At 36.0% G+C, this 141,029-nt stretch overlaps 10 protein-coding genes across 15 annotated transcripts in view; 1 reads left to right on the top strand and 9 right to left on the bottom strand.

The window, feature by feature from the left end:
- The window catches only part of LOC132294690 (uncharacterized), a 7,953-nt gene extending 1,240 nt beyond the window's left edge, over window positions 1-6,713 (bottom strand). Inside the window, exons 1-5 of the mRNA XM_059792634.1 lie at window positions 6,509-6,713; window positions 3,844-3,906; window positions 3,647-3,726; window positions 822-930; window positions 145-304 (exon numbers count right to left, since the gene is read on the bottom strand). Coding sequence (XP_059648617.1) covers window positions 145-304; window positions 822-930; window positions 3,647-3,726; window positions 3,844-3,906; window positions 6,509-6,511 — 415 coding nt within the window. The 5' untranslated portion in view covers window positions 6,512-6,713. The remainder of the gene's footprint in view (window positions 1-144; window positions 305-821; window positions 931-3,646; window positions 3,727-3,843; window positions 3,907-6,508) is intronic.
- A 3,251-nt stretch (window positions 6,714-9,964) lies between these two features.
- Window positions 9,965-22,589, bottom strand: LOC132294692 (uncharacterized). The gene is made up of 11 exons (XM_059792642.1): window positions 22,195-22,589; window positions 22,020-22,106; window positions 21,712-21,891; window positions 18,751-18,857; window positions 13,890-13,978; window positions 13,692-13,795; window positions 13,496-13,601; window positions 13,320-13,395; window positions 13,068-13,182; window positions 11,819-12,350; window positions 9,965-10,481 (listed from the first exon to the last, which is right to left on the bottom strand). The coding sequence occupies exons 1-11, from the start codon at window positions 22,457-22,459 to the stop codon at window positions 10,388-10,390; spliced, it is 1,755 nt and encodes a 584-aa protein (XP_059648625.1). The 5' UTR covers window positions 22,460-22,589; the 3' UTR covers window positions 9,965-10,387.
- Window positions 22,590-23,656: 1,067 nt separating this feature from the next.
- On the bottom strand, window positions 23,657-33,540 carry LOC132294691 (protein decapping 5-like). Of its 5 annotated transcripts, none has more exons than XM_059792635.1 (8): window positions 33,211-33,539; window positions 31,486-31,586; window positions 28,456-28,527; window positions 27,413-28,369; window positions 26,615-26,680; window positions 25,061-25,261; window positions 24,845-24,955; window positions 23,657-24,323 (listed from the first exon to the last, which is right to left on the bottom strand). In XM_059792635.1, the coding sequence occupies exons 1-8, from the start codon at window positions 33,353-33,355 to the stop codon at window positions 24,174-24,176; spliced, it is 1,803 nt and encodes a 600-aa protein (XP_059648618.1). In that variant the 5' UTR covers window positions 33,356-33,539; the 3' UTR covers window positions 23,657-24,173. The 5 variants fall into 5 exon arrangements, with proteins under 5 accessions (XP_059648618.1, XP_059648622.1, XP_059648623.1 ...); XM_059792638.1 differs by lacking the exon at window positions 23,657-24,323 and adding an exon at window positions 24,471-24,761; XM_059792639.1 differs by lacking the exon at window positions 26,615-26,680 and having other exon boundaries at window positions 33,211-33,540.
- Window positions 33,541-56,509: 22,969 nt separating this feature from the next.
- Window positions 56,510-70,702, top strand: LOC132294693 (nuclear matrix constituent protein 1). Of its 2 annotated transcripts, none has more exons than XM_059792643.1 (8): window positions 56,510-57,063; window positions 60,145-60,354; window positions 61,916-62,169; window positions 62,290-62,560; window positions 62,648-62,731; window positions 65,711-67,839; window positions 69,913-70,147; window positions 70,230-70,702. In XM_059792643.1, the coding sequence occupies exons 1-8, from the start codon at window positions 56,752-56,754 to the stop codon at window positions 70,461-70,463; spliced, it is 3,729 nt and encodes a 1,242-aa protein (XP_059648626.1). In that variant the 5' UTR covers window positions 56,510-56,751; the 3' UTR covers window positions 70,464-70,702. The 2 variants fall into 2 exon arrangements, with proteins under 2 accessions (XP_059648626.1, XP_059648627.1); XM_059792644.1 differs by having other exon boundaries at window positions 60,160-60,354.
- A 16,566-nt stretch (window positions 70,703-87,268) lies between these two features.
- Window positions 87,269-88,854, bottom strand: LOC132286510 (protein MIZU-KUSSEI 1). Its single transcript, XM_059788863.1, has one exon. It carries the CDS (start codon window positions 88,571-88,573, stop codon window positions 87,785-87,787), a length of 789 nt encoding a protein of 262 aa, XP_059644846.1. The 5' UTR covers window positions 88,574-88,854; the 3' UTR covers window positions 87,269-87,784.
- Window positions 88,855-93,451: 4,597 nt separating this feature from the next.
- On the bottom strand, window positions 93,452-96,954 carry LOC132294694 (nudix hydrolase 1-like). The gene is made up of 2 exons (XM_059792645.1): window positions 95,851-96,954; window positions 93,452-93,964 (listed from the first exon to the last, which is right to left on the bottom strand). The coding sequence occupies exons 1-2, from the start codon at window positions 96,200-96,202 to the stop codon at window positions 93,666-93,668; spliced, it is 651 nt and encodes a 216-aa protein (XP_059648628.1). The 5' UTR covers window positions 96,203-96,954; the 3' UTR covers window positions 93,452-93,665.
- A 3,456-nt stretch (window positions 96,955-100,410) lies between these two features.
- On the bottom strand, window positions 100,411-102,724 carry LOC132294696 (nudix hydrolase 1-like). Its single transcript, XM_059792646.1, has 2 exons — window positions 102,288-102,724; window positions 100,411-100,890 (listed from the first exon to the last, which is right to left on the bottom strand). Exons 1-2 carry the CDS (start codon window positions 102,433-102,435, stop codon window positions 100,586-100,588), a joined length of 453 nt encoding a protein of 150 aa, XP_059648629.1. The 5' UTR covers window positions 102,436-102,724; the 3' UTR covers window positions 100,411-100,585.
- A 701-nt stretch (window positions 102,725-103,425) lies between these two features.
- LOC132294697 (nudix hydrolase 1-like) lies at window positions 103,426-106,720 on the bottom strand. Its single transcript, XM_059792647.1, has 2 exons — window positions 106,481-106,720; window positions 103,426-103,935 (listed from the first exon to the last, which is right to left on the bottom strand). Exons 1-2 carry the CDS (start codon window positions 106,620-106,622, stop codon window positions 103,631-103,633), a joined length of 447 nt encoding a protein of 148 aa, XP_059648630.1. The 5' UTR covers window positions 106,623-106,720; the 3' UTR covers window positions 103,426-103,630.
- A 1,960-nt stretch (window positions 106,721-108,680) lies between these two features.
- On the bottom strand, window positions 108,681-112,010 carry LOC132294698 (nudix hydrolase 1-like). The gene is made up of 2 exons (XM_059792648.1): window positions 111,771-112,010; window positions 108,681-109,175 (listed from the first exon to the last, which is right to left on the bottom strand). The coding sequence occupies exons 1-2, from the start codon at window positions 111,910-111,912 to the stop codon at window positions 108,871-108,873; spliced, it is 447 nt and encodes a 148-aa protein (XP_059648631.1). The 5' UTR covers window positions 111,913-112,010; the 3' UTR covers window positions 108,681-108,870.
- Window positions 112,011-112,914: 904 nt separating this feature from the next.
- On the bottom strand, window positions 112,915-127,316 carry LOC132286519 (nudix hydrolase 1-like). The gene is made up of 2 exons (XM_059788875.1): window positions 127,095-127,316; window positions 112,915-113,321 (listed from the first exon to the last, which is right to left on the bottom strand). The coding sequence occupies exons 1-2, from the start codon at window positions 127,234-127,236 to the stop codon at window positions 113,017-113,019; spliced, it is 447 nt and encodes a 148-aa protein (XP_059644858.1). The 5' UTR covers window positions 127,237-127,316; the 3' UTR covers window positions 112,915-113,016.
- Window positions 127,317-141,029: the final 13,713 nt, after the last annotated feature.

Consider the following 141,029-nt stretch of genomic DNA (forward strand, 5'->3'; position numbering starts at 1 on the left):
ATATATCCATGTAAATTTCATATCTCATCTGAAAATACTAGCAAAAGCATGATGAACTATTTTGAAAAGCTAGAGTAACATAATGGACGCTCTATTTAGAAAGGACATCCAAATGCCTGTGAATTTTTCTATATTGATAACCACCTTCATCAGCAGGAAGTTCGAAGGTTTCTGCATCCTCAATGTCATACTCCTCAGTCTTTTTCTGGGCCCCACTGATAATTACATACTCACAATTTTTGGGGTCGGTCTGAATAACTATCTCATGCTTGCAGCAGGCAGACTTCATGGTAAAGCTCCATATCTGGATGAAGGAAATAGACATTCACTATTATCTGATTAGGAAAATAACTTTACCAAAAGCAGATGTGATTTGAACTTGCTGTCCTTTCCAATATGATAAAATTGAGATGTGATCCAAGGAACAGAATAGGTATGTGCCTACTAACTCAGGAACCACATGTAAACAGAAAAAGAATGAATATTTAACCATAAGCTAACATAAACAGTTGCTCTGAACTATGCAAGTCACTTCTTAATATAGTACACGCCTGCGTGCGCGTTCGCGTGTGCGCGCGCACAGGCAAATTCTTTGATGTTCAATGCCAAGTTCTATCAAGCTGATAAGTTACTTCCCAAGCCTTTGCTACATTTTTTGTTATCCTCCCCTCTCCCGCCCTCGCAATATGTGTGTCCCTATAGACATGCATGTTTGTTTTCCATAATAATACATGTAAAAAAATACAGCTCTTCAGATACTTGTGCTCCCACGGTGCCAAATACAGTGGTAAGAAGATCATCAATCATTGAGTATAGCTTACCTTTGTGGAATAATAATTCCCCACTTGCTTTTTCTCTGCATTGAACCTCACACCCTTCGCAATCATAGAATTGCATCCACCACACCAAATATTGTAAGGCATTTCGAACCTGAAAAAGCAAATGACATCAATTAGAATTACCAACTAAGCATTTTCAAAGAAGATTGAAAATGGCACTTTCCCATAGGCTTCCATGAATAAGTGGACATTTTTTTTTTTAGACAAGTAAACAAATTAATTGCATCAAAAGTGAATGAGTAAAGCCAAAAGCCGATGCTTTCCTTATGTGGAATCTCAGTGCATCCTCCTAAAATAACAAGATTTGTTTTTTCTTCCTTTTTATAAGGATTCTAAAATAACATGAAACCTATAAAATTGTTGAAGATCAAAAGACAAAAAAAAAAAAAAGCAAAGAACCTTGGACCAGCTCATGGTTATTAATAGCAGACACAGACTGCGATTATGGTTGGATCAATTGAAATGAGGACTCAAGATCGATTCCTATCCAGAAAATAGGCGAATACACTTCTTGATTTACAACTCCTTGTTCCACATAAATATTCCTCAATCCAAGAAATGTGAACTAAATCTCATCAAGAACAATTTTTCCAGCCTCAAGTAGATTTAGATTTAAAATGATGAATCCAATCCCAAGTAAGCAAATCATGCTTTAAAAAAAATGACTAAAAAGTCCCCTATCTTGAATCTACTTGGGTCTTCGTGCTTCATAAACTTTGGTTCAAGATTAGCCGGGTGGTTTTGTAATTATTTTTCTTGGGAGAATGGGATTCAATGCAATTTAAAATATATTATAGATTAATTAAAAAATAATAATATAAAATTTTAGAAAAGAGAAACAACAAACATCTAGCTCTAAGCTCTAAATTAGTGATTTCATTCATGATTCTAGGGATAAATGAACCAAAAAAAAAATCATTTTTTTTTTTATATAGTATTATTTTTTCACATATCCCTATCATATTTGTGTCCTATTTTTTCTAAGATTTTGTCATATCACTGTGTCTGTATTCTATTGTACCCGAGTCTGTATCCGCACTTCCTAGCTCCCAACATTGATTGTGCCCCACACCCCCACAAAAAAAAAATAAATAAATAAAATTAAAAAATCACTTCTATTAGTCTCATTGGGCCTTTAGTTAGTTTAAACCCAATACCATTAATAGTTTAGTTTCTTAATCCCAATAGTAATATATATCATGTATATAGTAATATAATATTGTATATATTATATAATATAATTTGATACTACTATATTACTTTTCTTTGCTTTCGAAACCAAAGCTACTGGAAGTCTCAAACGTCAAACCTGGAAAGAACATAACAAGGGAAAGCTTCATGCCCTATTCCTCCTCCTCCTATATAATAGGATTGTATAGATTCTATCATTCTGGCAACTTGGGAGTTAGAAGATAGAGAGATTAAAATATGCAAGTTTCATTTTCTAAGTCACATAGAGCGGGAGCAGGAGTGTGAGTGCCAAGTCTAAAATATTTGAAAGCAGGAGCGACTTGAGAGCATCTGCACATACAAAAACCTTCGATACCTCAACAATGAATGGAACTCGAGTTGCTCCTGCCACTATCCCCTATGTTTGACTGAGCTCTATTTCAACTACTAATGCATAAACCCCTTGGTTCTGATTCTATGCAATTTGAGCTTGACATACCCATGTACCTAGGGTGCTTGAAAAGAAATAGGTTATTATTATTATTATTATTATTATATTATGTATGTATGCTTATCTCATTATATCAATTTATTAAAAATTATTTTCTCTGCATTTTTATAATTAATAGAAATTGCCATTTGATAATCTATTTAGAATTATTATAATGTAGTGAACTTTTATACTTGAAACAAAAAGTTGCCAAATGATTAGATGCACCAGTTTACCCTGTATAGAATGTATTTTTTAATTCATTTACTTATAACCAAATGTAGGGAATATCTCTAGCCAGGGAAGAAGGATGCACAGACACGTCACAGCCATTGGATGGACAACCGAGGGAAGGGAAGTGGAATGCATGCCCACACGTTACAATCATTGAATGGATAACTGAGGGAATCCCATGACAGATGGCGGCTATTGAAGGGATTCGTTTAAATCCGCGTTCTCAAAACTTGAATTCGTGAATTCAGAAAATTGAATTCACAAATTTTCGTTGAATCCGCTCTCGATTCGCAAATTCGCACACGGAGTGCAAAACAGTCCCCCTCCACAAATTATGTGACTTGATTCATTCTCACTCCTATCACTCTTTTTTCAATTTTAAAAAAATCACAAATTCTAGTTTTTCATTATTCAAAGCCCTAATATAATACAATAACTCAATACTTATGGGATATGAAATCAATGCATAACAGCTGCATTTGCCAACAGAGATTTAGAAAATGTCATCACTAACGCTATGCTTCTCTAGAATACTAAGACATTCTAAGGATTGTACTAGTGAAAAGCTAATAGCAATTTATTATAACAATACTCATCAGCTACTCAGCTGCGTGTGCAAAACCTAATTTCTTTCTTGAAATTGAACAAAATCCTAATTTATTTTAGAAAAAACTAACATTAAGTATAGTATTTTCAGAATGTGGAAGATCAAGGCATTATTGGTGTCCACCCACAAGTTCGAATATGGCATGCTGAGGCTTTCAGCCCTTCAGCTATTGGCATATTGCCAATATCACATAGATACTTCTAAAAAAGTTAAATATATAGATATCCTTCACACATATCAAAGCAAGCTTCTTGAGATACAATCAAATAATTGCATATGCTTCATAAAATGTGTGTGGTTCAGTACCTTATAATCAAAATTCCCTGGTCTAATTTTCTTGCTCTCTCTCTCAAAGCATGTTGACCATGAAACTTGTTCAAAGAACCCTGAAAAATAAAAAGCAATGATGTAAGTATCCAGAATACTGATGTGTAATTATATATATATATAAATATAGAGGGAGAGACAGAGAGAAAGGGACCAAATGCTGTGAAAGCATATACCTGTTTTGGCGTCCATTCTGGGGGGTAGTAAAAGTTGTCTGCTCTGGCAGCCGCAAGTGAAGACTGCAGAAAATCAAACAAAAAAGTTTAATAACTCAAAGATATTATATATATATATATATATGAGGTTAAGAAAATAATTAAAAAACAATAATTAAAAAATAAAAAACACTCAGGACAAAAGTAGATGATGGGAACACTAGAGCATCACGAGCAACCTAGAAACTCAATTGTTCAAACCATATTTCCTTATCCAATGTAACCCTCTACTGAAACAAATATAGCAATCCTATGAAATCAGATGTCCAGGCATGTCTCACAAGACAAAAAATTAGTATGTAGAAAGGCACTGTAACCACAACTGAGTTGTCTTGGGGGAGAGAAGAAGTTGAGGAAAGGAGGTTTAAAGGGGCATACCATAATGTAAACCCATGACAGAAGTTCCCATAAAAAAGAAATGAGTGAATGAAATTAAAAATGACAACCTGATTCCTTCTCAAGATTCACAGGATATCTTATATCAAGAAGAATATTAAACTAAAACGGTTCCAATTGGTGCCACTATTTGTGTCATGGGCTTTAAAAGCTAAAATATAGTACTTTAAATTCAAATACGAAAAGATAAGTTAAGTTTGGATACAGATATATATAATAACTTAACATATTCAAATGATGTATTCTATGTGTTGTAGATACCGACTCACTTCTTGCCATGGAAACAGGGCAGCAAAAATAGTTTTAAATTTATATACGGATATATATAGTAAATATATTTGAATGAGAAGTCTATATGATGTAAAAACTGAATCACTTGTTGCTATAGAAACAGGGCAGGTAACAGTAAAGGAGAGGTAGTAGCAAATCTTTTGGGGAACTCATTTGTAGAACTCGCTAATGAAAAGGGTTTCTTGAAATGAGAAAGAGCAGGGATTTGAAGACTTGAACCTATCGCCTCTTTCTAAAAAGATGTCAAACCAAGTGAGCTTCTTGTTCCAGATAGTGAACTTGGTTTCTATACTAAAAAAAAAAAAAAAAGTTTATCTCTATACAAAATTAGGTATAATGCAACAATCAATGGAGAGAATGTAGGTCACACGAGCTGGATAGGCAGCCAAAAAATGGTTTTTCTCAATATGACGGCAAAGTTCCTTTAGGACAGGCCATTCAGGACGTTTGTACTTTAAAAAGGTATATTAAGATGAACCCGGATTAAAGAGAAGTACATAATCAATTTGCAAGAAAACTTTAACACCTTTCACCAACATGTCATCTAAAATTGTTATGAGTTAACACTAAACTGATTCACCAAAGCACTATGCACCTGATTCGAAAATTGCAAACAAACTAGTCAACTAGATTATTCTCATAGCTCCAAGAAACTTCAAAAATGTCAAAATTCCAATCTTTTAAAAAGATGTGATTCAATAATCCTAATATGGTGGCAGAAGGGGAAGAAATGAATCGATATAATTGTGATAGTATGTAAAACAGAACATTGCATGATTCGACTTTGAAAAATTATTTCAGAAAGTTCAAAAACAAGATTCATATAACCGACTACAAACAGTTGGGGTGCGACTTCATTTTTTTTTCCTGGTATGACTTCATTGACTTGAGCTGTATTTGAGTAAAAAAAAAGAAAGGAACAAAAACGAAAAACGTATAGGATGAGGGACAGAAGTCCTTCAAAAGAAGCAATAAGGAAGAAAAACACCAAAAATAAATGAAGTAAGAAGTAGGAGGAAAATATGCAAAGATTGCAAAACAAAGAGAAATCTCAATGAGTGCAGAAACGGGCAATAAAAACCTCTTAAAGTATTAGACAGAAAAAATTGAACAGCTTCATAAGTTCATAATGAAAGTTCATCTCTGCTCTTTTATCGCATTATTAAATCAAGCAGGTTTCTAACTGGTTCGATCTGAATATCAAATTGAGTAGGTTGGCATTTTGGGACATTTTGTGTAGCCCTAGAGTGCTGTGTAGTCGAGTCCAAGCTAAGTTCAAATATGATTAAACTCAGCTTGTTATCATATCAGCCAATCTCGACCAAGAGTTCAACCGATCCAAAAATTAGTCATACTCTCATGTAGCTTAATCTGTCTTACTACTCTAATTAGTGGCACAAACTTATCAATCATCCTCCTTATCGGCTGAGGTACATATCCAAGTATTTTTTATACACAGCCAATAAATCACATATACTATTTTCAATCAATGCTAAAAATCTCATTAATTTGATGCCACTAGTTTCACAGCCAAAAATCAGTCAAACAAAGACTTGTGCTGATACAACCTAAAGGAAAAGGGAGCATTTGCATAAAGTGGTTGAAAATTTTGGAAAATCAAAAGATGAAGCAATAAACATTTAACTTCATAATATAGAATACATACACGGAGAAAATATACAAAAACCTTTTTTTTTTTTTTTTGATAAGTAAAAAATATACAAAAACCTATTTGATTAAAAAAAAACAAAGCAAGCGCAAAGAAGTGAAATCCATACGGAAGATCACACGAAATCGATCCAATTTCTCAAAATCGACATAGATACACACAGATATATACATATATAAATATAAAGATATATTATGCCCTTGATCAAATCATTGAAACCCTAACAATAGTTTGTGATCTTTAAAAGATAAGATAGATTAATTTGCGTACCATATCAGCCTTTTTCGATCGATTCGAGTTCTAAAGGAAGGGCCAAGAAACGCTCCTCCAGATCAGACGGAGACGGGGCGGAGAGGCAATGGAAGCAGATTTGACGGGGGTCGGAGAAAAAGTTCAATTTGATGATCAGTTGAAAATACGCGGTGTTTTTAGAATTTATTGGTTTTTTTTTTTAATTTTTATTTACCGACTTAGATAAATATATTTAGGTATAATCTATACGACCGCCTCTATGCAGCGACTGTCTTTGCCGAGCCTGAGTCACACTCCTAATATCAGGATTTTTAAAATCAACAATGCTTGCATCAGGTTACATAAATAGGAATGTCATTCTTCTGATGTTGAATGGATGAATAAAAATATGACAAGTGTCAACAAAATTTTAAAATAATTAATAAAAATTGTTTAGATTTTTTTTGCGAATCACCTAAAATGAAAGATTTTTTTTTCCCTTATGTGTTTGAGATTTTCTACTCCAAACCTTTCCTACTGCAATTCGTAAAAAACTTCAATTATCAATAAAGTTTAAGGAAATCAATTTGACCTCAGATTGCAACAGGTAGTAATAAATATCAAAATTGTGGATGTTACTAGAATTATGCATATTTATTAATTGGTGGCTTGAATCATCTCTAAAAATTAGATGTAAAAGATTATGGTTTGAGAATGGAGGATGTGGCACTTGTGGAGACCGAAAATCAGTGGTGGAAGTCAATTGGTGGAAGAGATGATTAATATTAGGGTTTCAAAATTTGGGAGATGGTGGGCATCAATGGAGAGGATTTGGTGGGAAGAGAGAAAGAATTGTGAGTTGAGGGTCACGCGTGAGAGAAAATTCTCTTTCTTTTTGGATGACACATGAAAAGATCTAAATGATTTAGGTTTAATTTTTATTTTATTTTTTATTTTTTATTTTTATTTTTCTTTTTCCTTTCAAAATTACACTCTAATTTTAAATGTCTCCTATCATTATGGGACATTTAAAATTAAATTTATAAGACAAAAATATTCTTTTAATTATTTATTCTCTCTCCTCACTTGGATAGCCTGTGCATATATATAAACAACACCTAAATTCTTTTATTTCCTTTTTATTTTTTTATCCCCGTCATACTCAGGGTAAAAAAATTTGTCAATTACATAATTTATATCAATTTGGCTCACCTCACACTCTCCATAAATGTAACCACAGGTGATGGCCTCGTTTTTTACATCATGGAATGGCAATTAAGGGCAAATATGGTTTCAAAGTTTTATAGGAACTCAAAATTTCAAAATCAAACTTCCTGATTGCACAACTTGATTTTGGGCAACTATTTTTACTTTGGATAGAAAAATATTAACCTAAATTTAATTAGGACTGAGGTGCCACTAACTTGATCACAACTTGAAATTGAAATCTAATTTAATTTCTTATGTATTTTTAAAATTTTAAAGGTATTATAAATATTTCAAACTATGATAACCCTTTTTCTTTTCAAACTTCTTTTATTTAAATTTGGATTTATTGTACAGTAACCTAATAATTATTTTGTAATTTTTTAGAAATTTATATAAGTTTTTAGAATTTTTTATGCTCGGGAGTTTCTAATTAGAAACAAACCCAATATCAACTAAAATTTTAGCATGAATCCTCTAACCTGAACTTCACCCGCAAAAAAATTCACACATGAAATTTAGTCCATTGTTCCATTAACCTAAATTCAGTAGCTACTTGATAAACATTCGTGCAGTCCATGACTTTTGGTGGCAGGAGTTTTCATTTGCATATTTATGTAGTTTGATATTCGTTTTTCGAATGTTTTATTTCCGCTTTTAAATATCCACTTTTGTGCGCTAAGCTTTCATATTTTTAGATAAATGGAACCTACAAAAAGTGAAGTGTTTTTTTAAAAAGAACGTTTGTTTTCCTAGAAAAATAAAAAATAGATAATTGTTTAAAATAAAAATATATATTATTTATATTTAAAACTATAATGATGATGTCAAAAATTAATTTTCTCACCATTTCATTTTCAAAATATAAATTTCTACATTTTTATTAATGAAATTCACGGTAGTTTTTCAATGACAAAAAGGATGACCTAATCAGTCAAATATGATTTTGGACAACAAATTTCACTTTATTATTATTATTATGATCTTAGAAAGTAACAGTGTCCTATCTTCATTACTCCAATAGAATCTTAGTTAATCCCTGACAATTTATTTTTATAAAAATATTTTCAAATTTATTCAAATACAAAATAGCACTAGTTAATCAACCATTCCCTTTCCAAACCGTAAGCTCCATCACTCCTAACACGGTTGTCACTTAATATTATAAATGAAACTTTCCCTCTTTACATACGCATCATTTTCTCTAATGAACAGATATAATGTATTTTAGTCATCAACTAAAATTCACTCTTTAGAACTTTTCATTTAACTATTTATTAATTTACCACCGCTACAAAATTCTCAACGCTTCTAGAATATCTTTTAAATAGAATATCTTTTAAATTACAAATTCTTACAGACTCCCAATATTTTAGAATCCTCCCGTGGCTCTCTTTTCTTCAAAATAACAAATAATAATTTTTAAAAATAAATACTAATAAAAATTCATGTGGCACGCATGTTTTGTAATACTTCGAGAGACTTATAGATTATTAAATGTATTTTTAGGTCTTACAAATATGCAAAAACATATATCTAAAAAAAATTGTTAATATAAAATTTTGATTCTACTTTGTGCAGGACTGAGTTTGCCAAAAATATATCCATACTATCAACTGCCAGTAGCCTAGCGGTATCTTCCTCTCACTTTCTAAAGGGAGGTCAGGGGTTCAAGTCTTAAAAGAGACATGTGTGCGTGGGTACCAATTAAAAGATATATATATATATATAGATATATATATATCATACTAAAAATTAAGAAATAGAAAAGGATTTCATTTATTTCATTTTTCAAATATATAAAATAAAAGAAGTCAATAGATCCAAACATAAACAACTGGAGCAATTTTAATAAATTTTCGAGGTCAATCATACATAAATACTAATTAATAATATTTTATATTCATTTAAGTTCCAATAAAATTAATAAACAAAATCAATTCTGTCAACGTAGAGGAATGGCCCACCTTGTTAAAGACTTGTGAAGTTGTGATTATCTTATGTATTCTATTCTCAAGAGTCGAGAGAGAGAGAGATGAAAAATGGTCAATTCTATGACCATTTATATCATACTAAAGAAATATAAACTCAAAAATTTAAAAGCTGAATGCATAACTGAATCCCTAAAAATCAAACAAATTTTACCATTAATCACAATATTCTACAGAGATGCACAGAAGCCACACACTTTGTTAAACCACTCAACAACATCCCCACCAAAGTTGTAGGGTTGTAGTGGTATTCCTCCTATTTCATTGTTGTTTATTGCATGATTTCATTACTCAAATATTATTCGAACAAAAAATTTATTAAAATGTATATAAAAACCAAAATTCTACATGCTTCTAATAGTGGTACAGATGAGTACTAATCGTTACCAACAATATATATGATAACAATACAGAAATACTCTTTCTGTCATGCCTCGTCTCACTTTGGCAGGCAACTCCTGGATAGACTGGAGAACAAAACTGCTTCTCAGAATATCAAAAAAAAGCCTCACTTTGGTTGATCAATAAATTATTTTCTCATGTGACAAGATACATATATGTTTGGCTGGATATGCTGCCCTATTAAGATGAGGATGCCCGAAAACAATCTAAAAGTATCATGGCGCATGAGGATCGTCGTATGTTATGTGTGTCGTAGCCCTCAAGCAAGAATTTCTTCAAGCAATTTATCCACCAATCTCTACTTTAAGGCACCAAGAAACTAAGCTTGATCATCCCATTTCCACCTTCGTCCCACCTCCTCGAGAACCTTGGCACGGGCTTGGCTTTTCCTGGCTTCGTCCTCAATCCAAGATCTGCATCCACAGCTTCCATTAGTGACAAGTATCCATAATGGCCATGATAATCTAAAATATAGTATATCTTCACACTGCCCTACCATACAACAATCCCTGGTGGTAAAATCGTAGCATATATTCACAATGTTTAGTCAGAGATTAAACTGATGTCCATCTCTGAACAGCAAAACTGATTCATATTGGAAGCGTAGAAGCGAAAATTCACACCAAGTACATAACATCATACAAAGGACAAATCTATTATACTTGGGCAAGCCATCAGAGGAGAATTGACATTTTAGAAACATACTTCTTTATTGTACAATTCAGAGCATGGTAATTCTTTCTAAAAAGCACAAAACTAGAAGATGTGGATACTCAAATTACATAGTATCCAAATCTGAAACTTGAATCTTCATAATTTAGATCCTTGGGATCAAGTTGAATTTGTTTCGTTGAATTTTTTATGTCACAAAATCCATTCAAAAAATTGGGTGCCAGCACTGAAGCAGGTAAGAGTTCAGTTTTTTAATTTGAGACTAATAGACTCAGCTTGGAAGCTTAACACCATCACATACCATGTTATGGCAGAAGAACATCAAGAGAACAGGTATGTCAAGTCGCAATGCTATAATGCTCTCAAAAGAACACCAAAGTAACTGACAGTTGTAATGCTTTTTGATGACGTACAGAAAACTAGAGTGTTGGACACATATTACCTTGTAACATTAAATATTGGTATGATCAATGGCTAAATACTACAATTGTATAAAAAGCCATGATATCTGCCACATTTGCTGCAAAACATGGCATTCAAAGTAAAACATTACCTATCTAATAAACATTTTCAAATATTTTCACAACCTAAATCAGTTCCAACCACAAACAAATGATTATCAATATCTAAAACCAATTTTGCTGAGTATACTTCAAGCCACATCTAAAACCAATTTTGCTGAGTGTTTCACTTAAGCAGCAAGCATTAGGAACCTTCATTAAACACTTGACATATTCAAATTCAAAACCAAAGCACCCCCATATTAACAATTACCAATACAAGTGATTGATTCTAGAAACACCATTAGAAGTTTACAATATCAACAACAATTATAATACGATAATAATGGTGATGATAAAGTTTATTATGCAAGTTATAGATTCTTTCTTTCTTTTTTTTTTTCTTTTTTTGTTTCCCTTTTTTTTTTTTGTTTTTATGCCAGATCTCCCCTAGAACACAATAATTAATTAATCTTAATTTTATGGAACGCATGAGAAATTATGAGAATGATTTCCAAAATAAGAAAAGAATGATATAGAAATTTTAAAAAAAATTAACCAGAGAGATGAAATCTTACTTAAGTATCCGAAGAGCTTCTATCTCAGCTTCCAATATTGATTTTGCATCAAGCAGCGCTTCCTGCTTCATCTGTAAATCACTAAGCATATCCTGCAAATTGTGCCGCTCATCCATGTATTTAGCCCTCTCACATTCAAGCCTCTCTGACATCTCGTTAACTTCTTCCTTGAGACTAAAAAGCAGATGCTTCTGACAGTCCAAAGCTGCCTTTTCCTTCAAATACTCAGCTAGAGTGTTCTCTTGAACAATCTTCTCCTGTTCAAACTCATGAACTGCTGCAAGATGAGCCCTCTCCACCTCGCAACCACGAGTTCTCTCATCTTCTAGCTTCCCGTTCCAATACCTCGGTATGTCTCCTCTATCTAGAAGCTCAGATCTAATTTCATCCATAGCATTTTTCTTCAAAAAATTTTCAGCTTCCAGTCTCAGTAATTCACTGTGAATTAATGCTGTCATCCTCCCACTCATCAGTGCGACAGCTGCTTGTGCCTTTGTTGAAGGTTTATTTGGTTGAAACCGCCTTCCCTGCCCTGTAAAATGAAATGCAGCACTAAGTATCTTTTTAATGAAATAAAATCAAAAGCACAAACTATATTTGTGCACACATTGATGAGCTAATCTCCCTACCGAGAGCAAAGGCTAGCAGCATCCCCAGTTTAATTGACCAAGCAGACCACAATATTTTGCACTTAAATGAGCATTTTAAATCTCCCTTAAATCCCATTGAATCTCCCCTTGGGAAATTTTAAATCTCCCTTAAATCTCATTGCAACTCCTCTTGGGAAATTTTAAATCTCCCTTAAATCTCATTGCATCTCCTCTTGGGAAATTTTAATTCTCCATAGCTGCCTTCTTTCCCACCCAATACATCCCATGTCAATAATCTTCACCATATCAAAACCATCATTGAAGATGCAACTCTTAGAGAACCATATGAATAGACCAATATTAATCTAAATAATGATGCAGATTAAGAAAGCAAGGGAAGCCACCTGGGTCCAATAAGGTTAATAAATATATGCAGCAAAAACAATTTGTTTTACTGACTCTTATAACGAGTGACCTGTTTTTGGGACCAACTTAAAACTAAGTCAACTTAAAAATAGATACAAAGCCAAACAATCAATTCTTGATCAAAATGCCAAACTAGAAACCAGTAATGCAGATAGGGAGTGTTTACATGTGTAAATGCATGCTCAAGTCTGTGTGTGTTATAGAGAGAGAGAGAGAGAGAGAGAGAGAGAGACCAAAGACTTTTCTGAGAATGCTCTTGTCACCAGCCAGTATATCCATGAAAAGCTCAGGTGAAGCGTCTGAACTGATCTTCCTCGTGTCTATAAAACCCATGTTGATCCTTGATATCTGGACTGTAAATAAGTCAGATTTTATAAAGCTTTAAGAATTGTAAAGTGTCATATATGATTTATTTTTTTCTAAAAAAGTTCAACTTCAAGAAAAAGGAAAAACTCGATAGGAATCGTGTTTCAATTTTTTCATACCTTTTCAATTATTCCCGGCACAGCTTCATATTCTACCTGGGCTTTCCAACTTATAAGATCCTGACGAGATATAAACCTATGGCACCATTTATATTTGTTGAGTAAAACGAAAAATATATATAAACATGGCAAAAGAATAAAATATCATTAAAAAAAATGCAGCAAATTTTGAGTACCTCTCGGGGAAAAAATTGACACCTTCTTGGCCTTCTATATCATCCAGATGAGAACTTAAGTTCTTACCCGATAGATTACTGAGAATGATGCCAGCCTCAGCCAGGGCTAAATTACAAAGAGGAGAAAACTGAGGCACTTGTTCCTTTGCTAGACACAACTTTACTATATTAAGTGAACATCAAGATCAAAACTTACATTGAATCGAACGAAAATCAGGATCTTCAACATTCACATCATCAAAAGCAGCACTTGTAGACCCACAAAGCGATACGGCTGGGACAAGCCGATGCTTTGGATTCCTAGAAACCAGATGAGAAATTACGCAAAATTAGCCAATACAAAATTTAATTACACACTAAAACTTCCAAATCACATGCATCAATCAAATACTACCTTTCCAGTAGCGAATACGCTCGAACTAACCATCTAGCATATTCCCTCCTCGTGCACAATTCATCTGCCTTGACATCATCTTCAATGATCTGTGCACCTTAAGCACAATTGTGAAACCATGCTCAGAACTGAACCTAAAGCTTCAATCAGAATAGCATACAAATCCATTGCCAAGCTACATAAATTTATATTAATCAATGAGTAGATATTGGTAAATTTATTTTAAACAATGAGAATGTTAGAATTTTATGGGTTTTTATTTTTTTATTTATTTTATTTTTTTGGAGTTTATAATAACTTTATTTAAGTTCAAACATTGCTGATCAAACCACAATGATGTCAAGTAAGTTAAATTTATATAAGCTAATAATATGTCTTCCCCAAAGCAAGTTCGCCACCAACTGTTGAGGCACAATTAAAATTTGCCCCTTCTTAATGCCTATACCCCATTGAGCACCGTAGTTGCTCTCTACACATGCTCTCTTTCTCTTAAGGAAGATTTCGTAATGCATTATACAGCCATCATTAGTTGGCGATATGTCAACAACCATGAATCACATTCTTAACACCTTAAGAAAAATAATATACCAAATGGAATGCAATAGTTCATTCCACGGGGAGATTTGAGAAATCACTGAACGCATCCTTTATTGCCCTTATTCCTAAGAAGGGTGGTGCTTCTAATGTCAAGGACTTTAGACCAATTAGTCTGATTGGGTGTATCTATAAGATCATTGCGAAAGTCCTTGCGCTTAGGCTGAGGGAGGTGCTTGATGGAGTTGTTTCCGAGTCTCAAAATGCCTTTATTGGGGGTAGACAGATTCTGGACTCGGCTCTCATTGCCAGTGAATGCGTGGATTCTAGACTTAGTAGTGGTGTTCCTGGTGTTCTTTGTAAGCTGGATATCGAAAAAGCCTACGATCATGTCAGTTGGAATTTCCTGTTGTGTCTGTTGGAGAGGATGGGCTTTGGTGCGAAATGGAGGAAATGGATTACTACATGTATTTCCACTGTCAGATTTTAGATTCTGGTTAACGGGTCTCCTACGGGATTCTTTGGTAGTTCTCGAGGTCTGAGGCAGGGGGACCCTCTTTCCCCATTTTTGTTTATTATTGTTATGGAGGCCCTTAGTAGGCTGATGAGAAGGGCTGTGGATTTCGGGTTTATTAGGGGTTTCAAGCTCGACCCTGAATCGGTTCAGCAGATGGAGATTTCTCACCTTCTTTTTGCGGATGATACTATTGTTTTCTGTGAGGCTGAGGTGTCCCAGTTGCAGTATTTGAGATGTGTTTTGGTTTGTTTTCAGGCTGTCTCTGGTCTGAAAGTCAATGTGGGTAAAAGTGTGCTTGTCCCTGTGGGGGAGGTGCAGGATGTGGATTCTCTGGCTGCTGCTTTAGGCTGTGGGACGCAACGCTTCCCTATTTCTTATTTGGGTCTACCGCTGGGGGACTCGGCAAGGAGGGTGGGAAGTTGGGACCCGGTGATTGAGCGGGTCGAGAGAAGATTGGCTGGTTGGAAAAAGCAATATCTCTCTAAGGGTGGAAAAGTCACGTTAGTGAAGAGTGTTTTGTCAAGCCTTCCAACATACTTTCTCTCGCTTTTTAGGATTCCAGCCTCTATTGTGGGAAGACTGGAGATGCTCCAACGGAATTTCCTTTGGGGGGGTCGTGGGGAGGAGTTTAAATATCATCTTGTCAAATGGGATCAGGTTTGCAAGCCTCTTCAGCTTGGTGGTCTCGGAATTAGAAGACTGGCCCCTTTTAATAATGCTCTTCTAGGCAAGTGGCTTTGGAGGTTCGGCAGTGAAAGACTAGATTATGGAGAAAGGTCATTTCTTGTCGTTTTGGGGAAGAGAGAGGGGGGTGGTCAGCTAGGCCTGTTAGGGCTACTTATGGTGTGGGGGTGTGGAGGTCCATTGGGAAGGGGTGGGATGAATTCTCCAAACACATTAGATTCAGAGTTCGGGATGGAAGATTTGTCGGGTTTTGGGAGGATTCCTGGTGCGAAGATAGGCCTTTGGCTCTGTTGTTTCCAAGATTGTTTAGGATTGCTGTTGACAAACATGCTATGGTTGCTGACTGCTATCGTCTTGATAGCGGGACATTGTCTTGGGATGTGCGATTCAGGCTACCTTTTCAGGATTGGGAGTTGGATGATGTCACTGGCTTGTTGGCCCTTTTGTATAGACAGGAACTGGATGGCACTGGTGTGGATTCCTTGTTTTGGGTGCCTTCTTCTAATGGGATGTTCCAGGTCCGGTCATTCTTTGGGCGCCTCTCTGGGTTTCATGGGTTGCCCTTCCCGTGGAAGACGGTGTGGCTCTCTAAGGCGCCCCTTAGAGTGGCCTTTTTGTGTGGACTGCAGTTTGGAGTAATATTCTGACTTTGGACAATTTACGGAAGAGAAGACATATCATTGTTAACCGGTGTTGTCTTTGCAAGTGTGTTGGGAAGTCCGTGGATCACCTTCTGCTGCATTGTCCTGTTGCTTATGAATGTTGGAGTCTTTTGCTTGGTTTGTTTGGCATCCATTGGGTCATGCCTCAGACTTCTCGAGGATTGCTAGATATCTGGAGGGGCCAATGGGTGGGAGCTCAGGCTAGAGACTTCTGGAGAGTGACCCCTCTTTGCGTTTGGTGGAGTCTTTGGAAAGAGCGGAACAGAAGATCTTTTGATGGGAAGGAGTCCTCTATTGGAGAGCTGAAATTTTCTATTATTTGTACCCTTTTTTGTTGGGGTTGGGGGAGGGATTATTCTTCTTTAGAGGACATTGTGGACTTTTTGGGTTCTTTGAGTTCATAGATTCTTTTTGTGTATATCTCGGGACGCGTTCCCCTTTTGAACGCTTTCTAATACATTTTACTTACCAAAAAAAAAAATTGCAGACATCCAAAGTCAGTACTTAATAAGATTGTTATTAATCAAGAATGCAAATTTGCCTTGAGACAAAGTCAATACTTAATAAGATGGTCATAAATCAAGAAATACAAATTTGAAATAGGCAAAAAAAGAGATGCAAATTTGCCTTGAGACTAAAGCTGGCTAACCATTTAGATTAGTTTTCCATTTGTAGACTTCATTTTATTCATGGAAACAACCAAAAGAAGAAGAAGAAGAAGAAGAAGAATGCTGAAAAGTCATCGTTAGACTTCAATCAGACACACTGAAAAGTCATAGTTAGACTTCAATCAATCAGACACATTAAAATCGGTCTGGCACTTGGAACAAAAGGGAAAAGAAAAATCAAATAGGAAAATTAAAGGCTTTCCTGATCTGGTTACAATGCGAAAAATGAGAACAAAAGGATGACCAAGAAGTTGGGTTTGAAAAACGCAAAATAGAGTGCTGAAGGATATATATCTTTAAGTTACACCCTTTGTAACAGCTTAAGCTTTTAGAGTAGATGGTACTTAACATGGTATTAGAGCAAGCAAGTTCCTGTGTTCAAACCTCTCCGTCACCCTAATAATAGAAATTGAAACACGTGTTGAAGGATTTATGTAGTTAAGTTATACCCTCTCTAACAGCTTAAGCTTTTAGAGTAGATGGTAGTTAACAAAGAGAAATTGAGAGAATTCGAAAGAGAACTAGCATCTGCTGGACAAGTTTGATTGGTGTCAGAGGTAGTTAATTAAATCTCAAATATCAGAGTTTGGAAGTCAAAATTAGCACTGTTAGAAGGTTTAAATATTAAAATTACACCTTCTCTAAAAAGCTTAAGCTTTTAGAGTAGATACTTGTTAACAAGGTATCAAAGCAGGCCAATTCCTGAGTTCAAAACTCACACTCAACCTAATAATTAAAATTGAAACATGTGTTGGACCAAAAAAGACCACGCGTGAGGGGGCGTGTTAAAGGATTCATATATTAAAGTTGCACCTTCTCTAATCGATGGTGGTTAACAAGCATCAACTGAAGAAAGCAAGAGGGACCGATGTTAGAGGGAACCTCACAAATTTCCGTCAGTAAAATTCTCTCTTCACTCACCTTTCTAACAGAAAAAGACTTCTCAAATGCATCTACTTTCTCCTTCCAGCTTTCCACTATATTTCTTTGCTCCTGTTTTCCCCCATGACCAAACAAGACAATAATTTCTCTGCTCACTTATTTCCCTGTCCCTCCTAAAATTGAAGAACCAAACAGTGTCAAGAGCCATATGCAGTTCATACTGACCATTTAGAAGTTCACCGCCTCCCTCTCTACACCCCTTCAATAGCTTCTAAATTCCAAAAAATTATATATGTCACTTAAGACGAGAAAATGGTTTCCCCGCTCAATTATTTCTTTGCTCTTGTTTTCCCACATAACCAAACAAGTGAAAATAATTTCACTCCTCAGTTATTTTCCCATAGGTGAGAAAATTAGAGAGTAGACTTGCATTGTTTGGACACATACATTGGAGATAAAGTGATGCCCCAATCAAACAAGGAAGACTAGTTGTCGTAAAAGGTAAGAGGCGGAGAGGGTGACCAAAAATAACATGGGATGAGATTATTAAAAATGACTTCAAAAAGTTAAATATAGTAGGCCATATGGCATTTCATAGAAAAGAGCGGAGACAAAGAGTTCATGAGGCCCACCCATTAATATGGGATCAAGACAATGACGATGATGATGAGTTACTTCCACGCCCCTCCTAATCTTGAAGAACCGAACAATGTCAAAAAACGATATGCAGTTCTAAATTCAAAAGAAATCTAAAAATAACATATCCCTCTTAAAACTCATGTGGGATTTACAAAATACAAGCAATGTAAGCATAGAATCAAATCACAGCCATAATACAGTTCTACAGAGAATGGACCCACTGTCAGTAAGAACAGCTTATATCCTTTGCACAAAATATGCTTCTAGAAACATACCTTCAGTTTCTTCAACATCAATAGAGCTTCCTGTTGAGTAGAATCTGGAGCAACTGGAATTAAAATATGTCTGAGCTTTCCTTCTTGCATCTTAATATGATTTGTTTCTGATCACAGGGAAAAAAGTTTTTTTTAAAAAAAAAAAGCAAAAAAAAAGGAATAAATTACAAAAAGAAAGAAAGAGAAGTAATAGGCCAATCTAGTTCCAGATTCTGCTAGTATAACAAAATTGCATCATAAAATAAAAACTTTTCACAAATGAGAAATACCAACAACTTAGCTGACAAATAATGAGCAACGAGCTGAAATGATGCAGAAAATAGAGTAATTCATTTATGACAATGACATTATTTGTTATTACTGAATATCAAAACAAGAAAAGTTCAGCTCAAAAGCTAAAGGAAGGTCAAAGTAGATCGCATAATTGAAATGACATGGGGTAGTTTTAAATGTGAGAGGATGTTCTTCACTACTACAAGATTAACGTAGAGATTCTAAAATTAAACCTCCAAAGTCATTCCACTACTTTGGAATATGAAGGAATTATATAAAAGCATAGATGTGGTTGTAAGCAATATGCATTGAGCTCTTAGGACTCTAAACATTTTCCAGGAGCTAAATTTTTATTCTTTGTGAGACAAAATCACCCACTTTTTCCCTGTTAGGACTCTAAACCCCGACCTCCTCTTTATGATGTGGATGAAATTCCACCTACGCCAACATTTGTGGTTTTTCAAAAGCTGAAACTCTTAGCAGGTACTACAGAACATATATACTTATTTTTTGGGGTGGTTTGAGGACAGATTAAAATTACATGCCATCTGCACAACCCACCCACGTATATGGTTTTGGAAAACAACTTAAGTTCAAAGAATAAAAATATTGAATTTTATAATCCTATGGGATGGTCGTGGTCCCCTTATTATGTTTGTAGGCCCACCGCTAGTTATGGCTCTGTCCCATTATTCACCTAATTCTAAAATCCTCCATTACTTAATTTTTTAGCCGTTAAGTTTCAGGGTCCATGATTGCCTTCCAAGATCACAATTCAAATAATAAATAAAAATATATAAATTCACTTAAGTGTCTAATGTCTTGGAACATTCATTTCGAATTTGAAATTTCTAGGGTGTGAACAATTTTAGTAAATCTGCTACACTTAAAATAAATTTGAACTTATTAATAGGGGTGCAACTTAGTTGGGCGGGGCAAATTGAGGGGTTAGCCTAAGCCCAACCCAAGATATGGAACGTTCAACCCAAGAAATCCAATCCTATCTCAATGGCACTCAAAACTGAACTTGGATTGATTCCAGATTGAAAAAAACAGGTTTCCAGGGCTGAGTTCAAATTAATCTCCAGTTAAAGTCAGATTTGGTTTAGGTAAATTGTCCAAACTCCAAAAAAGTTTTTTTTAAAAAGAAAATCTTCATCATGAAAAAATATTATAATAATAATAATAATAATAGAATTTAAAACAAATAAAAACAAAAACAAAAAATTTATTTCAACATTTTATTTGATTGAAAAAATTGAAGTAGTTTTACTTTGCAGTATTCTATATATATTTATATATTTAAAGACGGGTTCAAATCTGGTTTAGCTCTGGTTGTCCCATTCAGGATGTACACATTACCAGATAACACAACGCAAATCACATTCTGCATTAGGATTTTTCATCCCAAACCCAATACAAAAGTAAAATTGCTACCTAAACCAGTGAAAATAAGAGTTGGCCCACCAAGTTGCACCCTTAACTAAACAAGTCAAATATAGCTTAAAAAATGCATGTAAGGAATCCTGAGAGAGTTTCCAATTCTACCAAATAATTAATTTTTGTCAATCATGCAACGAGAACTTATAGATGCATCAATAAGAAGAGGTAGATTAGTTTAAAAAATTACAAAAAATATAAGAACGGAGAGGGTGACCAAAATTATCGTGGAATGAAGTTATTAGAAATGATTTTAAGATTTTAAATTTTAAAGGTGAGATTACTTGTAACAGAAAGGAATAGAGAAAGAGAATTCAAGTGGCCAACCCCGTTTATATGGACTTGAGGCAAGGATGATGATGATGAATTAATTTTTCTAAATAGTCATTCCTACGAAAATGAGAAATTTCAGCAGCACAGTTCCTACCCAAAGAGTCTAACCGACCACATATTAAGATAGCATTCAAGGAAATCCAATACCATGGTATGTATCAACACCGTAAAGTTTTCCACTGAGATGTCACTGTGTGGCTGCAGAAATTAGTCCACCCTTCCAAAACCTGGGTCAGACCGGTCCTTGAATAGACTAAAGAATGAGTCAAGACTGACAAGGTTGAGCAGTGACTCCAAGATTCGGCCTGGAAGGTAAAACACTGGCCAAACCTACCCTCCGACAAATAAAGGAATGAGTTTAGACCACCTTTCATGTGCCCCAAAGTTAGATGCGTGCATGCCAGCAGGAGTGAACAGAAATAGAAAAAGGTCAGGCAATATCAGAACCACGACAGGCTCATGGGTTTGGCTCAAGAGATTCCGAAGGTGCTGGACTTGGACCAGTGACTCGGGCTCATTGTGGAGGTCCACCGTGGGAGTGCCGGATTTCAGGATTCATCTCAAGATTCTCAACTAACAGAGTCATGTAGGAAATAGTTCAAGTCACACAGAACCAACATAATCCCGGTTCGCATGAGACTCCCCTGACAGTCACTGTGAGGGATTTTAAACGACAAAATCCACCAGCATTAGTGGACCAACAGAACCCTTAGTAGCAGAGGATTGGCTCAAACAAATAGAGAAGATTTAGATTTTTACATATTGAAGAAGATTTGAAATAAAGTAAAATTCACCACATACCAGTTCTAGACACTCACTTTGCCGTATAAAATTATGAATTCCAGGAAAAAGGAAATTGAAGCAAACAAAATTGAAATGATAGTACATTCAAGAGTCTGTTCAAATTGAAGGTACCTGATGCCACAGTTTCATCAACTAGATCCATCACACTTTCCAGGCTTGCATCAGAGACCATTGTGTTCCTATTCGAGGCATCAGAATCTGTATATTTACTTTCAACGGCTTCATTAGCTCCAGATGGCATCAACATCCCGTGCAAAGAGTGGAACGGATTGGTAATTTGGAACCTAAAACCTACAACCACCAACGCACTGTGATTAAATCCCAATGCTGTACATTACAAATCAATTTCTCGAGTACCCAATTAAGGCCAAACTGCTTATACCCAAATACAGAAAAGGGTAAATAACGAAGTTACCAACCTCTTCTTGATAGTGAGAAATGAGCAATGGTAGCGAGTAAAACAGCAATTGAAGTCCCAATACCTACCAAAAGAAATAGAGGCAAACCTGCACAAGGAGAACTCGTTATCATCCATTATTTTCAAAGAGAATTCGTAGAAAATTATATGTGTGTGTGTGTGTATAAAAGTAGAACCTTTCTTCTTCTTATTCTGAATAGGAGCTTCAACAATTGCCCAACCACCGTAGTCATCAACTGTACTTCGCTCCGTAGAGAACCAGGAGACCTCGAGGTTCTTCTCGGCGACTGAAGCAGAGAGAGATGATTTAGGGTTCCTGGATCTAACACTGATCAGAATTGAGTGCGAAGAATTGGGGACAGAGACATTACCACGATGATATAGAAAGTGAGTGTTGTTGGGAAGGAAGAGAGAAGAGGGTGGTGATACAGAAGAGCACATTTCAGTGTCTGAGTAAGCAAAAACTAGGGTTAGGGTTTGGAATTGTAGAGCGTGATGAGTTCGGACATGGGTCGCTTTTGGAAGGTTTGGTGGTGTTCTTGCAGAGAAGTTAGTTTTGGGGTTTTGCTTCAATTTGAACGAGTGTTATTCACAGTAAACCTCTGACAATTACAGTCGTTTGGATAAGCAGAGTAGAAGCGAGAAGTGAAAATAAATGAAAGTAAAATTGGAAATGAGTTGGAGAAATAAAAAAAATTAATGAAAGAAAATATTTGGAGAAAAAACAAAACAAAAATAGAAATATATATATAATATTTTAATAGGTGGCTGACAAAATAAATAAATAAAACTTTTTATTACCCCTAATTATTAATTTTCTATGCATTTCCACCATGCATAGAGGGGTTGGTAGGTAACCAAAACAACCATTAAAAAAATTAGGATTTGTTTGGCAACTATTTTTGTTTTGTATTTTTATTGACATGAAATAGAAGCAACAGTTTTGGAGCGTGTATAATAGTAGTCGGAATCCTTTTTGGTAACGCAAAATTTGTTGCAAGAATTTTAAAAACAAAAGCATGAAACACATGTTTGGTAAAAAAATATTACAAATTTGAAAAATAAATTGACTAGTTAAAAGGTCATTTAAATTTTATTTTTTTTTTTTTTTGCAGAAGCAACCGGAGATACCAACCAATTTGGTACTTTTAATTTTGGCCTCTTTTTCGAAAATATTTTGGTACTATTCAATCGCAACAAATGTAAATAAACACGCTTCCGTATGATGCTTTGCTACAATACACTGAAGCAGAAACACAAAAAGCAAAAAAATTGTCAAATCAAACCTTAGCAACTCAGATCATATATGAAATAAGTTTTTTTACCCTTTAATTCTTCTTCTGTATATTCCTTGGATGGAATGATAGGGTGCAAGAAGAAAATACAATATTGCATGGATATTTTTTGTTTTTCCGAAAATTATATTGCATGGATAGTTCCTTGAGGGCAAGTAGTTGGATATCAATCTCGCACTACTCTTAAAGAGTAGATAATCGTCTACAACACCACTAAAAAACATGCTCCACTATAACACTAAAAAAAAATTACCACTAATTTTGATTAAACTGAACCAACAAATGACAATGATCCAGATATATCTAATAATTTATCCTTACGGTTGTAAACCAAAAGGCAGAGTAAAAAAAAATTGTACCATATTATACATCTAATATAAGATGGTTGATGGCAGAAAAGGTAGAGAAGGGTGTGCTCTTGATTTTAAGACAACTCCAATTTTTGTATCCACACCATAAAGAGTTTTAGAGTCAAGAATAAAATAGTTCCAAAACATCAACGGACATGATTAGAGGCCGAGACCCTTGGTCTTGAGTGAAACATTCAGTTTGTTCTAGAGCTGTGGTTCCAAAAAAAATTCCCTTTACTCTAGTAGCATCTAAGGGAATGACAAACAAAAAAGATAAGCTTCAGGTTGCAGGTTGCCTTGTCGCTTCGAAAGGACCCGACTTGCTCCCGTCCTATGTTCCTGCATCTTCCTCTCCAGAATTGACCATTGCAGTACCGCGCCACGACAACATTTTTCTAGCCCAAGACCAGAATCCAAGTGCAAGTTCACATACTAAGCAATTGGAATCCCCAATGAGTGTATTCAAGTTGAAAAAGTAGAGCAATTGTTCGGTTTCTGCAAACACAGCAATCAGACGTAAAAGTGGTACAAGCAGACTTTAGGCAGCAATCGAACAATAACCACGAGGCTATTCAGGGTGCCCACACAGATGCCACCAGCCAACCAGCAGCAATAACGAACATCAATTTTCAAGTTCTCCATCCCGGGATATTCAGCTACCTATCCGAATTCAAATATTATACTGTTAGAAACAGTATGATTTGATGTCACACATCCAATCACACAACCTTGTTCCTATAGCAGGGATCGAAACCAATTGCTTATTGACAAGTTACTTAACAAAATTACCGATAAAGGGGAAAGGGATTGAAACAAGACCATCACAAAGTTCATCCTAATTTTATTTCTCAACAAGAGAGAGAAGGCATAGACATCCAATTACAAGCATAGTCAGACCGTCCCCGTGGACAATTGGGTTTTAGTTTCTGCCCCCAACATTTGCAAATTACCACACAACATCTACGAAGCATGACTTGACACCCCTCGACCACGGCCCCTCCCAACATAACCATATCCCCTTCCATAGTAAGGGCCTCGAAAACGACCACCACGACCAGGCCCACGACCCCCTCGATACCTAGGGAAGTCTCCAAAGGTCTGCATTCATAAAGCAGGTAAACCATGTAAAGAGGGAAAAGGGGGCTGACTACCAAGAGGTTAGAGAACAGAATGATACATACCTCTGTGTCGATCTTCATTTGCTCAGAAAACCTAGTTCTACCATTATTAGATTCATGATCAAGTGCATTGCAAGAAAGGGAATCAAAAAAATCGTCCTTATTGTAAACAGGCTGTAGAACACAAAAGCAGAATTAAATACGTAGTTAAGACGCAACAAATACACAAGAATTCAGGTTACATGGAACTTCACATGAAAAATGAGATGGTAATCTCACCTTCATCTCAACCTTTGATGATTCAGCATCCTCTTCATCTTGAGAATCATCTACGTCACTTCCTTTTCCATCCCCTTCTTTGTCCTTTGAATGAGATCTGTTACTTTTGCCAAGATGACCCCATACTTCATCCTTCTTGAATTTTTCATTCATTGCGATAAAATCAAAATCTTCTGTAAATTTTGTCACTGGACGTGAACTCTGCAAGCCAAATGTTCAATATTTCATAAAGAATCCATTCTGTGAAATGTCCCCATTTAAAAACTAAATATAATTGCACAGACCAAAACATAATTCTTCACCCGGACAACATTTCACATCAGGAAGAATTTCAAACTACAATTCAGAACTCTCAAATGGCCCTCAAATTTAATAGAAACATAGAGCAGACACAAATTAGATGCGCTAACTAAAAATTAACACCTACCCGAACAAGTTCTAAAGGCATCAATTAAACTTAACCATCTCAGCATAGCAAAAGCTAGCAAATATGAGGAAAGTTACAAAAAATGAAACATACATATGCACCCGTGATCATATCCAGAGAAAGCGGAAAGCATTCCACAAATATGTTCTAGTACCGCAGCTCACAATAAAAAACTATGAAACAGTCTTGAGACAACTCATGGTAATGAAACAGTGAAGCAAGACTGAACAACCATGGTCTACCAGTATGATCTACACTTCATCACAATCCATTTATCACAATAAAATACTACCTATAATTAACATAGCAATAACAGTAATCATAAACTTGCACAAACTACATCTCTACGATTGTTTCTCTATCCCATCATGAAAGAGATTAAGCAGATTGCAGAAGCACAGGAAGACCAAGATCAGATTGTTACTAAATTTGATTAACACTTGAAGTACTGCCTAAACCTGATAAACAGATATGGAAATTTAACAGCTTGGCCCCATCGATGCATATAAGAAACAGTAAAAAGTCAGAATTATTGAATTCCATGGATTCCTAAATCACCTCCGGAAGGAATATAATGAACCCAGCCAAGACTGGGTATTTCCATCCAGGTTTTAACATATCCTAGATAAACATGGTCATTCCACAATTTAATTGTGATGGTTTGTTTATCAAAACTATTTAATGAACGATATCAACCAGAGAATTAATAATTTAAAATCCTTAAAGGTGTAATGTTGAGCATGCATGCCAACGAGGCAACAATACTTGTAGAGATAGAGGATACAATACATAATGCACAAAATGATCTGGCATGAAGGCTGAAACTCTTTGACAAGCAAAAATAATAGCTAGTCAAAAACAATATATTCTGATAGATTATGTGCATCCAACAAGAAAACATATCACAAAAAGGTCATATAATGATAAAAGTTAGTGAGTAAGGGTAACAATAACCTTGCGCGATTGGATTTCATTAAATAGGTCTATTTCAAAATGGCATTTACTCTAAAATTTGTTACGGGGGGAAAAAATTGAAGGCAAGTGAGTAAACGTTTCAAGTAGTCAACTTGGTTACAAGCCAGAACTCATTATCAATTTTATAACATATAAATTTAAGGATACATTACCCAGGTTCCTCTTCCCCTTTCACGCCCCCTGTAGCTGTGGCGAGTTTGAAAAGGAGGTCCATTCGGCTAAAGGGAAAAAATAAATAAAAGGAAAAAGAACAAGATTTGTGTTAGAATCATGATAAAAATCAATTTATCAGGATGTTAGTCAACTCCAAAGGAGAAAATGAAAAGTGATTATGCAGTAGAGTAAGTTGAGTCATAAAGTTGTTACCAAAGCCTGAAATTAGTGTAATGCGAGGAAAACTTAGAAAAGAAAGAAAATGAAAGGACTCAATAAAAAAGAAAATACCACATACAAAATCAAATAAACTTCAACAAAGCATCTTTCAAATTATTAAGGGATAGTTTTATGTTTTTTGGTAAGTATTAGAGGATGGTTTTATGAATAATGTTTCATTATTCTACCTAGCTAAGGCCATAATACTCTGACAAACCACATGCTCCACCATATCAGTTTCGATCTTCGCCTTGACCTAACACTATCCTCAACGTGGACCACATCACTCTACCTCACTAGTGCAGAGCTTAGCGTTAGTTGCACAAGACCAACCCCTCTGCATTGATTTTCTCTCAAGAGCCACAGCCCAAAAAGCTCCCACAATGTATAAAAAGCTAGAAACACTGCTCAAGAAGACAGGAAGGGGGAGAGAAAACAATGATAAGCACACAAGGAAACCATAATAAAAGACGAAAAACTTATAGAACATGATGGAACATTCTTCAGCCAGAAAAGAAGAACTCTACAACACAGAACAACAATAACAACAAATAATATAAGATATAAGATGGGAACACCTTTTGACTGGCACGTGAAGGTTGTGGTAATGGCAATATCGGTGGCTGAGCTTCTGTTCTAACCGGTGCTGATGGTTCTGATGATGATGATGACACTTGAACCACCTCCACATCTTTATGAGCCATTTGTGAAGCCTGAGAGGGAGAAATTGCAGCTGGTCCAGACTGCAACAACTGACCGGGGGTTATAAGTGAAGGTGTCGGTGATTCTGTGTGACTTGAACTGGATGTCCCAACAACAGAGGACATTGGTTGAGGCATAGTTTGAAACAGCAAGGATGGATTAGAAATTGCATTGGACTTGTTAGAGATTGGTGGAACAATAGCACTTATACCTGGACTTGAAGTGGTCAAATGAGACAATGATGGCAAGCTAGCACTTGGTGTTACTGTAGGAAGAGCAGAAATAGGAGTCTCGTTTGGCATAACATTCGGTAATGTCTCAAGAGCTAGCTTAACAGATGAGGCAGGAGGAAGAGTTGATGGTAAGGTTAAAGGTGGTAAAGAAGTAGATACAAAGTTAATAGAACTGGTAGAGGCAGGATTTAAAGGAGAAGGATATTCTGGCAAGTTTGAACCTGGCAACATTGAGGTTCCAGTTGGCAAAGATGCGTTAAATCCAGGATACTGCATTGGTTGCTGCATGGGAGGAGGGATTGACAGCCCAGGTGGTGGCCGAAGCAGAGGCTGCTGGTGCAAGTGAGGAAGACCATTTGGAGGGCCATAGTATCCTTGCCAATACATTGGCATAGCAAGACCACTACCATTTGCACTTGGAGGAGGAGGAGAAGGTCCCCATGAACCCAGGTTCCCTCCAGGTTGATATAAAGGCAGACCACCTTGGAAAGTTGAAACTGGGTGTCCTAACTGTGAAGTCTGGGAATTAAGATCTGTCAGAGACCCACTAACTGCATAAGGCAAGCTTGAGGATGTGGAAGCTGGATGAGGATAGTGAGACTGCATAAACAATTGGAAATAATTCAGAATCAGTTTTACTATATTTGATGCATCACACAAATATGAAGAGTCTTCCTTCCAATCACCTGAATAATAGCTGGGTCACTGTTTATCGCTGATGTAGTCTGAACAGGTGGAGAAGATTTAACCTGTAAATCCTGAAAAAAGAATCACAAAAAAATGTTTCCCGGTTTAGCTAATGTAACTGATATAACTAAAATAAATAGAAGTTCTTATCAAACACCAAGTTTGCAAGATCTATAAGCCATCATTTTCATGCAACCAGCAGTTGATATATAGATGTGTTAAAATTACAAAATGGCAATCAACTATGACGCTTTTTTCCTTTCTCGATTATTGCAATCCTGTATATAACTAGCTCACCGCTTCACCTCCAACTAAATAATACTTGACAACAACTCATCCATATACGACTTCGAATTCTAAAAAAGACAACAAGGCTAGGTCTTAGTACAAAAGGCACTACAGTTTTAGATGTTATATTAGATGACAAAATTTGATTTTGTAATGGTTCAAATGCTAATTGATGAGTTTGGTGGTTCTTTTAATGTTTAATGTTGTTTGCTTAAACCAAATGTATGATCATATCATTTTGAAAATCAATTTGATATTGTCATGTACTAATACAAACAACCTGTAGATGCCTGGAATCAAACAATAATAAATAAATAAAAAGCTAGGGGTGCACAAGAACTATTCGGTTTGGTTCAGTTCATATGTCAAACGCCAAAATAACCGGTTCGAACCATAATGAAACATTATTGTTATATACATGTACCTTTGTTTTATTTGATTGGTAGCTAACTTTTGTTACCATGTACTGTGAAACATTGGATAAATCATATTTACTCTAGACCTAGCTCTCCCTCTCTCATTCTGCTTTCACACCCTCAGCCAACACAAGCCTCTATCCTCCATCTCCATCTCTCTGGCATGACATGACACTGTCATCTCTTTTCTCCATCACCGACGATTAACTCTGGCAAACTCCTCACAACCTTCACCGCCTTTGCCCTTCATCACATCGGAGAGATGTACAAGTCTGTTTTTCGTCCATGATGACTACCTCTAGCTTGCACAAGTCTGCAATAATATTGAACATAATTTGTAGCATTGTGAGCAATTGATTCAATCCTAACAAAAGCTACTCTCTTCAGATATGGCATCTGATAGCCCCAACATTGTTCAGACAATCGAAGAATGTAGTGTCGTCGATCTCAAGGCTTCGCTAGAGGAACTAGGGGTTCTCAAGGGCTATAAGTTGCTATCAAGTCATTATGACTCAAAAGAGCCTCTTTCTGGTTGTGATTTACTTGGTTATTGTTGCCTTCAGATCTGGAACTTCATCAAACACACCGCTTGTTGTGCATATAATTTTCTTTTTACACGATCCTTCTTTTCTTATGAAGCTTGAATTCTCTACTAATTACATTATATTCTTCTATCACCTTTTTTTCCTTAAGTAGTTAATTGTATTGTTCTATCAGTAAATTATTAAATTTTGCACGAAACTTAATGCTATGTTTGGTTGGAGGGAAGGATTGATGAGACGAAGGGAAGGATTGATGAGACGAAGGGATGGATGAAGCTTTTCGTGTTGGTTGGAGGGAAGGGAAGAGAGGGAGGAAGCAAGGAGGGATGAAGCATCCCTCCTTTCTACTTGTTTTTCAATCTGCCCAATTTTGGGGGAAGGTAGGAGAGAGAAAGCGAGTAACTGCCTACAAATACACAATTTCCAATTTTAACCTTTTTAAAAAAAATCAAATGAATATCTAACTTTTATTATTTTATACAATGAGGGTATGTTGGTAAAAATATATAAAAACTCTTTTTCCATTCCTTCCAACCAAACAAAAAAGTATCACCACATCCATCCTTTCTACTATCCATTCCATTCAACCAAATAAAAAATGAGGGAGACACCTTCCTTCCCTTAAGATTGAGGATCCATCCCTCCCCCTATCTCTTCCATTCATTTTTCCATCCCTCCAACCAAAAGGAGTATAAGAGATTTAATAATTAATACTTCCTATGTTCTTGAGCTAATATTGTTGGATTATGTATATCTTTTCTCTTGGTTTGGGTTGGGCTTAGTCATTGGGCCTTTTCCCAAAGAGTAGAACCAATCCAAGCCAGTCTTTTACGGTTGGGATAGTTTGGATCCAATTGTCTAACAATTCAGTATGGTTCCAATTTGCATGGAACTGGTTTGGTTCTAGTTTAGCCTCTAAATGAACCATGTGCACCCCTAAAAGAACTCTCACCAGATGAGGAGCTTTTGCTTGAAACAGATGCATGGGATCAGCATTGACCTCTCTCCAAATTTTAATCATGGAAACAAACTGTATTCAACTGACTGAACTGAAATCCTTTGCTTATGACTGAAAATAGATGAGAAACTATGTTAAGTATATATTTGCTTAGACAAAAATTCCCTTGTTCAGATGCAACATACAATCAATAAGGGTCAAAAAGGGATTAGCTATTCGTTATAAAGTATGCAGACCCCTATAATGATAAAAAATAAAAATAAAAAAAAAAAAAAAATTAAAAATTAAAAATAATAAAATGAAAAGAAAAGAAAAAAATCAATTTTGAAGAATTAACCAAAATCCATTCAAATAGATGCATACTGATTTAATGATTAGAATATCCAAGGAAAACATCTAATTAAAGCAGTAAAGAAACTTGGGCAAATATCACTTATGGTAACAGAATGTATTGCCATAAGAAATGGACTCTAGAATATGGGGGGGAAGAGCAAAAGAATAGTATAAGATCATTAATGATCCTTATGATAGATGGACAAGTAAAGCAACCTTCTGTAGTCTATTTGGACTGTTAGTAACATCAAGAAAAAAGCCAGAAAGTGCCACTTTATCAGCTAACTTGGGTTTCATTTGATTTTCCAGTGACATGAGCAGTTTTAAGAATTAGTAAAAAGTGATATAATTTTATGCCAAATATAATATGGGAAGCTAACGAAAACCAATGTACAACAAGGAGAAGATTTTCTCACTTCAGTGAAGGGAAATAGATTGACGAAAATCAACTACAATACAAACTAATGAGAAACAAAGTTCTAAATAAATTACCTTGATGTCACTTCCACGGAACAGTATGTATTCAAAAACCTTGTCACTAGGAGGAACTTGTGGACCATCTTTCTTACGACCTTCTGTCCCGAATGATCTTACTGCCAGGGGATAGATCAGCACCAAGAATTAATACCGCATCTACAGCTTTATAACAGAACTTGAATGTAACTTGTATAACAAGGGAATAGTATAAGAGACTTAAGTAATTTATAAGGGGAATCACTTAATCATTACACAAACTAAGCTAAATTCATTTAACTGATTATAATATGCATCATTTTCTCCAGATTACCAATTAAGTTAAATACACCGAATTAGTTTAGCCACAATTCTATAATCTGTTGCACCATAACGAGCAAAAAAAGGGCCATTGCTTGGTTCAGTGGTAAATGCTTGGGCTGACAAGTATGAGAACAGATCGCATCTGAGAGCAGTCACTTTGTGCAAAACAATACTAACATTAGATGTGTCTCCTGTATACCCTACCAAACACCTTACATAGTCAAACCAGCTCATTTTTACAGCCTTTTATTATGAAATAGCGAAATTTGGTTCTCTTGATCTGGATTTTAATAATCCACCGTTGATTCCAATTGTCTGGGATATCTATAACTCCTGAAATTTGTAAACAAATAAACCCACACTTCAGATTGTGATAATATGGTTATCTAACCTTTCAAGCATGAGTTGAATACATTTCTAAGGCCAGCAACAAACAGCAGAAAACAGGCATGGCAAGACCAAAACACAGTACATGTTTCAATCTACACCAACTCTAATTAGATAATCATCTGGATGCAATGTAACTACCAAATAGTCAAAACAGTACACAAACATTCTATCATGTGCAATCAAGTTCTTATCCAATTCAAGCATAGGCCCAGCATCAAGTCACAAGGACATCCAAACAGTCAAAATCACACGCACAAAGACAGATAAATATATATACACAAAGGCACGTGCAGATTAAGCAATTCTGAGGTATAAACAAACCCCTAAAAAAAATATCACAACCTAATATAATTCCACAAAGGTGACCAGATAATCCACTATAATTTTTGCTTAAATTTGCAAAGGTGGGTAATTCCCACTAGTATGCCCACTCAGCATGTCATGCATCCAAACCTAACCCTATCTCAGTTTCCTAGTCCACAAGCCACTCAAGCATCTGCTACCTCATCACGTGGGTGTTCTTCAAACTCTACCAACCATCTCCTCATCTCTCCGCAATATATGAGGAGAAGACCAGGAAGCCCTCACAGATACTACATCCTGACACGAAGCTCCTTGTTGGACAAAGATACCATCTCTTAGAGCCCAGGTACATCAACAAGAACTTTAACAATAAATATGACTAAAACAAGAAACCCTAATTTGAGACATAATTCCACAACAATATCAAGACTACACAGTGGCTTAATGCCACCCTGTGCTACAAGCCTACAATACAAAACAAATTCCAAACAGCAACAAACAAACAATCAAATTTTCTAAAACTCTTTAATATCCAAGGAAGCCTCAAAGTTCATGGCAACAATAACGTTGAAAATTTCACTCTTTCAATGTAAAGCACTAAAAATCTAATCAAATATACCAAATTAATCACAAAAAAAAAAAATGTCATTGACAAAATTATATATATATATATATATATATATATATATATATATATGTCGGACATGTACATTAAAACTTCGCACAAAACAACAACAAATTAATTACCATCTCGCAATCCGATACTGGACTCTTCAGTGTTGATGCTGTACAAGACGCCCTCGTATCTGATTTCACTCTTCGATGTCAAGCTAATCAAGCTTCCGATGTACGAATCGGCCGATGAACTAGATCTAGAACTCTCTGCCGCCATGGTCGAAACAGTAGCGAATGTAGAGTGAGAACTGAACCCTACTCCTTCCTATTTCTAGAGAGTGAAAATCAGAGATAGAGAGAGGAATGACTTAACAGACACTTTCTTGTAGAGAGAGAAATGGGGGGAGAGGGGAATAGGAATGTTGCTTTGAAGTTGTGAAATGTCGTAGGGTTTCTGTTTCGGGTTTGTTACGTAGTACTTCGTTAGTGATCGAGTCCTGTTTGCGGGGGAGCAACGTGGGAGGGCCAATCCGACCCAAACCCGATTTTAACTGGTTTGGGTAATAAGTTGGATTTGGATCAAAACAATCTCAATCCGAATTTGATTAAGATTGAGGTGTTTCAAGTTCGGAATTGTGGTGTAATGAATTCGTGTTAATGGCAAAATACCATGTTCCATTTATAACAGTTGTGGGGGTGGTAAAATAGTTATGGAGCGGAGATGGAGAAAGATCACCCCACCTATTCAAAGTGATAAATTATAATTTTATTTTGATACTTTATTTTATATTCAATAATATTAGGTAGATATTAAGCCAATCATAATTTATTATACTTCAATCATTAAATATTCTTTTGTATTTTCTTATTTGATAACTTTTATGTATTAATTTAATTTTCCTACAATAACATTAAGTCTCTAATTTTAATTGAGAAGTTGAATCAATGAATCTTGTTTTATTTGCAAAAGAGAAAAGTAATTATTACCGTAGTTAAAATTTTATTTCATTGTTTACTTTCTAAATTCGGAATACAATTATGGAAGTACTCTGCAAAACCAGTCTCCTCCTTATTCCGCAATAATCAATTTTGAACAAGGATAGAGGTAGTTATGCTATACAAAAATGGGAATGGGAATAGTATTTCCTCTCCCGTTGTCATCTCTATGAATTAGACATGTATCGACCCTGCATAACATAATCGATTATCATGGTTGTAAATTTTTTTCGATTCCTTTATCTACAAAAATTGAACTCTTATGATAAGTCGATCCAACTTGATGGGATTAGATTACATATATCAACCATGCCAAACCAATCACAAGGTTTCTTTCATATTCCATGCTACCATGGATGGAATGTATCACATGATCTTGTTTATGATACTGGTTGTTTTATGTTTATCTTGACAAATATGTGTATATGAATTTATATTTTTGAAAGATTATAGTTTTATGTGTAATGTGAAAATTTCCTTTATACTATCAGGTTAATTTTTAAATTTACCAAAATTACCATTTTAAAAAATAAAAATAAAAATCATGGGGCTACTTGGAATGTAGTTACAAAAAACAGTTCTTCAATTTTTTAGTCTACTTGGCACCTGTTTTATGAAAACTGTTTTCATAAAATTGAGTTCAATGAGTATCAGTTTCATGAAAACTGTTTTGGGAGTTTCCAAAACAAAGTGAAAACACGGAGAAGCAATGCGGAGAACATTGTGCACTTAAAAAAAAAACGGAAGCCGCCTATCTCGGACATAACACACCTTTTACGCCTCTTCCAAAATGGGCTCTGCAACACCTCTCTCCTCTCTACGGCTTCTCGGCTTCTCTCTCCTCTCTACCGCTTCTCTCTACAAGATCACTGCACTTCTCTCCTCTAGATCCAACTCTTGCTCAGATTTTGTTGAGGTAAACACAAATCACGCTCTTTTTTCTGTAGCAAGTTTTTGTGGTTATGGATTTTGTTTTCTTTATGAATTTGGTTATAGATTTGGTTGGTTGGATAAGTTTTGTTGCAGATTTGATTATGTATTTTGTTGGTTGTGTGAGTTTTGTTGTGGATTTGATTTTCAGTTTAGGGATTTGGTTTTTGGTTTAGGGATTTGGGCTTTTCAGTTTAAAGATTTGGTTTTCAATTTAGGAATTTCAAGTGAATAGGGTTTCATAATGCCTTGGGATATGTTGGCTGATGTATGAATTATTTATGCTCTTTGTTATCCTGTTATGTTTTCTACTGGCTTTTTACTTTGCAATTACTATTTTCAATTTGTTGTTTTGTTACTTTAGTTCACTCATGCTTTATGTTTGTTTCTACTATTGCTCTTGTTAGCCTTTTGTTTGGTTTGTTTTCTGTATGGCTGGCTCGTCCCTATTCTTGTAATTTTCTCATTTTAATAGAGCTTATTTACCACAAAAAATATTTCTAAATTTAATAATTACCTTGTGCATTCCTCTAACATCATTTGGTATAATTACCTTGTGCATTCCTCAAACATATTTCTAAACTCATGTTTTGGATGGACCCATATTTATATATATATAGTTCTCTTCCATTATGTAGTGGCCAAAACTCTAAAATATTCTCCTGACAGATTAAAGGTGACCTTATTGCCAGAATATTCAAGGGCCAAAAACTATGAAAATATTTTCCTGACAGATTTCTAGTTGCTACAAAAATAATGGTTGTCCCAAGATGCAAGTACTATCATATTTGTTTCCTAAAAAAATAATGGTTGTCTCAGGACTTGATAAAATGGAAGAAAATTGTGTCTCTCACGTTCTCTCTCTGTCTGATAGTCTCTGTAGTGTGTATTATCTTACTATTTTTTTTTCTTAGTTATGTATTAGTTTCTTTCTATGAATCTGCTAAAACGATTGAAATATATGATAATCAGGATTAGGGAAACAGAGAGAGCATTAGGTTATTGATTAAATTTAAAAACTATATATAAACCTCATAGTATCTTAAAACTTTAATAGCTACTTATCATTATAAAGAAAACAGAATTAGATTATAGAATACTTCAAAAGAATTCACAGTACCAAACACACATCTCATCACCAGTTTGTTTACCCTCTTCTTTATACTATACCCTTTTTTTTTTTTTGTTTTGCTCAGAGACAAGGAGAAAAAACAGATTTGTATAAATTCTGCATCCCTGTCTACAATTTAAAACTTGTGGAAGGTACCATATTAGAAATCAATTATTTCCAATAATGCGTTGTATGCTAGTTAAAATCCATATGCTATACTAAGTACTGGTGTTTAAATTACACAAGGAAACAGACCAAAAAATAAATTAGTGACAAAGCCTTCTTCTATAAAGCTTGAAAATAAAGAGACCACATTGTTGCCTTTGCTCGAAGAATTTCTTAAGACTTGGAAGATCAAGCCCACTCTCTTAAACCCGAAGCTTTAATAGAGAGCTAGTTGGTGCTCCATCTGTGAAGATCAAAGGCAACACTGATATACATTCAAATCATGATTGAGAGACTAGATGATATCATAAGTTGTTTAGAAATTCTTCAGTTTCAGCAAAAGATCTAAAAGAAGGAACACCATACACCATCAAGAGAATAACTTTTAGGCCAAAAGCCTTCTGCAATTGTCTCATTCTCAAATACTGAAGCAGGATCTCATTTCAACATTCTTCAACTTCACAATTTCCTCACAAGCATCAGGCACTTGATTTCAAAAGCATGTACAATAATCAAAGCTCTATTCATTATGTATGCATGTAAGCTAAATTATTGTCCTCTTAAACATTTTATGTTGTTAGTTTGGGTGATTGTGGTGTGAGAAAGATATTATAAACAGGGGGTTGTTCTTGGTGATTTATTGCAAACAAGGGAAGTGATTAGTAAAGAGTGTGTGTCCAAGCTTCTTTGCCGTTTTGAGTGGTCTATCGGGTAGTCCATGTTGATTTTTCATAGAGGGTATGCCCTTTTTAAGTATGTACTAAATACTTGATCTTTTGGTTCAATATAACATCTCCATTAATGAAAAAAAAAAATTTGTATTTGAATATCAGGATATTGGATTCAATTTCTTTTATAGAATATTTTTTATTTATTTATTTATTTTAATGGATGTAATTTACGAAAGAATGGGTCATTTGATACACATATCTTATTAAATGTCTCTATCCCCCAATACATGTATGATGCACACGTCTTAATACTAAATATTGGTATATTGAATGCACTAGATTTATCTGATGATGGTGCAGCACAAATGGGAGCCCTTAAAACTCATGTGAAGAATCAAATGTGGGCATCATTAAGAGGCAATGCTAGATGAAGTTACTTTTTTTAAGTTAAGAATACCAATTAAAATGAATTTACCACCAACAATTTTATATATATATATATATACACACATTAATTGTTAATATCATAAATTAAATAATTAAAAGAGTGTAAAATAATATTTTTATTTATTTTCTTAGTTCAAAAAACTATTTTCAAAAATTCATACAACCAAGTAGTTTTATGAGTTTTTGTTTTTCGGAAACTATTTTGTAAATTCTATTAACCAAGCAGGTTTGAAATCTGAAAAAAACTAAAAACTGTTATTGAGAACTGTTATCTGAAATGCAATCCAAGCAAGACCGATGTCTCTCATCCTAAAAATTCCTTCATGCTACTAGGTTAATTTATTTTATTAAATAAATAAATAAATAATTCAGACACTCATTTAGTTTCCCTTGCATCCATTTTTTAACATGGAAGGTTAGGTTGAGGGAGAGATGGGTGTTAATGGTTTAGAAAAAATAATCCATTTGATAGATTAAATACAAAAGAATGTGAGAGAAATTTGATTGTTATCATTTTCTTTATTTTATCTTTTATTTATCCAAATAGGAATATATGATACGTTTGGTGAATAGAATGCAGGTGGAAAAGAAATGAGAATGTGAACGGAATGGAATGGAATGATCATTATCATTCTATTATTTGGTTACAAATATATATTTTTTATAAATGAAATAGTAATAATTATTATTCTAGTGTTTGGTTGGACCAATTTAAAAATTATAAATTAATGATTTTCAAATTGAATTCACTAATATACCCTTAATGACAAATAAATTAAATTAACAAAATAATATTATTTCATAATTTTTTAAAAGAAATGGCGGCTGCGGTGGATGGCGGCGACGATAATGGTGGAGGTGGAAAGTAGTAGTAGTGTAGATGGTGGTGTTGGAGGACGGCGGTGGTGAAAGGCAGCAGTGGTGTTAGTAAAAGGTGGTAATAGTGGGAGTGGTGGAAGCAGTAGTGGTAGTTGTGGAAAGTGTCAGTGGTTTAGGTCATGATGGTTAAAGGTAATGGCAATGGTGGTGACAATGGTGTGGTGGCAGTGGAAAATGACAGTGGTGTAAGTAATAGTAGTGGAAGGTGGCGGTATATAATGTTCCTGATTTTTGTCATTTTCCATTTTCTGGAATTTTATTTTTTCGAGGGTATTTTCGTCTTTTTTTTATTTGCTAACCGGACACTGTGAGGTGTGTCAGATGTGTCAGGGAGTTGTTTGGAACATTTCATTGAGTTCAAGACTCTCGGAAATGTATTGGTGACCACTTCAACATTTTTCTATTTTTAGGGTCGGGAGGTTCTAGGCCGGACCCGCTACCAGAATTGTTGTGCACGAGGGTTATGTCACGGGTCCATTGCATTTCACGCATCATTATTTTGTGTATAATTATTTGATTGTGTGTTAGATTGTGTGGTTGTGGTTATATATATATATATTAATTAATGTTTAAAAAGTGTGATATTTTTTAATGGTGGGACCCGCCACCAATTTACCATTTTAATGGCCATAAGGCCATTTGGTTGACTTCATTTTCTCATTCCCTCACTCCCTCACGCTGCTCTCTCTCCTTTTTTTCTTTTTCTTTTTCTTTTTTTTTTTCATTTTTCATTTTTCTTTTCTACAAACTTCAAGGCTTGATCCTTCATTTGTCTTTGAGAATTGGGTTTAACCATTTAAGATAAAGTTGATGAGCGCGTCGAGGCCGTCGTTTTGATCGGAGCCAATCTCCGTTTGGCCACACTTGGGATTTCAAAATTTTGGGGTATTTTAGGGTTTTTTCTCCATTTGAAGGTAGGGGTGTTCTAGTTTACATCTTCTTTGATTGCTTGTGAATTTCCCCTTTCAATTTGGTCCCAAGCATGTTTAATTTTGGTATCTTGTCTAGGGTTATTGAGATTATATGTATTCATGATAACGAATGTGCCTAATTTGTTAATTAAACCCACGTTTATGTTTAATTCCATTATGGTAAAGAAACATGCTTAGTACCGACATGTTATATGCTTTATGACTTCCAATTGACATGAAATTCAAATGATTAAATTGTGAACATGAAGGTTTAGAAGTTCCTCTCAAAATGTGATTATGATGTAGATGGAATGTGTGGAATATTATTGCGGTGTAACACTTGGAAGCATTAATCCGCACTTCCACTCATAGGAAAAAAGGGGGAAAATGTTTTTAAAAACAAATGAGATTGTTTTTAGAAAAAGCTTTCTAAAAATATTTGCGAAAATCGGACGTCTAGAAGTTGTCTAGTGGTCCGTGGTATTAGTGTAGTCTAGAGGGGACTAGGGAGAGACCTTAGTGTGGTTGAGCTAACTAGGCCGAATATGACGCGTGGTTGTGGATGGTTAGCCAATCTTCCTTTCGTGACGCCTTGGAGTCTCCTTGGGTCCAATTGCACAACGATTAGAAAGTGAAACGGTATTGTTTCGGAAATGGGGAGTGACATTGCATGGCATGGCACATCATTGGCATACATTGCGTACTTGGTAGTTGGGTGACATATCTATGTACTTGTTGATGTATTATGGCTTTAATTGCTCTCCCGAGGCATAACCCCACACTCTTTCAGTCTATTCTTTATGTGGATTCACGGGATCGTAAGAGGTGTGTCTTAGACACTTCCTACTAAACGGTTGACTCACCCCATTTTATTATTAATATTTTCAGGGCATAGAAAAGAAGTGGCGGAAGAATATCCTCCACGGGCTTGAAAGGGACTAGGAGTTCATTTTTGCTATCTTTTGTATTTTGATCCCATTCTTTTATAAAGTGATACATTGGAAATGTATTTGTTTTGTGTAAAGCATAGCCATGTTTTGTAACTATAATTCCGATAGTGTTTTGATGTAATTCATGACTACGTAGGTGACATGTATAGAATGGGATAATGTTGGGTTGTCCTTGTGAATTATTGAAAGTCTTTCGACTGTGGTATTTTATGTGTATTGTTGCCGTGAATTCGGGAATGATTGTTTATCAGGTTTTACTCACAACGAGCCCGGTTCTCCTTGGGTTTTAGCTGCAGATAACAGCATTTCTGGCCTATCGGCTGGCTAACAAGGAGCATCAGCCGACAAACAGTGCATTTTGAGTATTCTAGAGAGCTGGATCTTTGGAAGTGGCGTTTCGGTCGGCCGACGAGCCCTATCAGCCGACCGAACCTCCACTTCCAGTCGGTCGAGAGGCCATTTATGGAAAGTCCCGAGAGTATGCACATTTGTGCATCGTTTCGGCCGGCCGACCATTTAAGTCAGCCGATTCTCTTCGTCTACTCTGTCTTGAGTTCCTTCTGATATGTTTGTGGTTTGGGAAAGTTGCAGACTTATGGATGAGGTGCATGTCTCGTGTTAACATGGGAAATGACGGCTGTACCCTTAGTTGACCTCGCGTTTGGGTAAGGACCCGGCTAACGGTTTGGACCCACGGGTTTGGGTTGTTACACGGTCAGAGATAGAGCGAGTGTGTGCCCCCTGGCTTGGCCTTGCGCTAGTATAAACTATAGTAATTTTTTAATTTATTTTTATATTTATAAGGAAATTTCTATATAATGCCTCCCTAAAATTTTTAATTTATAAAATTATCTTCTAAATTTTTCTCTTAATATTCTTTTTATTTTCTTATAAAAAAAAGGTTAATTTTTCCTTCTTTACTCAAACTCTATATGTATATTTTTTCCTTTCAATGTACTCATTTTTCTTCCCTTTTTCTTTGTTTTTATTTTTCCCTACTTCTTAAGATTCTTGTTTTTTCACTTAAAAATGATGTATATAATATGTGTTTTTTTTTTTTTTTGTATTTAAATTATGAATTTTTTTTTTTTACACTGCGCCCCCTTGAATTAAAATCCTTGCTTTCTCCCCTAGCAGCAGTGGTGTTAGTAATGGTGATGGTGATGGTGATAGAAGGTAATAAGATGGCACTGGTGGTGGTGGTAGAAGACAGTGACGGTGGTAGTGGTGGCGGTAATGGTGATAGTGTTTGAAGGCAACGGGATGACGGTGGTAGTGATGGAAGGCGGTGGCAGTGGTGAAAGTCAATAGTGGTGACAATGGAGGTGGCAGTGGTGAAAATTAATGGCGGTGACAATGGAGGTGGCGGTGATAGAAGGTAGTAGAGACGGCAGCGGTGTGGTGGTTAAAGACGGCGACAATGGTGGCGGTAAAAGTGACGGTGGTGGAAGGCAATGGTAGTGGTGAAAGGTAATGGTGGTGGTGGTTTTTGAACTTTAAACAGGAGGGTTTAAATTTTTATAAAATTTTTTCTTGGGAATGGAATTACAATTTTAGTTGTGGAATAGATTTTCATTCCAATTGAATGACCATTCCCCCTTTAAATTGCATACCAAACAAAATAATAGATAGATTACTACTATCATTTATTTTATTTAGTAACTAATGTATTATTTCATTTATTTTCTCTTTTGCGTATCCTAACAAAGCCCAAGGGTCACAGTAACCATGAGACAATGAAGAGTGTGAGTTTTTTTTTTTGTTCTTCTGACGTTGGTTTAATTTTTTATGAGGGTGGGCAGCAGATGGTGGAACACGATCGTACCTTTGGGCTTGGTTGTGATACCCCCAATTTTCGAACGCGGGTTGATCAAATTCTTGCCTAAAAATCAAGGGATATCAAACAATTAATATTTTAAAACAAATACATAATACAAAATGAAATTAACAGAAATAAATATACCCTGAAAGGAAAATTAAATAATAAATAATTAAACTCCTCTAATAATAATCTCCAAAAAATAATCCCCTTATAATAAATCTCAATAAATAACCATAAATAAAAATCCTCCAATGTACAACTCAGAAATTCATAAATACAGGATCCCTAAATAAATCTCAAAACTGAAATACTAATAAAGTCTAAATAATAAATAAAATCTAAGGTAACGTCCTACATCAACAATCTGGAAGAGTGAATGTGAATGCTCTCTGATTAATACGAACGAACTCTGAGTCTGGAACTGACGTGGACCTAAAAATAAATAGTGGGTTAGACCCACAAACAATTTGTTTATACCACAACCGAACCAGAGAACCGATAAATGATACATCCCTAGCCAAACTCACGCAATAGTTACATGGTCGGTAGATATACACACATACACACACTAAAGACTCTCACTGGTCTATAGGGTAATCTAAACCATAATTAGTAAAATACGGTACGGAAAAAATACGGGTACGGAAATGTAAGAGTATAATTCGACATTTTTTTTAAAATACGTTTAAAAAATTCAGCAAAAAAATACGAAAACGTAAAAATATGAATACGGATACGTACATGTATAATACACTATATACTCTAAAAATTCAGAATCAAAAATTCGGCTATACACGTCTTATTATTTTCTTATATATATATATTTGTAAGAACAATAAAGAATATGTAACAAATAATGAAATAAATATATTGCAATTGACACTATCACAATAATCATATAAAAAAAATTCTTAAGTATATAATGTGATATTCTACTAAAATATCTAGGGAGTGTGGTGATCTACAAACTTGTAAAATAATAATAATAATAATAAAGATATTAACAAAATTTATAAGATCTTACAACAAAACAAAAAATCTATAAATATCTACAAATATCAATAAAAACTTATAATTCTTCAAGATTATAGTGTTCCACAAATATATATATCTTTCATTGCTTTAATTAAAGATTATAATTGGAGTGACAACAATAAGAGATTACACAACAAATAACATTATTTTGATGGCTTGAAAGATAATGGTTATACCAAGCAAAAGAGGGTAGAAAAGACAATAGTTTGTACAACAAATAACATTATTTTGATGGTTTCAAAAATAATGGCTATACCGAGCAACAGAGGGTAGAAAAGTACGCTATTAAAAAAGTGAGGTTCGTAAACGAAAAAAATAATAATTAGGTTACGAATTAAACGGAGCAACCAAAACGAATAAACGAATAAACGTGTTAGATACAGGGTGATGGAAAAAAACGCATATTTTATCGTATCTTTCAACTCTGATCGGCAAACGGAAGTATTTTCCCAAAATTTGTACGTACACGTTTAATTCGCGTATCATACGCAAATTAACTAACTAGGATCTCAACTACGTAGTGGGTATCTCATGAAAAACGCACACAAGGTGGTCGTGAGTCCTCTTTCCACCAGGGCACACACATCTTCTATATCTAGCTACCCATCTCAACCGGTAATATACGTCTCAGTCTTAACCACTGATCTCAATACCTCAAGCTCATATCAGGGCACATATAAATATATATCTAGCCATATACTGACAATGGCACACCAACATATAAACTGCTATAACCATATCCTGACAATGACATGACAACATATATGATATTGTTGCCATATCTTGGCAAGGGCGCAACAAAATGTCATAACCATATCTTGACAATGACACAATATAGGGTTAGTCTAAACTTATTAGCCAGCTCACCCACACATACACATATCACATAACCATATCATGTTAATGATATAAAATATAATGGATCTAATTTATTAGCTAGTCTACCTATACTCATCAATATAATATAACCATATCCTGACAATGACTCATTAAGAACAATCAATCAAAACTAGATAATAAAAGCGAATCCATGCTTATTAGCCAACCCACACGTTCTCCACAATGCACACAACTCATATATGAATGCATGATTATTATAATTTATAACTTATAAGTTAAATAAACTCGTCCTTATACATAGTATAAATCATTAATATAATAATCATCATTTAAGAATAGAAAAACATGATTAACATTATCTATTACAATATCCCATAGTGCTCCAATATTATCAGTATCATAAACACAACTACAATCTTATTATGATTAATTATCATAAGTCACATGGTTAATATCATAAATCCATTTAATTCTGATTATGATAAATTTCATTTATAATATAATTAGTATCATAAATCACAATAACCCACATTATGATTAACGTCATTTAAAATATGATAATTATCACTTATCAAAATATTCAATAGTAAAATGATATAATAAACATCATTTATCTACGAGAATGAATAATTACGCTTAACGACGTTTTTCACACCATATACTCCAACTATGATTATTATCTTATAATATAATACCCAATATATTTTTAATATGATTAATATTAGTTATCAAACACACACTCTATATTTAAATCATCATTTAAAATTTAACGAGTTTTAGTGTGACAAATGCAATTCAGAAAATATGCCTAAAAATAAAGTATCTCTAAAAATTATGTAAAAATAGAATAAGAAACAAGATAAATAAAAACAACCAAACTTAAAATATGAGTACAATCGGATTTAGTTTCATCTTCCAATATAAATCACAAAAAATATTTTAATACCTCATGACAGATAAAAAACACAATTTTTGAATGCTATACGATGGTTTTGGACAAAAAAACTAACATGGCCCACAAACTAAAATTAGTGGTTTTTTCTCAATCGATCGTTTCCACCCAAAAAATATTATGATCTGGTCGAAAATGGACTTATCAAACTGCTGTACAAAATTATGTTAAGACAAACAGAATTCTGTCTTAGATCGTCTAAAAATTATATATCAAATTAAAGTATGTAATCATGTTCAATTTCTTATGAATTAAACCCTAAAGTCAAGCATAAGGTGTATAATTTATAAGAACTAAAGGGATGAGTAGAGCATAGAATTTGCCTCTTTGATTTTCGGATTGAAAATCAATTACAACTTCTCCGATCTTCTTCTCCAAGTCCGGCAATGATTTCGGTCACCTTCTTCCTTCTCTCTCTCTATGCCAAGCCCCTTTTTCTTCTTATCTCAAAACTCACGTAGAAACCGAAAATTCTCTTTTATATAAGTTACCCACAAATCCTAACCTAAATCCAAGTAACATAATAATAATAATAAGAATCACTACAACAAAAGGTGGCTTTTGGGATACCACTCTTCTTCGACGCCCATATATTAGTCGGAAAAACCCCTTTTTTAGTGACTCCAAATTGTTGGCGTCAAAAATAAGGGGGTCAATTCCGACGCCCACTGGTAGGGATCGGAAATACACATTTTCCTCCTTTCTTATTCACCTCCTCGCCTTGAGTAAAATTGGTTTCTTCCGACGTTAAGGGGGGTTGGAAAAATCTAAACGACACCGTATATAGTAGTTGGATCTATTATTTGTAATGACTGGAACCCGGGGATCCGAATCGTTTACTGGGTCTTTACCCGAACTCGAGGTCGTTTAAGGGCACTGTGGTAAATTCTAAGGCTAATACATAATATACGTACCATTCCAAGGCTTATACAAAACAAATGAGATCACAAATACAAAAGATGATAAAACAGTCCACTAACCCATTCAAACCTATGGAGGAGCACCATCCGCCACTTCCTTTCCATGACTTGAAAAATGTAATAATATGATGGGGTGAGCTCAACAGCTCAGTAGGTAATGCCTAAAACACCGGTTTTGGACTCCCTTAAGTCAAAGACCAAAGAAAGGGAAAAAGATGTTGGGATCATATACGGGGAATTATCAAAATCACAATCCACGTCTTTCAATTTTTTTAAAAAAAATTATCATCACATAATCAGTCATAATCATAGGTGCCAAAATGCCATGAAATGCAATGCATTGCGTAACCGTCCCGAGCTTGGTCTCATACCAACCCCAAATCCCCATCTACACTAATTGACTTTATCGAGCTGGGATTGACACTCTTAGTGCCAACTTTTTCATGCCCTACACCGGGCCACACCCACTCAAGGCCACGTTAGCCGCTAACTGACTTTATCGAACCAGGATTGACAATCTTAGTGTGAACTTTTTCATGCCCTATACCGGGCCGCGCCCACTCTAGGTTAAGTTAGCCCCGGGCTCGCGATACCTGGTTCATTTATAAATCCTTTTCCATAATTTCCTTTCAATCACATTTCTTTACAAGAATCATTTCAACCTCATTTTTCCCAAACCATGCTCATGCCATTAATGGAATCATGCATGAATGAATTGACAATACACATGCTTGCATTTTATCAACTTAATCATACATACTCATCATCATCATGTATATATATATATATAACCTCAATAAAACAATTCAACACAAGGCATGCTCATTAAACAACTTTGCAACTAAGCACATATATATACATAGTTAACATCATTTAGATCATATTTCACCACATAAAACATGTAAATACATAATCAACATTCAATCCTGATATCCTTCATTTTAAGCATGCTTAGCAATAAATCAAATAACGAACACAACTAAAGTCAAAACGTGATGGTTTAGACATCCCTACCCAAAAGTAGCCAAAATGCATCCCCGGCCGAAAAAGTCAATGCCGGTCAACGGTGGCGGAATGGAAAATTGTTTGGTAGGACCGTAGCCGTCAACGAGGAGATTCTACTGTTCCAAAGGCTTGGCTCTGGAATCTAACTCCAAGTGGCCTAAAACCCTTTTCGAAGCCTAGATCCAAAAATTTCAAAAATTCGTAAAATAATCACCGCTTCTCCAAAAATTAAATCATTTGACTATGGGATAGAGAATGACGAGAGGAATATTTCCGTCGAGGAACCAAGATCAAAAACCCTACCAATTGGCCAAAAAATTGAGGATAATTTTGTGGCTTAAAAAAGAAAAAGAAAAGAAACTGAAGAGAAAAGAAGGGATGCAGCAGGTGGGTGAAGAAAAATGAGGGTCAGTTGTGACCCTAAGGTCCATTGTAATAACTTACTATAATGGCGGGTCCCACGGCATCAAATATCATCTTTATGTATACACACACACACACACACACACACACATACACACATTAATACAATACCACCACACATCTAAAACATGCCACAACACTTAATTAACCATTTAACCACATTAATGGCGGGTCCCACGACATCAAATATCACCTTTATGTACACACACACATTAATACAATACCACCACACATCTAAAACACGCCACAACACTTAATTAACCATTTAACCACATAAATACGCACTAAACAATTATGCAGGAAATATGGCGGTCACCCCCCGTGCACGACAAAACCAGTTGTGTGTCCCACCTGAGACCTCCTGGCTCGAAAAAATAACAATACCGAAATGACAAACGATGCATTTCTAAAAGTCATGAACTCAAAGAAATGCCCCAAACAACTCTCGAGACTCACCCGGCACACCCCACGGTGTCCGGCACGTAAAATGAGATATGAAAAGAAAATTTTTGAAAAGTCAAAAAAATCCTCGAAAATAGAAAAATAGAAAAATGAGTAACATTACATTATTTTTTTTTTTATTTTTTTTCAGACACGTTAATTTGGACTCTTATCCAATCCAAATGCTATCTTGTGCTTTGGGGTCGCCGATGAACCACCGTTTTTCCCAAATTTCTTTTACTCCAGTTCAGTTTGTAATTTCATCAACAATCGTTTGCACTCTTCGAGCATTTCATCAACGATCGTTTGCACTCTTCGTCTTCGATCGTTTGCGCTCTGTTCAAATATTTCATCAACGATCATTTGCTTTATTTTCATTAAGCACTTCATCATTTGCGATCTATCAGCTGAAACAGTGAGTTCGTACTATCGTTCTCTCTTCAGTTTTATGAAATTTATGTGTGTTGGTGAATTTATTAGAAGAGTTTGTGAATTTTTTTGCCCACAAATCTCACTCACTCGCTCTTCTCTACTGCAATCTTCATTCTCTGTTGAAAAAATGGAATTCCAATATAATTTTAAATTAAATTTTGTGTTAATTATAATATTTTAATTTTTCTATACAAAGCTCAACCGTGAATTTTGTTTTATCATCACTGTATCACCTCACATCTGAATTTTGTTGAAGTGCTTCATTAACCATCGAAGAAGGGACATTGGTTCTTCTTTGATCTTTTTGCTAGCCACCTATTTCTCATCGAATAGCCACATCTCTCGTTCTCTCCATCACAGGTAAGAGTTCTCACATTTTATGTTTTTTTTTTTCCCCTTATTCTTTTTAAATAAGCTGAACCTTTTAGATATGAAATTAGATTTTGGTATTTTAGGTAATTTTTAGTTGTAATGACGAAACAAGATTTCATACTCAACCCCAAATAGTTTAAATAAGGCTTTGTTTAGTTGATTTGAATTAATTTATAGTTATGGATTTGTAAAAGTAAACTGATCTATGATAAAGAAATGTTGAGGATTAGTAGTTTATGTTCTCTCTCTTGTTGCTATAAAATTAGTAGTTTATGTTCTCAACCCTTGTTAGAATTTCATTTTGAAGTATTTATTTTCTTATGCTTTTTTTTTTTTTTTTCCTATTATCAAGCTCAATGGATGGAGCATTTTGACACATTTCAGCTTCTGCGTTTCTTTTTCACTATGCATTATGGATTAATGAACTAGGGAAATGGGCATTGATTTTGTGATTGCCAGTATTTTCATGGGAGAAACTTATTTCGACAATAAAATAACCTCTTTTATTGACCTATGTAACTTGCACCATTATCCAATCTCCACTCTACGAATTCCTCATATGTCAAACCCGATTTAAGGACTATTAGTGCAGTTTATCCTTGTTCTCATACATGTCACAACAAAAGTGGTTCATGGCGATCCAATTGGGGAACCCATCAATATGAAGAAACACGTAATAATCCAAAAAGGGGTTGGACATATGAGAAAGCTCGGGAATTGCACGTAAGAATACCCTTCCTCTTCTCCTTTCTTCTTTCATTTAACATAATCTGAGATATCACCACTATATCCCCATCAGCATGTCTTCTCCTATTACGATGCCACTTCTTTTCAAGCTCACTCATAATTTCATTGTTACCAATTTGGTGTATTGACTGTGATCCATTTCTTTTATACGAGGAAGAAGCTCCTGAGCTTTTAAAGTTATATCAGGAGACTTGTAATCATTCAAAGTAATTAGGGTATGGGAAAATGAGGAACACAATGGCCTTTTTAAGGTTGTACATCTCTAATTCCAATTATACATTGTTTTCTCTTTGTTTACTCTTGGATAGTGAATATGATTTTGTTTGAAATACAACATGGCAATCAATTCACATTCATTAATTTTTGAGCAAATTTGAGTGCCCTATTTTAGTTCAGGCAACTGAAACTTGAAGCTGAACAACCTTATGCAATTAATTATTATCTAAAATACTTTTCTAGTGGTGAGGCTTGGTGAACAACCTGATGCATTTAATTGAATCAATCATATTTATATTGTGTATGCACACACTAGATGTATAACACCTTCTTGTGTAATATATATATACACAAACATGAAGCTTGCTTCACTATAATATTTATGTTCTTTGGTAATTAATGTCACTTTGAAATGTTAATTTTCTTCTCTGTTTGTGTGTTATGTAAAAAATAAGTGTATGGCAGCAGATTGTCATTTTTACATACACATATTTGAGGTTGTGTATTTGTGTGTCTACACACTAAGTGACACATGCTTTACAAGCCAGATTGCTAGCTCGCTTGCTTCAATGGTTATCTTTGCTCAACTTTGATTTCTTTAGTACTTAAATATGACTTCCAATACTATTTGTTAATTACGTGTGTATATGTAATAGAATGTGGAATTCTTTGCTCGAAGTCTTGGAAAGCTATTCTGTGTACTTTTTGTGGAGCAATACTATTAATTATAGAGTTCACAGTTATGGTCTTGCTCCTATTTGTTTCTTATGCCGGGGGAGCTGGTTGTAATAGTACAGGCTTTAGATCCTACGGATGGAGATAGACTTGAAAATTAGAAGCAAGCCTTCGTCAAAGTTCTTAGGAAAAGGCCCAAATATATTTGTGGCTTGGGGTATGGAATGAAACCCCCACCAGCCCGTCCTAATGCGGAGCTAGAGAATAAAAGAAGACTTAGAATTATAGCTGAAAAGAAATATGCTAATGTTACTAAAGTAGTCAAGGATATGGAGACCAATATGGAGCAAAGATTATAAGCTAAGATGAGTATGATTCTAAAAGGGTTGCTCTTTTAAAGCAATGTTCCACCACCAAGCTCTCCATAGAAAACAACTGTGACTGATATGTAACGTATGGAAACAATATTTGTGGTTTGGGTGATCATGTATTTTTGTTGAACATGTATTGATTATAAGCTTTGGTGATCATTCGAACATATGCTATTGAATTGTGACTGATATAGAACATATGCTACTGAATTGTATTTTTGTTGAATAATTTGGTGATTATCCATTTTTGTTGGTATTGAAAATAATTTTGTTGATTATAAGCTTTGGTGATCTATTTTTGTTAGTATTGCATCATAGGGACCAATTTTTGTTGAATTGTGATTGATGCTACTGCTTTGCATGTAGATCATTTAAAATATAATTTTTAGCCATTTTGCGACACCAAAGAGGGTTGGTAATAAGTTGTTTTGAGTCGCAATAGATCATGTATCTTCAACCAAATATGGCGTCGGAACTGTGTAGGCTTTTGTGACTCCATTTTAGGAGTTGCAAATAAGAGGCTACTTTCGACACCATATTGTGTTGCAAATGCTAACATATTCGCGACGCCAATCCAGCGACAACAATAGGGTTATTTTCGACCCCTTTTAAGGGTCGAAAATTAATATGGCTTTTGCAACCCCGCCATTAGCGACGCCAATCCGGCATTAGTAATAATGTTATTTCCGACCTCCAAATGGAGCTAGAAATTCATATGGCTTTTTCTACCCCGCCATTGCTGACACAAGATGCGACCCTTATTTGGGGTCGTTAATACCCTTTTTCGACACTTATTTTTGGTTTTTACTACGCCTTTTGGCGTAAAAAATAACCCCATTTGTTGTAGTGAATAATACTAATAATAATACTACATACATCATCCTATGGGCCGAAAGCCTTTTCAACACACCTAGGCCTCCTCCAACCAGCCCAAACCCATTACTTTGGGTTCTACTAACTCAAAACCCAATTCATATTAAATTAAAATAGACAAACAATTAAATTAAGGGCAAATTTCTCAAAACCCCCACTAATTTCAAAAAATGATCATAAAACCTCAACTAATTTTAAAAACCCCTAACAATATAACAACGTTATCATTTTAGCCCAACTCTGTCAAATGGAGCCGTTAACCCAGTGCGTGGTTAACAATTGCTTTGTCAGAGTGAATTTTGTGACAAAAATACCTTTGGAGTAACATGTGCCAAACAAGTGATATATATTTATATATGTTATTCCGAAAATACCCCCAAGCTCACCCTTCTGGACAGGCTCAAACACTTTAATAGTATAGTTTATAAGATTAAAATCACACATGGACATACATATATATATATATATATATATATATGTCACTGTTCATCTTCTTCACCCAGTTTCTAAAAAAATTTGTTGGAATCGATCTGGGTAAGGAAATACCCAAAAAAAAAAAAAAAAATCATACAATTTGATAATTGTTCTTCATCCTCTGAGAATTGGAAACGTTTTGTGATCATTGTGATGATTGTGAAAAACGAGGAAAGACATGAGGCTTTCCAATGGGCTAATTCCAATCATATTTTCAAATTGGTGATGAATCTGTCTTGCCAACTCCTCCATCCCCAATCACACTTGATGAATCTATTCAATTTACAGAGACTCAATCACACATGTTGTAACCCAATTGAAATTTATTGATTGCAAAACCCTATTCACTCTTACCCTCTCCTCCTTTTCATTCCCTCTCCACTCGCCGCTATCTCTGCCACCTAATCGCCGTCTCCTGCTTTGGGAGATCTACTGGCGGCTGGTCTTGAGCTGCATGTAACGATCTAAACCCGTGGGTCTGAACAGTTAATCAGGACCTTACCTTAATCCGAGATCAATGAGGGTACAATGGTCATTTCCCGTACTCATGGGTAATATTCAATTCACTACATGTCTTAAAACACTTCAAAATCACAGCCCAAAAGGAGAGGATCAAAACACTGGTCAAAGAGGGAAGGTGAGCTGGCTGATGGCCCTTGGTCGGCCGGCTGAAACTGCATGGTCGATCGGCTGAAACGATTCTCAAAGTTGCAAGCTCTCGGGACTTTGCTACAGTGGCTTATCGACCGACTGATTGAGGTTCGGTCGGCTGATGAAGAAGTTCAGTCGGCCGAAACAAGTTTTTTTCAAGTTTCAACTCTCTGGAGTTGATGAGCCCTGGGATGCTGTTAAGTGCAGCCTGAAAGTCCAGAAATCCCAACCTCTTTGTGAGCCAACCCTGATACTCATTCAATCTCGAATTCACAGCAACGTAACATAATATTATACAGCTAAAGACATCAATATCATGCACAACATATGTTATCACTTCCCATTCATTATGATATGCCAATACGGTTCCAAATTTACATCAAACCATCATTAAATATTACATTTACAATACATGGCCATGCTTTACAAAATGAATACATTCTCAAAATGAGGCTCTACAAAAGAATAGGTACAAGTGCACAAAAGATAGCAAAAAGATCCCCAAATCTTTGAATTAAGTTTATGGTGGATGATCTTCCACCACTTCTTTCTCGAGTCTTGAAAATGTTAAGTAACAACGTGGTGAGCCTAAGTTCAACAGGAGGTATCTATGACACACCTCTTGAAACCCAGTGATCCCAATAATGAATAGAAATATAGGAGCGGGGTCATATCATTCCGGGTAAACGAAGCACAAAATCAACATTCCAAGTCATAATCAAATTATGCCGTGCAATGAGATGTAATGTCATGAAGTGTTTCTCCCCAAATTTTCAAAACCAATCCATTTCATCGTTCCAAAACCGTTGATGTAACCTGACCCATAGCACCTCTATGGCATCACGAGGAAAGAGTGGCTATCAATCCCCGACCACATGTCACCTCCATGGCGTCGTTTGGGCCTAGATTACTTAACTTCCCTCTAGATTATATTAACACCACGGACCACAGCGCCTCCTAAGCATCTGGGTTTTCGCAAACCTTTCCCCAAACCTTTTCCCCAAAAACTATGTACTTTTCATTTAAATAAAAATCTTCCCCCTTTCATGCCCTATGATATGCATGGATGTCTCATGCTTTCCAATATCATGTCAGCAAATGATTTCATATCTACAAATCAACATGCTTCCATATTTCAAGCTTTCAATAATTTATACCTAATTAAGCATAGAATTAATCTCATAGGCATGTTTTATCAAACAATTCAACTAATACACATAAGCATGTGGTTCATATACAACAATTAAGCCAACTTAGAGAAAATTAACACAATTTTAATATGTACCACAAATCAATGGAAGAATGACTCATTAAAGTCTAAGAAGTCATGAATTAGGAACCCCTACCTCAATTTAATGAAAAGCCCCAAATTCACCTCAAACCCTAGAATATGTGATCCCCACAATGGTGGCCAAATGAAGATTGGCTCCGGTCAAAACGTAGATCTCGGTTTGCTCTTTAATTTGCCGCAAACGACATCAAAAATCTCTTAAAAATGAGAGAGAAATCAAGATTTATGTTTATTGGTTTCTAGAAAAAAAAAAAAAATCACTTGTAGAAAGAGAGAGTTTGTGGACGGGAGAGAAAGAAAGTGTATGGCCATTTGATGGCCTATTGGCCATTAAAGAGGAAACAAGGGTGGCCCCCACCAAAATAAAAATCCATTTTTCTTTTCTATTTACATACATAATTTAATTAAATTATCAACCACCAGTAACATATTACCACAAAATTATGCACAATTAAATATGCATGGAATAAAATGAATCCAGACACAAACCCCATGCACAACAAATCCGGTAGCGGGTCCCACACGGGACCGTCCGGCCCGAAAAACGAAAAAAAAAATGAAGATGACAAACCTTTCATTTCAAAGGGTCCCGAACTCAATGAAATGTTCCAACCAATTCTCGGACGCAATCAGCACACCCCACAGTGTCTGGTACACAAAATAACAAAAGACGAAAATGCCCTTGCAACGACAAAAAATTTCAGAAAAATGGAAAATGACGAAATTCAGAAGTGTTACACTGTAGCTGCAGCTAAGGAGGCACTGGTGGATCACTTTGAGAAGTCTACGTTTCAGTGTGATACGAATGAGTTCCTGCCTTTGTGTTTTAGCCCAGCAAGAGATGGTTCTGGTAAGTGAGTGAAACAAAGTTTGGTTGGGGAACGTGTATATATATATATATATATATATATATATATTAATTAGGGTTTAGTTTAGGTCTAGTTAGGGATATGTATGTGAAAAAGAGGGTGGAAGAAGAAAAATTAGGGTTTAGTTTAGGTCTAGCTGGGGTTTGAAGATGGTTTTCGAGTTTAATGGAATTTCATTACTGAGGTTATCCAAAATGGCAGATTTGTGACGGTTCTGTAGCATTTTCTGGCGAGAGGTACTAGAAAGAGACAAGTTGTGAACAGTTGAACACCAAAACTTAAAGAGAATAATATTGTAATTTGAAAAATATGATTTTTTGGTTTTTAAATAAAGTGGAATATCATAAGGGTAATTTAGTCACTTCACATATCCTTAACGGCCAATTGACAGAATTGGGGTAAAATGATAACGTTGTTATATTGTTGGGGGTTTTTAAAACTGGTTGAAGTTTTATGATCATTTTTTGAAAGTAGTGGGGGTTTTGAGAAATTTGGCCTTAAATTAATATGCAATTAAACAATTTAACTCACAGTAAGCAATTAAGTAAACTCACAATCAATCGTAATCATAATTAAGCAGTTTAAATCAAATCAAATAAATAATTAAATAAACTAACTAATTACACTTTAAGCAATTAAACACATAGGAATAACTTAAATAAAATATTTAAATCAAACAAATAATAAAATAATTTAAATTAACTAATTAAATCAAATAACATAAATAAAATAAATAATACAATTAAATTAAATCGGATAAGTCTTTAAAATATAGGTGGTGGTGGTGGAGGGTACGGGTGATGATGGTAGGTGGGTAGAGTGAGGAAGGGGCCGCAATATATAGAGAGAATGTGAAAGAGAAAGAAAGTGGGGAAGGACACTTTGGACCAAAATAGTACATTTACCATATTGATAATTAGTTTTATTTATTATCCCTTTCACTCACATAGTATTTGAATACAATCATTTTTGTAATACACTAAAAATAACTTGTCATTTATAAAAATTTTCCTATATTTTATTATAAAATTGTTTTTCATAGTTCTTCACAAATCAAATTTGCTCTCTACAATTTTTTGTTTGGTTTCAAAATTTTAAAACTGACTTGAGATTATTATTTTTTTTGTTATTTACCTTAACAGTGACATAGGTTGTAGAATTGTTATATGTGATCAATGTATTAGTTAAGGCTATCTAAATAAAAGAAAATATTAAAATAAAGATCATAACAGGGATTGTTTAATTAAGGGATCCGACACCATCACCAGAAAAAAGGAAAAAAAAATCTATCATAACAAATAAGTTTATATATTTACCAAAAAAAATGGAGTTTATATAAGCGTGCTAAAAGTAATTATGTTAAAAATATCTATCATCACAAATAAGTTTATATATTTATTAGTGTGCTAAAAGTAATTATATAATCTCAAGAAGGGAAGGTAATTACTTTATTGTCAGAAAAATATTAAATAAGTTGACTCATGTGTTAGCTGACACCATATACTTGATTTTGCGACTATGTCCTATATATATATATATTTATCAGACATTAAAATCGAAACTCAAAATGATAAATTTTACACATTTTAGTCTCAAACTCTCAAATAAATTTTTTTTTTTTTTTTTCACAAACTCTCAAATAAATTTCACTTTGGTATTTTTTGCATTTCTAACTTAAATATATACTACATAATACTCTCTCTAACTAGTATTTTTCTGAAGGAAAAAGTTCGCGTGACAATCTCAAATATCTTTCCAGTGGCGGTGGGGGACAATATCGTCATTACAACTGATCCATCAATTAAATATTCAAATCATTATATCCAGTTCCAAATTCCATTCACACCCTTGAGAACTCCCCAAATAAGCCACATCAGAGGGTAACATGGTAAACTCACTCCGAAGGCTTGTCCACCAATGATTAATATGGTACTAGAAAGTAAACCACCATCGAGAGCCAATTTCCAGAAAGACTGCGTCACAATAAAGCACTTCAGTTGTGTGAATTCCAATTATCGGCGTTTTAGATTTTGCTTATTCCGGTCGCGGGAGCGAATATTCCGTTGATCATTGGATATTCCTCGGCTCCACCTTGTTTCCTCAACGGTCGATTTTGGGGTTTCAAGAACGTTGTTTCCAAAAAAATCTCCCTAGTGTTTGGTTTATGAATTTCGCAAGTTTCGGCTTGTTCTGAGGGTTTGGTGATGTTCACACCGCAGAGGAAGGCTTGGCCCGCGTTGTCAATAACGCCGAGGAGCGAAGCACCGAAGAGCGGCCGCGGCGTTGGGGCGGGCACAAACCCTAGGAACACCGGGAAGGGCAAAGCTGTTGCGTTTCTCGATGGGCCACCGCCGCCGCTGGGTTTGTTGAGTGAGAACGGGACAACGGTGGTGGTGGATACGGGGGATACGGAGGATTGGAGGAGGTTTAGGGAAGCGGGGTTGTTGGACGAGTCGGCGATGGAGAGGAAGGACCGAGACGCGATTATGGAGAAGGCCTCAAAACTCGAAAAAGAGGTTAGAGGAATTTTTAATTTTTAATTTTTAATTTTTTTGTAATTATTTGATGTAATTTAATTGTTGGATATTGTTTATAGTATTGGTATTAGATAACATTGATCTTTTTATTGTAGTGGTATTCATTGTTTAGGATTTAATAGAAATGGGATTTAATACTTGCAGAAAAAGGAAAAAAAAGGGATCTAATAGTGGATAGAACATATTTCTTGGTTTTCTGGCTACGTGATTTATGTTTTTTTGGTGAAATGAAAAAAGTAAAGTGAAGAAACTTCCTTGTTGTATCTTTCTTTGGGTTTTATTATTACTAATGTTTAAACTTGGGGCTCACAGGAGCTTTTGTCCTGACTCCTGAGAGGAAAATGTTGAGTGACATGAATTTAACTTAAGGCACCCCCACAGCCTATTGATGCAGACAATATTACACGGACCTCTCCTATGGTTTGAAAAGTTACACTGACTTCCCCTAAAAAGAAAACTTGGTAACACTGATGGACCATCAACTAGGTTAATTGTTGATACGATTTTATTAAAATAACCTTGGACAGAATAACATTAAACTAATATAGATGTCTTCTATGCCCTTGTTGACCAATATTGTATTTAAGCGTACATATACCCAAATGTACTGTCGCTGCCCCCTCTCCGGCAAATAGTTGCATGGAAGCAAAACTTTTTAAAAATTGTTCAAGCAAATTGAACTGCATGCTGAAATCTGTCCTTTAATGGCAGGTCATTAGAGATTGTAGGAATGCCTTTTGCTTGGTTAAAAGTACGGAAATTTTGAATTGGGGGGAAAGACTCATCTGGGTTCTCTAAGTAGTCATTCAGGGATTTCAGTTTTCTATTTTAAATATTATGCTTTAATCGGATATTTTGAGATTTATTTATTTTTTATTTTTTTTTTCCTATTAGTGATGGTACATAAATATATTCATATGTATATGCACACATCTACGCTAAATTCAACATCATCATATAGATATGAATCTCTGATAATCGGAACATGTCTTTTGGGATTTTTCGAATTGGGCTGCTGTGTGCGAGACCCCATTCTACTTTCTTTCTCCAGTAACTTGATTTAAAGCCTCCTGTTTGTATCCTAATGTCTTGTCCCAAGTCTTCCTTGGCCCGTTGAGAAGTAGTAAGGGGCTGAGCTAGCCCAAACTCGTCTCTTCCATTTCCTGTTGCATTAGGAATTGGGTTAGAGCTTTTGTTTTGTTCTGATCTCCCAAGTTCCCAACTGTGGCCCAAATTATTTCTAAACCTCATCTGCCCTTCACGTGCCTTTCTAAATCCCAAATGCGTGCGAGCGGACCCCCAGTCGTTACCAGCTCCTCACATAGTCGCTACGTGTCTCCCCACCTACCCTCCTCCCCTCACGCTCCTTCGCATGAAACTCACTCCATCGTCTACCCTTTGTCTGCACTGAAATTTGAAAAGGCTTTGCCTCATTTCCTTTCCTTCCACTGCGGTGGTGCAATCTCCACTACTCATCTTCCATCATGAGCTCGCTCTCATCTTTGCCGCAGAGGCTCTCCGTTTAGGGGACTAGCCCTGACATTTTCTCTTCTGATAAATACACCCTATAACAAATCCTCTCATCATTGACCAGCACTGCCGCTGGGATTGCACCACCATCCCTTTTCTGTAATTGTGATTCTAGCAAACCCCAAGGGGTTGGCTTAATTGGGTAAGTCACTTGTCCCTGATACCTCAGAAAGCGTCAGGTCTAGGTTCGACTCCTCTTGGGTGCAGGGGCGTGTGCGAGCATCAATTAGGAAAAAAAATTGCGATTCTAGCAGCGCCAGCCCTTTCATCTGTCTCCCACCCCTTTGAAGCCCCCACATACGTCCTTAATCACTTCAAAGAAGGCATCACACCGCAAATGGGTAGGAAGGTCATATATTAGTCTCCTTCGGTCCTTCTTCTCCCTTAAAATTCTATAGCATCTCACCCTTACTTTCCAATCATCCCACATTAAGATTGCATTCGCCCATTGCCTCTTCCCTTCCGTCAAAACCCTAGCAGCTGGAATGTCAATAATGTATTAGGCAATGGAGAGACTGTAACACCTTTAGTTACCTTTCAGCTTCAATTCGAGTTAGGTTGCCCACTTCTCTTTAAAATCGACTTCAATATTAAATATGTTTACACAAAAGTTATTTGAGATGATCTCTAATGTTTGGAAGTGAAAAAAAAAAAAACAAATATTGGAGAGATGTCATTATAAATTCAAAATTTCGACACTAATTCAGGAAATGTATCAGCCTTATATAATAAATTTCTTTTAAAAGAGATGAGTCGTAGCCACTTAAAAAAAAAAGAAAAAAAGAAAAGAAAAGAAAAAGAGACGAGTCGTTGTCTTGGAATCATTGCTTGATGCAACGGTATAAGTTTGGACTAACAAGCAGAGTCTCACAGTGGTTGCATTGTGCAAAAATTTAAAATGTTAGGCTTTTACCATTTTATTATTATTATTTTTTTCCTAGTTGGTACTCACACACATTTGTCTCTTCTGAGACTTGAACCCTTGACCTCCCTTTGGGAAGTAAGAGGCTGATACCGCTAGGCCATTTTATTCTTCTTTGCATCTAGCATTTGCGGAGTATTGAGTAATGGCCTTTATGCATTTATTCTTCTTTGCATCTAGCATTTGTGGAGTATTGAATAATGGCATTCTTCTTTCTTGTCTCACATACTGTTTGCACTACCAGATGAGCTTCCCTTGATTTGATGTTCTAAGTTCATGTAAAAGAATGTGTATTTGGATCTGCTTTTGGTGATTTTTGGAGTTTTGTGCATTTATTCACAAATATGGTTCTTGTTTGGGGTACAAATCATTTTTTGGAATAGTTTTCTTGTTTCTATAATTGAAGAAATTATTTTCCGTTATTGATCTATAATTTCTTTTCTGAATATTGTCATGTAGTTTTCATTTAATGCTATATTTTGCAAGAGTGTATTGATGTTGACTTTTTTTTTTTTCAACAATCAGATAATTGTTGAAGTTTCCTTAATTCAAGTTTGAGTAATGTCATCTCATTATCTGGTCTATTGTTTTTTTTTTTTTTTTAATAGCTTCTTGATTACCAGCACAATATGGGGCTTTTACTATTTGAAAGGGTGGAATGGACTTCAAAGTATGAAGAACTCAGAGAAGAACTGGCAGAAGCACAGGAGATCCTCAAACGTGAGCAAGCAGCCCATTTAATTGCAATATCGGAAGTTGAGAAGCGAGAGGAGAATTTGAGGAATGCTTTAGGAGTTGAAAGGCAGTGTGTTGTTGATGTAAGATACTTATTTCTAGTTTGTGTTTTTTCATAATATTAGCCATTGTTTGTAAAATCATGGAAATTAATGGCATTTGTTTGACTATTTCTCAGGCTTGTTTTTTCTGCAGCTCTGCTGTTTACTTCTTCATTTACTTATTTTTATTTTTTATTTTTGTTGGAATCTGCATATCTTACCTTTTCTGGGTCTTCTGGTATTCAAATATGTTTTTGTGCTTTGTATAACCTATTTCTCATGATGAACTCTGAATGATGAAATTAGATTTGAAGTTACATCGCTTATTGTTCTGTCCTCAGTCCTTTTCTCTCTGAGATTTCTAAGTGATACAAGACTGGTCACTTCAGTTTGAATTTGAAAAAACTCAATTATTTGAATTTGTTTTCTGTTTTGCATTAACATTTAGGCCCTTATGGAGGTTTATTCTCCGAGATATCTAAGTGATAGAAGGCTGGTCAAATCAGTTCGAATTTGAAAAAACTCAATTATTTGAATTTGTTTTCTGTTTTGCATTAACATTTAGGCCCATATGGAGGTTTATTCCTGAAGTATAATTACATTGTAAAGAAAATTCCCCTTAAGGTTTTTATGCCTAGTAATGTCTTTTTGGTAAGTTGTATGACTGGTAAGTTTAACTTAAGCAAGGGAAAGAAAATTTCAAAAGCATCTTTATAATTGTGGGAATCTCCTTTAAGCCACCATTTTGGAGATTGACCCCCTTTCTTTATTCTCTCAAGGTCTGATATCTTTATTTAGTTGCATAGTAATATCCATACGACCTATTCACCCTCCCTCTAGGTCTACTTCACTGCTCACACCATATCAGATTCTCATTGATGTCACCTATATCAATCTAAGCAATTGGTATCTGCGCATATCGATTGTACAGAATGCACCTTTTAAAACAATATTCTATTTTCTTTGACGAATGTGTAAAATTATGTTTTCCTTAAAAAACTTTTATTATCCAAATGTGCACATTATATGTATCGTGTATCATGTGTGCTGCGTCATGTATCACATTCATCTACAGTTGAATCAGGATAGGATACTTTAGGGATGCATTTTTGATTCACCTCTAAAATGTATTAGAATGTTTGTATCATAATCTTGTATCCTGAGATGCTGACAATTATAAATCCGATTTTTTGCCTTCCTGGCAGAACAATCTTTCATCCACGAAGTTTGTCTGTTGTTTTGTGTCAACATAACGGGTCTGTCTGTTGGATCTTTAAATAAAATATGGGCCATCTTGTCTTGGGCTTTCATTTAGAAAATAGGAATGTGCTTTACAAATGGGCTCATGTTGTTCAATGGATCAAATTTGTTGGGCTGGATCAAAAAACATATAAATGACTCATAAACGAGCATAGAAATTGAGCTCGACCTCGGCTCGTTTGTTAATGAACGAGCCCGAGCCCGAGCTGCTCATGAGCTGCTCGGTTCATTTGCAGCCCTAATTTGATGTATGCACTTCCTGATAGTTGCTTTGTTGGCTGTTCCTCTCCCCCTGGTTTTAGGCTTGTGTACTGATATTCTGGCCAATACTTTGTTCCTGCAGCTTGAGAAGGCTTTACGTGAAATTTGTACAGAGCATGCACAAATCAAGCTTACATCTGAGACTAAACTAGCTGATGCCAACACTTTGGTTGCTGATATTAAGGATAGATCTTTGGAGGTAGAACGAAAGTTGCTTGCAGCTGATGCCAAGCTTTCTGAGGCAAGTAGAAAGAGTTCTGAGTTGGAGAGGAAACTGCAAGAGGTGGAGGCTCGTGAAAGTGTGCTTCGGAGGGAGCGTCTCTCCTTAAATGCAGAGTATGAGATTTGCTCAACCATATCATTTTGATGTCCATGATTGTATTTGCTTTCATTTTTGAACTTGTCATGAACTCTAGATGGTGCTTGACGTGTTTACTTGTCTTCTGTTTCCATCAGGCGAGATACCCATGAGGCGACTTTTTTAAAACATAAAGAAGATTTAAGGGAGTGGGAGAGGAAACTACAGGAAAAGGAAGAGATACTTTGTGAGGATCGGAGAACTATTAATCAAAGAGAGCAGAAGGCAAATGGATTTGACAAGATTGTCAAACAGAAAGAGAAGGAACTTGAACAAGCAGAAAAGAATGTTGAGTCCATGGTTATAACTTTGAAGAGTAAAGAAGAAGATGTAAACTACAGGCTAGCAGACTTGGCTGTAAAGGAGGAAGTTAGTTTTCTAACCATCCAAGCTGTCTTTATATGTTATTTCAATAGATTATTATTAAATTTCTGCTGTTGTTTGATTGTGTTGCAGAAAACTGAATTTCTTAGAAGCAACCTAGAGATGAAAGAGAAGGAATTACTTGCTCTGGCAGAAAAGCTTCGTACCAGAGAAAGAGTGAGTTTCGGTTCTAATCTTTTCCTGCTACTTAGAGTTGAATTTTAACCATGAATTTGAAAATTGAAAATTTTGTTTCCGTCATCCTGCCTCTTTCTGAAAATAGTTTGCTTCTTCCATCCAAAAAAATATATATACATAACACGATACCATTGGCCTAGATGTACTGTTATTCAAGTGCCCTGTTGTAATGTGCCAGGCGTTTGCTATCTGACCCAAAAGCTTAAGTTGTTAGGTAGTACTGCATACCCGCCCTTATATGCGCCCAAGACCTTTCCCGTCCGTATCCAATGTGGGACAACAACCCTCTAACAGTCTCCCCCATCTGAACTTGCAACACCCTTGTTCCTGCCTACCCGTCCCCCTAATGGCTGGAGGACCAAGTAACGACCCAAACCCGGACGCCACTGGGTGGGAGCTTGTTGTGACAATGTATCAAGGACTGGGTCTGCATGCTGTGATATTACTGCATCGAGCCGGCTGTCCAAGAACTTAAAGTTGTTGGGTAGTGCCGCATACCCGCCCTTATATGCCCAAGACCTTCCCCATTGGGATCCAATGTGGGACAAGAACCCTCTAACACCTGTATTCTTCATGATTTTTGCATTGCACTTGTGTTGTTCATAATATTGTCACAGTTTAGTGTTTTCAGGAATTCTTTTTTTTTTAAACTTCAAATCCCCTTATCGAGGAGACTAATGGAATAATATATATATATATATATATATATATATATATATATATATATATAAGTGAGACTAATTGAATATTACTTTCGAGTTAACTAGAGGGGAGTTCTTCTAATGTTCAACAACATATTAATTTAAGTATATGAAACATATATATCCTAAAAAAGCCAGTGTAAATCTGTGAGATTATATGCATATATGAAAGTTAAAATCCAACATAATTGATTTAAGACGATTTAGACATGCGCAAAGAAGATCACCAAGTGTAATAATGATTTGGTTGGGAACATTGACATGGTTCACGGTGAAGTATGGTTAGGAAAAGGGGAAGACCAAAATTAATATGGGTAGAGTTAACAAGGAAAGATGATAACATGTGGTTTGGTTAATGCTATGACCATAGATGGGGCATAATGGACGACCCCAAGTAGTTTGGAAAAGACTTTGACAAAAAAAAAAAATAAAAAAATGTAGGTGTACAATAAGTTGCTTGACAGATTTGCATGGTTCCTTATGATTGTTCTATTTTCTCTTCCATCTTTTTGGTTTTTATTTCTCTTATTTATGCTACACCGCAACCATTTAGTTATTCTCCATAATGTATGAAGACAGTGGACCATCTTCTTTTGCATTGCTCCATGGCCAAGGATTGTTGGGATTTGATGCTGGGCTTGTGTGGGGTCCAGTGGGTCATGCCTCATTGCGCCAGAGAGCTGGTTGAGGCTTGGAGAGGGTGTTTTGTGGGGGTCCAAGTTCGTGATGCTTGGAGGGCTACTCCTCTTTGTGTGTGGTGGTGTGTTTGGCTTGAGAGGAATATGAGATATTTTGAGGGGAAGGAGAGGCATATCTCTTTTCTTAAGTTCTCTATTGTTTCCACTCTTTTTTGTTGGGTCTTAGGTAGAGATTATAGATCTTTAGATGAAATTGTTGTTTTTTTGGCCTCTTTGAAAGTGTAATGGCTGTTTTGGCCTGTTTTTGTTCCGGGATGCGCTCCCCTTTTGAGCGCTTTTCATAAAATTCTTACTTATCAAAAAAAAAAAAAAAAAATCCTCCATAATGTATGAATTTTGAGTTAAATGGTTAATATTCATTCTAAATAATTTATGATGTGTTTGGTCAAGTGGGCTCACTCTAATGTTGTTAGATTAAAGCAGTATGTGTGTGTGAGAGAGAGAGAGAGGTTTTGCTTGTATTATTGTAATTTTTTTTTTTAGTTTTGATAAAAGAAAAAGCAAAAAATCAACAAAAAAATTTCTTACAAATATAATTTTAGTAGGATATCATATGGTGTAGCAAGGGACTGTGAAGCATGAGAACTTAGGTTGGAGTTGGAATGCAGTTACTCATTTGAATAATCCCAAAGGTTTTACCTGTTGCACCTGTTCCATCCCCACCAGAACTGATGGGATTTGGTAATGGTTTTCTTTAGACTATTGAAAAGTAGAATTTTGTGTCTTGGAATTACCATCTTGGATGGCATGAATTGTGGTGGAGAAATTTTTTTGGTTCGTAAATATTAAATATCATATTCAATAGCATATTAGAGCGGGTAATGACATTTTTATGCATATGAAAATAAATTATTCTTTGGTTTACCAGTGGAATGTGAGAGTTTTGGGAGGGGTGAACTGGATACAGACCTAGTCTTTTTCAATATTTGCACAAAGTGGCTGCTTAAATGATTCAATGCGTGACATAAGTGTGTCAAGCAATGTCGCCTTTTTTTCTTTGAAATTATTATGCTTTTATTTATTTTTATTAATATTGGTTTTCTTTGAAATCAGACATGTTTCTGTTTACATGGTTGTACCAATCAACAATTTAACAATCCTATTCTTTGACATCACGGGGAAAGGGGAGATAGATGTTGAAATATTTCAGGTCACCTGGTGCTTTTGCCATTAGTGACAGTCCTGAAGGCATTTGCCATTAGTGAATGTCATCGACATTTTCTTTATGAAATGATTTTTAATTGTTATTTATCTTATAGTTCTATACATTTTTCATTATCATTTTCTATATATATATATTTTTCGTCTTTTAGAAGTTGTTATATACATTCAATACATAATGCTCTCTCACCATTCCCATTTTAATTCAATCTGGCATTCTTGGTTTGTCTGTTAGTTTCCTTTGGATTTCATTTCCTGTCAGAGGCCTGAAATGCGTGTAGAGGACAGTATTGATATCATTTTTCATTTGAAAGTGATTTGAATGGACTTCAGTTTTGTAATTAAGTTTTAGTTTCTAAATAAATCCGTATTAGAATTTGAAACAAACCGTGTTACAGGTGGAGATTCAGAAGATTCTTGACGAGCACACGGCTATCCTGGAAACAAAAATGCAGGATTTCGAGTTGGAATTGAAAGAAAGGAGGAACTCGTTAGATGAGGAAATGAAAAGCAAGGTGGACGCAGTGGAGCAGAAGGAAGTTGAAATTAACCACATGGGGGAAAAACTGGGAAAACGGGAGCAAGCACTGGAAAAGAAGTCAGAGAGAATAAAGGAGAAAGAGAAGGAACTTGACGCAAAGTTGAAGACTTTGAAGGAGAAGGAGAAGTTTATCAAAGCTGAAGAGAAGAGGTTGGGTGTGGAAAAGAAACAAATGCTTTCTCAAGAAGAGAGTCTACATATTCTCCAAGACGAGCTTGAAAAGGTAAGGGCCGACATCAGTCTGCGGGAGTCACAGATTTGTGAAGAGCGCAAAAAGCTTAGAATTACTGAAGAAGAGAGGGCAGAATATTCCCGTTTGCAGTTACAGTTGAAAGAGGAGATAGAGAAGTACAGACTTCAGAAGGAATTGCTTTTAAAGGAAGGTGAGGATCTGAAGCAGGACAGAAAGAAATTTGAGGAGAAGTGGGAGGCATTGGATGAGAAAAGAGCTAGTATAACTAAAGAGTTGAGAGAAATTGATGAAGAAAAAAACAAGCTAGAAAAATTGAGACGCTCTGAAGAAGAAAGGCTGAAGAAGGAAAAATGTGAAACGCAGGATTATATTCAAAGGGAGTTGGAAGCTGTCAGAGTGGAAAAAGAATCTTTTGCAGCCACAATGAGGCATGAGCAGTCGGTTTTATCTGAAACAGCTCGAAATGAACATAGCCAACTACTTCATGATTTTGAATTGAGGAGAAGGGATCTTGAGACCAATCTGCAAAAAAGGCAAGAGGAAATGGAAAAGCACATGGGTGAAAGGAAGAGAGCATTTGAGGAGGAGAGAGACAAAGAACACAGAAATATCAGCTACTTAAATGATCTTGCCAGGAGGGAAATGGAAGATAATATGTCCGAATGGCGTAGAATAGAAAAGGAGAAACAGGAAATTGTCTTGAAAAAGAAGCAACTTGAAGTTGACCAACTTGAAATGCACAAGGACATTGATGAACTTGGTGTTCTTAGCAAGAAGCTCAAGGATCAACGGGAACAATTTGTAAAGGAGAGAGGCCGGTTTCTTGAATTTGTTGAGAGGTTTAAGAGTTGCAGTAACTGTGGGGACATTATGCGGGAATTTGTGTTCACTGATCTTCAATTGCTTGAGATGGAGGATAGGGAGGCTCTATTGCTACCAAGACTGGAAGAGGAGCTTTTGGAGAAACGTCAGGCTGGTGTGGTTACTTCCGATGGCATAGACATTAAGAGATCTCCTGGTGGAACTGATTTGAGATCTTCAGATTCTGGGGGTCGCTTGTCTTGGCTTTCCAAATGCACCTCAAAGATTTTTAACTTGTCCCCAAGTACAAAGATTCAGCATCTTGATACACAAACTCTGGATTCACCTTTGCCTAAAGTGCACGTCAATGTTGAAGAAAAAGATGGACCCAATGTGCCAGTTGATATACAAGAAGTAAAGATGCCAAGTATTGCTGAAGACGGACCAGAATCATCCTTTGGGATTGGAAATGACTCATTTGATGTTCACTTGCTTGCATCTAATAACACAATAGGAGAGGTGGAACGTGGCCATGCTCCTTCTGTTAATGTTCATAGCAATATGGAGGCACAAGAACTTCAAGAAGATTCTCAGCAATCAGAGCTGAGTGGTCGGCGCAAACCCAGGAAAAAGCCAAAAGTTGGAATTAGTAGAACACGCTCTGTAAAAGCAGTGGTTGAAGATGCAAAGGCTTTTTTAGGGGAGAGTTCAGAAGGACTAAAACTGAATGAGGAGAAGCCTCAAGATTCCGTTTATACCAATGAGGAAAGCCGCGGAGATTCCAATCTTGCTGAAGAAACTGTAAGCACCATTGCAAGGAAGCGGCGTCGGGCACAGTCATCTAGAATTACAGAGAGTGAGCAGGATGCTGATGACAGTGAAGGACGTTCAGAGAGTGTCACAGCAGCTGGGCGAAGGAAGAGGCGGCAAACAGTCGCTCCCGCAGCACAAACTCCCGGTGGAACACGATACAATCTCAGGCGACACAGGACGTAAGTTTCTAGTTTTTTTCTGTTTGTAAAGTATGGCTTGTGGGCATTCTATGGGCTTCTGATGCACTGATGATCAGATGTGTCAAATATATGGAAGAAGTTTGAGGGTAAAATCTAATAAAGCATTTCGGTGTTGTGTTGTGTTTTGTATTTTTATTTTTAATTCCAAAACGAAACTTCACCCCCCTTCCGCTTCTGACATGGCATCAAAATTCATCCATGGGACAATGCTGGTTTGGTGCCTGTCTTCGTCTTGGAATGGACTTCTCTCTCCCCCTTTTTTTTTTTTTTTTTTTTTTTTTTTTGCAGGCATGAATAATAATTTTCATCAATATGTTGAAAGGGCTTGTTTGTTGCTGCTGAAACATCAATTTTTATGGTCCTATGACGTAATTTAAATATATATATATATATATTTTTCCGTTGGGCAAATTTACTCACACCCATGCCCCCGTCGGAGTTTGAACCCTCAACCTCCTCTTTAGAGGGAGGACGTAATATTTTTATGGAAAATTATTTCTTATAATTCTCTCTCTCTCTCTCTCTCTCTATATATATATATATATATATATATATATATTTCTGTTGGGCAAATTTACTCACACCCCCCTGCCCCCGCTGGAGTTTGAACGTAGAACCCTCAACCTCCTTTTTTAGAGAGCCTTTTGATTGATTTATGCTTCAGTGAACCCAAATAATGATGAAATATTTTCCGGGGAAACACAAAGTCAAATTCCATCTCATATTATTATGAAATTGCAGTGATTGTATCGAAATTCCCTGGAACTATGATCTTATATAAAAATTCAAATTTGAAGGACACGTCTTTTTTTTTTGTTTCTTGGCATTGGTTTAGGAAAAGGAAAATACTTCAAAATCAACATACTAGTCTAATTTATGGTTCCAAATATTGAAGTGACAATCCATACTCTAGTATGTCTATGAAAATATGCCTACTTAAAAGAAGATGCCTGGAAACTAGCTGATGAGATTTGTTGGTAGTAAAATCACTTGCTTGCTTCTGAACCTCCTAATTAACAGGAAACTCTATCTGCGTCTCCATTTCAACTTTGCTATCAGATCCCCCTTGCACACATGCACACCAACAATGATGAAGGGAAGGTTCAATCCCTGGTGTTGTTCCTACCAAGAGACCACTAGCTGTGCTAAATAATGCCTACTTGACACCCCATTGATGATTTTAGGTACAGTTTAACCCAAATTGGTGACAAAATGAAACGAGGAAACCCTAAGACTGCAAATCAACATTTTGTGCTGGTCTTTAACATTTAGAATAGAATGCTCAAGCAACTGCGGTGATGTAAAAACTATAATTTAGTAGTGGAAATCTGGGTTTGAAAAATAACACACCTCAAAAATTAAGAAATCTCCTTTTTTGTTTGTTTGTTTGTTAAAGGGTGCTAGACTCAAATTAAGTAATTCTCTTCCCTAACTGATCGAACAGTGTTTAAGTTTGGAGTTCTTTGATCTTTTTATTCTTCACCATAATGGTATGCAGAAGTGATTGTAAGAGTATTTTATTCCTAATGTTGCAAATTATATTAGAGTTAGTTTCAAATTCTTTTCCTTTTCTTTTTATGGGATATAATTTGTTGTTATTAACAGATATCTATTTTAGTAAAGTAGTTCTTTATAGGCAGTTTTCTGGGAGAACGTTGAATATTTTGCTACAACTTCAAAGAAAAGGTGAAATAATTTGGAATATGTGGAAGTTTTTTGGAAACATAGAAAGATATTAATGTTATCCTAAAATGGATAGAGAAATTTACAATTCTGTAATATTTCCTATGTGATCAGTACTTGTATACAAAAAAAATTGTACATCATCAGGTTGGGTAATAATAAGTTTGTTGAATAACATAAATTCATATTAAATTTGTCATTTAAAGACTTAAGAATATCTTTATTGTTGTAATATTTTATATGTGAGCAGTACTTGTTTAAAAAAAATTGTATGTGATTATATAAGATGGTTCATGTCAAACCCTTACTCACTAGAAATGCCATGCAGCATTTAATCAGTCTAAAGTCTTACATCTAAGCATCTTTCAGTGCAGGCATGGTCACTGCTGCAAGAGCTCCTACTGATACTGAGAAGCAAAAGGGGAAAGAAGCTAATGATGGTTGTGGTGGTATTACAGCGGAAGTATCACCAAACAAACCTGAAGTTGCTTCTGCACCATCAATGGGAGTCGTTAATGAGAATGACAATACTGCTCCATTGGTGCAGGTCACAACTAGTAAAGCAGTTACAATCCGGGAGTTCTCATCGGATAGGGTTGTCAGGGTAAGTTACTCAGGCGTCGCCCTACTGGTTGTATGCAGTAATCTTTCTCTTTTCTGATTAAATCTTTGGTTTGATGATGCAGTTCAAAACAACAGCAGACATTGTTGATGACAGTGCTGGTGCAGCAAAGTCAGATGAAAATATGGGGTTGAGTGAGGAGGTAAATGGTACGCCAGTATATGGTGGTGAAGATGAAAATGAGAGCACATTCCATGATGATGATACAGATAACGGTGATGATGATGGCAATGATGAGTTGGAACATCCTGGGGAAGTATCAATAAGGAAGAAGTTGTGGACCTTCTTCACAACGTGATCACTGTACTATTGAATTTGCGAGTGGATCATTGTGTGTTGACATTTGCAAAGTAGTGTACTTAGGGAACTTTAGCTTCTGTTGGAGGGCTAAATGTCCTCTTCCCTTTTTTTTTTTTGCTTTGGATGTCAAGGCTGATAACTTTTTTTTTTTGGTTATAGGCAGCCTAGTTAGTTTTGTGTAGTAACAAGCTATGGTGCAGTTTGCAACCAATTTATATTCCTGGCCATTTTTGGACACTTCCTGTTTTCCATAGTTTCCCAACTGCTTTGAGCCCGGCTTTATGGACCAATTATTTCTAAGCTAAATGTAGTAGTTCTGCTTGCTTGGTGTAGTGATTTTACCAAATTGAGCCTTGTCAATTGAAGCATGGTTGCGGAATAAAGAAGCCGTTGCATGTATATAACTTTTCAGATTTAGGTGAGCTTTTGAATCATTTGCTATATTATTCACATTTTACTGTAGTGTGCATTTTTCTCGAACAGTGAGATTACCCGTGTTCAATTGTATTCTTGTTCCTTGTCTGAATGCAGGTTAGATCTCATCCCTTCAATTGTATACTTGTTCCTTCTGAATGCAGGTAAGATCTCATCCCTTGATTCTTAATTCACGAGTTTAACAATTCGAAACTACTTTCTCAAGACTGGAGGGGCACCATCCGCATTACATGTTAATTACTTGAGGTAATCTTCCCTGCTTTTCCCTTCTTACTTGACTTATTCTGTTATAAACCCGTGTAGCATCTTTTGGGTGGTGAGTGTGGTGCATGATTAAGCAGTTGACCGTGTATACTATGCCTTCTTACAATCCATTTATCTATGAGAAGAAATAAGAAGGGTTTAAGGAGTCAGACTGTAGATTATGCCCAAAAAATGGATTCCCTTGGTAGAATGTTGTAGAGGATATCTATTCCGATTGGAAGTCATTTGATCTTTAGAAATGTTAAACGGTGTCGCTATCTGTTTTGATATATGGCACAAAAGTCTTTCATGTTACATGATCCCCTTTACTGAAATTCTGATCCTACACCGTTAAATTTTTTTCCCATCTATGCTAAAAGGAATTTCCTTTATTTATATTAATAGATTAATGGGAAGAGTGTAGCTGACTCGAGCTCCTACTATTCTTTTAGGAACCAGTTCCTTAGGAAATTATCTAAGTAATAATTTCACATACTGGGTTCCAACCGTGTTTATTTTTGAGTCCCAATGTATGTGTTAAAGAAACTGTTGGGTTTGGTCCATTTTTCCTTTCATCTTGGTGAACTGAGTGAGCATGAATGACTTTTGTTATGTTATATGCCAATAAACTTTGTTGATTCTCATGATGATCTAGTTTCTCTACTTTCATGCTAAAGGGGGAGTTATATGGCCAAGAAATTACCTTAGATGATAGGTTCGAACTTGGAAGTCACCATCTTATATTGAATTTCATTTTGTTGGCTAAATGTAATATTGTATTGAACATAACTAATCATGTACATCATGTAGCATTTCTCATCTTGGTGTACGCAAGTTAAATGAATTGAGCTATTTGTGAACTGCGGAATTGGTAAGTATTCGTTTATTGAGCCTATTTGTTTTGTTAAAAGACTAGGCTCAGAAAACACAGCTCGCATAGGCTTGTGGGACACATGGCTCATGTAAAGCATTTTTAGTCTCGTGAGCAAGCAAGTCGTGTATAACTAAGATGTGTTTATTTATTTCATTTCATTTTATTTTTGTTTGGTTAATTTAAAAAGTTCTTAAGTTCTTATCTATTGACAAATCATGTAATAAAATATAAAAAGAGAAAAAAAGTAGAAAATATAAACAAATGTTATATTTTTATTTTCAGAAGATATCCATTACAAAGTTGATTGAGTTTGCTGGTGAATGACCGTGGATCTAAGTGGGGTAGATAATATGAAAAATGTAGAGTAAAATAGCAGGTTCATGCTGTGCACCACCACAGTATTGTTAACAAAGTTTGAGGATGCCTTTGGACTCTCCTCATCTAAAAGACCATACTTCTAAGTTTTTAGACGCGAGTTGTATTTATTGACTCCTAGCATTTCTTGTAGGAAATGTTTCTTCACGTAGATGTTCTTATGTGATTTGCATCCTGGCTAACATGCTCTAGAACATTGCAAGTTTGCAGTGGAGGGCACGCTGACAGCATGGCTTTTTATAGAGAATTGAGGGTGTTTCTTTTGCTCCATCTTTTAACATTCACTGTTACCTGTTACCTGTTACCCTAACAAGCAGGAGTAGTTTTTCTTTTCGTTTCTGCTTTACTAAGCAACCCTACCAAGTAACCAACATGAATGGTAGGATTTCTTTTAAAGGGAATGAATCGAATTGAGATCCGATTTATTCTTTTATTTTTACTTCAGTTATACTGAAAAGTGAAATGTAGATTAGGCTAATAAATAGCCTGTGGATTGTAATTCATGTATCAATTCTATAGGCTATGGGAGTAATTGAAAAGTTCTTCACTGCTTTATACTCTTCAAACTGCTGTGTGTTTTTTTTTTTTTAGTTTGTACTTACACCCCCCTCCTCCAGGGAAGGAATTGTTTGCAAGCCGCTGTGTTCCATGTTCATTTTTTTTTATTCTTGTTTATGTGTTTTTAAATCGGGGCAAATAATATACGAACTCATTTTTTTGCTATGGGGAGTGATGAAGTATCACTAGACTACAAAACTTTAGTTGTTTTCTAATTTTCTTGTTAGTTTTTCATTTTTGTCTATTCCAGAATTCTCTTTCATTTAAAAAGTTAAATTAATATATATAGTATAGTATTATATATAGTATAAGTATAGTATTATATTTAAATTCCAAAAAAAAACTTAGAAAACCATTAAATGCTCGTGTTTGGGAAGTTAGATTTTTGGAAAGTTCGGTATAACAATGCTCAGCAGTCTGCTTCTGCGAAAATGACGGGTTCTCCTTCTCCCACGGCGCAATTTAGTTTGAGCCGTGACCGGCGAAATTGTAGTATTTGACGGGGTGTCGGAGACTACCGAGTCTTGTTGATTACTTTCGCAGCCGGCACTGATACCGAGTACTGATTATATTGCTTTCCTTTTCTTGGTTTATTTCTTTGCTTATCTTCTTCATTTGAGGAGGGGTTATTTGATTTATTTGAATATATCATTACTCACAAAGTCATATGTGGGCTCCACAATAATGGTGGAGCTCACACATGCTCAGTGACGGGGTCGGTGGTGAGTTACATTTTTTTCCTTTTATTATATTCTGTCATTGCACAATTTTTTTTTTTGGGAGTGTTTTACATAATTGATTAGAACTTACAAGTAATTGAAAAAATGTTTGGTGTTTTCATATGTTATGTTAGCATGGTCTTTCCATATGTTATGTTTGAAAATTTGATTTTGGAAAAAATGCAACATTATTGTCGTGCTTGATAGGCTAAAAAACTTCAATTATTATTAACAAAACTTTCCACCAGTAAGCAAGAATAAAATATTATAACAAAAAAAGGATTTGATTATGATATGAAATCACAGGGTGAATTATGAACCCAATTTTGACTACTGAAATATTAAATTTATATTCAATCATTAAATTACTAGTCTTGATTTAACTTATCCAAGTGAATTATGTGTTCGCCTCACATATCCTGACATTATTAGAGGGATGTTAATGTTATCGTGATGAAATGAGTCATGTCACTCATAAATTAGTTAAAGTTATTTCACATTTTAACGGTGTTGTCCGATTGTGAGCATGTATTTGAGACTTGCACCATCCCTTTCCCCCACTAATCCTTAATATTTTTGACATGAAAAATAAAATAATAATAAAAAAATTCCACATTTTTAAATTTTATGCCACAATCTTATATTATTTAGTAATGTAGCAACAACGCAAGCTCATGTTTACACGAGAGCACGGGATCCTTGCACAGCCGAGTTAGACTTTTTGTCAAACAGTTTATTTAATGTTTGAATAACCCAAAAAATTCAACATAATATCGTGAAAAATGGGGAGAAGACAAAATGTTTAATTATTGTGATAATAATCATAGTACGGAACACCTTTGCAATGTGTCGCCTGAACCCCATTGTTCGCATATATTGTGTTCCAATCTCCAACCTTGATTCGACTATATTAACGCCTAGGATTCAGATCATATGTATATATATACACGTATATATTATGCTTCTGTCCACATTGGAGGTGAATGATCCTACTTCTACAAATGCAAGTTTTCTGTATTAATGTGGGAGTAATTAGGTTGTGTAATTCCTTCTCTTCACCATTCATGTTTTTATTATTTTTTAAGTGGAGTATTTTCCTATAGTGTAGTTTTGTTGTACAATTGTAAAAAGTTGATTTAGAAGAATAAATATTTTATGGAACTTAAATAATTTTCACATGGAGTAGGAACATAACACTTAAAAAATAATTATTTTATGGAACTAAAAAAATTGACCGACCCATAAGATTGTGTTTGACTTATTTATTTAGTTAGCTTTTCAATGGTCGTTACACGTAAAACAAGTGAGACCGAGCTGATTCAATTTGGTTTTACGCTTTTGAATTTTCTTATACCTGTGTGTAAATAACAATCAAAAGTTAATATATACTACTATATATATATATATATATGGAATGTGTATGCATATAATATTTATATATATAGTAACGATTCGGTTTAGTTCGTTTGTACTTTAAATCAGAATTAAAATGTTATTAATAGATTAGGTTAAATTTTTTTTCTTTCTTTCCAATTTACCCAATAAAAGTTAGGATTCATGGTTAATAGAAATGGTACTACTATACAGCACTCAACACAATCAAGGTGTGATTCAAGCCAAAATAATGTTGAAATCTTATTTTATCATCATTATTTATAATTTAGACCATACTATTTTGAGTTTGAAGTAACACCTCGAATCACAATTTAATTGTTTTAAGAGTGTTTTTTTTTCCTTCCCCTAAGTTGTTTTAAGAGTGTTCTATGCACCACAAAGGATTTTTACTTAAAAGTAATAAATTATCGTCTTTTGTGTGTAAAATAATTTTACATTACTTCGACGACTTTACATTACTTATGGAACATTTACCCTTATGCTATTATTTCATAGTATTGCATTTGGTGCGTAAGGTTGTTTGCCACTAATGGCAAAAGTGGTGGCACAAAATGTATAGGAGAAGATCTGAATTCGAGATTTATTTAGGGTACGTCTGGATCAAGAGATCTGAAGGGACAGTGAGAGAACAAAAAAGAAAAGAAATGACAGTATAGTATAGTATAAATTCTGTTTGAGTTATTTAAAATGAGGGAATATAAATGATAGGGAGAGATAGAAATCTCTTTATTCCTCATATCGTATCTTTCAAAAAATGAAAAGTTAAGGAGAAAAAAGATAGTTTTTTTTAGTAGTAGTTTCATAATTCTAAAATTACCCTCAGTAATTGAAAGGAGTAAATTACTATTTCATTCACGTCCCATCTATTTAAAAGGACATGATAATAATTTAGTTGTTATATAATATATATATATATATATTTTTACCCTTGTATATATTTAAACATAAATAAAAATTATTATATCATCTCATTTTTTTTTTCTTTCCTGTGTATCTTGACGGAGCCGTACTCTTAAGTGGGTCCGAACCGCGCTGTAGTTAAACACGGCCAGTAACCACCGCGGTGGACGGTTTGCCAGCGCACATGGCGCGTACTCAGACGTAGCTCATCTCATTTAAATGCTTTGACCACATCAAAAAGTCGCCATGTGGCACATCAACCTCGTGTCCCAGACTCACAATATATATTATAATCATTTTTTTATGATATAATCTGTCACACGCATATACATTACATATGAAAATTATGAAATGGCAAGAGAAAAAAACATATGTTACCCTTCCATGGACTCCATTGGCTCAACAACCCCATTTTAATCACTTAAAGAAAACACACACACACACACACATATATAGATATAGATATATTACTATTATATGACATTCCTTAGTCACCAAATTTGGCTTCTGGTTAATGATGCTGCTGTTTTCCACCAACGTCGTGGATTGAATGTCGGTCTTGTTCCGTCAATCACCGTGTATCATGTCAACAAAGAAAACGTTTAATCGGACGGCTAATATCGTCCCACACATAGCTGACTTCTGACCATTAGAAAATGTGTTTTCAAAGTTTGTTACGTAACCACCACTCGAATGCCGCTTGCTCAATACGTTCCTCGTTCAAACCCATGACGTGTGGACCTTATTTATTTTTTTATTTATTTTTGTGCTCTAATTCTAAATACATTCTTTCATTTCTTCTATTATTTATACATTACATACATTTAAAATAAATTTATATTACAGAGCTGAATAAGTATAGGGTATGCTTTTTTATTTTCTTATTTTAATTAATTTTGAATTCCAAGAGTGGGATAGTGTAGGATTTTTCTACGACATGATTGAATTTGATATTAATGAAATGACAGGCTTGGTTTTTTATTTATATTACTTTAGCTGTATAACACTATATATAAGTATATCATAAGTATTTATTTTTTTTTTTGGTAAAATTAAATTAATTTTGAAATCTAAAAGTGGGATAGTGTTGGGTTTTGTAGAACAAGATTGGATTTGATATTAAGGAAAAAGACAGAGACTTGGTTTTGTTTAATAAAAAATCTTAGTGAGATTATTAAATATTTACCGAATACAGATTTCTATCATTTTCAAGTAAGATAGTATTATCCAGTATGGGTGGGTCCCATTAGGCTTTGGTTTCTTGTTGTTGCTTTACACGCAAAAGATCTCCTTACTGTATATACTTTATGAATTCATATAATTGAAACACGAATTCAATGCCCATAACTAATTTATTTGGCTATAGTCTATAGTTTATATATCTCCTAACAAGACATTAAAGCAGGGTAATTTTTGGGCCATTATTAGGCATACAATGGATTTATATCAATTGGGTAATTGATAAGTGTGTGTGTGTGTGTATATATATATATGATATGCCCTCATTGGTTGATCATTTCTATTAGATAAGGATTCCAATTATAACAAAGTATTGTGTGTCTATAATAATTGATGGATAATTACTGTTTAATTAGTCAAACTCTTCGGTAATTTAACCATCATCGATTTGTGCGAGCAATGCTAATTTTGATATTAGCATTTGATATTACGTATGTGTATGCTCCAATGTCTTGTTAAGTTATACTATTACTGACAAATAGTAATAGAATTCAGTGAAATAAATTTTTTTTTCTCGGTAAATATCATCAAAATAGTTAATTATATTTTTATTTATGTGATGAGATATGATTGATTAAAAATGCAATAGGACCATTAGACCGCTAATTGTGACTTTGAATTTCCACATTTTCTAACCCAAAACATTTCTAGCTTTAGTGACACCCACACCCACATATATATAATATATATATACACACATACGTACAACTATATCTATATATTAGTATTATATATATAGTTGTTATATACGTACAAGCAATTTCGAGGAAAACCTAGCTTTCATATATTTGACCCCAAAAAAAAATAGTAGGAAAATAGTAGCCGGCACCCAATAATTCTATAATTCTTATTTTGTACCGTTGACATTCAAAATTCAATAGTCCATTGGCGTGCCATATACTCATCTCCTCTTTCCTAACCCTTTACATCCCCCATTTGCCAACCTTTTATGCTCCCCCATGCACACGCACACACACATACACATTGTGTATATATACACACCAACTCCTGGTTAATTTTTATTACACACCCACAAAAAGCTCTCTAATGGCTCCTTCATCTTCATCCTACACCAAAACCATCTCTCTTTCAAGACACCTCTTTCACACTCTCCTTATAGTTTTGGTCCTCACATCTTGTCTATGCTCCGCGGCCCGACCTGCGAAGATGATGATGATGAACGGCGAAGTCTCCGGCGAGTCAATGGAGAATTCGATGCATCACCGGCGAAAGCACGACCCCTTTTCGCGGTATGAAGGCATGGTCTTCAACATATTGCCCAAAGGGTCACCTATCCCGCCTTCTGGTCCATCCAAGAGGCACAATTCAGTGGTGAACTCTGAACCTCCGACTTGAATATAATATATATATATATATAGCAATATATATATATATATATATATGTTCGTTCATTCAATCACTCTCTGTGTCTCTGTCCTTGGAAGATTTTTTGGAGAATTGGAGGTTCAGTCTTCATCAGGAGATCAGATCGTGAGGATGATTTTTGTTTTTGTTTTTGGGGTTTTGGGATTAATTAATTCTCAGTTAGTTTTATACTATACATGTGTAAAATTATTTTGTTTATTTATTATACACATAGTTAATGGTCATGACAAGTAATTATTAGTACTTATTTTTTGGGGTGTATTTGTAATTGTAATCGAATATGACCAGAAAGCTTTTACAGATCTTATCAATCTCTCTCTATCTCTTTGACTTTGAATTAATGTTGCAGAAAAGCTAGCAAATTGCAGGACTTGAATGGGTCCATTCAGCTTTTTTTTGGTTTGCAGGACTTGAATGGGTCCATTCAACTATTTTTTGGTTTGGCTATGTACTTGTGGATGCTTGAATCTTCATTTACACGTTAAAGTCTGCATTACTTTATTACAAGCATATATATATATATATCTTCTTTGTCTATGTTAGTTCACCTGGTAATTAGCATATTAGGATTACAAATTTTTGATTCCAAAGACTTGCACTAAATGATACACGTGATTTGTAAGAAATTACTTATATATGGGGTTTATATTGTTCTATTTTTACCGTTCCACAATATAGTAGTTCTTTTTCAAAAATCAATAGACTATATATATATATATATATATTTTTTAATCTTCCCAGTGTACCCTTTTGCATTGAAAAGGATAAAAGTGAAAAATAATATTAAAAGTCAATTTACTAAACCGAACCGGCCCATATGGCTTTAGAACGTGACCAACAAAGTCTACGCATGTGTTTCATAAAAAGCAAAATTAATTATGAAAAGTACTCCAAATATATATATGTGTCACACAATATTTCAGTCCAATAGTCTCTAATGAATCATAAATTTTACTGAGAAAAGTCATAAATAAAGTAATCAAACTTGACTTTGTGATAGTTCAAGAGTAATTCAAACCAATAATTGAAGATATGAGCTTTTTAATACTAGTTAAGATGCCCTCGAGTTTTGTTTACTAAATATAATAGAATATATGATATATGCAAAGTCTGTTCTCAACTTTCAGTGGTGAAAGCAATCCTTTCCCATTCTGATTGGTGGCCATAATGACTGTATGAAGTTGTATTCAACTTTCTATTTTCAATGTGTAGCGATCAAATAAAATTTCACTATTACATTAGTGAAATTTCAAATTATTGAACACGTGGGGTTGATAAATGAGTGATGTAGTGTTTATTGTTTTATTTGGTATATATATACTGTGGTGTGATGTAGTGTTTATTGTTTTATTTGGTATATAAATACTGTGGTGTTACAACAAGAGATTAAGGATGGATATGAAAACGAATAGTGACGGAGTTAGGAATTTAGTTAAGTTGTGGCACTCATTGATAATGATATATATGATAAGAAATTTAGAATCAAAATGATAAATAGCAACATCGTGATTTTTTTGGATTTTGATTCTTAAAATTTCATGAGGTACACGATAGGAGAAAAGACATGGGTCTTATCTGAATTTTGAAATTTTTGTTGGGCAAATGATTTGGAAAACGAGAGGTCTTTATGAATTCTGGAAGTTTTTCTTATGGTTTTTTTGTGATTTTTTTATGAGCTCAACCTGGCAACTCTTGTAATTATTAAGATTTGTGTATAAAAAAATACAAAAACCAGAATTCAATAGTAAAGGAGGACACTTTTATGAATTTTAATTTTTAAAGATTGGTATTTTTTTTTTTTTTTTTAATTTTAAAAATCTTATTGAACAAATGAGTTAAAAAATGAGGGATTATTTAGACTTTTGCAAGTTTTTTTTTAAGGTCTTTTATGAATATTTTAAGAGTTCATTGGGTCGCATTTCAAATTATTAGAACTTATGTGTAAAAAATACAAATAAAAGAATATTCCGATGGGGGCTATTGCCCCTACAGAACACGAACATGGTAATACCATAAATTTCAAGAAAATAGAACATTGATATGGTATGTACACGGCTATATATATATATATATATATATATATAATTAATATATAAATAAAATTTTATTATATAATCATTAATGAAATCTCTAATTTGAAGTTTAGAGGTATATGTTTATTAATTTTATTTCTTAAATTTTATATTAGTTTCCTGACCCATACTATATCTTAAATAGCATTGATACCCCTATTTTTTAAAAAAAATAAAATAAAATTACAAAACCAGTCTGCCGATCCTAAAAGTGTCAAAAATATATCACATCAGAATATTTTTAACGCGTCGAAGTTGTATTCCAATATTGAACATATGTTCTAATATTCACACATCAGATGAAAGGGTACATGCTTGGAAAAGAGTGTTTTAGTGGAAGAGAATTTCCATCCATTACGATGGAAATAAGTTGACAACACCATGTTTGTACAAATTTTAGATAGTTTTGACTTTTACTTTTAACTTCCATTCATATTCTACTTTTTAAATTGTTGATTGACAAAATTCACTTTCCGTAAAAAAAAAGACAAAAAAAAAGAGGACTAAATTCACGAGATGCTACGTACCTCGCTAGCTGTATAACCTAAGCATATAGTGTGGCAAACGCACCGACTTAGGTGTATATAAATATATATATATATCTATATCTATATATATCTTAGGTGAATCTTCTTTTCTGTTTTCGGAAAAGTTAGGTGAATCTCAGCAATCCTTCTCTGAGTGCAGAATGGAAGACCATTAATTTGTCAAATTGCAAAACCCAAGTATGTATTTGTGAGTGTAGACAAATATGCCTAATTTAAATCCAAGACAACCATTGTTATAATATGCCTAATTTAGTTCCATTTGAGAGGGCTGATCCAACTTGTGAATTTGATATTGAGACTGACTACCTTTGCGTAACAATGTAATCCATGTATGGCGTGTCAAATTAAGATTAATTTTGGTCAACATAGGTTGGTGAAAACTCTTTAATTTTTCTAACTAATCTTATTCTTCTCCACCATTTCGTCCCCACAACTGCTGGATTAAGATATTTGACATTCTCTGGTCACAACCCATGTTCTATCTTACCCCCCAAAAAAAAAAAAAAAAAAAAAAAAATTGAAAAAAAAAGAAAAAGATTGTTGTATATATCAAGACATTGTTTCTAGATAGCAACACATTTTTACCAAAAAAAAATCTAAGCCATTATACTGTAGGTTGTTTCTAGGTCTGGCATGTATTGGATTTTATGGTGGAACCTGAAATATATATATATATATATATATTATTTTTATTTTGACAAAAAACTTATAACAACTATTCTTTCTTATGGAACTCAAATTTTTGATCTTCTACTTTAAAAGGCGACAACGTAACGTTAGACTACAATAACGTAATGTTAGATTATAATCGCGTGCAAGTATTATATATCTATTCTAGAAGAAGAAAAGTGTAAGGTTAATTTAGAAATAATAAGGTGGAATTGAATGAACAAATATGTTTTCCTACGGGATTACTAGTCAAATGAATGAATTGGGTGAAATTTACTTGATTGCATTAGCGAGCACACTTTTAAATTATTTCCACTTATCATATATATATATATATATGACTCTTCTTCCTCATTGATGCTTTTAAAGGCAACCAACATTCTATTTAGTTATTGCTTGAGTCAATCAACAAACCTATTTTAATTTTAATCAGCCAAGATAGAGTTGTTAGAAGTTTACATTATATTAATTGAATCTCTTTCAATTGAAACTAGTGGGATCACTTTTATTTATTTATTTGAGAAATTACTTAATTAACCACCGGATCAAGGTATTCTATCATTTTGTTGACGACTGCGTGATGATAATTCAATGGCAATTCTATTGTCCTAAGCGTTAAGGAGATTCATCAACTGAAACTTCAAGATTGGCTTAATAATAAGGTCAATCGGTCCTAATGTCTCATAAAATATCGAGTTTGACTTTCGATTCCCACTAAGTACAAATAATTCTTAAAGTTATGTTTTTGTAATCATACTCCACGACTTGCCTGATCCAAGGTGAGAGACGTCCTTCATAAGTCCTTAAAAATTAGCTGTACCCTAATTAATATAAAAAAAAAATAAAAAATAGATTGAGGCTTTGGGGTTTTTTATAACAATTAACAAGTGACAAGGTGTGGCGCAGTGATAAGGTGTGTGTGTCTCTCTCTCACACATACACAATTATTCTGCTAAAATGGTGGGTATGAGTAGTCTAATTTCTGCATTATCCAAAGCACGTAATGGTTATAAGGTTCAAAAGTATTGGATTGAAAGATTTATTAAATGATTCATTTAATTTTTTACAAATTTTAAAATTTTATTTTAATTTAAATATTAAATATAAAAATTCCTTACTTTTAATAATGAGAAGACTCTCTTGATAATATTATTATTAGTGTATAATAAACATGGAAATGTAGCCAATCTCCAAAAATTAAAAAGTGGAGTTACATATTTCTTATCGAAAAGTCTATATAATATGCTACGTGGTACTTTGGGTACTGAATATTTTATTTGGAAATATGAGTAGAAATTTCTTGGTTTAGCATGTGAACAAGCCCTTATATTTATGGTGTTTTATTGGGATTCCTTGGCGAAAACCTCCACACGTGGAAATTTCTTGCACAAGTACACATTATGTGCCCTAAACCATTGGGTGAGGATCGAAAAGTCCAGCCACTTCATTGACATTGTGCCCTAAAATCATGGTCTCTGTCCAGAACAATGGGGTCTTTTGAATTATGAATATATTTATTTTATTGTTGTGAAATGTCAAGGACAATTCTCCGCGCATCCTAGGTAGATGTGTCATTTGTCCTAAATTTCAACATATACAACATTTGTTATAATCAATTTTTGATGGTCAACATTTACCGATAAGTTCGAATCTTCTGCAGTACCTCACTAGGTTATAGTGTAATGTGACATTTTCAACGCATTCACATTCAATTTTTATATATTTATTTAAATGTTTATACGTAAAACTAATGTGTTGATACACGATTTAAGTGCATTCAAATACAAGATAATAATTACGTTAAAAAGATATTCCAGCACACTTAAATCCAGTTTCAAAACATTTGTTCTAAATTTTAACACATAGAAACATTTGTTGAAATTCAAGTTAAATGTGTTGAAACTAGATTTAAGTGTATTAAACAAATTTTAGTACGTTGCAGCAGATGAAAATTGATATGATCTAATTTTTTTTTATTTTTTATAATGCCGGCAGGAATGGGCTTCAAGCGAGAAATAGATAATGGTACTTGTTGGAACATGGGCTTTGATCCAACCAAGAGGCCGTCCTACCAATATTATAGGTTGGATGTGTGCAGTTTGATAATCAGGGGCTAATTGCAATATAGAATCTGGGGTTGGCCTTGTGGCGCTGAAATGGAGTTATCGTGATAGGTTCGTAGGCCCAATCAAGTTTAAGATGGACTTATATTCTCATTATGGCACACAATAAAACAAATGTGCAATTTTCCCAGAGAAAGACTAGTTTGAATGACTCAAATACCAACAAGACATTTTCAATACATTTGTTCTAAATTTCAAAACATAAAACATTAGTTGAAATTCAAATTATATATGTTGAAACTAGATTTAGTGTGTTAAACAAATTTTACAGCACGTTGCAGCAGATGAAAATTGATATGATCTAATTTTTTCTTTTTTATAACGCTGGCAGGAATGGGCTTCAAACAAGAAATAGACAATGGTACTTATTGGATCCTTTGAACATGGGCTTTGATCCAACCAAGAGGCCGTCCTACTAATATTATAGGTTGGATGTGCAGTTTGATCATCATGGGCTCATTACAATATGGAATATGGGCCTGGCATATGGCCCTGCTCTGCTTATCATGTATAGGTTCTTAGGCCCAATCAAGTTTAAGATGGACTTATAATCTCATTATGCACACCATTTTTTATTTTTTTCATGGTAAGAATGTTTAAGGGTTAGTTGTTTAAAGGAAAGGGTAAGGGTGGAAGGCTCGAAGGGGAGCAACCTAACCACATCAAATTTTGTGATTAATTAATTTGGGAAAAAAAAACATTCGTATTCTAGATAGGTGATTATAGTAGCAAAGAAGGTTAAAAAGAAAAAGAAAAAGAAAAAGAAAAATTGGGGTTACCTTTTTAATGTTACTCGTTTCATAGGCTCAAGTTCTTCCCAGTAGCAAGTGTTGTGTTATTTGAGTGATTGGGTTGCTCCCGTGTTCGCAAGGGCGGATCTAAGACTTGTCAATGTGGTGAGCTAATACTAGTAATAATTTTTTTTTTTTGGGGTGGGCTGGAGCACACCCAAGCCCTCTTTGGATCATCCGATGTATGTTCAAGCCTTACACCCTCCTCCTTTCCTCTAATAACTAACCCCTAACATTCTTCTTCCCATTAAAATGGTCCCTTTGCCCAGGCACAAGTAATATGAAGTTTGGTTTAGATGTTAAATTTTGAATTTTGAAACAACATTAATCTCATTTGCACTAGTTTAAAGGTTAAATCCCTAATGATTATTTTTGTTTTCCCTAGGGCATTCTTTCTATATTGTTGTTACTATATGTTGCACCTAACAATAAAACAAATGTGCACTTTTCCTAGAGAAAGACAAGCTTGAATGACTCAAGTACCAACAAGACATTTTCATTTTTTTATTTTTTGAGTTGCGCAATTGAGAAAACTTTAATCAATGCGTCTATATGATGCAATATATTAATCACTTCCATACTTAGACTATTGTTTGTACTGATTCCATTAGGTTTAATAATATTTTACCTAAATCACATAGTAAAAAGTGAAGATTTGAGTTTGTATGGACAAATGTGTCACAATTTTTAGTTAGAAAATAGTTTCTTTACATGCGGAGTAAAATTACACAATTAATCTTTTTAAAATTCTACCGTGGCGGGAGACACGAACTAGAGTTATCTTTTTAATTTTCTTGTTAAGAAAATAATAATATTTGTTACGTAATTCTGGAAGTATTTGTGGTTGTGGTTGTGGATGTGGATGTATTAGTATTAGCCGTGTATCGGTCCACTACCCATTCTTTTGAAAGTCCACAATTGCTGCCAGCAAACATATCAGTGACGAGGAACATAATTTTAGGAAGTAAAGTGAACATAGGCAACACTATCCTTTAGGATTCATATTGTGCTAACTTTTATCTAATGGAATTTGTACTTTATTTGAAGAGATAGATTTGAGGAGGAGGAAGTATAAAATGGTGGAAACTAAAAATTCGGAGATTACGGAAAAGGAAATAAAGAGTGAGATCTAGCTTTTTTTGTACGTCATAGGGGGGCCGGTCAGAGTCTTTTGAAAATGCACTAATGAGTTGATCAAGGCAGCAGCAGCCTTGACCACTGAGTCTGGGTGAATGAATCCCAATGGATTTGTTTGCCCCAGCTGTATCCAACAATTTCTGTTTACATTCTAGGCTTCTTCAGAGATATTTGAGAGATGAATTGCCCAAAATACCCTTCAAGGTGGCACATTAGACCTTCTTTGTACAACAAAGGTAAATTACACTCACAGTCTCTGCTGAATACTTAAATAATAGGGATGATCTCTATTATTTTAAGAATAACAACACTAATCTTGTATGTTAGTGTCGTCGGTTTACCAAAAGTGTGAGATGGCAAGTGGATCCATTGTATTTTTATGGTCATTTACCATTACAACATATGGACCAAAGTGTCTTTTTAAATTTTTTATAGGCAAAATTAAATTTTAAGTAAATTTCAAACAAGACATCAGTGAACAATGCTCTGTATTTTATGACATAAAACGTTAGTATCTTTCTGATCGAAATGATATTCCGATCATAACTATCTAAGATATGAAACTTTAGTATCTTTCTGATCGAAGTGATATTCTGATCATAACTATCTAAAATATCAGTGTTATATTTAAAATTAGAAGAGAGAAGGTCTCTATTATTTATACATTTAACTACGGTGGTTACGGTAATTTACTCTTATAAAATTTAAGTATAAACATGATATGATATTTTAAATAAAGGAGGCTGAGGGTTTGAAACTAAATAGGATAATATCTGAGTGAGTTCATTTGCTTTTGAACTTTCGGATTTATATATTTATTTTTTTTAAAAAAAACCTCTTTTAATGACCAAAGTACCCCCTAAAAGTCAGTTATATTGTTTCACATAAAGCGTGTACTGAATGGGAAATCCCATTTAAAATGAAACAATATACACCAATTAAACATTAATGCAAAGCAAAAATAATTAGTCTGCAGTGATAAGATGACTTGATTAATCCACTTATTCAGTGAGATTGAGTGGGATTAATCATTGTGAAATTTTATAGCCGTATATAAACAAAAAAGAAAAGAGGACAATAAAACAATATTCAACACAATGAGTCTGATGATAATCATTGTGCTAGGGCCAAAATCAATTCAAGAATTTAAGCACACATGGGCAAGGTGTCTCCACATTCATTTGTTGGATTATGATATTGTCACCTTGTACCCACAATCTTGTCTCATCATTCCAAGTTTCTATTTTTGTACAAATTCAATCTTCATTATGTACATAGAATTCCAGATCACTTATTCTTGTTAACAGAAAATCTGCTTTATTCTCCTTTCAAAGTATGGACATAAAATTTCCAAAAAAGTGAAAAACTTCCTTTGGGTATAAGGAAAGAAAGTGAAAGTAAAAAGTAAAAGAAAAAAGAGAATAAAGTGAAAAGAAGAAATTTCCCAAAAAAATGGAGTGAAGGAAAAAAATTCCATTGGAAGTTGTTAGACTTGATAAAAAGAGTGATTCAATAAAAATAAAAACATGAAATTTTAATGGTTGAAGTTGAACATGCACAAGGTCACATGTAAACACATGAAAACTGCAGTGCAAGGTTCTGTTGTTTTCATTTCAAGGAGAAAGAAAGAGATAAAAGAGAGCCTGTACATATAGATCGATATACCCCACCACCCATCTCTACCTAAACATTTGTAACCCACAGTACAAAAGTTAAACCCCATACTAGTCCCCATTCCCAAAACCAAACCTCCATTATCTCATGTCTAAAATATATATATATATATATCCCTTAAAAACATTTAAATTTCCAAGCTCACAAGAAGTACCAATTTTGATGAAATGATACTCAAACATCAAACTCTGAGCAAGTAAATGCTAAGTTCAGGACCCCCATTCCCATCAGGGTTCATCATGTAAAAGGCTTCAGAGTCCTTGGACCCCACAATTCTCTCAAACTTGGCTCTCATGTACATCAGCTCCCCCTCCGACCCATCTCCATTCCCGATCCCCGTTCCCGGCAGCACGCCGGCACCCATTGACACCGGCCCCACGGCCTTCAGCACCTTCCACTCCTCGGGTCCGCACTCGCGCCGCGTCGCGAACCCGCATTTCTTGCCATTGCAGTAAGTCCTCCAAAGGGGCTCATCCAGCAGCCTCCCGCCCTTTTTCTCTGTTTTTTTGTCACACTCCAGCGCAATCCGGACCAGCCCAGAGGCCATTTCTCGAACCAGAACGCTCGTGGGCATCGCAAGCTCGACCAAGAAGCTCGGATTCAATTTGGGATCTTCTTGAAATGCAAAATGGACATGTCCACGCCTGTACCCAAACAGAGTGCCCACCATTCTGGCCGATGAGGACAAATGTGACCGTTGGCCCTTACTAAAAATAGTAAGTGCTGATCTGAGCTTCGAAATAGCCACAACAGAGAGCTTCTTCTTGGGTGATTTCAAAACTGAAACGGTAGTAGTCGTAGTAGTAGTATTCAGTACTGTTGTTTGCTCCTCCTGAGAGGAGGAGCTGAAAGTTAGAATTTCTTCAATGTCGTCTTCATCATCTTCAATGGACTTCTTTTTCCAATGGAAGTATCTGCGAGAGAATGAGAAGGAAGAGTCATGAGGGGTCTTGGCCATGATTGTCTTCATCCTGGAAAAGCCAAAAAGAAAACACAAAGAAACCAACTTTTTTGAATATGGGTGATGAAGAGAACTGTGTAGAGAGAAAAAAGAGTTTGATGAAGAAAAAAAGATTGAGACTTGTTAGTGCTATGTGCTGTGGTTGTGTGAGCTGATTTATTGTTTGCTTATAGCCTGTTTGTTTGTCAGCACTGGGTGACTGTCAATGTGAGAATCCTGACAAAAGGGTGTTGAGCAGCCCCACCTACCTGTAACAGGAAAAAGGAGTTTAGAGAGAGAAAGTTAGAGAGAGAGAGAGGGGGGGGGGGGGGACAGAGTGCAGAGGAGTGTTTTGAATGGGGACAGAGAATAGTGGAATAAGAGGAGACAAGGATTTGTGTTATATCTTTTTCTGGGGTGTGGGGGCTGAGGAGAGAATAAGGAGAGAGTTGCATTGGAAACAGTTAAAGAGTAGGTGAGGACACACCAAAACTTACCCACCAGGGTCAGGATAGGACCGGACCAGACCACCCCTAACATACTTTAGTCCATTTCATACCACACTAAAACTTAACCCCACCACCAACCAGTGCACCAATGCACATATTTTCATGAGCCACTATTAGCCACCTACCTTAGTGTTGTCTAGTGTCACTGCCCTTCTGGTATCGTCTTGACATTAGTGAAATCACTAGCCTCATTGTCGCTCCCAATGTGCAACTACCCACATTGCTCTGTTACATCCACAAGTTAACTAGATTCTGGGCTCCCCTCACAGTCTTACTCTATTGTTCGAGTAGATATCAGATGCGCCTGAAACATAATATATTATTTTGTTATCAACAATTTTATAAGAAGGTAGGTTAATTTTTTTTTCAAATAATAATGAACTGATATTGAGTTGGTACACTTATAATATGGTATGCTCGGCACATTCAATATCTATTCGTGTTGTTCCCAATGTGCTGCTCTAGAATTTTTTTTTTTTTTTTTTTTTTCGCAATTTATTAACACACACACACACGGGATATGCAACCGGTTAAAAAATACATGTAACACAGAGATTCAAATGATGCACATAAATTTCAAGAAGTAAGAAAACTATTGCTATCTTTCTCAATGAATTTTAATTCGCGATGGAGAAGGAAAATGAATCGATTACTTTTATTCTCTTGCAGAAAAGGCCACGACTCCGAATCGTGCAAAATTTTACATAATATAAAGTTTTAGAAGATCAAGTAAATAGGTGTTTGTCCCAGATTCTCTACAGTATAACGTGTTATACTGTAATGAACGACCATGATTATTCATACAAGTGGTGAGCCCACACGTGTAAATGATACTAGCCGTCGTAGCCAACATTCCTGCTATTATAACACCGTACTCTAATAATAGAGAATCACAACACAATGAGTACACACCCACAATATTATCCTAACACGACTCAAATACTCATTCTTTCTTTTTAAAAAAAGAAAGATCTTTTCATCTCACTAATGTCCATCAATAATTTCCAAACATACTCATATCCACGAAAGTTTCAATTTCCGTGTATATATATATATATATATATATATGTTTGGTTTCATAACAATTACTGAATGAATAATAATGTTTGTTTAATATAACATCCCTATCTGACAAAGAATAAACTATAAACAATTGCACTTTCAATTTAAGGACTGCAAATATACCAGACGACCATTGAACAGTAATTGGAAATTCACCTTCCATCATTGGATTTTTATGAAAATCATTAAATACTGACCACCTAACCTCACTTCCATGGTTATTGTTCAAACTCAGTGGTGCTACAATGTCAAAAAGGTCATCTAATCACGATTATAAACATTGAGCCAATAAACTTCAACCTAGATAAAGAATGTGGCTTGATAGTGCTGATCCAATAGTCATTTTGGATCTATTGATTAGGTCTCTATTGAATTGTCAAGAATAGTAGTAGATGCCCGAGCAAGGACCTAATAAAGGTTTTGTCCTACCTACCAGCATGTGGGCCACATGTGCCTGAGGAGGGCTAAAAGGTCAAACCAGGTTGAATTTTGAGGATGCATGATAAGTACCATATCAACCCATGTGGAACTAGTTTAATGAAAAGAAAGTTAAGAAACATTTTATCATGGGACCTAATCAAAATCACAGATGAACTAATCATAATCTAAATCCAACTATGCTAAACTAAATAAGCTTTATTATGTCAGATCAATCATGGTCTACAACCATTAAAGCTGAAACTAAATAAAACATATGACTTTAGGCACTGAATAGTTTAACAATACAAGGATAGGTGGCAAGTTAATTGGAAATTCTTACATTAGGTCATGGAAGATAAGATTATGAAGCACATCAAATATTTAAACCCTGCACAAATTCTCAATATAAAAAAAATGTTACAAGTTAACCGTCCAACACTTATCAAGGGTTTGTGTGGTTAAGTTTTCTGAGTATTGAAAATAAAAAAATTGTATAAAAACTTATTTGATTGACAGTTTCTGAAAATTTTAAAAAAAAACTTGTTTTTAAATAATTGTCTTTTATAATTCACTTAATTCTGTTATTCGGATTTTTGAAAAGTTTTTTTTTTTTTTTTGTTTTTCAGTGATAGACCATCCAATCCATAAGTTTGTATCTAGTCTTTTTATCCCAATGTTGTTTGGAAGTGCTTCCAACGGACAATGCTTTTAAAATCCGTAGAATTTCTCCCATTCGTTTAGATTTTTGTGGTGTGAATATTCCATCATTTGCGGGATGGTGGAAGAGTTTGGCTTCTGGATCACTATTGAAAGAACTGCGTGTTCAACGGATGGGCTTAGCTTCTTTCTGTACTTGGACATTATGGAAAGAGCGTAATTCTTTTTGTTTTGAGCAGAGAAAAAAAGATCCTTGGCAAGTGACAGCGATTGCTTGTTCTTGCTTTTCAAAATTTATGGAGGCTCAAAATCGGAGAGGACGATTGCATACTGATTTTCAATTTTTGCAAACTCATAAGTTAAGGAAGCCTCCAAAGGATGGTTGGATCAAGAGTAATGTGGATGCCTGGTTTTGTAAAAGGTCACGAGCCGCGGGTGGTGGAGTTGTGTTCAGGGATTCAGCCGGGTCTATAAGTGATGTGGTTACTTTGAAATCATTTTTTGTTGTATCTGCAGCTTGTGTTGAGGCTCATTGTGTGCCTTGGGCTTTATGGTGGGCCAATTATCTAGGTTCCAATGAATTTGGGTAGAATGTGATGCAAATTTGGTGGTTGATGCAGTTTTGGGTGTTGTGACTTATCCGAAAGAACTCTCAGCTTTGATTTTTGATATCAAAGAAGCATTGAGTTGGTTTAAGGAGGCGAGCATCTCGCATATTTGTCAGGAAGGTAATTCTGTTGCTCATGCGGTTGCAAATATTTCGAGAAATCTTAGCCATCCTGATATGGTGTTAGAGCATGTGTCTTCATCTGTAATTGAGTTGGCTAAGGCTGGTTTGTTTTGTATTTCTATGTAATGCTTGCTTGTTTGCCAAAAAAAAAAAAAATTATCCCAATGTCCCTTTCAAGCATGACATACATGGGGTAGGTAATGCACAATTTTTTTTTTTTTTTGGACAATTTCTTTAGGTAGAAAAAACACAACAAAGAGTGAACCCATTTTTATTTTTTATACTAAGCTGATATGCTTGGATCAACAACCTATCCGTGATTGACCTACTAATCAGTTGGGGAAGCTACCAATTGATAGAGATAGTACTGAAGGTGGTTATTTCCTTGTCGTAAATCAATAAGAAGAAATATGGCTCTCATAACCTAAAGCCCCAACTTGCCCAGTCTTAACCTTGAGGTGACTACTAAAAATTTGGCTACAAGCAAGGTAAAAGCTTTAAAGTCGCTATAAAGACAAGGAAACTCAAATATGTAACGGGATGGGCATTACCCAGTGGCCCAAATATGTAACGGGATGGGCATTACCCAGTGGCCCAGTTGTTAGAGTGCCCAACTCCGCAAGCGGGTGTGCCCATATTCGAGTCCCCTCCTCCTAATTTGCCAGGAAAAAAAAAATGTAACTGGGATTAAAAGTACTCAAGCTATGTGTCACCAGAAATGCAAGGCCTCAATTCATTCATAGATTGAAACTCACGTATGTAACTGGGATTAAAACTACTGAAGCTGTGTGTCTCAAGAAATGTAAGGCCTTAATTCATTCATAGATTGAAACTCACTTGTGTAACTGGGATCAAAACCGGATTAGCTATGTGTGTCACCAGACATGCAGAGGTCTAATCCAGGGCTCAACTATTCATCAGTGTCCATCAACCACCTCTGCTCATGGGAGTGCACTTTGGTGATGAATTCTGGGAAGGAGTTCAACAGGTTCATGCTAGAATAATAATTTGGTGGCTCTGACCCAAAGTTGCTCATCGGCATTCTCTGGAATTGGTGCATTGGTTCCATGAAAATCAACACTCTTTTTCTCTTCAAACCAATCTATCCAAGCTGAACTTCTGCCACGGTTTGCCTGTTGCATGTCAGCAACTCAAAAGGTTCAAAAATAGCTCGAGGTTGAAACTGCCAAGACACATTCTATTTCAATTACTTTCCTCAATGCTGCTTAAAATTGTAAGTCTCGGTTTTGCAACTGGACAGTGCTAAGCAGCTCTGCATCATGTAGACTTACTGCATATACTCTCCCAAAAGCGCATATCACAGCTACATTTTTACCATCCAAATCTTGCAGATAACTAGAAAAACTCACATGCTACTTAAAAATAGATTTTAATAACAGAGATGACCGTGGTAACAATAATGTGGATTTCCACCATAAGCTTGAAGTTCTGATCTCATAAGAAACACCAAAAGTTTTCAAGCCTAGTGCCAAAATTACATATAAAACCATCAAAATTTTAGCACATCAATAGAAATAGTAAACATATATTCAAGCAATTACTATAATTGATAGATTAACCAGTCACAAAGTTGACAGGAAGCTTCATCCATACATGATTTTCAAATTGTCAAACCTAATAAGGTGGACATTCCTAGTTTCATAGGTCCTTTAATAATGTGTGGTATATAATCAAGTGACATAGAAAGCAGCAGGAAGCAAAGCAGAGCAGTTTCTTTTATCATCTATTCAGATGGGAAAGGAGCAAAACCACCTTGCAGCATTTTTTCTAACGGTTCAACGAGTGGTTTTGGGAGGTTGTCCCACTCGTACCAATCCCAGCCATCACACATATCAGGCTCAATATTTCGCGGCAATTGATGGGGATCTGCCAAGACTGCACGCAAGAATATGACGACAACATGTACTGGCTTGGCTTCTGCAGAGAAGACATTGTTGGTGACCGTTAAAAACTCAATTTTCTCAATGTCTAAACCGGTTTCTTCCTTCACTTCTCTCGCTGCACATTCCTCAAAGCTCTCCCCTGAAAACAAATAAGAAAGTTGGAATGATGAATATCTATAAACTGACACTGCACTACAATCTTGATAACAAGTGCAAATTAGCAATTAGATGCAAAATTAGGAGGCATGAGACACTTGAGAGTGAGTGAGTGTTGCACACATGAGATCATGTTAATTACAACCACTGATCAATCGCCAGTTCAATAAAAAATAGAATTAATGGAATTAGGCTCCAATGTTAACTCCTTATAATTTTGCCTTAATAGGTTGGACTAAGTCAATACAAGCAAGAATAAATTTCCTGGTGTATGCTACCAACATAGAGTTAAGTATTTTGAAATTAAACACAAAAAGTTAGTAATTTTCAGAAAGGAAAAAAATATATATATGTGGAACTCCTCATAAAGTAAATGAATCTTGAATGGAGTTAATTAGACATTAATCAGACGACATGAGTACAAGTCTAAGTCAGCACACAAACACAAACAGAGACACCAAGAGAGTTCTATACTTGACTAATAAATCTCTGTTGATCTTCACTGAAGGTCAATCCACTGCCATTTGAAGTGACGGTGGACAAGCACAGTGACATTACCACAGTGCCTCGGGGCTTATTACAGTTTTACTATTTTCAAACTCAAATTAAAAAAGAATGTGAAGATGTTGCTAAAACATAACTTCAAATCACACAATATACTAAAGGTTCAAAGTTGAATGAGGTAATGCTTGAAGATCCAAAAGGGACTAACAAAAATACAAGATGCAAGTATGAGAGAGCATGTTGTTGCTAATAATGATCTCTACACCTTTTATATCAATCAATGAATCACACAGGTCCACCGTTTACATATAATTATGCTTAACCACATTTTGTATCTTCCATGGAATCATTGGTTGAAACTTGACTATCATCTGCCAATAAGGCTTCGATGACATCTTAATTGTAAAATGAAATTCAAAATTGGAAGGGTCAATCACCCTACTGAATTTTAGAAATATAATTTGTAAAGCAATACGAGTGAACTAGTAAGGTGAGAGATTTAACAACTGGTTTAGTTGAAGTTATGACCTCCTGAATTCAAATAGGTAGTACCAGATTTTGTTGAGTTGAGTTGTAAAGTGTCAAGTAGCCTAGTAGCCTCCTGATTACAATTATGTAACTTAACTGTTTAGTTTTGTTATAAAAAACCGAAATTATAGACCGATTGAATTATGCAAATTTAACCAACTGACTAAATTAAGTTAAAGAAGTAAAATGCAGAAGAATTATTTAAAACTAGTCTGATAATTGATTCTGAAAATTCAGTCAGAGTTATTACATTTTTCATTTTTCAAAGGTTTTTAGAATTCAATCTTTTGTCCATAAAATCAATCACCCAATGAATCTTAGAGTGAACTCATCCCTTTTGAGGACTTGGTATTTGAGCATTATGTCGAACACATGGAGCGCTACAATTTGAAATTTCCAATAGCTTTGCAGACTTAGTAAACTCATCAGGTATGGTAAAAATTCTCTTTCTCTGTTTCTCAGTTTCATCATCCACATTACCCATTATGCACATTCAGCTCATTCAAAATTATGTTTCCATTTTCAATTTCATTTCCCAAAATTTCAAATTCACTTGGACCAAATGACTTTGTTCTAGAATTTTTTTTTTCTTCTAATTCTGACTTCTTTACTGGAAACACTATGATAAGTTTTTTTAGGTGTTCCTTTTTCAGTTTTTTTGAAAACAACAGAGTATTATCAAGATACAGTACCAAATATAAAGGCCCCAAAGATTCCAAGAATATAATAGAATGATCTGTGTAGATGCATATGGGTGTGTGTATATGTTTACGAATTATGAATGTATCTAAGTGTGTGTGTATAATATATTTATATACATATAGATTAGGGACTGACCAAACTCGAGATGACCGCCGGGAAGGGCAAAGGTATGGTGGCCTATGGACGAGCGCCGCCGTCCCAACAGCACCGTGTTGTCTTTAAATAGGAACACCTGCACCCCAACTTCCGGCACCGGCAACGGCGGCGACATGTTCTCCATTTCGGTGTAGACTTGACACACCACCGGCAGCTGTTCTTCTTTTCGGAAAAGGATCCCCTCTCTGTGCGGTCTTGTGCACCAAAATGATGCCCTTTTTTTACACTGCCATGGAACTCGACTTAGATTCTGTGTTAGGCTCCGCGCCGGTGTACCAAAATCGTACCATTTTGATACACCAAAGTTGATCCGGTGACTACTACCCAACATTTGGTTTTTGTTTTACGAAAATTTCAGGTCACTGATTGGGGTTTTTCAAATGACCCAACAAAACACAGACTTATATCTCATTTCAGGATACAATCTTCTTCCACTCCAAGGGCCAAAACAAACAAAATCAAGAACAGTGACTCCATAACTTTACCTAACATAATTTTTTTAATTTTTTTTTAATGAATACTAATACTTTATATGGCCGCACAAACAATTCATCATTGTAGCACATTTAAAACATGAAATTTTTATGATAAAACTAAAAAGGAAGATATCAAAGAAAATATGTCTACATAATGAGTAAAACATGTGCAAAATTAATGAGAATCAATTTTGCGAAAAGTCAAGTGAAAACAAGAATGAAAATGTCTTTCATTAGCAGCACATTTTCCTCCTGTGATCTTCCCTAATCTTACTTAAACTGCACATATCTTCAAAAAAAAAAAAAACTTAGTTTTCTCACTAAACTAACTCCAATAGACATCAACCACAGCTCAAAACAAAAGCCAAAAGAAATCTACAGAGCAAAATAGCCTAACCGGCAGTGCCCATAACAAAAGCATTCAACTTTAAGAACATATTTATATGCAAGATGACAGAAACAGAGCAACCACTAATAAGCCAAAAACTCCGGAATTTTAGACATGGACAATCACATTTTTGGATTTCTACAATCTGGGAACCCTCTCATCTTCCTTGAGGCAGCCTTGTATACAATCTGAGAATCTCTTTTGAGAATGTCGGGTTCACTGCACACTAACTTCCCCAATTCATGAGCAAACGATGCCTGCAAATCGAGGAAAATAAAGATAAAGTGCGGACAAACAGAAAAGCAAGAACATAGAAATGTTGCATTGCGTAATAAGCATAAAAATGGTAGAAGAACAAATATGAAAACAATAGCTAAAGATGTAACAACTAATATTCATAAGATTCTACACCAAGATTTCTTATTCAGTAATAATATTATGCATGCTTGCCCTGAAACTTCCCGCGCAAAAAAAATTCATATGACATATAAATTCTTGAAATCAAAGGGCAAAGAAAAAAATAAATTCATTGCAGAATTACTATGATTTTTGTTAATATTTTCATTGAATAGAGTTGTAAATCTTGTTATTTGGAAAACCATGTATGAAATTACCCCCTACTGACTTCATAAAATTACAATATTAGATTTAAATAAGAGAAATAGATAAAAAGAATAAGAAGATGGTAACCAAAGTTACATATAGGGAAAGAAAAAAGAATTTTATGAAGCAGGAAAAAAAATGAAGAAAAATGAGAGATCTTTAAAGGAAAAAAAAATTTAGAGTCTAAATGAAGAAAGGAAATTTAACTTCTCCTTTAAGGAAATTAAAGGAATCTAAAAAGTAAAAAGTAAAGAAGAAAATTTTAGAAATTAAAAAGTTTAGGGGGCATTATAAAGAATTTTTTTTTTTGTATATAAACAATCAAATTAATAATTAATACTTCAGTCACAATACTAATATTTTAATAAGATTTTTTTTAAAAAAAATATTAATGAATTAAAATTTTTTGAAAAATTTGAAATTGGGAAAAGAAAGATTGCATTAAGTAAAAAAAAAAAAAAAATTGTGGTTGAACGGGTCAGCCCGTGTGACTTGAACACATGGGCCCAACTTTTTTGAACATCGGGCCACCAACCCAACCCTTACTTCGGGTTAAGATCGTGCTAGAACCGAGCTGAGTTGGGCCTGACCAACTTAAAGCCCTAGCTATACTAGAATAAGGTCATCATTATTCCAAATATATATAATAAAAAACATATGTGAAAGAAGCAGAAAACAATAATAGTTGTGGTAGCCCCTCTATTTTCAATTTTTCAAACAGTTGTGCTATTTGATCAAGGTGTATGGGCTTGAAGCTGAAACAATGACAAGGTGAAAGAAGCAGAAAACAATAACAAGGTGTATGGGCATTATAAAAAGTTAACTCCTCTGGTAAGAAAGGGTAAACTTCAGGAAAAAAAAAGATTAAAAAGTGAAAATGCATAAAGACATGGTAAGGATTAAAGGAAAAAAATATGTAGAAGTGGAATACATAAACGTTGCATAATAAACATAATAAAAAAGGTAGAACAAGAAATAAATAACAATAGCCAAAGATGATACATCCACCTACCATTCCTGAAATTCTCCATGACCCAAGCTTTCTTACTCAGTAATATCATGCCTGCTTGCTCTGAAACTTCCTGCTCATTCTGTTCATGTTAACAACAACCATTACGTATATCTTGTCACAAAGATTAACCAAGAATCGGTAATAGGCATTCCTCCATGAACTGTTGAACAGTATTTCTAGTAATGAATTCGGCTGCCACGTGATGTATCCAATGAAGTACATAGCTACAAGTACTTGAAGACTACTCAATCTATAATATTCCATGATCACCATGATAGATGATGATAGACTATGAAAAATTACAATTTGTGGCAGACAAGGTATACAAGTGAGACAAGCCAAATTGAGTCTGCGACTTAATTATGATGTAAACGTTTAAATAGAACTACAAAAAGAGGTTCCATCATGCGGCTTGGATCATCAGTTCACGGCCTTGTATTCTTCAAACTTAACGAGATATATCTAAACTATTTAGAAATATCTCTCATTTTCTCTTCCTACTTTTTCCAACATGTGGTTGAGAAATTGCACCTTAAATAATTTAGTCTCGATCTAACCTTAGCACCTTAAATAATTTAGTCTTGATCTAATTTTAATCAACTGTTGAATTGTGACGTAACGAATCAATTTGTGACAAACAAGGTATACAAGTAAGGCAAGACAAATCGAGTCTGCAACTTAGGAAATAACCGTTTAAATAGAACTACAAAAAATATTGTATCATATGACTTGAATTATCAGTTTACGGCCTTACATTCTTCAAACTTAACGAGAAATATCTAAACTCTCTAAAAATATCTCTCATTTTTTCTCTCTACAATTTCCAACACGTTATTAAAAAATTGCACCTTAAATAATTTAGTCTTAATCTAACTCTCATCTATTGTTAAATTGTGACGTAACGAATTAATTTTGCTTAACAGTTTCCTGGATCCAGAAACAATATTACCTTCCTAACCCCTTTATCAAGCGTTACAGCCAATTGGTTGTACATGCCAGAGTCTCCCCAATGACTAAATTGTGTGGTGAAGGTTAGTTTTGGAAAATTTTGGCTAATCAATTTTTACTGACTAAAATATCATGCCAGAATCCCACTTAGAACATATTATGATCAAAGTACTCAAAGCCGACCAACGATTCTACTTGCTTTATTGTAGAGGAGTCAATACTATTAATTTTGACACTGTCTTAGATTCAGAGCGTTTGGGATAATTATGTTTTACGTAAATTAATTAAATTTATTTTACTGTACCTACTGTTACACTTGAGTTTTAAATCATGAAAAAATAAATAAAGAAGCAGATTCGAATTTACTTTCCCAAATAAATAAAGAATACCCTTTCAATTTTTTAATCTTAAATTATTTAGGATACAAATTTAGGTGAGAAAACTCGAGTTTTTTTTTTTCTTTTTTTTTTTTATTCTTTTTCGGAGTTCAGATGGTTAAGCAATATTGTGTGTGTATATATATAAGGAATTTACAAAGCCAGTTTGGCCCAAGCAGCCCAAAAGATTACAGTTCAATAATAATAAAAAAATAATAACCCTGTCATCCACCGCTCTTTTTCTCTCCATCAGCATCAAACAATCTCCATTTCTTCTCTGCACTCTTTCTCTTAAGGTGGAGAGATTGTTTAGATGGTTAATTAGGTCATAGTGCGTGAGAACAAGCATTCATAGACTGAAACAAACTTGTATTGCTGGGATCAAAACTGGGGCGCCCCATCCCCGTTTAGCATAGCTACCCCCATCCCCTTCTAAAACAGTTTATTAAACGGGGCGGGGAGGGCGGGTATGTAGAGGTCTAACCCAGGGTTCAACTATTTTTCAGAGTCCATGGACCACCTCTGCTCATGGGAGTGCAATTTGGTGATAACCTAGGGTTCAACCTTTTTTTTTTTTTTTTTTCAAAGCATAGTCAAGGGTAAACAATAATGTGGGTTTACTAAATGCCTACAATCTACTCCACCATATGCTTCAAGTTCTGATCTCATACGAAACACCACAAGTTTTCCAGCCTAGTGTCAAAATAACATATAAAACATTCAAAATTTGGCATGCATCAATGGAAATAGTAAACAAATATTCATCCAACAACTATCATTAATAGATTAACCAGTCACAAAAATAACAGGACGGCATACATGATTTTCAAACTGTCAACAATATATGGTATATAATCAAGTGACATAGAAAGCAGCCATAAGTAGAGCAGAGCAATTTCTATTACAATTTTCAGTCAGATGGGAAAGGATCAAAACCACCCTGCACCATTTTTCCTAACGCTCCAAAGAGTGGTTTTGGGAGGTTATCGCTGTTCCACTCGTACCAATCCCAGCCATCACATTTATCAGGCTCAATATTTTGGGGAAATTGATGGGGATCTGGCAAGACTGCGCGCATGAATATGATGACTATATGTACTGGTTTGGGTTCTTCAGAGAAGACATTGTTGGTGACGGTTAAAAACTCAATTTTCTCAATGTCTAAACCAGTTTCCTCCTTCACTTCTCTCGCTGCACATTCCTCAAAGCTCTCCCCTAAAAACAAATAAGAAAGATGGAATCATGAATACCTAAACAAACTGACACTGCACTACAATCTCGATAGCAAGTGCAAATTAGAAATTAGATGCATGATTAGGAGAGTGAGTGTTAATTGTGCATACATGTGATCACGTTAAATTATAACCACTGATCTAACGCCTGTTTAATAAAATAAAAAAAGGGCTTATCTTAGGGTTCCATACTCCATAATTTTTCCTTTATGGGTTGAGTCAATTGACTAGTCAATACATGCAATAATAAATTTCCTGGTGTATGCTACCAAAATAGAGTTAATTATTTTGAAAATAAACACCAACAGTTACTAATTTTCATAAAAGAAATATGTATATATAAAATTTACAAGGGACTACTACCATGAAGTAAATGAATCTTGAATGGAGCTAATTAGACATGAATCAGAGGGCATTAGTCCAAGCCAAAGACAGCGCGCACACACACACACACACACACACACAGAGTCGTATACTTGTGTAATCTCTGTTGATGGACATTACCACAGTGCCTTGGGGCTTATTTCAGTTTTACTATTTTCAATTCAAGTTACAAAGGAAGTTGGAGAGGTTGCTAACATAACTTTAAATCACAGAATCCTAGAAGGTTCAAAGTTCTATGAGCTAATTTCTGAAGATCCATAAGGGTCTAACAAAATACAAGATGTGAATATCAGAGAGCATAGTCTTCTCTGTTTACGTATAATTATACTTACCCTTCCATCCGTTGAACAACTACCTCATTTTCTATCCTCAATGGGACCATTTGTTGAAACTAGAAAATCTTTTTTTTTTCTTTTGTTTTTTTACCTGGCAAGGAGTGGGGAGGGAGGAGGACGAGGTGAGTCGAACCTGGGCTCCAACAGTCCCACACGACTCACGCGAGTGCCTCTACCAACCCAGCTCACCCCTTTGAAACTAGAAAATCATTTCTGCCAATATATCTTCACTAACATCTTTATTGTACAATATATAAGATTCAAAATTAGATGCCTCAGTCTCCCTACTATTAGCATTTTTCAAAGGTTTTACGAATTCAATCATTTTTCCATTAATCAGTTATCCAAATCGGAGTATTAGAGCGATCTGGAATGTTTTGAGGACTTGGTATTTGAGCATTATGTCAAACATGTGGAGCACAGGAATTTAAAATTTCCAATAGCTTTGCATACATTTTAAACTCATCGATCATATACGGCAAAAGTTCTCTTTCTCTATTTCTAAGATTCATTATGTTGGATTCATCATCCACATACATCCCATGATCATTTCCATCCCAGTTACCCATTTAGCAAATTCAGCTCATTCAATGTATATTAGTGTATTTGTCTGTGTATACATGTGTGTGTGTATATATATATATATAGATTAGGCACTGACCAAACTCGAGGTGGCCACCGGGAAGGCCAAAGGTGTTGTGGCCGATGGAGGTAGAGGAGCGCCGCCGTCCCAGCAACACCGTCCTGCCTTCCAATAGGAAAACCGCCACCCCAACTTTGGGCACAGGCGACGGCGAGTTGTTCTCCATTTCCGTGTAGATGAATCTGTCACACCACAGGCGTCATATTTATTATTCTCTCATAATAAGAGATTCGGAACACAACAAAACTGAACGGTCAAACGGCCTTTAGTTGAATTCTGTTCGCCAAGTCACCAAACTCGTTTTTCCCGCCAATGGCGTGGAGTTTATTACTCGGCTCTACGTAGAAAAGTTGGGCCCATGCTTAACACTGGGGTCCAAAATGGTGGCCCAGTGACTACTAACATGTTCGCTTAGATAAAAAAATTTAAAATTAAACAAAATAAAGAAAAGACTACTACCTCTACCTAACATGCTTGCATTTTTTTTTTTTTTTAATTTGTGATCACTGATTTGGGTTGTTCAGGTTTGAGAATAGTGAATTAATTATTTTGTTCCAAAAAAATATATATATTATTATTATTTTGTTATTATTTTCTTTTTCAAATTTCTTTTTAATATTATAAATGACAGGTGTCATGTTAATATTTAAGGACTCACCACCAGACACGCAAAGCCTAGACAACAAATCATTCATAGACTGAAACTGATCATTTATGTAACTGGGAGGAAAACCAGTTTAGCTATGATATGTGGGTTCATAGACATGCCCTGGCCCAATCCAGGGAATAGTTGTGTCCATGGACCACTTCAAACCAGGTGGAATTGGTGCATTTGCTCCTTGAAAATCAACACTCAGTTTTTCTCTTCAAACCAACCTATATATCCAGCTGAACTTCTGCCTAGGTGCCACTATGAAGCAACTCAAAACAGTTAAAAAACAGCTTGATCGAGGTTGAAACTGCCCCCGAAACATTCTACTTCAATAGCTTCCCTCAATGCTGCTTAAAATTGAAGTCCCGGTTATGCAACCGGTTAATGCTGGGTAGCTCTGCATCACTTAATGAATCATATAGAGGCATGTACTTCCCAAGAGTGACCACATATACTTCCCAAGAGTGAACATATAAAACCATCACAATTTAGCACGCATCAACAGAATTAGTAAACATAGATTCATACAATTATTATGATAGATTAACCAGTCACAAATATGACAGGAGAGTTCATCCATACATAATTTTCAAACTGTCAAACCACATAAGATGGACATTCCTAGTTTCATAGGTATTGCAATAATATATGTAATTATATAATCAAGTGACTTAGAAAGCAGCCGGAAGTAGCAGAGCAATTTCTTTTATCATTTCCAATCAGACGGGAAAGGATTAAAACCACCCTGCTCCAGTTTTTCTAACGCTCCAAAGAGTGGTTTTGGGAGGTTGTTCCACTCATACCAATCCCACCCATCACATTTATCAGGCTCAATATTTTGGGGCAATTGATGGGGATCTGCCAAGACTGCACGCATGAATATGACGACCATGTGTACTGGTTTGGGTTCTTCAGAGAAGACATTGTTGGTGACGGTTAAAAACTCAATTTTCTCAATGTCTAAACCAGTTTCCTCCTTCACTTCTCTCGCTGCACATTCCTCGAAGCTCTCCCCTATAAACAGCCAAATACCGAAAGTTGGAATGATGAATATCTATAAACTGACACTGTACTATAATCTCGATAACAAGTGCGAATTAGGAATTAGATGCAAAACTAGGAGGCATGAGATACGTGAGAGTGAGTGTTAGTTGCACACATGTGATCACGTTAATTATAACCACTGATGGATATAAAAAAATTGACTTAATGGAATTAGGCTTATCTTAGGGTCTAATGTTAGCTCCTTATAATTTTGCCCTTATGGGTTGACGGAGTCGATACATGCAAGAATATATTTCCTGGTGTACGCTACCAACATAGAGTTAATTATTTTGAAATTAAACACCAAACTACACAAAATTTCAGAAAAAAATATATAATTTACAAGGGGTTTGAGCCCCGTAGTGGTACATTACCCCAGCTGGTATAACCTCTCCTCCCTCAAAGAGGAGGTAAGGGGTTTGAGCCCCATAGTGGGCATTGTGGGCGTGTGTGAGTATTTACCTAACCAAAAAAGAAAAAACAGAAGTAAATGAATTTTGACTAGAGTGAATTAGACATGAATCAGAGGGCGTGAGTCCAGAAGCCTAAGTCAGTAAATAAAAACAGACACAGAGAATTCTATACTTGCCTAATCTCTGTTGATCTTCATTGAAGATCTATCCACTGCCATTTGAAGTGATGATAGACTCAGCACAGTGACATTAGCACAGTGCCTTAAACTACAAAAGAAGGTGAAGAGGTTGCTAAACAGAACTTCGAATCACGAAATCCTAAACGGTTCAAAGTTAAATGAGCTAATGCTTGAAGATGCATAAGGGCGACAGCGTGGAAGCTATGAACGGTCACAAAGGAATCCTGAAACTTGAATCCACAAAGTTGAGAGAAATCAATTCTAATATTTTATTAATCAATAATGAATGAATCGTTCCCAACTGCACTTGCTGGAAAATGTATTATGGTAGATAAATCCTATCAACAGAAAGAATCCTAAAACAAACCCAAAACTGAATTATCTTTAAAAATTACTTTAAAAATAGGAAATAAAACCTAATCACTAAACTAAGATTAATACAAAAAAAAAAATAGAGTTCGTTTAGACCTTCATTAAAAAACCGAAATATTCAACAATCTCCTTAAGGGACTAAAAACACGTGATTATTGGAATTTGGCCAAAAAACAACATGGGACACTAGCTAAAGTTAGCGGGTTTCGATTATTGGATCGTTTCCAATCGGGAATGAGTATTCTCAAGTCGAAACGATTTGACGGAACTCAATCCGAAAAAAGTCCATAAAACTGTCCTAAATCAAAGGGGAAAACTAAAATACAAGATGCGAGAATGAGAGAGCATGTTGCTACTCTACACAGACTTTAATATCAATCAATGAACCACACAGGTTACCCGCTTATGTATAATTATTCTTAACCTTCCATATGATGATCAGCTACCAAATTTTCTACCTTCAACGGAATCTTGAAAATTGAAAATCATCTACCAACATATCTTGGCTGACATCTTTATTGTCAAATAAGATCCAAAATTAGAAGCCTCAATCTCCCTAATAATTTCGCAAATGTAATTTGTAAAACAATACAAGTGAGATAGTAATGAATGATTTACTAGAAGTTACGAGGTAGAGTATAATGATGAAATGGGGTTAGTGTAACCGAATCCAAATAGTTAGTACAAGACTTACTTGAGTTGAGTTGTAACCTGTAAAGTAAGGATTAATACAACTTCTCAATGTGTCAAGTAGCCTCCTAATTACAATTATATATAATTTAGATGTTGAGTATTGCCGTAAAAATCCAAATTATAGGCTGATGGAATTCTGCAAATTTAACAGATTGGCAAAACTAAGTTACAAAAGTAAAATGCAGAAAATATTATTTAAAATGAATCTGATACTTCACTCCCTATATACAGTCAGAGTTATTAGCAATTTAAAAGGTTTTAAGAATTCAATCAGATTTTTCCATTAAACCACCGAACTCATCTCTTTTGAGGACTTCGTATTTGAGCATTATGTCGAACACATGGAGTGCTACAATTTAAATTTTTCAATAGCCTTGCAGACTTGTTAAACTCATCATATATGGTAAAAGTTCTCTTTCTCTGTTTCTCCGATTCATCATCCACATTACCCATGAAGCAAATTCAGCTCATTCAAAATTATGTTTCATTTTTCAATTTTATTTCCAAAAAATTCAAAATTCAAAATCACTTGGATCAAATGACTTTGCTCTTGAACAAAAAAAAAAAAAAAAACTAATTTTGACTTGTTTCCAGGAAACACTATGCTAATAATTATTTAATTTAGTGGGTTTTTTTTTTTTCTCCCAATTTTTCTTCTTTTTTGAGAGCAACAGAGTATTATCGACATACAGTATCATATATATGCCCGCACTTAGATAGTAAGATTCAGAATATAATAGAATGCTCTGTGTGGATGTATATTTGTGTTTGCGTGTGTGTATGCATACGGTGTGTGCTTAGCAATATATATGTGTGTATTTGAGTGTGTATATATAGATATATAGATTAGGGACTGACCAAACTCGAGATGGCCGCCGGGAAGGAAAAATTTGTTGTGGCCTACGGAGGATCTCCGCCGTCCAAGCAACATCTTCTTGTCTTTCAATAGGAACACCGCCACCCCAACTTTCGGCACGGGCGACGGCAAGCTGTTCTCCATTTCGGTGTAGATCTGACACACCACCCGCACCGGGTCTTCTTTTTATGCTCTCGTAGTCACACCACAAACTGTACTGGTAAAATTATAGTCAAACCACCACTGCCTTTAGTGTAAGAATTCTTTTCGCCAAGTCCACCAAACTCTTTCCCGCCATTGACGTGGACTTTGTTACTTGGGCTGCACGCAGAAGAAGTTGGGGCCCATGTTCAATGCCCAGGTCCAAAATGGTGGCCCAGTACCTAACATGTTTGCTGCCATAAAAAAAATAATTAAAAAAAAAGAGTAATTATACATGCACCGATTTATTACACCGAATGTTTGTGATCAGTTATTTATGCATAGTACATGTAAGTAGAGGGTTTCACTTCTTTATTTATGCTATTTGTTGTAATGAATTGTCAAACCTATTTATTTTATTCGGTCTATTTATGCATAATCCACTTACATGTACTATGCATAAATAACCAATCAGAAATATTGAAACAATTCGGTGCAACAAATTGATACAAGTATCATTATTCTTAAAAAAATTCATGAGGAGAAATTTCCTTCATGCATCTCTTTTAGTCTTTACAGGTGTTGTGTCAAGATCTAAGTCAGATAAAGCGGGAGCGAGAGCGAATTCGAGAGCGGGAGCGTAAGAATGACAAAATTAAATCATAAGCCGTGAGAATTTGAAAGAAAGTGCGTGCATTCGGAGAGTGGAAGTAATACATGTTAAAAATGATTATATAACTTAGGTTAAGATATACAATAATTGAAGTATTTATATTGAAATAAGTTAAAGGACTAGGAATGGGTTTGACTTGGGGCTCGTTTGGCATAACTTTTGCTTCTGTTTTTACGCAGAAGAAAAAGAGAAGCAGAATGTATCATTTTTACTTAGTTTATTTGTTAGTGTTTGGAAATTGTATTTTAGAATACCTTTTAATGGCAGAAGAGTTTTTCAATCTGTTTGGCAAAACATTGACGGAAACTCTTTTACTACTGAAATAATTATTTTGCCCTTAGATAGAGTATTTTTTAAAATTATCTTTTAAATCATAAACTACTCAATATAATCAAATTTATCCACAACATGCCATATACAACATAATAATTAATAATACTAATAATAACAATAAGAATAACAATTAAGAGATTGCAAAAAAACTATTTAAAGATTTAGAAAATTTTGTACTTGAACATTTCATAGATTGAAACTGATCTTTTATGTAACTGGGACCAAAACCAGTTTAGCTATGATATGTGGGTTCATAGACATGCACTGGTCCAATCCAGGGAATAGCTGTGTCCATGGACCACCTCTCTTCAAACCAGGTGGAATTGGTGCAGTTGTTCCATGAAAATCAACACTCTGTTTTTCTCTTCAAACCAACCTATATGTCCATGCTTAACTTCTGCCACGGTGCCACCATGGAGCAACTCAAAACAGTTCAAAAACAGCTTGTCCGAGGTTGAAACTGCCCCCGAAACATTCTACTTCAATAACTTCCCTCAATGCTGCTTAAAATTGTAAGTCCCCGGTTGTGCAACCGGTCAGTGCTGGGTAGCTCTGCATCACTTGATGCATCATATAGAGGCAGGCTTTGTTTTTGTTGACCGCGTATACTTCCCAAAAGTGAACATCACACCTACATTTTTACCAACATTGTGCAGATGACCAGAAAAACTCAAATGCTCCTTAAATACAGATTTTCACAACAGCGATAACAATGGTAATTCTGATTCGTACATACCAATGCTTCAAGAAGATATTTAATTACTGACCTTGTAATATGGGAGGAGAAAAACAGGTCCAAGATATTTGCAGCACAAGAAGATCATTATCATCGACCATACACCTTCTGTCTTATTATTATTACAATTATTATTTTGCTATATAGTATAATTTTTTTCATTTCTCAGGACAGTTAAGCGAAAACAATAATGCGGATTTAAGAAATCCCTACAATCTACTCCATAAGGTTGAAATTCTGATCTCATACAAAACACCAATAGTTTTCCAGCCTAGTGTCAAAATAACATATAAATCCATCACAATTTAGCACGCATCAATGGAAATAGTAAACAAATATTCATGCAACGACTATCATTAATAGATTAACCAGTCACATATATGACAGGAGAGTTCATCCATACATAATTTTCGAACTGTCAAACCACAAAAGATGGACATTCCTAGTTTCATAGGTCTTGCAATAACATTCCTAGAAAGCAGCCGGAAGTAGCAGAGCAATTTCTTTTATCATTTCCAATCAGACGGGAAAGGATCAAAACCACCCTGCTCCATTTTTTCTAACGCTCCAAAGAGTGGTTTTGGGAGGTTGTTCCACTCATACCAATCCCACCCATCACATTTATCAGGCTCGATATTTTGGGGCAATTGATGGGGATCTGCCAAGACTGCACGCATGAATATGACGACCATGTGTACTGGTTTGGGTTCTTCAGAGAAGACATTGTTGGTGACGGTTAAAAACTCAATTTTCTCAATGTCTAAACCGGTTTCCTCCTTCACTTCTCTCGCTGCACATTCCTCAAAGCTCTCCCCTAAAAAAAGCCAAATACCGAAAGTTGGCATGATGAATATCTATAAACCCGACACTGCACTATAATCTCGATAACAAGTGTGAATTAGGAATTAGATGCAAAACTAGGAGGCATGGGATACGTGAGAGTGAGTGTTAGTTGCACACGTGATCACGTTAATTATAACCACTGATGGATATAAAAGGTTTGACTTAATGGAATTAGGCTTATCTTAGGGTCTAATGTTAGCTCCTTAAAATTTTGCCCTTATGGGTTGACTGAGTCGATACATGCAAGAATAAATTTCCTGGTGTACGCTACCAACATAGAGTTAATTATTTTGAAATTAAACACCAAACTTTACAAAATTTCAGAAAAAAATATATAATTTACAAGGGGTTTGAGCCCCGTAGTGGTACATTAGCCCAGCTGGTATAACCTCTCCTCCCTCAAAGAGGAGGTAAGGGGTTTGAGCCCCATAGTGGGCATTGTGGGCGTGTGTGAGTATTTACCTAACCAAAAAAGAAAAAACAGAAGTAAATGAATTTTGACTAGAGTTAATTAGACACGAATCAGAGGGCGTCAGTCCAGAAGCCTAAGTCAGTAAATAAAAACAGTTACACAGAGAATTCTATACTTGTCTAATCTCTGTTGATCTTCATTGAAGGTCTATCCACTGCCATTTGAAGTGATGATAGACTCAGCACAGTGACATTAGCACAGTGCCTTAGGGCTTCTGTTACTTTTACTATTTTTAATTTAAACTACAAAAGAAGGTGAAGAGGTTGCTAAACAGAACTTCGGATCACGAAATCCTAAACGGTTCAAAGTTAAATGAGCTAATGCTTGAAGATGCATAAGGAAGACGGTGTGGAAGCTATGAACGGTCACAAAGGAATCCTGAAACAACTTTGAATCCACAAAGTTGAGAGAAATCAATTCTAATATTTTCTTAATCAATAATGAATGAATCGTTCCCAACTGCACTTGCTGGAAAATGTATTATGGTAGATAAATCCTATCAACAGAAAGAATCCTAAAACAAGCCCAAAACTGAACTATCTTTAAAAATTACTTTAAAAATAGGAGATAAAACCTAATCACTAAACTAAGATAAATACAAAAAAAAATTGAGTTTGTTTAGACCTTCATTAAAAAACCGAAATATTCAACAATCTCCTTGAGGGACTAAAAACACGTGATTATTGGAATTTGGCCAAAAAACGACATGGGCCACTAGCTAAAGCTAGCGGGTTTTGATTATTGGATCGTTTCCGATCGGGAATGAGTATTCTCAAGTCGAAACGATTTGATAGAACTCAATCCGAAAAAAGTCCATAAAACTGCCCTAAATCAAAGGGGAAAACTAAAATACAAGATGCAAGAATGAGAGAGCATGTTGCTACTCTACACAGACTTTTATATCAATCAATGAACCACACAGGTTACCCCGCTTATGTATAATTATTCTTAACCTTCCATATGATGATCAACTACCAAATTTTCTATCTTCAACGGAATCATTGGTTGAAACTTGAAAATCATCTACCAACATATCTTGGCTGACATCTTTATTGTCATATAAGATCCAAAATTAGAAGCCTCAATCTCCCTAATAATTTCGCAAAATGTAATTTGTAAAGCAATACAAGTGAGATAGTAATGAATGATTTAATAGAAGTTACGAGGTAGAGTATAATGATGAAATGGGGTTAGTGTAACCGAATCCAAATAGTTAGTACAAGACTTAGTTGAGTTGAGTTGTAACCTGTAGAGTAAGGATTAATACAACTTCTCAATGTGTCAAGTAGCCTCCTAATTACAATTATATATAATTTAGATGTTGAGTATTGCCGTAAAAATCCAAATTATAGGCTGATGGCAAATTTAACAGATTGGCAAAACTAAGTTACAAAAGTAAAATGCCGAAAAATTTATTTAAAATTAATCTGATAAGTTACTCCCAATATTCAGTCAGAGTTATTAGCAATTTAAAAGGTTTTAAGAATTCAATCAGATTTTTCCATTAAACCACCGAACTCATCTCTTTTGAGGACTTCGTATTTGAGCATTATGTCGAACACATGGAGCGCTACAATTTAAATTTTCCAATAGCCTTGCAAACTTGTTAAACTCATCATATATGGTAAAAGTTCTCTTTCTCTGTTTCTCCGATTCATCATCATCCACATTACCCATGAAGCAAATTCAGCTCATTCAAAATTATGTTTCAATTTTCAATTTTATTACCAAAAAATTCAAAATGGAAAATCACTTGGACCAAATGACTTTGCTCTTGAAAATAAGAAGGAAAAAAAGAAAAGAAAAAAGCAGCCAATTTTGACTTGTTTCCAGGAAACACTATGCTAATAATTATTTAATTTAGTGGTTTTTTTTTTTTTTTCCTCCCAATTTTTCTTCTTTTTTGAGAACAACATACTATTATCGACATACAGTGCCATATATGCAGGCACTTAGTAATATTCAGAATATAATAGAATGCTCTGTGTGGATGTATATTTGTGTTTGCGTGTGTGTATGCATACGGTGTGTGCTTAGCAGTATATATGTATGTATTTGAGTGTGCATATATAGATATATAGATTAGGGACTGACCAAACTCGAGATGGCCGCCGGGAAGGGCAAATTTGTTGTGGCCAACGGAGGATCTCCGCCGTCCAAGCAACACCTTCTTGTCTTTCAATAGGAACACCGCCACCCCAACTTTCGGCACCGGCGACGGCGGACTGTTCTCCATTTCGGTGTAGGTCTGACCCACCACCCGCACAGGTTCTTCTTTTTATGCTCTCATAGTCAATTAGTCACAACACAAACTGTACTGGTTAAATTATAGTCAAACCACCACTGCCTTTAGTGGAAGAATTCTTTTCGCCAAGTCCACCAAACTCTTTTCCCGCCATTGACGTGGACTTTGTTACTTGGGCTACACGTAGAAAAGTTGGGGCCCGTGTTCAATGCCCAGGTCCAAAATGGCGGCCCACTACCTAACATGTTTGCTTTCATAAATAGATAATTTAAAAAATTCAAGGGGAGAAATTTCCTACTTACTTCTTTTTAGTCGTCAAGATCTAAGTCACATAAAGCGGGGTGAAAGTAAGAGAGCGCCATAATTAAGCCGGCATAAGCACGCTGAAAGCGTGAAAATGATACATGTGGAGAAGAATTACGTAATTTAGGTCAAGATTTACAATAATTGAATTATTTATATTGAAATAAGTAAGGACTTGGAATGAGTTTGACTTATGTAATAAAATGAATTAATTGTTTTGTTATTATTTTCTTTTTTTTTTTACTTTTATAATATTATAAAAGACATGTCACATTAATACTATGTCAAATTAATTATTTAATACATTTTTTCTCGTGAAAGAGTCCTCTTAGGAGCGTTACTTTTAAATTTATCATGACCGCTTGCAAAGTTAGCTTGCCCTTAGTCCTTAAGGGGCACGTTCACGGAAACTTGATCTCACTTTGGAAGATTGAGGACATATCACTAGCAATAACTTTCCTCAATGCTGCTTAAAATTGAAAGTCCCAGTTTCTAGTAGCTCTGCATCACTTGAAGCGTCAGATAGGCAACCTTTGTTTTTGTTCATTGCTACAGCAATATACTTCACCAAAAGTGAACATCAGAGCTACATTTTTACCATACAGATAACTAGAAAAACTATCAATAAATTACATATAAAACCATCAAAATTTAGGATGCATCAATAGAATTAGTAAACACTATTCATGCAATTACTATCATTGATCGATTAACAAGTCACAAAGTTGACAGGAGGGATCATCCATACACGTTTTTTCAAACTATTTTCAAGTGGCTGAGCAATTTCTTTTATCAAATTTTCTCAGATGGGAAAGGATCAAAAGCACCCACCAATTTTTCTAACGGTCCAAACAGTGGTTGTGGGAGGTTGTTCCAATCATACCAATCCCAGCTATCACATTTATCAGGCTCAATATTTTGCGGCAATTGTTGGGGATGTGCCGAGACTGCTGCAAGCATGAATATGATGACGGCATGTACTGGTTTGCCTTCTTTGTAGAAGACATTGTTGGTGACTGTTAAAAACTTGATTTTCTCAATGAGTAAACCAGTTGCCTCCTCCACTTCTCTGTCTGCACATTCCTCAAAGCTCTCCCCTAAAAAGAATAAGAAATTTGGAATGATCACGTTAATTAGAACCACTGATCAATTGCTTGTTTGATGAACAATAGAATTCAATACACGCAAGAATAAATTTCCTGCTAACACCAAATATTAGTAATTTTCAGAATATATATACATATATATATATAAAATTTACAAGGAACTACTGCCATAAAGTAAATGAATCTTGAATGAAGTTAACTAGAGACATGAGTCAGAGGGCAAAAACAGAGAGACGAGAGAGTTCTATACTTGCCCAGTCTATGTTGATGTTCATTGAAGGTCAATCCACTGCCATTTGAACTTTGAAGCGACAATGGACTAAGCACAGGGACGGTACTACAATGCCTTATGGCTTCTTTTTGTTTTACTATTATCGATTCAAACCACCGAAGAGAGACATAAGTGGCTAAAATAATACAAGATGCAAGTATGAGAGAGAAAATGTTGTTGCTAACTATGATCTCTGCACCGACTTTTATATCAATCAACGAATCGATCACATTGGTTCACCGCTTACATATTGTTGATGGTAGTTCGTGAGCAGGACGAGGAGATCATTCCACGTAAGCCAAGAGATCTGAGATCAGTATCCAAGTGGAGATCCAAGCAACATAAGGGATTCTCTAAGTGAGGAGATTAAGAAGGGAAGGCCGGCCTCAGTACCATGTGAGCTCGAGCTTATCCAAAGATAGATATTAATGTGGTGGTTGTTCTTTAAAGGCTGATTAACACCCCTATTTATAGTGTTTATCTCCTCGGTCAATGTCTTTTGGTCCTTTAGCTGAGCCCGCTCTTATCCAAAGGCTTGATGGTCTCTTCTTCTGACGGATGAGACATTGATGGATGGGCCGCGGCGCTTTGCCCCCCCGGTTAAAGGGGGTAATGGTGCTCCTTAATTAATATGGGTCTCATCAAACGTCTTTCACAATTAATGCGTTTCTTATCCTTCATTGCTCGAGCTTAGGTACCAAGTATCATTCCCCCCTTATGTTGGCCTCGGGCTGAGGCAACCCCTTGGATCTCAGCCACCTATCCACATGTCCTCAGATTCCCGTGCTTCAGTGGGGATAGGTCCCTTTCGAGGTCCTGCCTTCATGACCTCGCAAGATCCTATCCCAATTTTATCCTGAGGTCCTCTTTGCCGAGACGAGAAGTGTGTAAACAGGTTAGTCGAGGTCACTCTTTCAGATAGCGTCCTCGAACGAGCCAGGGGGGGGGGGGGGGGAAGAGCCCATCCAACTGGAGCGGGGCGCGTCCACAGTGGAGGAAGGGTAGCGACCCCTTCCTCGGCCAGTGAGTTCAGTTATCGGATAGGTAGCTCAAGAATACCTAATCCATTATGGGCACGCCAGGTCAGCACTGGTCAGTTGTGCCTATATTGCAAAGGTGGCGCCACTTAATTAGCTGTCGTGGCGCGGTCATCAACATTTTGCCCCCCTGCTTGAGGTCATCGAGAGGGGAGCTCGAGCAAACCACTAATTTAATTTTTTGTCATTATTATTTCCACTGAAGGGTCATGTCATTTAAGTACCAAACAGTTATATCACTTCAGGGGTCGTGTCGCTTTAGCTTCTCGATCTACGTGTCACCCTTTTATTGGTATGTCAGGTTAAGACGTTTCGGGTCTCGAGTCGCGTCCTTTCGTCAGCCGGAGGCGCAACGCTTGGGATGCCGAGCCCCCATATTTAAGTCATTCCAAAACACATTTTTTTTTTTCAAAGGCACATAACAACACTTGTCCACTCATCCCTATTCACTCCTCGCAAAAAGACTTGCTGTTCAAAACAAAAGACAATGGCAATTCACGATGATGTTCCTGACATCCCTCCTTTGAACGAATGGTGAGTTGCCCCATATTTCGGTCTGAGTGACACCTTCTGGGTCAACAGTGATGTATTAAGCGAGGTTAATGAGGCTCCAGCAAGCACACTCTTGTTCGAGGGAGAGCCTTATGCACTCACCGGGGCGCCCATTCAGCCCAACTCGATTTTACGATTCAGGGTAGAGCGCGGTGACTTCCCTCACTCCAACATTGCCTTTACGAGTCAGACCGGTCATGGAAGAGAGTGAGAGTTGTGGACAGACGCGATTCTATCTGATGGTGAGTTCTCAGGGATTTTGCAGGCTTCGAAAATTACAGACGCTATCCGAAACACTCGGGAGCTAACCATGCCTCAGGATATCCACGATCTCACCCTCCTGTTATCTCGATGGAGCCGAGATACCCATACCTTTATCACCTCTTGGGGGGAATTCACCCCTACTTTGGAGGATGTGGTGCAGCTTATGTGCTTGAACGTATTTGGTGAGCATAACCCTAGCTCTTGGTCTATCCCTGAAGACGAGGTCAAACTTGCCTCCAAGCTTCGCAAAGGTGTTACCTCGGCAGGTAAGATAGCCTCGCGATTTCAAGATACTGGACTTCTTGAGGAGTTCCCGGAGACGGGCAAGAAGTGCACGTTTGTATCACTTTTGCGTTATTATTTCCGAGACTCCCCCCCCCCCCCCCCCCAGGGTCAAGAAGAGGAGGAGTTCTTCAGTGGCCCGAAGTGCAAGGATTCAGCTCGCCTTACTGCATATATCTTGTCATGGCTATCCAGATTTGTTTTTCCGGGGCCTCCTGATAACAGGCCTTGTCCTGACCTCATCCCTTTGGCCGTCAAGCTATCTTATGGCAAAAACCTGCCCTTGGCCGTTCTGTTCTTGGGTACTCTCTACCACGAGCTCGACTTGGCGCATGCCCGCATGGAGCGCTCCGTGGGTCGCATGACCGTGGTTTCTCCTGTTAACATAATTTTCCTTCAGATGTTCTTGTACGAACACTTCCCAAAGTATGGTCCTCGTCCAACCACGTTGGCTCGTGACAACGGCTTGAAGCGATCTTTCCAGTGGCACAAACTTAGCACGAAAAAGAAATTGTCGGAGTTTATTGACAGGGAGAGTTGCTTTGTAGCTCGCCCATACACCCATGGACCTCGTGTGGAGTGTTGTGCGTCGAAGGACGGCATGATGATTTCGGGCAAGTCTTTGAAACGTACTCCAGCCCTGACTATCATAGCCATGACCCTGCTTGGCTATCTTCCCGCGCTTCTTCCCCCTCATTCGGGCGTAAGTAAGGTTTACAACCCTCACAGGGTAGGTCGACAATTTGGGTTGGATCAAGGGCTTCCGAGGGATTATGGTTATGGGGTGCGACAAGATCATAGCACCTACGCTCTAGGTTTTTTGCGCTTCCTCGATTCTGCAGAGGCAGAACTCCTTGGGAATCGCTAAATTCTTCATGTGCCCTCCACTCAGAGGGTTGGGAGATGGGCTGAAAAGACGAGGACCTATTGGAAGGAGATAATTCTTTCTTTTAAGAAGTTTGTAAGTAGCACTCATGTCCCTGTCCCTGCTCGAGCCCTATTAAAGGGTGACGCCTCGTTCCGCACTTTCAAAAATACGTCTGTAGCCGCGAGGGGTAAACCTTGCAGCACAACAGGTTTACTTCCTCTACTCTTGCCAACTGCAACCGCGCCCGTGATAGCCCTCCGTGCCACTAAGGCGCGCTGGGACAAATGCAAGGCAGATCAAGACGTTAGCACCTTCATACCTGCAACTGCGTCTTCAAAGCGAGCTAAGGTAAAAGAAGCATTTTACCTCTACTTTCTTATCAACTCCATGCTGACCAGTTTATTCATCTCCCTTTCTATAGGATGCTCCAAAGGCCCCCACCGTTGCAAAGGATCCTGTTTCTTCCGAGATTCCTCATTCGCCCACCCGAGCTGGGGTTCCTTTGAGAACAAGGTCTCGCGCTAGCCATCCAAAAAGAACTCCTGCGACGACCGCGCCCACTAGTGGTGTTCTCCTCGCTCCTGAGGCGGATACCGGCCTGGCCATTCCCTCTAACCCTCTTCATATTTTTGGCAAGCGTTCTGGAGGACCCTGAGCACGCAGCGAGGGAGGTACTGTCCTCTGACTTGAACCCTCCTCCTTTGCAGCACGGGGTGGGCAAAGAGTTGATCCCCCTAGCCCGCGGCTTAGGCAGGTTTGACGAGGAGACCGGGGAGGTTAATACCTCGGCAGATCCTACTATGGGAATTTTTAACATCGAGCGAAGCCCAAGTCGCTCGCCATCCCATAGAGGAGGTACTATCCTTTTTTTCCCCCTCCCCCCCCCCCCCTCTTCTTTTTTTTTTTTTTTTTTTTTTTTTTTTTTTTTTTTTTTTTTTTTTTTTTTTTTTTAACGATTGGTTATCCATCCCTTAGGTGCCGAGGTAGCTACGTCTGACGTGGCTGAAGCTGCAGCTGGTTCAGAGGGTCGTTTCCCCGATCGCGTGGGCGAGGACAGCGATACCAGTTCGCAGGTCGAGATTGTTCATGTGCTACCTCGAGAGTCTCTTGCCGAGTTGCAGCAGATGGTGGATTCAGCCATCAGATCTCTTCCTGAGGGTGACGGTTTGGATGAAATGCAGAGCTCGAATGCCAGCAGTAACTCGTCCCATGATGACACCTCAGAATCGAACTATTTGAGGCATGAAGTCAACCAAGCTGAGGGTAATAGATTGATTCGGCCGGCCTCTAGTGAGGATGCAACCGAGAGAGAAGTTAACTTACCAACAAGAGGTCAGGCCGCGAATCCTATAGAGCCAGATCAAGAGACGGATGACCCTTTACACGTGCTGTGGGGTGGAATCACCGTTTCTGCCGCCGAGGCTAAGATTTTGGACGAGGTTCAAGCAAAATACCCCCAAACCTTTGGGGATCTTGAAGGGCTGCTGCCTTTGTTCTGGACTTTGTGTATAAAACCACATGCGAGTTGGTAGTTGGCCTTCGAGAAGCTCGAGATCGTACCCTGGCCAAGAAAGATCTTGATTCCCTCGATCGTCTCCTCACTAATTTGGGCCGAGCGCAGATCAACGTAGGCTGGGCCTGCGACATCCTTTTGCGAATTAAGGCCTTGGGGGAGCGCGAAAGGATGGTAGAAGAAATCAAAGACCTTCGCGATCAGGTCATCGAAGAGGAATGAGTGCTGTATAACGAAAAGATCCGCTTAGCCGAGCTGCAAGAGCAGGTGAACTCGACAGAACAGCATATTGCTTCTTTAAAGGATGAAATCGAGTGCAGGTCATCTCAACTCGGCCCTACTGTTTTAGTTTTAGGCGATTTACCCTGATATTATAACACCTTGTACTAGGGTATTCTGAGAATATGTCAATTTATGCAACTTGTAGACTTTGAAAGTATTACAATCTTTTATTAATAGAACGGTCTCTTTTTTTATTATTATCGTGCATCTTTCTTTTTTTTTGAGCAATGTCATGAAAATTATTATAAATGACCTTTGCAAGTCATTAATATGAATCAAAAATCATAAATGGCTTTTAGCCGAGGCCAGGTGATACCATGGTTGCTATAAGTAACCTCTTCCAGAGTTGAGATAGACTAGAGGCTCTTACAAATGATCAGTGTTTTTTTTTTTTTGCATGACCTCTACCAGAGATAAGGCCAACCAGGAATTTTGATTCAGGAAGTAAAAAAGTGAAAAAAAACAACATGCCAGGCATTAGAAAACGAGAGGGAGGCGCAGAGCCCCCTCGAGCTTTTCTTAACATCTTACATGAGTTCTTGCATTATAATAACAGGGCCTCGAATGAGGCTTTCAAATTAGAAGTAATATTTCTTCAACCACTTGGCATTGAACGTGCCCAATATCTTTCTGCTTCCAATCCTTCCAATATCGTAATTCCCACTAGAGCTGGCAGCCCTTACCTCGAAGGGACCCTCCCACTTTGGTGTGAACTTTGGTGCAGACGAGTTTCGCATCACATGTGTCGCCGTCTTCAAAACCAAGTCGCCCTCTTGAAACGCTCGAGGTCGAACAGTGGCATTGTAGGCCCGAGCCACCCTCCTTTGGTAAACCACCATTTTGCTCTTCGCTTGCTTCCTCTGCTCCTGAAGCCCCTCAAGCTCCCTGATCCGGTGGTCAAACTGCAGCTGGCTCCGTTCGGCTAGACTTCTAGAAGGAACTGCTATTTCAACCGGGAGCACCGCTTCTGTTCTATACACCAGGGAGAAAGGCGTTGCACCAATAGCTCCTCTTGTTGTGGTACGGTATGCCCAAAGTGCGAATGGCAGCTGCTCAACCCACTTGTCATGCTGCTCCTTCAGTGTTCGACTCAGGATTCGAATCAGTGTCTTATTGGTGGCCTCAGCTTGTCCATTGCCTTTTGGATAGTAGGGCGTTGATTTACGGTGAGCCACCCGATACCTTTAGAGAAGCGCACGGACCCGACTGTTGATGAAGGGTATTCCATTGTCTGAAACAATGACTCGAGGTACACCGAAACGGCATATAATATTTTCTTTGATGAAGTTTGCCACTACTTGCCCGGTTGCCGTTGACAGGGCTATCGCCTCGACCCACTTAGTGTAGACCTCCGTCGCTACTAATATCCACTTCATTTTTTTGGACTTGGGTGAGATTGGTCCTATCAAATCCATAGCGCAGGTGTGGAATGGCCAAGGCACGTCCGTGGGATGCAATTCCACAGCTGGCGAGTGGATGGCATTATTGTGGAGTTGGCATTCCCGACACCTTCGAGCGTAGTCTTTGCTGTCAGCTTGCATAGTAGGCCAATAATAGCCCAATTGTATAATGCGATTGTACAATTTCTTCCACCATTGGTGTTCATCATCGTGGGCTTGCTTCAGAACTTCGCGAGCTTCGGCCAAATTGACGCATCGCTTAGCCTTACCATCAAAGCCTCGCCTCATTAGCTCGCCGCTGCAAATGAAGAATTGGCTTGCCTCCTTTCTGAGTAGAGTAGCCTCCCCAGGATCCTGCAGGAGCGACCGATTTTCAAAATACTCCACATACTTGTGTCTCCAGCCTTCCTCGACAATGGCCACAGATTGGTTCCCCTCGAACAGCTCTCGACAATTGTGGCATGCTTTCTGAATAGCCGCTGCCCCCTTTGCCATCGTCGGCCAATAGTATCTTTGCCTTTGTATTCTTCAGTACAAGCTTAATGAATTGTCGCCACATGTGTGCCTATGAATTTCGCCCAACACTTTACTGGCTTCCTTTCTTCCAACACACCTTGCTAGAGTTCCTCCGGGTGCCCTGAAATACAATACCCCCAGATACACTGAAAATTTTTTAAGTTCCATCAAAGGAATCTCACCCACACCACCTTTCAGCTGCGACTCATAAGGGTCTTGCCAATCCTTATCCTCAGATTCTGCAAATTGTGCGTTATACAGACACGACTCATTCTTCCTGTAAATACGGATGTCTAATGATTCCCCTGTAATCTCGACTTTGGATGCCAGAGTGGCCAGAGCGTCCAGATGTCGATTAGCAGTCCTCGGCGCGTGGGTTATTTGAAGTTCACTAAAATGACCACTGAGCTTCTGGATAATGGTTTTGTATGCCGCCAAAGCCGGCTCTTTGATGGCACAAGAGCCATCTAGTTGTTTTACCACCAAGTTTGAATCTCCTTGCACGTGCAAACGCTTGATTTTAGCTTCTCGTGCTGCCAGAAGACCTAGCACCAGAGCTTCGTATTCTGCCGTGTTATTGGAACATCCGAAGTGAGCTTGTATGAAAGATTTCGGGCTTGCCCCCCCTCAGGGGTCAATACTACTCTTGCGCCGCCTCCCGTAGAGGTAGATGATCCATCAAATGACAGCGTCCAAATCATGTTTTCATCCGCGCAACAAATTGACTCGAACTCGTCGAGGGGAAGGTCATCGTGCACCGGCTCGAAATTCCCAGAAGGGAATTGGGCTATCAGATCAGCCATGGCCTGACTCAGAATAGCACGAGGTGCTAGGCATTGGATATCGAACTCGGCCAACATCAAAAGCCACCGCGCCACTCGTCCAGAGATGATCGATCGCGAGAGTAGGTATCTCAGCGGGTCACACTTGGTGATAAGATGAATGGTATGGGCTAAGAAATAATGGCGGAATTTCTTAGCTGCAAACGCGAGGGAGAGACAATGGCGCTCTATCGAAGAATAGCGTGCCTCAGCACCTTGCACAACTCGGCTGATGTAATACACGAGGCGCTCTTGACCATCCTTTTCCTGGGCGAGAAGCACTCCAATAGAGCATTCTGTCGAGGTAATGTAAAGTCTGAGGGGGATCCCTATCCGAGGGGCCACTATGGTGGTTGGCGAGGAAAGCAGTCCCCTGAGACGGTTGAGAGCTTGCTGGTGCTCCTCACTCCATCTGAACTCGGATTTTTTCTTCATCAGAGCGCCAAAAGCATGAGTCATCTCGGCAAGCGCAGGTATAAAGCGTCGTAGATATGAGACCCGCCCTACCAAACTCTTTAGTTGCTTGAGAGATTGTGGCGGAGGCATTTCTATGATAGCTCGGGCCTTGCTTTGCTCGATGTCGATCCCTTGACGATGCACTATGAAACCCAAGAAACGGCCAGCCTCGACCCCAAAGGTACATTTCAGCGGATTCATCCTTAGCTTGAACTTCCGACATCTTTCGAAGACACTTCTCAGATTAGCCAAATATTCACTGCGAACTCGGGATTTCACCACCAGATCATCCACATAGTCTTCCATTTGCCTGTGTAACATGTCATGGAAAATAGCTGTCATGGCCCGCTGGTAAGTGGCTCCTGCGCTCTTCAAGCCGAAGGGCATGACTGTAAAATAGAAGTTCCCCATGGGGGTGCGGAATGTTGTTTTCTCTGCATCACACTGCGCCATTCTTATTTGATTATATCCGCTGTATCCATCCATGAACGAGAACATCTCATGCCCTGAGGTCGAGTCTACCAAGTTGTCAATTATAGGCAGCGGAAAATCATCTTTAGGACATGCCTTATTCAGATCTCTAAAATCAACACAAACTCTGATTTTTCCATTTTTCTTCTTCACCGGAACCACATTCGCTAACCACGTAGGATGTTGAATTGGTTTGATAAAGCCGGCTCACAAAAGCTTCTGTACCTCCTCCTTTATTTGTAACTCAAGCTCTGGCCGAAAGCTCCTTTGCGCCTGCTTAACCGGGCAAGCATCCGGTCGCACATTGAGATGGTGAGCCACTACTTGAGGGCCTAGTCTGGGCATTTCTTCGTTTGTCCAAGCAAAGACATCTTCGAACTCTTTGAGCAGAGCTACCAATGCCGCTTTCTCATTTCCTTCTAGCTTTTTATACACATAGACTACCCGGGAGCGGCCATCATTGGCTTAGTTGACTTCCTCTACTTCATCCTGACTGAGCCGAGCAGATTCGCCTGACTCCGTTTTGGCTTCCTCCTCCAAGCTCGGGGATTATACCTAACACGACTCCACTCGGGGGCGCGGTCTTGCCCGAGATCGTGCCCCCCAACACCATCATAAACGGTACGCTATCCTCCCGTCAGACAAACATATCCTTTTGCAGACAGCTGGACTCCTCTTTTGGTTAGCAGCCAGCCCTGGCATTCTCTCCTTCTTTGGTTGGTTAATCTCCTCCCATTTCGGTAGAGGAAAGGCCCTCAATGGCTGGGGCTCCTCTGTATCTTCTAACTCGTTAAAGAATCCAGCCTCCACCATATGAGACTCTCTTTTAGTAAATGGTCGATCAGAGCAACGGACCATTACTTGTTTCCCGTTCCAGAACCCCTTCATGCATTGGTGATACGAGGATGGTACGATCCCGAACTTGTGCATCCAACCTCGACCCATAAGCAAATGGTAAGAGGTATTTGAATCAATGACATGAAATTTCACCGAACTTTTAAACTTCCCAATGGCCAGTTTGGCCGTCACGTGTCCCTCAGTTCTCCGGATATCACTTCCAAACCCGGCGATTTCAGTTGGCCTTCGGACAAGTTTCTCGTCTGGGAGACCGCTGCGGCGAAAGACTTCCAGAGGCATGATATTGAGGGACGACTCGACCCCGTTGAGCGACGCCGTGACGTACAGTGGCCTGTTGTGCAGAGTAGGGACACACTTGTCTTCCTCTGTAAAGACTATAGCTGACCCAGCTGACTTTTGTGATACAGGGAGTAACGCGATAGACGCTACCTCTTTAACACCATCCTTCGCCGCTAGCCACAAAAACTTCGCTATTTCCTTCTGAGCAAAAGGAGAAAAATCCATCTTTTGGAGAATATTCTTGACGGGCCGTTCCCAATAAACGAAACGCATCTAGGTCGTGTTCATCTACCAGCGCGACCTGGTCGGCATCCTCCTCGGCCCCTTCCTTGCCAATTGCCATTTCCGATACCATCATCGCTACACCTCGATCGTGCGCAGGGAAAGGCTCTTCTCTCACATCCCTGGGGGGAAGAATGAGCTCGCCACTAGCAATCCGCCTATGGAAAGTATTTCGCAACGCCCAACAGTCATAGGTTAGGTGACGAGTATGCCAGTGATACAAGCAATACTTCGGAGTAGCTATCTCCTCTAGTGTGGGCTCGCGGGCCACCTCGGGCAGCCTGATGTCTCCATGTTGGATCCATTTCTTAAGAATGGTCTCTACTTCCTCTAGAGTGCATGGGAATGGCGGAGGAGCCTCGTCCGGATTCTTCGAGCGGGGAATACGGGCTGGCCTTGTGCCCCTCTTATTTGGAGATTCGTCCACAGCCGAAACTTGAGGTCTACGCCTGCCTCGATACTCTTCCTGTGTAGCGGCCTGTGCACAAATAGTGAGGTTACTTGCTAAATCCCGGGATGCCTCTATCAAGTCGGCGAAAGTGAGGAGCTTGAGGTTAATGAGATGGATTCGGTAAGACCCCTTCATGCCTTGTATGCAAATCTTGGCCAGCGCCTCCTCTTCATGGGTTTGATAGCATTCCATGGCTCAGTCATGAAATCTATGGACGTAGGTAAGTAAATCCTCTCCCGGGCCTTGAGTCTCTTTAGTCAAGGAAAGTGTAGTCACCATTTCCTCTGCCTGAAAGAACTTTGACTGGAAAATCGTGGCTAATTGGTTCAGGTAGTGAGCGACCCGGATTCCAAATTCGCATACCACTTGTAGGCCCTATCCGTGAGAGTTTTTGAAAACTCCCTAAGACGCAGGGTATGATCGTTTCCAAAGGGCCCCAGAGCCTCAATGAACCGTACCACATGCTCTCAGGGGTTCCTTTTCCTTCCATCAAACTTGCTAAACTTGGGGATCAAGTACCCTGGGGGGTAAGGGAGAAGCGCGATGGATTGTGCGTAGGGTGGTTCAGGGGCCACCTCCTGCATCAACATACTTTTTTCGTTTCGCAGCAGTGTTTGCAGGTCCGCCATAGTTACATATGGCGACCGCTGCGCAGAGTCCTGTTGATGTCCAAATCCCTCTGAGCCCGTGTCTCTGTGACAAGCCTCTCTCCGACTGGTACTCGGCATACTCAACCTTGCAGGCGCCGTAAGAGAAGTACTGAAGAGAGTTCGGCGAGCCCGCGGCGGTGTATCCCGCGATCGCCTGTGTCGACCAGTGGCTCGCCTTGCCTCAGCTGACGACGAGAACGTCTGTCGTGCTGGATTGTCTGGGGTTGCATGTTCACCATAGAGAGTAACACTCGGATTTGCGCCTTGCCGCAGTGCTCCTTGGTCAGCAATCTGCGGCAGTAGAGTCACTTCCTCCCTCTGAGTGCCTTCAAGCTGCTCCATTCTGTGCGACAGTGCTTTATGGGCTTCGACCAGCGCATCAGGATAGATAATCCTAGTTCTGGGGAAGTACGACCCAGGCATACTTACAGACCTATCATAGCCCTCACCTAAGGCAGGGCTGGTTTGAGAGGGCGGACTGATCTCTCGTATGCTTGACATAGGTGAAGCGCTCCTCCCTAGTGAAATCGCCAAAATGTTGATGGTAGTTCGCGAGCAGGACGAGGAGATCGTTCCACGTAAACCAAGAGATCTGAGATCAGTATCCAAATGGAGATCCAAGCAACACAAGGGATTCTTTAACTGAGGAGATTAAGAAAGGGAAGGCCGGCCTCAATACCATGTGAGCTCGAGCTTATCCAAAGATAGATATTAATGTGGTGATTGTTATTTAAAGGCTGATTAACACCCCTATTTATAGTGTTTATCTCCTCGGTCAATGTCTTTTGGTCCTTTAGCTGAGCCCGCTCTTATCCAAAGGCTTGATGGTCTCTTCTTCTGACGGATGAGACATTGATGAATGGGCCGCGGCGCTTTGCCCCCCGGTTAAAGGGGGTAATGGCGCTCCTTAATTAATATGGGTCTCATCAAACGTCTTTCACAATTAATGCGTTTCTTATCCTTCATTGCTTGAGCTTAGGTACCAAGTATCCTTTCCCCATTGTGTTGGCCTCGGGCTGAGGCGTCCCCTTGGATCTCAGCCACCTATCCACATGTCCTCAGATTCCCGTGCTTCAGTGGGGATAGGTCCCTTTCGAGGTCCTGCCTTCATGACCTCGCAAGATCCTATCCTAATTTTATCCCGAGGTCCTCTTTGCCGAGACGGGAAGTGTGTAAACAGGTTAGTCGAGGTCGCTCTTTCAGAGAGCGTCCTCGAATGAGCCAAGGGGGGGAAGAGCCCATCCGACTGGAGCGGGGCGCGTCCACAGTGGAGGAAGGGTAGCGACCCCTTCCTCAGCTAGTGAGTTCAGTTATCGGATAGGTAGCTCGAGAATACCTAATCCATTATGGGCACGCCAGGTCAGCACTGGCCAGTTGTGCCTATATTGCAGAGGTGGCGTCACTTAATCAGCTGTCGTGGCGCGGTCATCAACACATATATTTTTTCTTAACCTTCCATATGAGAGCAACCACCACATTTTCTATCTCCAATGGAATCATTGGTTGAGACTTGAAAATCATCTGCCAATATATCTTTGCTGACATCTTTATTGTCAAATAAGATTCAAAATTAGAAGCCTAAGTCTCCCACTGATTTTCGAAATTAAAGCAATACAAGTGAGATAGCAAGGAGATAGATGTAACGACAGATTTACTTAAAGTTATGACCTAGAGTAGAATGATGAAATGGGATTAGTATAACCGAATTCAAATAGGCAGTACAAGATTTTGTTGAGTTGAGTTGGAAATTGTAAAGTAATGATTAGTAAAAGCATTTAAGTTGTTACAACTATATAACTTAAATGTTGAGTTTTGCTATAAAAACCGAAATTATAGGCTGATGGAATTGTGCAAATTTAACCAATTGGCCAAATTAAGTTACAAAAGTAAAATGCAGAAGATTAATTGAAAACTAGTCCGATAGCCTCAGAGTTATTAGAATTTTTCAATTAGGGAAAAACAAAAATAGCATTTTTCAATGGTTTTAAGAATTCAAATCAATTTTCCATTAAATCAGTCATCTAATGGAATATTAGAGCAAACTCATCTCTTTTGAGGACTTGGTATTTGAGCATTACGTCGAACACTTGGAGTGCTATAATTTAAGTCTTCCAATAGCTTCTTAGGCTCATTAAACTTATATGGTAAAAATTATCTTTCTCTGTTTCTCAGTTTCATAATGAAATTATGATCGATTCATTATTCACCATTGTGCAAATTCAGCTCATTCAAATTATTTTCCATTTTCAATTTAAATTTCAAAAAAAAAAAATGGAAGAAGCTTTTTTTCCCCAATTTTTCTTCTTGTTTGAGAAAAATAGAGTATTATCGAGATACAATACCAAATATATAAGCCCTGAGATTCCTAGAATATAATAGAACGCTCTGTGTAGATGTTTATGCGCACGTTTGTGTGTGTGTATATATATATATAGTGTGCGCTTATAGGTATGAGTGCATATAAGTGTATTTGCGTGCTTGTATATATATGCATATAGATTAGGGACTGACCAAATTCGAGGTGGCCGCCGGGAAGGGCAAAGGTGTTGTGACCGATGGAGGAGCGCCGCCGTCCCAGCAGCACCGTCTTGTCTTTCAATAGGAACACCGCCACCCCAAATTTTGGCACCGGCGACGGCGACACGTTCTCCATTTCGGTGTTGATCTGACATGCCACCGGTACCGGTGGTTGTTTTTATGCTCTCGAGTCTCAAGTCTCAAGTCTCACGAAAGTTACACGACGTCTGTTTTTCCCGCCATTGGTGTGGACTTTGGACTTGGGCTACTCGTAGAAAAATTGGGCCCATGTTCAACGCTCAGGTCCAAAATGGCGGCCCACTGACCACTAACTAACATATTTTTGTTATTACTATGAATATTTATTAACTGTAATATTTTATTTACGGTCACTGATTATGACAACAAGAATAGTGGCACTGTCACTTTACCTAACATTGTTTTTTAATTAAAAATAAGTTTGACAACTAATTTGGAATCATTAGACGTGATGTGGTAGTTCGGTGGTAGGACACATAGTACTTATGGCCGAAGTTACGGGTTAAATCTCCATTCTATCAATATGTCACTTGCTTTAATTTTTCTTTTTTGACAACTAATTTGAAATTATTAGATGTGATGATAATTCGGTGGTAGGACATGTAGTACTTGTGGCCGAAGGCACAGGTTTAAATCTCTATTCTATCAATATGTCACTTGCTTTAATTTTTATTTTTTTATTATTATTTTTTAAAAAAAAAAAACTAATTTGGAATCATTTTGACGTATAACAAAATGAATTAATTGTTTTTTTTTATTTACTTTCAATATTATAAAAGATATGTACACATGTCATATTAATAACTTATTTTTCAAGAATTAACGTATGATGCTAACAGGTTTTGATAAACTTTTTTCAAAAGACCAAGCATCACCACAGATACAACGTCGTGGCATTATTGGACATAACAAGTTTAATTACCACTTTCTCAGAAAATACAATATAAAATACAAAATCCAAAGAATGCTCACTTTTTATTTTTTTATCCATTTGAAAAATGCGTGAATGCCTTTGTTGAGAAAAATAAAATAAAATTCATTTGAAAAATGCAAATATATATATACAGGTACGAACCTAATGTATTAGTAGGGTGGATTTTTTTTTTTTTTTTTTTTTTAATACTAATTTACCCTTATTAATTTAGCTTTTTTAATTATATACTCATAAAATATTAGTATGAAAACTAGAAGATGAGAATTTATATATCTTTTTAAAAAGTATAAGATGAGAATTTATACTGAGTTTTGCTCTCAATGAGTAACATATTAGGATGTTCAAGTAAAACGTAATAATTATTTTGTTAGCATATCACAAACGTTCGGAGGTAGCTAAGTTGGCATAAAAAATTGGGACAAGACTCTCTCTTTCTTTCGTAATATGTTTGGGTTAAGTATATATATATATATATTTATATATTTATTATTGATATAGCGCAAAAAGGTTTGTGGTATAAAATTCTTTTATACTAAATTTGGTGCAAATATTCCTCGCATAAAAAGACTATAATACCCTCTTGTCAATGAATTATGTTTATTTTTCCTATTAATCATAGATAGCATGGAAACCATTTTTTTTAATGAAAAATAAGAGAGCTATACTATAAATATATATATATATATATATATATATATATATATATATATATATATAATATTTTGTTTGATCATAGACCAAAAAAAAAAAACTAAAGAACATATTTGAAAAATTAAAAGTAAATGATTTTATATTTATAATTGAAAAATAAAAAATTTCTTAGGAAGAATAAAGAAATAATTTGAAAGCATTATATAAAATATTAAATTATATTTGTATAGTATTCATATAATTTCAAACCTAACGAAATATATATTTATATTTAATATGCTTCATACTAAAAGCAAAATTGTATAGTCTTTATATAATTTGTGACCTATAAAAATAAATATTTACATTTAATATGTTTCATACTAACAAAAAAATTGTAAAGCATTCATATAATCTTTGACCTAAATAAATAAATATTTGAATTTAATATGATTCATGCTAAAAGTAAAAATAAAAAAAATTAAAAAAATGTAAAAGAAAACATATTATTTGATCTTGGTGATATGAGAAAAGGGCAAATTAGGATTTTAAAATTTACTTTATGTCAATTTTGATGAAAAAGTAGTTAGAGTGGTTTATTTGCACGTTTATTTAAATTTTACACTTCAATGTTATTTTTGTTGGAAAACGTGCAAGTTTTAAAAACTTTTCGAGGGATTTTAATTCATATATCTTGATTCATCACATAGAGACAAGTTTTATGTAAAAATAAAACATGATGTATCATTCAATTAAAAGATTGAATACTTACATCAAGATTTGAGTAAATCTTAGATCTCTCTTCTAAAGTGAATGTTCTCATTTATTGTAGATCCCTTTTGTTAGACACCTTTTCCATGGATCTCCATCTTATTGGTAATGTTATTGCCTTTAAGAATCACTCATAAGCCTCCATGAATGACCTTGGAAAACTAGGCTTGTGGGAGCCTCCATTAGATGAGAACATAAACCCTAATTTTCTAGAGAGAGAAAATAAATTCCTTTTTCCTTCTTCTAAAAATCACCCCCTAAAATATACATAGACCATGTATATTTATAGGCAACATAAAAATAAAGAAAAGGAAACAACAAATCATTCTCAATCTCTAATTCACATGTCTCAAATCTAATATGATTCCAATATCAAGTTGGGCTATGAGCGAGAATCCATTGGGCCTATTATTTTATTGGCTACAATAAATTAATAATTGGCCCCGTCCATGAACCCAATTCAATTAATTCATAAATTAATTTCTACTCCACTAAAAGAAATTAATTGAACTCCAATTAAATAATAAATAACCTCTAAGTCAATGTTGCACTTTGACCCCTCTATGTATAATTTGTTATCGGATAAATAAAGCCATCAATCCGACTACTTAATTAATATATTTATTTTGATACCTTTGATTATTTCTGGCTCGATCACAATAAAACATTTGTTTGACAAAAATAATAATTTAAATAACTAAATATATAATAAATCATTTTGTCTAAAAACACACGAAGGCCTTCGAATTTACTTTGTGATCAACCATAATCAATACAAAATAAATACAAGTAGCAATGATACAAATATTGAAAATATAACCCTTTAACTATTAATTATATAACTACCCAAAGTGTCGATCTAAGGATCCCGAAGAATCCGCCGAACAAATCAAAGTAATTATTAATTAATAAAAGAGTTTATACTTTTCTCATGCTTAAGAGTCAAATGCCATGACAGTGATAGGGAGCAATTGCGTACGACGACTCTCGCAATATATCTCAACCTAACGCGGATCCAGTTCAAATCTTAATTAATTATGAGTCCATCCATAATTACCGACTATGAACCATTTATGATTACTATTTATATATCATGCATTGATTGCCATCACATATATATATATATATATATATATATATATATATATATATATCTTGTAATCAAATGGACACTATCAATTCTATAATGAATTGAAACATAATACATTGAATTCACCAATTGTATAAAACATAAATATTTCAGAAACTTCAGGAACATATGTCACTTTAATCCAAACAGGAATTTGCTATGCCAGGGCATATAAATCCCAACAGCTCCCACTTGCCCTCATAGCTAATTCAAATTGCACCTAACTCCAATGTTATCCAGATGATGATCAAAATTATTGATCAATGACACCTTTGATAATGGATTAACAAAGTTGTGTTCCAATGCAATGTTCTAATTACAAGTACATTTTCTTGCCGGACAATATCATATAGAACATGATACTTCCTCTCAGTGTATCTTGTTCCTTTATAGAACCTTGAGTCATTGGTTTAGACTACTTCTGCACTATTGTCACAACATAGCTCAATAGGCAGGCTAGTATACTCCACAACCTCTAAATCAGTGAGATCAAACCAATAGGTTTCCTTTGCCGCCTTTAAGGCTGCAATATATTCCACCTGCAGGTTTGAGCCAGCAGTTGAAATCTGCTTAACAATCTACCAACTGATTTCCCTTCCATTAAATGAATATACACTAAGTTATGAGCCTCATAGTATCTACTTCTGATTGAAAATCAGAACTAGCATACCTGACTAGAACCATATCATCACATCCATAAATGAGTACGATATCCTTGGTCCTCCTTAGATACTTAATGATATTTTTCACAACAGACCAGTTATCAAGTCCAGAATTGGATTGATATCTTTTAACTATCCCTACTATGTAGCGGATGTCCTATTTGGTATAGACCATGGCATATATGAGACTTCCATATGCCAAAGCATATAGTTTCAGTCTCATTTACTCAATCTCCCCTGCTAGTCTTGGAAAACTACTTACCAGAGAGAGCAATCCATATCAATAAAGCAAGAATTGATTCTTTGAGTTATGTATACCAAACCTGGTCAAAACTTTATCAATGTAGGATTATTAAGATAAGCCTATTTTCCTTTTAACTTGATCTTGCAAAAGCTTGATCCTCGGAATATAGCTTACATCTTGAAGATCCTTCAATTCAAAGTAATTGAACAACTATCTATTTATTGATGACAAAACTTCCACATCATCCTAAATGAGTAGGATGTCATCAATATATATAGAATCAGAAAAATAATGACATTCCCTTGAACACTCATGATTTATTCACTAAGAAATCTTCTTGTGTCTTTTTGTAGATTAACTTGTCTTCCATAGGTATCACCCTACTAGAAAGTTCTACAAGATCTCAAAATTTATTAGACTACATAGATTCCAACTCTGATTTCATAGTAACTCGCCAAAACGATTTGTATCCATATCGGTTCACGCTTCCGTGTAGCTTACTGGGTCTAACTCATGTTTAACAGGGATGTCCATAACGGTCTCACCTAAAAACATGATTCTGTCGGATTGGATGATAATCCTCCCATTACATCAATGTACCGATGCAGGAATCTGTGTACTAGATGATGCTAACGCATCAATAGGGAATTCATATATTATTCTCAATCTCTATTATAATAAGTGTGTTCATATGTGGTACATCTGGTACTCATACCATATTCTCTAACATTATGCTACTAGGTATATGATTCATAATATGATCCTCCTATAGATAAACAGTGATTGTATACAATTAACTTTTATCATTGAGATCATAAAATAATCCATCATAGTGCTTTTTAGAGTAGCTATCAAATCTATCATGCGTATAATCTGTTTCTAACTTACTTGTCCATATCAAGCGTACATGTGCAAGACTACCCCATATGCGCATGTGATTCAAACTAAGATTTAGTCAAAAACACAGCTCAACGGTATCCTTGAGACAGACTAAGATGGAATGCAGTTCATAATACGCATCGATATCATTAATGTTAAACTCTTAAATGAAAGAGATAATGTGGCATAACTGATCATAGATCTAACCATGTTAAGTGGAATTCTGTTATTCCTATTTGACACCTAAATGCATTTAGCGTCAATTGCGGAAAATTGGTACACAACACTGTGATACCCCTCGGATCTGAGACACAGGTTGATCAGGCCCAGGCCCAAACCCGAGGGAATATCAAACAATTAATATTTTATAATGAACACGGAATAAAAAGTGATTTAAGAAATAATATAATGAGAGGAAAGAAACTATAAAAGAAATCCTCAATATAAAAACCTTAAAATATTAATAACTTAAAATCCTACAATCTAAAATCTCCAATCTTTTAACAACTCGGGAATCCATCTCTAGTGGACCCCTAATATAAAAAAAATCCCAAACTGAATCAAAGTAAAACTGAAGATAAAATCCAAGTTGAACATCTGGAAAGAGATCCTACATCGTCGAAAGAGTGAGTGACCGTCTCTGCTCCACACGAACAAGCTCAAGCCTGGAACTGACGTACACCTGTAAAATAGGAGTGGGTCAGGCCCACGAACAAGTTCTATCCTACTGCAATCCAAGCAGAGACCCAATACGCATGTACATACTAAATAGTTCAACAATAGCTAATAGTCCGTACATAAATATATATCCACACTACTGGACCCTCGCTAGACTATGAAGAGGGTCTTAACCTGAATAGAAGGCATCACACAATACGCACCTGAGTGGGCATGAGTACCTAAACCTAAACAGGGTATACCTCAACCTTCACATTCAGCTACACATCCAACTGCATATACACACCCTAACCGTCGACACTGAGACTCAAGCTCATGACACGGTAACATAAAAATATATCTAAACTCCGTTTCTAACCATCCAAAAGAAATCCAGTAAGTCACTCGGCGTATTCAACCGTACCGACTTATATATATAAGGAGGATTGTATTTTATAACCCGTGCCCTTATTCCAAAATAGGTAGGACTTAGCAATTTGAGCTAATCCAAACCTAGTATGACACCGTCCCATACCGGTGTATACATTCTCATCCATCCAATTTTTGACAAAGTATTTACAATAACAATATCAACAAGTCCCTACTAGGTATAGTAAAGTAATTATCAAACTTGCTTTAATTAAACCAGTTGATAAACATACTGACCATATGAATGTCAATCCCAAGAATTCTAAACTAAGCATGATAAAGTAGTTTAACAGACATGCTTTAATTAAATCAACACAGAAACCATAACCTGATCACACCAGACTGTAACTGTATTATAACTCCATTTCCAGTTTCCATATAACCAACAGGGCATAAATAGATATTGTTTAACTCAATTCCATGGCATGCAAAAATAACTATAAGTAATTTATCATACTTGTAGTTTTCTGTCCAACCAGTTTATGCACTCAATTTTACAATAAAATCTTAGCACAACATAGATTTAAAACATGTATATATTTTTTTATACTTGCACAGACATATTCAATTAACAATGAAATAAGCTCTCACAGAATTTTCTAATAACATTAAGAAATTTAATTAACCAAAACCATACCTCTCTGCAGAACACCTAAACTGATTCCATACAATTTTAACGTTAGATGCTCTGAGTGCAACTTTATAATATTATGTTCTTGGCAATTTAACTTTACTCTAAACCATTTATCACAGTATTTAATTTCCATTCAAAACATAGGAAATCAACCCCCATGAAGCCTTATCACTGCAAATTGAGAATAAGCAAAATAGAAAGTAAAACACCACAGAGAACACCCATAGAGCAGACTCACCACCCTTAAATCTTTATTCCCACACCAGTCCACTGGTAAACCATTCATTAAAGTATTGAACTCTCTTAGGAAAAACTTAGAAACTTCACACCCAAGCCTCTGTCTCACTGAAAATCAAAAGAGAAGCCAACAGAATGAAAAAAAGGGGAAAACAAAGAATGGAGCAGGCTCCAAAAACCATGGAGCCGCCTCCATTGGCCTTGGAGCCGCCTCCTAATTCCTTGGAGCCGCCTCCTTTACAAGGAGAGTCGGCTCTCTCCCTCCTTTGCTCTGTGTTCTCGCTTTCCGGCATCGTCTACGCTTTCTACACTTCAGTATTTGGGTTCCCAGAATTTCTAGCTTGATACAAGTAGGTTCCAACCCTTGTTTGAGTCTTATTACATGACTAACATGATTTTAAACAGAGGTCTATGCAAGAAACATTCAGGTTTAAACAATTTAGCAAGTGTACACAAAAATATTCTTAAGAGCCAAGTTTAAACATGAAAACAGACCACGTTTTTTTTAAAACATGTAATTGATCCTGGAACTATTTAAGTATGCAAAGAACACGAAGCCTAAGGGAGAGAGTTAAGACAGAACTTGCCTTTGAGACCTTTGTTTAAAAATCTTTATGTCTTCTTCTAAGCTTTCCGGCGATTCCTACTGCAAAAGTTCCTCTGTTCCTCCTCTGCCTCCACAGACGTATACTTGGTTTTGTTATTTTTTCCTGAAACCCTAACCAAACATCTCACATATATTTATAGGATTTTACTAAACCCTAACTTAATGCAAGACCCAACTATAATCCTAACCGGCCCATCCAACTTACTCAGATTCCTACGACGGCTATAACATGACTTTTTTTTTAAAACACAACCCTAATTAAAACAACAATTAAATGAAAATAATTAACACTTAACTTTAAATAATTAACCATTATATTAAATTAGATTAAATCACCTAAATAGTTAACTTGAATCAATTAAAGCATTTAATCCTAATTAAAATAACTAATTTAACCCACTTAAAGGAAAACTACAATTAAATCTATTAAATAACTAAATGCAATTAAACCACAGCAATGAACAATTAAATTAAAATAAAACATACACATAAAACAAAATAAACTCACATTGAAATATAAACAAAATTTTCAATTAAAACAAATCAATTCATAGTTAAATAAATAAAAATATAATGTAAACAATAAAATAAATTCCAAACCTATCATTTTAAATTAGGGGTATTACAAACACCCTCATTGACCATATAGTCTTTGCACTATCCGAAGAAATACTCATATCCTCGATCAGATCGAAGTGTCTTGATAAGTTTACCTAATATGTGCTCCACATCAGTCTTGACCTTCTCAGAATATACCAAGAGTTTAAGACTTGTGTTGCATCAGATAAACTTATCCAAAACGTGAGTAATCTTGCTTGGATGTTCATAAGACCACATGTGTCAGTGTGTACCGACTCCAATTGTCCTTTATGTCTATTTCATCTGGCTGATTAAGCCTTAAGAGTTATCTATCCTTCAAAACAGGGTTCACAAGTTTGGTTTAGGCTCCTCTGTCTCACTAGGTAATTAACCTTCTTTAACCAATCTTTGAATCTCATTTTGACTGATTACAACCCAAAAATAGACACTAAAAATACAATGAGTCAGGAATAACAATTTTTCTCTTAACATTCAATCTAGAAGATGCAACATTAGTTTCTACATCCTGCAAATCTTAAGAGTTTGTGATTATAGTATATTAACCATCTTTCAATACACCAGAAGTAATCGCATATCTATTCAATTTTATAAAACCAGTTTTACAAAATAACAACACAGTTTTTATAAACCACAAGTGAAACAAGAATAAGATAGCGTCTAACTTCTGTGCATAAAGATAGTTCTCTAATACTAATATCCTCATACTCTCTAATTTCAGATGTAATACTCCCACTGACTTAGTTATAACCTTGACATCAGGTCAAATACAAATATATTCCATATCATCGAGGCTTCTGAATTCCTGAAATCCTTGCAACGAATTGCAAGAATGTTTAATGGCTCCAGAATCTATCCATCAGGAATTAATAGATACAACCACGTAACATGGCTCAATAATTAAATATATATTTTCCTATGCCACGTCATTGTTTAGACAGTTCGTCCTTTAGTGTCTTCGTTAGCAACAAAAGAAACAATTTAATTTGCCCTCAACATACACTGCCTTATTCCCTTTATCCTTTTAGATACCCATGTTTTGTGCTAGCCTAGTCCTATTACCATCATTCTTCTTTACTTTGACCTTCCACTTGGGCCTAGAAGAAGATAGTATAGACTAGGTTAGATTAATAGGATCGCCTATACTTTTGATTATCCCTATATCTGTTACCAATTCTATAAGAATATCAGCGAGTGTGAACTTAATCTGATTCCTTATTTAGTTCACTCTGGAAAAACCGAACCACTTTGGTAATAAGGTAATAATCATGTCAATTTGAAATTTACCATTCAAGTCAGCCCAATTGACCTCCAGTTCAATTTTTAAATAATAAACAATCATTTTTCAAAATCCGATATCAAACTGGAGTTCCTCAGGCTATCTTGATGGAATTTAAATTTGACATAGTACTTAGACATATGCCCTATCTAATCTCACTAAAACATCTCATTAAGTATCTTAAAATAAAGGAATTAGGTATAGGAGTATTAAATACATTTTGTACCCTTACGTTGTGAATAAAATATCTAAGTTCCTTTTCCGGTCATTATAAATGAGGTCCAGTTACATTGAATATGTAAGTAAGCAGATAAACTGGATTAGACATAATTAATCTGAATATAAATGCATTCATACAATATGCAAGGTGAATTATTAATACTGTCATGCATATTTAAAATTAAAATGAGTTTGTTTACCACATAATATAATAAATCTCAATCGAATAAGAGATCATTATTATTATTGATGAACAATCCCTTTTAATTAATGCGGGTCCCTTAACTCTGTAGCATAATAAATCAACCAATCAATATGCCAATAACTTATCTTATTGGAGGAGTTCATTATTACTATTGTAGAGATTCATTTGCTATTAGGTGAGCACTTACATTAAAATAATAATATGTGGGTCCCTTAACCACTGCATGAAAAATCGGATAACCAATACGCCAATAACTTATTCGGTTAGCGAAGTTCATTATTACTATTGGCGAGCAAATCCCATCATCTCCATATCTCTTAAGACAATGCCTTGTTTATCTATATGAAATGATTCCCGATTATGTTTAGCCTTTCTAAAATCACCTAGTATAGACCACTCCGTTGGGGAGCTAACACTATTGATTTTAGATTGAGTGTATAACGTTATTAAAGCTCTAATGAAAAATAAAATATTTAAATATCTTGTCATTATAATCTAGACTATTTAAATCATGCGTAGGGCCTTATTTTTAAAGATTTAATTACAATGAACATTTAATATTATTTTCATGAGACAACAATTTTTGTAATATTAAGACTCTTCAAATCATGCGTGGGGCCTTATTTTTGAAGATCTAATTACAATGGTGTTAATAACGAAGGCCATGGGGCAATGTATAAAAATTCCCGCACCCACTCAATTTTTAATCATTCATGATTAGGGTTTTCATTTTATTCATTTACATGATATAATGCATGCAAAACGTCTTGATTTTAATTCAATTAAATTTAGAAAATAATTGGACTTTTAAATGATTCACTAATATTTAATTGGAGGCACACTTTAAAAATAATTTTTCGTTTCCCAATAAGTGCCCTCAAATTAATTAGTAATCAGATCCACTTAATTTTTATAACTTAATTAATATAAATCAAGCCATTTAAATAAATATCATGGATCCAATGCATGAATAATAATTAATTAATAATTATATATTCCATGCATTTCATACATCGCATAAATAAATAAATGACAGATAAAGCAAATAAAATGGCCAATGGAATTAGCTTTTAACATTTAATTGCTCTAAGTATTGCACGAGGGTCCTTCGTCAACTTGCAAACACCCGTAGAAGGCTAGTACGCGCCTAGAAAAGCAAAACGGTGCATGGAACGCTCTTGGAAGGCCCTGCATGAGCTGGCACGCGCCCCTAAAGGGTCCTAGCGCGTGTCAAGCGCTCCCACGCGCTTGCACGCGTTGGAGCGATGATGCAGCGCGTGCCACGCGCTGCCACAAGCCGGCACGCGCGTGTGGTCACTTGCAGGCGCGTCTCACGTGCCTGCACACGCTGGGCATTCCTATAGAAGTCTGGCGCGTGAACACGCGCCAGCACACCATGGAGGCTGCAGACATTGTCTGCGCGTGTTCCTCACGCGCCTCATTAGTGGCGGGTCATGATTGCACTGAATGTGCGCCGCATGTGATCCATCCCTCTGATCCTGTGGCTGTCATATTGATTGCCCCATTATATGGTGTATCGCAATGCATGGGATCAAACACTTCACCTCCGGCACTGAGCTTGCCGCCGGCAAATCCGGTGGCCGGAAAAACGCCGAAAAATCCCAGAAAATTAATTAAAAAATTTCAGAAATTAAATTAGGCCCTTTAAAAATTCAAAAAAATCCTAGAAAAGTTCTAAAAAATTCCAGAAAATTCCTGAAGCCTAATTTAACCCTCTTGAACCTCTTTGAAGCTTTATAGCACCCTTTGATGAATATTACATGGCTTTAAAAATATTTACACTTTGAAATACAATGAAAAAAATTAAATTATATCATTGAACTTTCAAATGGCTAAATCAAAGCCTTAATTACATTCGTCCAAAGATAAAATTACATTCAATATTCCTATAAGCTTCATCCATGGCCCAAAACACATATCATCATTCATTCACAATTATACATACATCATTATGTATCAATATATTAATTCATACATCAACATGCATCAATAAATAAATATATGCATATCAAAATTGGATCAATGAATGATGAATTTTCATAAAATCATGATCTCTAGTAATGAATCAAACCATGCTCTGATACCACTGTTGGGAAACGTGCAAGTTTTAAAAACTTTCGAGGGATTTTAATTCATAGATATTGATTCATCACATAGAGACAAGTTTTATGTAAAAATAAAACATGATGTATCATTCAATTAAAAGATTGAATACTTACATCAAGGTTTGAGTAAATCTTAGATCTCTCATCTAAAGTGAATGTTCTCACTTATTGTAGATCCCTTTTGCTAGACACCTTTTTCATAGATCTCCATCTTCTTGGTAATGTTATTGCCTTTAGGAATCACTCATAAACATCCATGAATGACCTTGGAAAACTATGCTTGTGGGAGCCTCCATTAGATAAGAACATAAACCCTAATTTTCTCGAGAGAGAAAATAAATTCCTTTTTCTTTCTTCTAAAAATCACCCCCTCAAATATACATAAACCATGTATATTTATAGGCAACATAAAAATAAAGAAAAGGAAACAACAAATCATTCTCAATCTCTAATTCACATGTCTCAAATCTAATATGATTCCAATATCAAGTTGGGTTATGAGTGAGAATCCATTGGGCCTATTATTTTATTGGTTACAATGAATTAATAATTAGCCCGGTCCATGGACCCAATTCAATTAATTCATAAATTAATTTCTACTCCACTAAAAGAAATTAATTGAACTCCAATTAAATAATAAATAACCTATAAGTCAATATTGCACTTTGACCCCTCTATGTATAATTTGTTATCGGATAAATAAAGCCATCAATCCGACTACTTAATTAATATATTTCTTTTGATACCTTTGATTATTTCTGGCTCGATCACAATAAAACATTTGTTTGACAAAAATAATAATTTAAATAACTAAATATATAATAAATCATTTTGTCTAAAAACACACGAAGGCCTTCGAATTTACTTTGTGATCAACCATAATCAATACAAAATAAATACAAGTAGCAATGATGTAAATATTGAAAATATAACCCTTTAACTATTAATTACATAACTACCCAAAGTGTCGGTCTAAGGATCCCGAAGAATCCGCCGAACAAATCAAAGTAATTATTAATTAATAAAAGAGTTTATACTTTTCTTATACTTAAGAGTCAAATGCCATGACAGTGATAGGGAGCAATCGTAATATCTCAACCTAACGCGAATCCAGTTTAAATCTTAATTAATTATGAGTCCATTCATAATTACCGACTATGAACCATTTATGATTACTATTTATATATCATGCATTGATTGCTATCACATACATATATATAAATATCTCTTGTAATCAAATGGACACTATCAATTCTATAATGAATTGAAACATAATACATTGAATTCACCAATTGTATAAAACATAAATATTTCAGAAATTTCAGGAACATATGTCACTTTAATCAAAACAGGAATTTGCTATACCAGGGCATATAAATCCCAACAATTTTTGGAATTGAAAAATTTTACGTCGACGGCAACGAATTGGAGTTTTGGAATTGATGAAATTAATGAAAAAATTAGCTTAATTTTCTGTAACTTTGAATTAAACTTTTTTTCCATTATACTAATTTTTACTTTTAAGGCTCCAATTTCATTCAATTAAGATAGTTTAAATTAAATTTTCTCTATTAGGTTACATGGAGTTGTTTTCTCCAATTCTACCCATTTTAATACAACCTCATTCTAATTTCAAGATACCAATACTATA

The sequence above is a fragment of the Cornus florida genome, unplaced genomic scaffold (assembly GCF_030987335.1).
Source record: "Cornus florida cultivar Cherokee Brave unplaced genomic scaffold, ASM3098733v1 CherokeeBrave_3.0.0_Hap2_Chr02, whole genome shotgun sequence".
Taxonomy (NCBI): domain Eukaryota; kingdom Viridiplantae; phylum Streptophyta; class Magnoliopsida; order Cornales; family Cornaceae; genus Cornus; species Cornus florida.

Excerpts from the sequence above, each read along its gene's own strand:
- LOC132294692 (XM_059792642.1), bottom strand. The coding sequence starts at position 22,459 with ATGTGCTCTTCTGTATCACCACCCTCTTCTCTCTTCCTTCCCAACAAC. Across the intron at positions 21,892-22,019 it reads TTTCTCACTATCAAGAAGAG|GTTTTAGGTTCCAAATTACC; the intron begins GTTGGTAACTTC and ends TGGTGGTTGTAG. Across the intron at positions 10,482-11,818 it reads GAAGCTCTTCGGATACTTAA|ATCTTGGATTGAGGACGAAG; the intron begins GTAAGATTTCAT and ends CTGTGGATGCAG.
- LOC132294691 (XM_059792635.1), bottom strand. The coding sequence starts at position 33,355 with ATGGCGGCAGAGAGTTCTAGATCTAGTTCATCGGCCGATTCGTACATC. Across the intron at positions 31,587-33,210 it reads CAGTATCGGATTGCGAGATG|TAAGATCATTCGGGACAGAA; the intron begins GTAATTAATTTG and ends ATCCCCTGGCAG. Across the intron at positions 24,324-24,844 it reads AAATGAAGATCGACACAGAG|GTAGCTGAATATCCCGGGAT; the intron begins GTATGTATCATT and ends GAATTCGGATAG.
- LOC132294693 (XM_059792643.1), top strand. The coding sequence starts at position 56,752 with ATGTTCACACCGCAGAGGAAGGCTTGGCCCGCGTTGTCAATAACGCCG. Across the intron at positions 57,064-60,144 it reads CCTCAAAACTCGAAAAAGAG|CTTCTTGATTACCAGCACAA; the intron begins GTTAGAGGAATT and ends TTTTTTTAATAG. Across the intron at positions 70,148-70,229 it reads CATCGGATAGGGTTGTCAGG|TTCAAAACAACAGCAGACAT; the intron begins GTAAGTTACTCA and ends TTGATGATGCAG.
- LOC132286510 (XM_059788863.1), bottom strand. The coding sequence starts at position 88,573 with ATGAAGACAATCATGGCCAAGACCCCTCATGACTCTTCCTTCTCATTC.
- LOC132294694 (XM_059792645.1), bottom strand. The coding sequence starts at position 96,202 with ATGTTGGGTAGTAGTCACCGGATCAACTTTGGTGTATCAAAATGGTAC. Across the intron at positions 93,965-95,850 it reads CGGCGGTCATCTCGAGTTTG|GGGAGAGCTTTGAGGAATGT; the intron begins GTCAGTCCCTAA and ends ATTTGTTTTCAG.
- LOC132294696 (XM_059792646.1), bottom strand. The coding sequence starts at position 102,435 with ATGGAGAACAACTCGCCGTCGCCTGTGCCCAAAGTTGGGGTGGCGGTT. Across the intron at positions 100,891-102,287 it reads CGGTGGCCACCTCGAGTTTG|GGGAGAGCTTTGAGGAATGT; the intron begins GTCAGTGCCTAA and ends ATTTGTTTTTAG.
- LOC132294697 (XM_059792647.1), bottom strand. The coding sequence starts at position 106,622 with ATGGAGAACAGCTTGCCGTCGCCCGTGCCGAAAGTTGGGGTGGCGGTG. Across the intron at positions 103,936-106,480 it reads CGGCGGCCATCTCGAGTTTG|GGGAGAGCTTCGAGGAATGT; the intron begins GTCAGTCCCTAA and ends GGCTGTTTATAG.
- LOC132294698 (XM_059792648.1), bottom strand. The coding sequence starts at position 111,912 with ATGGAGAACAGTCCGCCGTCGCCGGTGCCGAAAGTTGGGGTGGCGGTG. Across the intron at positions 109,176-111,770 it reads CGGCGGCCATCTCGAGTTTG|GGGAGAGCTTTGAGGAATGT; the intron begins GTCAGTCCCTAA and ends GGCTTTTTTTAG.
- LOC132286519 (XM_059788875.1), bottom strand. The coding sequence starts at position 127,236 with ATGGAGAACGTGTCGCCGTCGCCGGTGCCAAAATTTGGGGTGGCGGTG. Across the intron at positions 113,322-127,094 it reads CGGCGGCCACCTCGAATTTG|GGGAGAGCTTTGAGGAATGT; the intron begins GTCAGTCCCTAA and ends TATTCTTTTTAG.